This window comes from Limanda limanda, chromosome 9, assembly GCF_963576545.1.
Source record: "Limanda limanda chromosome 9, fLimLim1.1, whole genome shotgun sequence".
Classification (NCBI taxonomy): domain Eukaryota; kingdom Metazoa; phylum Chordata; class Actinopteri; order Pleuronectiformes; family Pleuronectidae; genus Limanda; species Limanda limanda.
Genome location: NC_083644.1, coordinates 19722492 through 19828729, shown reverse-complemented (window position 1 = coordinate 19828729; position 106238 = coordinate 19722492). Strand labels below are relative to the sequence as shown.

Below are 106238 nucleotides of genomic sequence, written 5' to 3'. Positions count from 1 at the left end.
TTTGTGTCTCTTACATTCCTTCCTCTCTTTGTCTGATTTTCTCGCTCCTGTGATTGTCTTCACCCCAATGTGTCACTTATCCTGACTCCTTTGTGTGTGGATATATCGACTCTGTGCTCCACACTGTCTTCTGCCAGTTTGGTTTGAAAACATCCTTGTGTTTTTTTACTGTCGCTTAATTGTTCTTTTGATTTCTGTTGATTTTTTAGTCTTTTTTTTAGGTTAAGACTTTTAGTTTTCTTGTTTGCTTTATTAAAGTTTAATACCGACCTATTCCTACCTTTCACGTTTGGTCTGCCACAAAAAAAATGTTGTGGCAAAAGCAATATTCTCTCTATTTAAACTCTGTTTTGGTCCCTACCAACTTCTGAGGTAAATGTCTTTCCAATATCTATTAAAGCCACTTAAAGCAAAACTTTTAATTCAGGACTATCACCTCTAACAAAGTAAATTTACTTTGTGTCGACACTTTACTTTAAAGAAGACATATTAGCTTTCAACAATTAAGTTGAATCCCATAATAGATTTAAATATCTATTTGTACTTAGTATTAATGCTTTTAGGTAAAAAGCATGTTTTCAATGTAGAAATAAGCTTGTTTGCTGCAGTTTGTGCTGTTCTGCTTTTATTACTTAAAAAATTATTATAATAAACTGAAATGTTAATGATGTATGCTAAACAGACAGTTTTAATATCCGTCAGTGAGAATCCCAGCAAATGTAAACCTGTCTGTCTGTATCGTCTTGATAATTCAGGTATTTTGATGAAAACGGAAAAGAGTAGAATCACCCGAGAGAGAAGGTTGCTGCTCTCACTCCTCTCATCTCATCTCTCCACCACTTATCTTCTTCTCTACACAGTGAGTGTCTGATGGAATATTATATATACATATATATATATACAATATTGTTGAATGATCATTGGTCGTACACTACTGTTCACGATGCATTGTGGGAAGCAATGAGGTCATTATATATATATTTATATATATATAGGTGTATAGTATATATAAAAAATATACTATACGATTGAGAGATCCCAATATATAGTGGATTTCATGGAGATTAGTGAGTGATTTCAGAGACAGTCTAAACCTTTTTTTAGGAATAATCGTGAATTAAACATGTGAATCTGAATGAGAGAATAAAGTAAGGTAAGGATCTGAGTCAGTTACTTTCTCCACAACTGAATCCCCCACAACTGGTGAGGACAGCTCCTTTATTTTTAAACTTTTCACTCCCTCTACTTTCTACTCTCTGTACTCGAGGTTATCTGAGGAGAAATAGCAGGGCAGTGTGACAGGTCCACTGATCTTATAAAATATTCAATGAGAAAGATGTGTGATATAGCTGCTAAACAGACAAAGAAAAAGCTTCACAGTTTTTTAGGGTCAGAAGTTTGGGCTCTTAACGCCGGCTTCCTTCGGGAGGTCACTTCAAATCCTTCAGAGGATGAAAGTGCACTCGGCCCGTGAAGTGAGTAGTGTGTGTTGTGGCAGCAGTTCTTGTGACTGAGGTGTGATAAGGTTCAGCGGTTCGTGTACTTTCAGGAGCCACTCAGTTCCTTCTCTTCCCTGCAGGACCACAATAGCTCAGTGACCAGCCAATTTCTGCCTGCTGGTGCAGCCCCCCCCCCCATACCCTTGAGTCTTCCTGCTTTTCTCCCTTTCCCCACCTTTACCTCTTATCTCTCCGCTTTCATTTTTATCCCTTCACCCTTTCTCCTACCTATCTCCCCTCCGCACTTCTCCTTCTCTGTGCCTGCCTTTCACTCTGTCCTTCCCTGTGACTTTGTGTTTGTGGTGAGACTGACTCCACACACACACACACACACACACACAACACACACAACACACACACACACACACACACACACACACACACACACACACACACACACACACATTGACGACTGCATTCCCACACAAATGGCTTGAACTTTTTTATCAACCTCCCACTATTCTCATTCGACCCAATCCAGGACTGTTGAAAGTGCCAAGTGAGTATACAAGTGTGATTCACTGTTGATGTGGTGAGTGTGGCAGCTTTTCACTAAAGCAAAGAACTAATGGAATGATGGAGGTTGAAGGTGATAAATCTAAAGTTCACCTTTGCTACCTCCTACGGTGGCCGAGAGAGCTCAACCCGCTGCAAATTTAGAAAACACATGCAAATAGAACATGTGCAAATTTAGAAAAAAAACTTTACAGATTTGACGACACCAGTCAGGTTCATCAGTTCATCATTTGCATGTGTTGTCAACTCGCTGAAATTCTTTTCTTTTTTTTATAAAAAATAGAGCGAAAGTGCTTTCATATTCAAACGTAGTAGTTTAGATGTAGCTTTTTCTTCCAAGGCATTGATAAATCACAGGGCAAACGTGCTTGTTCATTAGCCACACTGTGCTCCGTCAGATGTTTAACACTTTCAATTATCTCAGCACTGCTGTCTGTTTAACGCTACCCACACTCTGGGGGAAAGCTCTCACAATTTGACCAATTACATATCTCCACAAATCATAATATGTATCAGCAGCAGTGTCTTTCAGCTGAATTACACACAGAATGCATAAGGCATTAAGGGAAATAGTTAAGGGAGAGAGGGTAATTCAAGAAGTTATTTCCCCTGGGTTTCTGTTAAATGGACATGGCATCTGTTTGTGTGTTCAATCATATTTATACTGAGGTCAGATGCAAAGTTAGTATTAATTCCTGTGAGCATATAATCTCCAAGCATTGCATTGTTCCCATCGTAGCCTGAAGTCTACGCCGTCAACAAATAACTTAGATGTTTGTCGAGAGGGATTCCACCAGTTTCGAGATCTTAATGAAGACATCCTTTGTTTGAATACAATGAATTAGTATAAAAGATTTGCAGTGATGTTACATGTACTTTTTTAAAATATATTTTATAGACATTTAACCACAAGAGAAACTCAAATTTTGTTCTTTTTTGGCTGTTCGGTTTGTGTGGATTCTGCACCTGGAGCATTGTGTTTTTAAACAATTTTTTTATGTCCCACTGTCTGAACAATTTTATATTTATACAATCAGTCAGTCAGAACTTAATTGCTCTTTAATTAAGTATTTTTTATACTAATTTTCTGTGGCACAAAATTGCAAACAGTCCGTCTGAAATCCACAACAAAATTACAATTTTTGTAATGTTTTTGGCAAAATCTAGACTGAAAAATGCTGTAGGGGACACTTGTAGGCACTTTACATTATAGCAAAAATGCCTAGAACTGTCCCGACCAATAGAGAATGAGCCGGACACCTCTAGGCACTTATCATTGAGGCAAAATGCCCAGAAATTTTCCTCACTTTTGGTTAGGGAAATACAATACATGGGACACTTGTAGGCACTTTACATTATTGCAAAAATGCCTAGAAATATCGCGACCAATCAGAATGAGCCGGACAAGTATAGGCACTTATCATTGAGGCAAAATGCCTAGAATTGTCCCACACTTGTGGTTAGGGATGTACAATACATCAAAGATCACAGAGGTAAACCTTTACCTGTGTCTGACATCTGTGTTTGCACTTAGGCTGCAGCCAAAAATTCATCTTAACAGCCAATGATGGTGCAAAACGATGTCAATCATTGCAAGAGTCAAATTTCAATTTACAGCTCAATTATGAGTAAACTGCTGAGTTTCTTGTATTATAAAGGGAGTATTAAAGGAGTGGTTGCATGTTATATGTTTTCTCAATAACACACTGGTGTTTGCATGTATTGTCTGATTAGACCTTTGCTCAGATTCACGTTGGGCAGAACGGCGTTGGGTTTAATGTGTGCTACATCAACACAGAGCTCTCCTTTCACAGCCGACACTTTGTCATGTTATACAATGAAAAGCACAGGTATAATTAATAACGTTAACCCTGCTGTGCCCAGGACCATGGTATTATAAATGCTGGCCTGTGACACACTTAAATGGAATATAGCCTTCATTAATCAAAATAAAATGTGAAAATGTCAGTTGTGAAAATGGTCTGGAAGGTTAAAGGCGTCATTTTTCCAACTGGTGAGAAGTTGAAAGAAAACTACAAGGAGAATCAGTGAGATGTCAGCATGTCTGTGCAAACATCTGTGAGGTGCACTAGCAGAGGTGAGGGTGCATGTTTGTGTGTGTACTTGTACACTTGTGTGACTCGTGTTAATCCTGTGTCTTTATATTTTTTGTATCCTGTGTCTTTGTATTTTCTCGTCCGCTCCTCTCTGCTTCCATCCAAGAGCTGTTCAGGGGCCCTGACCTCTGTCGCAGGCTGATGAATGAGATTCGAGTGAGAGCCGGCGTCCTTCCCATTGCTTCGGATTTATTGTGTGGCAAAATACTCTGTTGTTACAGGGTCACCTAATTTCTTGTCATCCTCAGAAGAAAAAGGCAGAGGACGGGGTGGCTTGATGAAATGAACACAGCGCTGTCATCTTCTGAGCAAACAAATTGAAAGGGCTCAATCACTTTCCTGCAGTGTGCTGTCTTTGCAACACCCTTCTCTCTGCCTTTACATCTAATGTTTATCTTGTCATGAAATGAAAGGGAACGTAAATTTCGCTTTAATCAAGGCCAGTACCCCCCTAATGTTCTGCCTCATGAGGATATTCTCCTGCCTGACCTGTTGAGCCCAGCATCTGTGGAATGTGCTGGTTTCTTTGAGCACTCAGTCGGTCCAACATCTAGCTGCTATTACCATTATTATTCCTGCTACCGAAAGCATACTGCGCACAGATCTATCGTGGTGCTTGCCAAAGCGCTGGCAGACAAACTGGAAGCCTTGGCTGCTATTTATGACCCCGCTCTTACATAAGATGGCATTGCTGCTAAATGCCATGCAAAGTGAATTTCAAATGGGTTAACATCACAATCCAGAGCACATAAAAAAACATCTGAATCACTTCAGCACTGAAATCCCAAATACATAATTCAGCATGAAAAATAAATGTCATAGTGCATCAAGCAAGACTTTGCTTATTAATTTAATGGCTGTGACTCCAAATCTGCAGCGGCACAGAGTAATGGGGTTGGTGAGTGTACCGAGCAAATCATTAAAATCATCAACTTTCATCAGCCAAGGAGGTATTTCTTTCCTCTTTGAAAATATAAAATAACAGGACAAAGCCGTCTATAGGGATGTGATTTACTTTTCACGGCTCAAGTTTGTCACTTGCAGCAATCCCTGTATTATGTTGGACTCGCCATAAACTTGACTTTAATTACATGCTGTCAGTTGCCATGACGATAACATGGCTTGTTCTGCAGCGTTGGAGTAACTCCAACTCACTCCCACTCAGAGCCGGCTCACTGCTCAGCAGCTTCTCTGCTCAGCAAACCCTGGATCATGTGAGTCAGAGCAAAGCACAAATACTCCAGATTGAAACATTCATCACTCATCATCTGTGACTTCTACTACTTACACAATAACTTTGGTCCCCAGAAGTAGCTGCAGAGTGAGCGCCCCTGCTTTCACACAGAGGTTAATCACTCCACTACTTTGAGCTGTTCCCGCTGCCTTTTTAAATGTATTGAATGACGGATTTGCATGAAATCTGGTTTAGATTTTTATGGTTCCCAGAGGAACTATCCCACTGACTTTACATTGTTACAGTGACTTCATTGAGCGCCTTCATGACACTAACATTGTGTTACTTTTCGTGAAATATCTCAACAACTATTTTATAGATTGCCATCTAATCTAATCAAATAGCTACTAAACAAATGTTATTATCATTGAACTCAGCTGCTCTTTTTGTTTAGATATATCAGATTGCGAACATGGTAAATATTACACCTGTTAAATGTCAGAATGTTGGCATAAGCTGTGTTCCAGTTCAGAAGCCGCATCTGTCGAAGAACTTGGTCTAAGGAGCTGTACCTTCATAGACCTCATAGGCCGTGAAAGCAGAACCAAAATGAGTCAGTCATGTCTATGGTGGATTTATGCGATTTATGCAATGAATCCTCAGATAGGTTATCCCGAGAAGGATTCACTTGTTGGATTCTTCATTGCTCACAAATAGAAAAATGCATCTGTCAACTGCATTTGTATGAGCCTTTGAAGGTAGCAGCCCCTGAATTGGGACAAAGCTTTTGTTACTGTGTATATGTTGGCATTTTAACTTCCAACACATTACAGGCATACTCACATTATTGCAGAAAAACCAAGAGTTTGCGTTGCATCTTCTGCATTGGTTGACTTTGTCGAATCGTGGCACAGTACATGTCGTTATCCTAGCTGCAATGTTAATGTAGCTAACAACAGACTTCTATATTTCAGCAACAGCAAAAACTCTTGAAATCTTTTCACTCCTTCGCTTGGAGACAGTCAGAGGCTTTGTCTCAGTAGACACAACAAATTGTCTATTAAAGTCAGGGTCGATTCCATGTGCCTGATGTCATGTCCTCCTGAGACACTGAACCTCAAATTGCTCCCGGTGGTGAGACATGTGCCTTGCATTCAAGCTGCCATTTGACTGACAGTGCACGTGAAGGAGACACATTGTAAAGTGCTTGGATAAGAACCTCAATATAAATGGATTTCCTGTCCAAACTCATCAGGCCACTGAGTGACCCCACATACCTTAAATGGAAGCAATGAAGCGATCATTAGATTTCTCCTCGTTCATCCTCTTTTTTTCTTTAACCCTGATGTGTGTTATATATCATGATGGACAAGAAACTGCACACAGATTGTTCAAATCAACAATTTAAAGATTTTTATTGTTTCATTTTACATTCACCTATTTTGTAGAGGCAAACATACTCTGCAATAACATTTGCAGTGCAGCTGGTGGCCCAGGTAGCTAAGAAGTGCAGTACGTGAGGTAAATATCAATTAGCATAGCTTTGTGTTTCTGCTAAATCCGCCCCAGTAGCTACTCACAGCCAAACAATACATGCTCACTAAATCTTAGCAAAGATGCTATCATAAAATAAAGTTCTATTTATTTAAAGTGCAAATATTTTAAGAGCTAGTGCAATGTTTACTACTTGGTCTGTTCAGCTCTGATGATGAGGTCGCCAAGTTTTAGTTAATGAGAAAAATGACTCGCACTGTGCCAGAGGGTTGCTAACCAAGCGTGGCTCCCGTTACAGGCAATTACACTTTGTACAATCCAAACTTCACAGGGCATCTTGGATCTTTTCCATACAGTGAGGCGGATCATCCCATCTCACCCAGTAATGAATGTTTTCACCCTGGCACTGGGATTCTGGCTCAGACTGGGGCTCAGTACTCAGGAGCCACAGCGGGGGCCAAAAATATGTTCCACACACACACACATGTAAACAAGCGTATTCATGGCAGACTCTCTGATGCGAGGAGTCTGAGTGATGATCAAGCTGCTGTTTAATCTAACAGTTTTCTGACGACAGATGTGCTAACATACTTACTTCCTAAGATGATTGACTGGCTGTGGATGAAAGGAAAATCACCCAAGTCGACAGTTGCAGTAAAATCCCAAATTGTATCCCTCCTCCTGCTCTCAAGCTTTAAATCACGCTTGTGGCATTCATGGGGATGCTGTTGCTGCTCTTCCTCCTTGTCAAACTATCTGTGCGGCTTTTTGTCATTTCAGAACCTCCTGCTTTATCGTCCTTGTTCTTGAGGAAACAGTAGACCCCGTAGAGGCGGAATTTTTTATCAGGGAAGCCCAGGTGCCGGACACCTGGCTGGGATTCTCCACAGCGAGAGCGGGGGTTGACTATGGGGTAACGAATGCTGCCATCCTCCAGCCAACCGGCTTCACAGCGGTCCAGGAGCTGGAACTTCCACGCTGCGTACAGTTGACCCACTTTGGCCGCCACAGAACCATCTCGAATGCAAGCCTTCATCGCCTCTGCATAGTTCACCTTCTTAAAGCGTTTGAGGAAGTACACTTTGCCTGGGGAGAGATATAAAGGGTGAGGAGGGGATGTTTGTTGTAAGAAATAGTGGAAGCGTGAAAGGAAACAAAGCAAGTGTATTGTTCAGAAGGGCAAAAGGAGAGAAAGAGAGGGAAGTGAGTGAGGGAGTGAAGCCACAGAGACGAGCTGAGCCTGGAGGGCAGATATTCTCAGTTTTCCTGGCCTCTCCGCCTGATTGTGTTCAGAATATCAACTCATTCAAACAACTGTCTGGGCAGCAGCGCAAAATCGAAAGCCAATACTCAGTCCGCGGACAGCACTCTAACTCCACATTACCCTAAAACGCTTCCATTTTTGCTTTCATCTCACCTCTGGGGAGACTTTTTGCCTGGCAGTAAGAAAGAACGTCAGTGGGCTGATTGGTTGAATAGTTTGAACCGAGCTGGATAACAAGGTTGTCTCTCCTAAGAAAGAAGGAGGATATAAAACATAAACTAAAAAATCTCCAAACATCTGCCATCATAAAAATCATGTCCGCAACCTCAGCTTTGATCTTGGCTCAGCTATTGATTTTGCGCTTGTTTATGTGACTGGCGGTTATTAGAGAGGCAAAATATTGTCTGATATTTCCCCAGGGGATGAGCCACAGTATCGGTCGCAACCACTGCTGAAGCTGCCCACAACAGACTGTCCACAGTAATTAACACTCAGGGGAAGCTATGAGCAGTCATTTAAGGTTTCTGTCATATACTATTTTCTTCTCGAAGGCTGTCCAAAAATGTATTTGTGATTCAAATGAATCGCATTGTCTTTTATCTGTTTAGTTTTTCAAATGCATGAGAAGTTTTTAATTCTCTTTCACACTTCAAAGTGGTGCGTGCCTGTTTGAAGTCCCGTTTTTTTTTCATACTGAATTTTTATAATTCCCTGTTGAGCAATGACGCACTCTGTTTCACTAATATGGTAAATGTTCTGAAGTTGTCTATCAAATTAGGAAGTATACTTATTTGTTTACTCGCCAGAATTTAGATGATAAGATTGATACTACAGCGAGAATCCAGAATACCACAAAAAAAGGAAAACAAGGAAAATAGCTTAGCTCTGGTAACTAGCACACAAAGCTCACTAATTAACGCAATTTGTAATATTTGATTTGTTGAACCTGTACAAAAACAACCAAGTAAAAACCAGATTAAATGGCTGATAGTATTGTGATAGCAAAACTGAAGATTTGACTGTTTTATCAATTATGTTATTGATTATGTTAATGCACTGCAGAGTTAACCTTGCAAAACACAGTGTACAGGCCATTCTCGGCAGACAGGCGGAACTGGGAAAACCATAAACTGTTAATAAATCATAGCATGGAGGGCATGATAGCTACTCAAAATTAAAGAGTAATCTAAATCACCCCGTGGTGACTCGCTGCAGTATAGGTCATAAATCTAATTTCTCCAGGTTTGCAGATTGGACATGGAGCAATCTAAAAAGCCAAATTTATTAGATAGTTTTATTCAAATAATGAATTTTTAAGTGCTCATCTTTCCAACAAATGTGGTGTTAAATCGTTATTTGATGTTATAAAGATTCCAACATTTGGATATGGGTGGGAAGTGGAGACGCGTCATTCATCTTTATATAAAGTCTATGGGACAAACACTCAACACCTGAGCTGTGAGTGTTGGAGCAGCCGACTGAAACAAGTCACACAAATCATTTTCACTCACTCACTCACTCATCATAAAATGCATAAGACAAAAATTGTGCTTTACTTTTACTCTTCTGAGCTGAACAGTGACGGCAGATTACCTTGTTCCCAAAACAATAAACTATTCCTTTAATAACCAAACTTGACCCGATCAGCCCTAACACCGCTCATACGTTTCATGCCTCTAAAGGCTAATCCAGCCTGTGACTTTCTCAAGTTTGTTTTGAGTTTATGAACCTGGAGCTGGCATGTGCGACGGAGACACTCGCAGACTCTCTGAGGGAATGTGATGTAAATCAAAGAAGCGGGAGATGAAAGGCGATGCATGTTACCCAGCGGACACTGTGGCCCGACGAGCAGCACTGAATCAACACAGCTTGATCTAAATCCAATGGCCTTAGGCCTGCAAGATCACAGGCAGAGATTAAAGACACAGGCCTCATTTCCCCACGGCCTAACGCTCATGATGCATCCCTTTTCTATAGAGGATTACTTACAATACTCCTCTGCCAGTGTCTTGTTCTCTTCCAGTCACAGATGTGGGATATTGGAATGGATGTTTGTTTCGAGGTGTATGATCATGTACAAAGTCTTTCTGATCATCACATACGCAGACGCATGTGCACACACCTTTGGCCGCCAATCTACAGGGCCCTATCTCTTTGGTTCTCACCATTCAGCTTGGAAGTGAAACAGAAAGCATCGTAGCGCTCATCCTCCTTATGCCTGTAGCCATAGTTACGAACACCAGCGGGGGTGTCCTTGCGGCCGCACTCGTCTCTGGGATGAGAGATAGGGTACTGGACTGAGCCATCCTCCAGCCATCCAGCATTACACCAGTCCAGTCCCTCGAGCCAGGCCTGTAGAGGGAGATAATGTAGGTGAGTGGGACGTACTGGAGGATTAAAGATATTAGTGGAGAAAGAATGTGGTTTATCTCTTCTGACATAACTCCATTACTCTGTTCTTCAGTGTGTAGGGATTTCTAAAATAGGAGGTATTGACCTGTGGTATAATTTCTGATCTGATCATATTCATATTCTTGATATCAGACTCACTGCTACTGTCTGAGCTTCAGGGATGTTTGACTTTACCTTGTGAAGTTGAGAGTGGGAGGCCAGGATGGCGTCTTGCTGTTTGCAGGCATCCTCAGCCTGGAGGTAGTTGAGCCTATAGCGCCCCTCACGGGGGTAGTAGGGAAACACCACTCCTACAGTTGACAGAGGCAAGTTTAGTGTTGAGTATTCAGGCTGTGACATTGTTAAAAGAATTGAAAGAAATTGTTAATTGTTGAAGCCCCATATCCCTGACCCTCTAGGTCTAGGTTGACAAATCCTGTGTCATCTTCCATGTCGTTGGTGACTTCACACTCGTAGCGTCCATAGTCATCCAGGGTGACGTTTTGGATGATGACTGAGGCGTCGCCTGGTCCCGCCTGCTCCAGAAACACACGGCCTTGGTACACCCCAAACACACGCTGCTGCCTGGAGACATGTCACACAAGGGCACGTTTCTTTAGAAATTCTTGCCAGGGCAATGACCAGTAAATTGATAAATTGATTGATAAAAAAAACATCAAAAGAATATGATTTGTGATCAACCCCTCACATAGAAGCAAAGGGAAACCATTCAGTTTAATCAACATCCAGTATCGTTGGTTAGACTGATCTAGAACAGATGCAGAATTCACCTCCCGAGTGCCACAAAGACGTCCTCAAACTGCAGAGCGTCTGTCACTTTGGTCCATTTAATCCGGATGCGATCCGGGTCGCTGTTCTCCGGCTCGTGATGGAATCTGCAGGGCAGAGTGATGGAGCCACCGCGATGTGTCACCACTTTACCCGGAGCTGTCTGCACAATGACCGCTCCGGTGTCGTCCTCTGTGGGAGGGAAGACAACGGAAACAAAGGCTGAAAAATTAAGATTATCCATTTGCTCAATCTTCCCTTCCTGTTTCCTATACTTTTGAATTTTTCATTTGCTTATTTATTTTGCAAGTGGGTTTTAATCAACGTATTTTTATGTTTTATATTGATACATTCGTTTCATTGCCAAAGATCTATATTTTCAGTCCTTTCAATGCTGCTTCCAATCCCCCTCAACTTTGCCAATAATTGAAATTCATATTCTAATCGTCAAATTCCATCTTTGATTCTCTTTGTGAGGGATGTCACAGCCCGACGCTTGCAAAATTAAATCTGCATCAGTTAACAAAAGCCTGAGCTGTCACATCCAGGCCTCATTGGTTCAGCACATCAATATTGGAGGAGTTTTTTTCATCCAAGGTTCCATTTTGGGTGGTTCAAATCCCAGTCAGGGCAATCCTCCCGGAAAAAAGACCCCCAGGCTCACATCCTTAATGCTTCCGCCTCTCATCCAACATCATCTTGGATTGGCCAAAGCGCTGCCATGACCCTTAAAGCATTAGTGGTATAGATTGGGGATTGTACTATTCTGCAGTTCAGGCTCTCCTCTGTGTAGATCTGCCAAAAAACTACCAACTCCAAAATTCTTATATGATCTCAGTGTGCAAATTAGCAATAACAAGACTTTGTGTACCCTTTTTGCGATTTGCTGTTTGTCTGTGTGGGTGTTGTGTGTGCACGCCGAAGCAACCAAAGAGTTTGCACATGACCAAGTGTCGTGTCAACTTTTAAAAACATTTAATGAGGGGCTGCACAAGGTTTTCTGATATGTTGTGACCAGATAAAGGCACCTACAATTATTCCTGCCAGCCGGCAATTAGTCCTGTCACTGCTCAGCGCTCTGCACGAAGTTGTTTATCACCAGCAGCCACGGATGCATCGAGCAGTGTTTGATCAAAACTGTGAGCACATTATTTCCCAAAACTGAGAGCTGTGCTGCAACATGATGTCACTGTTTCATTTACAGACAACCACGGTGGTGGGACGCCTGTTAATACCTTAATACCCGGGGGTGTTTGCAGATAGGGAGGGTTTTCTGTCCCTTTTCAGTGCACTAGTGAGTCTTACTGCTAGTCAGGGTGCCTGGGTGAAGGGATGTAGGTCATTGTACTCTCCTGGTAAAACTAAAGGCTGAAAAAAGCAGTTGCTTATCAGAGGAGTTCGGTAAATCCCACTGTATGTTGTCAGCTCAGCTAAACAAAGTTACCACCCAAAGTAACACAGAGAAAAAGAGATAAATATTTGACGGCTGGCTCCAAACTCGACTGCAGCGGGAAGATGTTGCTGCTCTGAACCTGCTCATGTTTAAAACTGCGATGTGTATTTGCCCGCCTGCCGGATTCAAGTCCAAACAAATGGGCGGTTGTATATAACAAGGAGAGGACGCCTGCACCACACGTGTAAAACACACACAGTTACTGCTTCATCATCCTCTCATGTTGAACTGAGGGCAGACCGAACACTACTGTCACTCACTTTTGCCTCTTAAGGTGCAAATTGGTTTTACAAGAAGTGACAGGTCCGAGCTTGCATGTTAGCATGCTTACGTCAGTATAAAGGTCTCTGTCCTCTCCAAAATAAAGGCCAAAAAAGCCCCAAAATGTTTGTAATAGTAATAAATGGTTTTACTTTGACGTATTGCTGCTTAAGTAAAGTAAAGAATGTACATACTGTATGTTTAGTAAAAATAATTTGACTTGTGAGGAGTTTTGTTTGGATATACTTGGCAGATAGGCGGAGGAATTAAAGTATTTTAGAAAATCTGCTTAAACAGGAGCAACTCTACTCAACAACTGCTTATAGGACAATTGTCAACAATGCATAGAGTTTATGTGTCTTACATAAATATGGGCACATCTCAGTGATGCTGGCCCCTTTGTCAATAGAAACCATGAAAGAGTAAAATGTCCTTACCGAGAACATGCACCACTTTTCTCCTCCCCTTCTCTACGTCAGCGGGTAGTGAAGTCACTGAGAGGGCAAAGGTCAGGATGAAAACCACAAAGAACATTGTCCCACAGGCCAGAGGCTGGGACCACTTTGGGAACTGCAGGAATGGACAGAGCACAGAAACCAGAACATCATTATAACATTATAGCATAGTAACATTACAGTGATACAATAAAGACCTATTAGAGTTAGGCTAGATAATAGTTCAGTAATGTGGAAACCTCCAAACATCATCCCAGAGAACTGCAGTGGTTCTTGGTGGTTTGCAGCTGGTTGCCAAGACGCACACAACTGATCACTTCAAATTTCTCAAAACAAGAAAACAAAGTTACTGTGTTTGAGAGTCGTGCTTTAAAATAGCTTAGCAGTCTGCTACACTCATCACTCCAGGTCACAATATGAAAGGAAAGGATATTCCTACCAGGATTATTCAAGACTTTAAGCTTGTTTGGCTCTTTTTATCCTCAGTGCCAAGTGGAGGAGGAACATGAAGAATACAGAACATTTGGAATATACAGCAGACTTGATTTGACAGTAAATTAAAAATGGTTACTGAAAAAACAAGAGTGCGTACCTTCCACCAAGGCCCAACAGTCCCCTTAAATTCAATGAAGCTGCACCAAATTTAATGGATGCTTCCCTGACGCATAACACATCCTTTCACCAAGTTTCAATGGAATTAGTTCTCTAGTTTTTGCACAATCTTGCTCACAAATAAACAAAACAACCAACATAGCCTCCTTGGCAGCAGTTATTAATCTAGTGTCTGTTGTGTTTTCTGTTTATTAGACCAAACTCTTTTATTTTCATTCAGCATATTAACACTCCTCTCTGGCGGTGAACGATGATGGATCACCTGGCTGAAAAACACAGCTCCTCCTGGAAGTTAGTGCTGCTTATTCTGGTCAAGTGCTCATTATCTCAGCCTGGGTTGTGGGTGAATGTGAAGCGAACGCACGCAGCCCTACAGAGTGTGGCTCATGAGCATCAGTAATGATGTCAAAAGAGGATAACACAGATTCTAAACAAAAGAGTCAAGCGTTTTGTCTTCTTGTGTATGCACTGCTTGTTTTCTGCTTTATCAGTGTCAACCATGAATAATTGCCTCCTATAAACCAGCACTGTGCTGCAGCATAAACATGTGAATATGACGACAGGCCCCAGTGAAGCAGAGTTACTAAAGCAGCTACTTCACATGCACGTTGCACACAATAAAAAGCCATCCCCTGCTGCATTATTTTTTTCTCAAGGTTAGTCCAGTGATCACTCCTGCAGGTCTCAGGCAGCACAGAGAGCTGCAGTCGCACTATTCAAGCACAGAAGTGAACTTACCATGTCTATCCCAGCAGTAGTAATGTGTAGATGGAGCAGATGTGCCGCTGTGAGCCGTTTAACTCCTCGGCCGGGCTAAATGTTGTTCTGCAGCAGCTCTCACCTCTCTTCCTCTTCCTCTCCCTCCCTCCCTCTCTCTCCGTTTCCAGTCCCATCGCTGATCTGTCGGCACTGCAGGGGGAAACCACTGTTGTCTGTGGGTCCCGCAGTACTGCCGATGACGCAGCACACACTTCCACTGTGCAGAGCTGTGTGTAAAAGTCAATCAGGGCAATGACCTCTCACTGATTTAATGTTGTCGAATATCTTTCTGCGTGTGATCCGAGTCCATTAGAGTGACTGTCATTGGCTCGAGAGTCGCACTTTGTTTCAGTTAATGCAGTGAAACCTCATTTACATTCAGGCAGATCACTGTTGCTATTAAAAGGCCGCTGCCAATGACGAAGGCTGTTTGTGTTGCAGGTTGAGCCTGATTGTTCTATTCGAAACAGATTGAATTCTCCTAAACGACTTATGGCTCCAAGATGAAGAGGGAGGTGACAAATGATTTTCTTCATAAGTATGTTTCAATAATGGTGAAGTAGTTAATATAATAATACCACTGGTGCAATTTGAGGTAATATGGCCACGTAATTAAGGGAAGCACGGTGGCTGGCAATGTGGCCAAGAGGGTTGTTGGTTTGAATACTCTTCAGCTGGATTTGGCTCCAGTTCCTCCGCGACTCTCAAAGGATAACGAGTTAGATATTGGATAGATGGACTAAATTAGGCCCACGCTTTTAATTTAACAGCTCAGAGTGATATAGAAGTGTACTGCAAAATGTGAGTACTCTTACTTATGATACTCTCAGGGTGTGCAGTTAATCCAACTGTGCTCTTTTACTTAAGTTAAACCCCTGTGCCCCAGGACTCCACTGCCTTCCCCTCTGCTGAGCCATGTCCACCCACGCCACCTCAGCTCATTCTCCAGTGATTCCACCGCTCAGTCAGAACGCCACAAGCCGGTCTACACACCCCAGTCATTAGCCTGTCTGTCCCATTGTCCTCCTCCCCGACCCATTCATCCTACACTTAATCATTCACCACCTTATTGTAAACATCCCTATGAAACTGTTTCTGACATTACCAGTAAATACCAGGTATACGACTAAACCTGAATTATTAATGTTATCATATCACTACCATATCATGACAAATGTAATGCTTACTACAAAGATGTTAATGTATAAACTTGATACCTAATAAATAATCATACACCTTCAATTATCTATAATCAGTCGGGTATCGGTTCGAAACTCTGCTCATGTACTCGTAATCATAATCATAAAACTATTCTGATACAACCGCACCCGATACCAATTTACGGCAACTTGATGTTAACCTCTCAGTTGAGCAGGTGGGCGGAGGAGGTGCAATGTCAGCTGTTTGGAGATATTTTAGGATAAGCGATGATGACAAAAGTAGAGCAGACTGCAAACTATGCTCTGCTAAAATGTCAAAGGGGGGGGGGGTGTGTGGTACTGAGATCCACTGCATGTGCTAAAAGGTCACGTAAAGTGCAATGTGTGGCAGTGCCATGTTTTTTCAGGAAATACAAAGGTGAATGTTAGAATTTCAGTAACAGGATCATGTCGTTGTATATTACAGTTGTTACAAGTCAGAACATCTGATGAAAATAAAGTATGTTGTCAAAGTCATCAGAATTGTAATGGTATTATTTAGTTTAGGTATCGGTACTCTGTATCGGCCCAAATGTAAATACTTGTACTTGGGCTAGGTCTGACAAAAAGTGATACCTGTGTATACCTAATTACAATAAAGGCAAAACTAGAAAGGACAACAGATTTAATTATAGAGCAAATTACCAGATATTCTTTGGATTTACTGGCTTCGGCAGATTAACCATTAAGGCTCGAGAAATAATGAGTTGTGCTAAAAGTGACCCAGTTCAGGCCAGTGGTGGAGGAAGTAAAGGGACACAAATTTACTCAGGTAAAAGTATCATATTAACTATTCTGCTTGAGTAAAACAAAGTTAGTACTCACTTTTAAATACACTTGAATTATTAAAAGTAAAAGTACTTAAAAGAGTGTACCCTATTCCGTCATGCAACAATGTGCAGTGCTTTCAGCTGAGGGAGCATGTGATGGTTGAGTCTGTTCTGATTCCATTTCAGGTGTCTCTCCACCAGTGATGCAGCTGCTGCAGGATGCATGGTCTATTGTAACCTGCCTGCTCTGATTGGATCAGTCAAACAGTTCCCCTCTCTTTGTTGATGGCTATTTCTAAAGATGCAACACAATGCATTGGAAAAATGTAGTGGAGTAGAAAGTACTTCTTAAGCGAAGTACAGGTACATGTAACATGTACTTAAGCACAGTGAAAGTACTTTGTTACATTCCACAACTGGTTCAGGTCTCTCGGTTGTAATATACGTCTGCAGCTACATGTAAACAATATGTCAGGAAATGGTCGACAAGCTCACATGAAAGTAAATATTTTTGCTTTTGTCGTCCATTCAACGATTTCTGAAGCTGTGAATGTTGTTGAAACCAGCTGGAAGGAGATACGTCTGATCAGGAGTTCGTGCAGCCCTACAAGCTTTCAGCTCTTCACCCACTCACCAGTTTGTTTAAGAACAGCTTCACAGACATGTCAGACACTGAAGTCTCTCTTATGGGAAAGTTGCGTAGGCTCAACGAGAGCTTTCCATGAGAATGACTGGTAAATAAGAGAGGCTCTCCAGATCATAGCAGGTAACGATGAAAAGAGACAGGATGCTCGGCAGGAGGCAGCGACACTTTGTGTTTGAAAGGAATGTAGCTGCGCCGATGTAGCAACACCTTTGCATTCTCGCTGTTGATCACAGAGCAAGAAAGTGGACCTGTCAACTACAGTGAAGGTGACAGAGTGACTGCAGACATGTTCCCAGGTGGAGCATCACACCCACCAGCATGAGATGTCAGCTTGGTGTATTAAACTTCAGTCTTAGTTATGGTTACAGCGAAATAACCACAATATTCTCTGGCCTGATTTAGAAAAGGCCTCTGAAGTAGAGTGTCTCCAGTGTAGTGGCCCCACAGCAGAGCAGGGAGATTATCCTTCTACAAATCTATTACAAGTTAAGAAATGAACTGCAGGGAACTTTTCTCCGACAGTGTTATTGCACTAAGGGATTTTTAAGATTACCTGTTATCTGGGAGGGAGGTGATTTAATGAAATCCATGAAATGTCTCAGCAGAGTTTCAGCAAACTGGATTCCACGGTTTCGAAAGACCAGTGTGTGACAATGAAATGAACAAAGTAGCCTATGGATAAAGAAACAATTAGTATTGCTTGTGCATCGGAGCATAAAAAGTGTCCTGCATTATAGTTGCATTAGAGTTTCTCTTGGGATGCGTGGATGTGCAGAGTTTCAAAATATTAATTAATTCAGTAATTCGGTGTTAAACAGTTAAGAAAATGAGACTATCATACGGAGGAGGTGCTTTATGCCTTGTATTTATACTTTAATTAAGTCGGTGTCTTCTTTGATTTATTAACACATTTCTTATATTCCTCATAAAAATGTAAGCCTACATCAAACCCTAGTGTGAAATGTTTGGTTGTCTTTTTCACAGCCACAGCGCCACAGCTCCACAGCTCTCTGGGGGCCGCCTGAACTGCAGAGCAGAGAGATCTGCACCAGGGTTCTCCTGCGACTCCCATCATGGGATTACAGAGCTGTGTGCAGCAGCAGCATTTGATGTAAAGCCTCTGTCAAACTCACAGAATGCACATCTAGTGCAAGCTGGGGCAACGTCACACTTTAGCCTGAAAAAGCTGCTGAGGGAGGTGAATTAAATGAGTCTGCCTCTGTGTGTGTGTGTGTGTGTGTGTGTGTGTGTGTGTGTGTGTGTGTGTGTGTGTGTGTGTGTGTGTGTGTGTGTGTGTTTGTGTGTGTGTGTGTGTGTGTGTCTGTGGGTCTGTGTGTGTGTGTGTGTGTGTGTGTGTGTGTGTGTGTGTGTGTGTGTGTGTGTGTGTGTGTGTGTGTGTGTGTGTTGCTCAGCAAAGCACAAGGGATAATTACTTCTGAGTGGGTTACTGTTATTGATGGAGTGGGTATGGAGAGAAGGGTCACACAGCTGTTTGAAAAAAGCTTTATCTAACATCATAAATACCCCCCTTCATCTTTTTGTCAAGAAAAAACTGTTTGTTCATTTTAATGGCCGAACTGCATTGAATAACATCTTAACTAAACGATTTAAGCAGATGGATTCAGTATTTGTCAATTGCGTTGCGTGGTTTTATATTTCATACCAACAATGGTTTTCACAGTGTTGACATTTAATTCAAATTAAAACCCTGTTATGAGTCACTGTCTCAATAGTCAGAGATGGGACTCAACAGCATGACTCAAATGTTAGGCTGAAGCAAAATAAAGATAGAATGGCCCAATAATGGTTTTTTTTTTCATTAAGATCCATGAACGATTCCCTTGGAAATCTGTGGAAATGTCAAATGACGCCCTGTCTCGCAATATTAAACATGTATTCCTTGATTCGGCCCCTTGATCTGGAACCGTACCAACATGTTAATGGTTCTCTCTTGGACCATGTCTCATCCTCCCGCCAAGTTCTGTCAATTCGTTTCGGTTGTTTTTGTGTAATCTTGCCTACTAACAATCAAACAAACACAACCTCCTTGGCAGAGGTAAAAACAATGAGCAAGGTCAAAAACTAAATCAGATTTAAAATATCAGAGCACTAGAAAAGTAATGCACATAGCACAAAAAGGATGGGGAGCGGGGGAACCAGGTGAGTGGGCTGGAGGAGCCGATCAGGTGCAGAAAGGCAGGTGGGAGCTGGAGGGTCTGAAATTACCGAAGAATTCAAATGTGCACTAACACTAACTTTGACTAAATGGAAGAAAAGTTGATTGAGCAGCAACTGAAAACCATGACAGGCGCCTCAAGTGTTTATTGAGGCTAACAAAAACAGAGGCTGCCGATTTGACGTCTTTGTAAAAGCCAATGATGGGAGCCGCGACACCGGGCCTCCCACACAGAGAGAGAACACACAGCAGCATCCCTCAGCAGAAGAGAATTACAGAGGATGAATGGGTGTTAGAGGAGTTGAGGAAATGCCTGTGATTTTCTTATCTTGTTTTCCTACTTGGACCACGAAAGACAAGCTGTCTCTTTAAGATGGAGATAGGCTGACAGCAGACAGCAGCTGTGTGTGTTGACCAGAGCCAAGTTCCCTTCTGCAGCACATGTTGGCACATCCTCACCACTCTGCTCTGGGGGCTGATCTGTGGTGGCTCTGGTTTGGGTCGTGTAACAAATGGCAAGAATATTGTGGATTTATCAATACCACACTCACACACACACACACACACACACACACACACACACACACACACACACACACACACACACACACACACACACACACACACACACACACCTACCTCTAACCTAAAAAGAGATATATTATTTTCATATTCAGGTTCTTTATTTAAATTTGTGTTATACTTGGAAAGGCTTACAGGCTCTGATTTCAGAAAACATCACTTTCCTCGTATACTGCAGCTCCTCTTTTCAGTCTCTGTCTGAAACGTTTGGTTTTAGCTCCTGCCTCTTTAAGGAGCCCCTCCAAACAAAGTCTGCTCTGATTGGCCATCTGGCCTCCTTTGTTGTGATTGGTCAACCGCTTCCAGGGTGTGTAGGAAATATATGCATCCCCTCTCACTTTACCGGGTTTTGTTGGGTGCGTTTTGAGGGTGTGGGGCATTGTGGCACTACTGTGACATGATTGTGACAACGTGACAACGTGATACCCCAGGAAGAACAACGGCTGAAGCTTCAGCATCAGTGTTTTCTATGGGAGAGGAGGAGCTTCCTTCACCTTCGACATTAACGTTTCAGAACTTTAACATATACAAAAAAACATTCATATGTCTCCTTTACACCTTCACAATGTTTTTTCTACATGTGAGTGGGCTGACGTGGACATTCCCAAATACTGCATTATTAAGCTTTAAATATCATCCAAGACAAAATGTTATCACTTGTTATATGTATTATATATTATATATTATATACTATATATTATATATCATATATTATATATTATATATTGTGCTATATATATGTCAAATAATTGGAAGAACAATGCAGCCAACTTTGCCAGCCAGTCGATGAATCAGCTCTGCATCACTCTTTATTTACATTGTTGGTATACGGTAGAGTTCTTTTTATTAATGAATCAACATGCTGGCGTGTTTCCTGTAGAATTCATTATTTTATAGAAAACATATTGAACCACTGTAATGCAGCGGTAGCTTTGGCCGGACTTGGTGTTGCAAAACTTTTTACAGGTTTCGTCTCTTCTCTGAAAACAAACTGAAAACAGGGGCCTCGTTACGCCGTTCACTGGGTCGTTTGAAGCAGTTCACAGCATACAGGTTCATCTCTGCTTTCTCAAATTTAGTCATGCTCTATCTGCGTTCAAGAACCTCGGCAAAGAAAACTGCCGTGCAATTTCTTCTGGGTTGAGTGCGCAGAAGATGCTTTGCAACATTTTCATCAACCTCCTTTCATCAGCTGCTGCTGCCTGGCAGAAGTGCAAACTCAATCATGTGCATCTGTTTTCATATTGCATCTCGAGGAAGAGAATAGAGCCACAGAGATGTGTGAGCAAGTGTGAACAGGAAAAGTTGGCATGGGTTTACAGCATCTCAGAATATAAATCATGAATTAAAATGCTTCCTATGTCAGGTTTTTAAATATGTATAATCTAACAACTGTATTACTTGCAAATAGTAAGAAAAGAGAGGCATCTGATTTGTATGTGGAGCAGAGTGGTTGTTGTGTAATACTCAGAGAGAACATTGAGCACTAATCTTCAGTTTACTGACTGGAAACATAATTGCTTTTATATTCGTATGTCCTTATTATTTGTCTCCTGCTCTGTGTGCACTCTCATTGATTTGTGCACATTATAGGCTACTGTAGATATTTTTAGTGATCTCCTGCTGTCCTAATGTTTTTCTCTCATGATGCATCTGCCCACTTCTGTGTGTCCCATCCAACCCAAAATAGAACCTTGGCATCATGTTGTTTCAGCAATCAACAGGCTGTTTCCTCGAGTCCTTGAGGCACACATTGATGGAAAGGTTTAAAAATGTAATATGTATTTATATGAATTCAACCCTATTTTTCTGATGGATTGGCTGAAGGGAGCAGTAAACAGGATTTGTATAAAAACAAGAATCTGCCGCTCGATGACAGAATTCTTATGCAAAGTAGTTATTTGAGCTAACTGCTAACAGCAGCGTGCTAACATGTTCACCATCTCACTTTCAATTATTTATCATTGAATAGGAAGTGCACCTGAGGCCATTGTGAGCGTTATAACCTTTGAGGGTATTTGTGCATAAACTAAAGTTTATGTTATAAACATCACCGTTGCTGATTAACCAAAGTCAACATCTGGGAACCATGAATGTTACCAAATTTTGTGCAGATTTATCCATCCCTGAGTTACCATCATCTGCGTCCTAGAACCCTGCTGGGGGCATGATAATATTGTTATGCAAACTTGGACTGTATAAAAAATGGACGAAGAATCAGAACTAGAAAGTGAAGCTAATGCTGAAGTATCTGAAATCTGCATTCTCTCAAATAACCCAAATACGTTATTTATGAGTAAACGACAGTCCTTCTCACTTGATTTAAACATCAGCACACATTTTTATAGAGTTTACGGTCTGAATTGCTAGTGTTCACTTTGTATATGATGGTCCCATTTATAGTAAAATGGATGATAATGCTGGGTATACATTAGCACATGGATACTGTATAATTGTCAGCTCTGTCCAATGAGTCCAGGTCGCAGGTGTAGATGAGTCAGACAGGCTCCTCTCCCCGCTAATCCAAACATGGTTCAAAACAGCAGCTCACAAACCCATGGGTGACTTCACTGAGCAGTCTGCTGTTTCATTGTTTATACAAGGTATCACGAACACAAGGGATGAAAGCAAACAATTAAAAAACCTCTAAATGCAAAAATGTTGAGCAAAATAATCTTGTATTTTGGCATTTCGAAACATGGCATTTAAAATACATCAGCTCTTCACGAATCATCAGATGAGTGATTATACTCCAAAGGTCAATGAAGATTAAGAATGATTATTTGTCTTTGTACTTGGTGTCTTTCTCCTCACTGTTTGGCAAACCTGTTTGCCCGGGAAAGGGGCTGATCTTGAGGAAGAAATAGGGATTACTCTGAACACGCAAGGTCACCAGGATGGGAGTGACCATGTAGAGCAGGTTAGCTGCCAGCACACACCAGAAAACATCGTGAGGGGTATGAAATGGAGCTGTGGTACGAGGATGGAGGGACCCTCCAATGTGGGCCCACTGGCACTAGAAGGAAACACACAGCACAAGATTAGTGGGTGTATTGTCATTCATGTAAACTGCATAATGTGCCTATCACCAGTGATACATCTGCTGCTGTCAGTTTTATTCTATATTAAAATTGATTTCAGGTCATTTCATGCTCTAATGGTTTGTACAAACTTCCCAGAAGACTAACTTGGAAGGTAATCATTTTCTTGAGTATCTTGTTTAAAATATAGAGAACAGGATATTTAACGGAGGTGATAAACAAATGATGTACAGACTTCAAAACCTGGCAATTTTTCAAATAGAGAGCACAGAGCCTGCAACCATTTGTAAACACCAAAACAAGACTTTAATCAGCACAATGTTACTGTGAGATATGGAGAGATCACCACCAGCTTGTTTATTAACAGAAAATATGCTTTAGGGGATAAATGTGATCCAGGTAATTATTAAAAAGCTGAGAGCTCATGACCAGGAGTTTAACTGCAGTCCCACGTGTCCTCCTTGTCTTGAAGATGATGATGAAAGTCAGTTATTATCCCTGATGATTTAATGCAACGCAACACACTGTCAGTGCAATACACTTTCAGATTACAGCCCCCTGTAATCCAGCTCCGTATCCACAGCCAGATTCATTTGGTTTTTACCTGAATCATGGCTCCAGCGCAGAACACTGTCCAGTCTGACATCCACGTGCAGCCGGGCTTCAGGAGACCGTAAACAAATGAACCAAACAGAGGGAGTCCATAGAAGAAAAAGTGCAGCATCTGTTCAAAAAGAAAATTGGGACTGAGAATTTGTATCATGTTTTTTTTCCGCCCACATTTTGACTTGAATCAGTATTTTGCAACAGGCATTATTGTTGTTGACACAGGTGAGTTGTTGATGCAGATATTATGATTCATATTCCAGTGAAAAATGCAGCAAGGCTTTCCATTGCGGTCAGGTTGTTGTTGGACCCTGACCAGCGTTCCAACTGACAATTCCTTCGACCACCACAGCCCTGTCGTTCTACAGCCAACTATCAGAGCGTCATTTATCATAAAAATCAAACCCTTTTGAATTTTATTCCGCAATGTAACCAGTAACTGCAGCCATTAGATAAATATAGCAGAATAACAAAGTACAACCCTCTCCTATGAAATGGAAATTAAGTAAAATTAGTCATTACAAAATGGAAATATTCAAACACTTCACAGTTTTCAAATTGTTCTAAAGTGCAGTACAGTAGTATTTCTCTCCTCTCCAGCTCCAACACAAATGTGCAGCCTCAGCACAAATTATAACTTCCACACCAGAGTCCTTACAGAGAGCGTCGTGACCTTCAACTTAAAATATTTGGTGCATGAAAAGCCAGTTTCCCACTTTGTAAAACCCTAAAATTATACCACTGAGCGGTTTCTTTTCATTCGCAGTCTGAGGTCCAGATTACTTCTAATGAGTTCAGCTCGGGGCCTGAAAGCCAATCGTAAATGCCCTTCAGTCTTCTGTTTAAAATGCCTTTTTAGTGCTGCCATAGAAAACTGTCACGTATCGTTCATCATCATCAATGAAGAAAGAGGTCATTAATTGCAGAAACAGTGTAGCGGTGTGCAAAATACCAACACACACACACACACACACTTATTTGCAAAGGCAACCAAGACATACTTCCACATGCAGCCCACACAGCCTCCTCCTTCCTCCCACCCAGTGAGATGCTGATGGGGGCTTTGGGCGAAGGATTAGCTTATCAAGTTCTCAGCATGCGGTTTGTCTCTCTGATCAATGGCTCGCAATTGTGCCTCGACTGCCGCCTGACAAGGTCTTTGGATAACCTATTGACGAAGCTGTGTACACCGACAAAAACGCGACAACACCCACAGCCGTGCGGGGTCAGAGGCAGAAAATAAAGCAGGCACAGCACCAACCACAATAATTATCTGTTATCTATCTTAAGCAAATGTAGAGAGACACAAAGATGTGCTGGCCTCTCATCCCATGCTGTAATGATGAAAAATGACTGTAATCATCTGCGAGCTCAGCGATAAGGGCAAAGCTTCCTGCCCGCTCTCAGTGATCTCCATGCAGAGGTCCATTATGTGGCTGCTTATTTGAAGCAGGTTGGAGAACAGCTGTCAGCTGCTGCCGGTGGAGACAGAGAGGATGAGTGTGGAGACAGAGAGAGAAAGAGATAAGGCTCCCACCATGACTCTGGGGAAGCCCACGGGATCTTTCAGGTAGGGTTCGTAGTGCTTCAGGTAGACAGAACAGGCCTCGAGGGGAGAGTCCAGGGCCACCTACAGGGGGTGGACAAAATAACAGAAACACTTCATGATATAGTGAAGTTCAATATAACAACTACCCTGCCAATGATCACAGAACTCAACATTTACCTGAAATTAAAAAGTGAAGGAAAGAAAGAAGTATAATCACCAATTAGAATAAAATAAACTTCATGTGGCTTAAGAGATTACTTTCTCAAAATTGGACAGGAAGATTGATACCACTCTTTAATTTGTCCGGTAAATATGAAGCAGCATGCAGCCACTTTTGTGCTAAACTAACCAGCAGCTGGAGGGAGCTTCATTTACCACACAGACATTCAACTCAATTAATTGTTATTTTTATTGTGCCAAATCATAACATAACATATTAGAGAGTGATGGAGAAGAGAGTAGGGGTGGTGGACAAGAGGGGAGAGAGGAGAAGACCAGAAAAAGTTATGTTACTGTCATGTGAAAATAGTAATAGTGATATCCATAGATGTTATGATGTGTTAATGAGAGCTGCACCTGACCGGTGGGAGGTTTCCATTTGTTATATTGTTTTACTTTGATTTAATTAGCTTCAGTTTCCCATTGTAATTTACTACGTTTATCTTCACATGCAATGTACTTTGTAGAGTTTGTAGAGTTCAGCTCCTGTATTCACTAACTTTTTTTAATAAAGTGCATAGAAATAAAGAATTCTGTTTCTTGTTTGATCCTGTGAGCAACTTCTTTTTTTTCTTCTTCTATTGTTTAATGCCGTCTCAACTTCTTCCAATTAATTTGAAAGTCCAAAAATGCTCAAACTGCATCAATTTGATCCGGAGGGAGACCAACACTTTTGGTCAAATACAATTTTGGTCTGTAAGTTCGGGCTAAACTTAAAAGTCCAAAGTTCCGGACGAAACAAGGAGAGTGTGAAAGTTCCTTTTGAAACATGATGATTTTCTTAGTAGAATTGGTAATTAGAGATCCTGAATATGCTGAAGTTTGACGAACAGATCGATGACACTGACACAAACTTTGTTTACAGATGTGAGAGGTATCAATCTTCTCATACAACTCTTTTTAAGAAACCAAATGATTGACCGATTTCCAACATGTCAAACTATTCTCTTAAATGTCCTGTTAGAATATGAAACAGCAGCATGTTGAAGATCCAGATCCTTCTTATGAACATTCCCATGAGGTCAATTAGTGGAACGCATCGCTTGGAAATCTCAAAGTAAAACCCAAGTGTGGGAAAATCCTTGACCCTCCATGGACAGACCGCTCTACATGAGTAGCATCGCAGGCTGCATGACTTTTACATCAACCATTACAGCCCCACCCTCAACTTTGTGCATGTCATGACTGTGACGTTCACTCACCAAACCTCTGAGCACAGTGAAGGCCATGGCAGCCAACAGAAGCAGAACCAGGATCAGGTCCACGGGACGCCAAATCAGTTTCATGCTCTGAGCGTGCTGCGCCTGTGGGGAGATGTCAAGTTAATGTACAGAATAGTGCTGCTTCGTCACAGGCATGCCTTCATACTCTAACTTTAATGAGACCTGTTTATATGACAGAGTGTGCAACTGAGTCTTTGTCTCTGTTTACATTATAATAATTGAACCTGCATTAATTGTTGTTTACCCCCAAAGATGAAGCAGAAACCATATATAAATCACATAAATTGAAAAGTGGAGGTTGGATGGAGCAACTTTTCTATCCATTTGTAGCTGGGTTTGTGTCCCCTTGCAGTCCCCCTTTGAGAAACTTCTGTGAAAGTTGTTCCACCATACTCACCAGCTAGTTGCTAACTTTGTGTGTCTCACATTTGGTGCTGGAAAGATCACACAACATCTGGGGACCCTAAGCCAGGATAAGATTGTGGGCCCTTCCTCACAATGGATGCTTTTATTTATCCTTAGTCTATTATTTTAAATCAATGCTTTAATAATTATTATTACACAATACATAATTAATTTGATTGAACCTAGTAATTGCACATACATTCATTTTAGATTATGTTGAATTTTTCATCTATACATTTTTTTTATATGAGTCTTATTAGAAAACAAAGATTTTGGTCACTAGATAAATATAAGTTAACCATACATTTGCACTGTCTGACCCGCACTAAAAGAGGGGGACCTGCCTCCCAGCCACACACTGCTTTACATACATATATCATTGTTGGCAATGGATAGAAAGATAGATTGGGTTGGTGGTTTGATCCCTGGCTCTTCCAGTCCACATGCTGAAGTGTCCTTGGGCAAGATGCTCAACCCCCAAATTGTCCATGAGGGCTATACATTAATTATTTGTGATAGTAAAAGCACTGTTAATAGAAGCCCTGTGTGAATGTGTGTGAATGGGTCAATATGACTTATAGTTTAAAGCACTTTGAGAGGTCAATAAAACAATAGATTTACCAGTTGCTTTGCTTAATGTCTTTGTCTGGTTTCCTGCTTTTGTGATTGTCTGCTCCGCCCAGATGTGTTTGACCTGTATCCACTATCTCAGTTTCATTTTGTCCAGTTGGCCTCGGTTCAGTTCTGTCTTGGCTCCTGTTTTGTTCCTTCTTGTTCCCGGGTGTTTCCTGTGTGATGTTTCCTGAGGTTTAGCTTATGTTTTATTGCTTACACTTTCAGTTTCAGTTTTAGTTTTTAGTTTTAGTAACTTTTCTTCGTTCCTGCCAACCTACTCACAGAATGTGGGTGTTCCTTTGAACATTCTGTCTACACCACCTGCCTTACCTACATTTTGGGGCCTGTATGAAACTACTCCTAACATACAGTAATTTTATTTCAGCTATTTTTGCTGGAAAAAAAGAGACCTGCTGCAAATGAAAGCAACAGTGAGGACAACTGTGAGAATGAGCCAACACTGTAAAGTAAGGGACCACAAAACCAAAACAATGAGCTAAATTTTGTTTAAAAAAAATGCTCCTGTGAGCTGGGAACTGCAGAGCTGGGTGTTAGGTCTCTGTACGATTGTCACTACTTGTGACTCCTTTCATATAAAGGCTGATATCTGATTATATGGTTATAAATTAAAAAAGATATTGTGTTTGTACCAGCTCTAAGTCTTATAGACTGAAGGACAAGCTCACTCTTATTTCAACCAGAACCATGATGGGTTCAGGCTAAATTAAAAAACTTTTATGATTGACACTCTTCAAATTTACATTAAGAACTGTCGGTCGAGAAAGATTTTTCCTATAAAATCTGCCCCATGTACTAGTGTAAGATCATTTTAGAAAATAGGAAAATGGTATTTTTGTATTTGTTCCCCTCTGCACCTTTAAGATTGACTCAATCATTGGAGAATGTAATTAAAAAAAGGAAATAAAAGACTGAACAAATATATACAGAAATTTGGCAGATCTCCACTTGCAGACAAACTGTAAAGATCTTCTTTCACAATAAAATAAGCACACCTCAAATGTTACTGTCTCATCAACTGGAAACTACAGCAAGTCCTAAATGTAAATGCTTTACTGCAGTACATTGTCCCCTTTCATGGTCTGAATCTCTGGAATGTACGTGTATGTTGAACAGAATAAACACATTCGGCAAACACCACTTTTTAAGCCTTTCCACATTCACATCAAGGTCTAACCATCCATGCGTTGGACGTACATTGTATCCGCCGGTTAGCGGCCTGTCCTTGGGCCTTGTGAACAGCGTGACAGCTCCCCACACAGGCATCAATAGGAAGAGGAAGTTAAGCCAGAAAACCGGACGGGTCTCTGAGCCGTATTTACCTGCCAGAGAGAAGAGCTGTCCATTAGTTTGTACCATCAACGATACATGGTAAAAGTCTCAATGTAATTCAGTAATTAAGCTCCCTTTTCAAAGCTCTACTGCACTTCAGGCTAAGACACGCTGTACGGTACAGCCTGTCTATGATAACACAACAGAGAAAACATGTTTCCTGCAGACAAGTTTGATCCTGTGACACTTTTGTATCCAGTTTGAAAAGCCAACAACAGATGCCGTGAGTCTGTTTTCTGCTTTGTTCGCTGGGTTGTGACGGCAGGCGAGGCGCGGGCCATGTGGGTGTTTTGTTGGCAGACTGAACTGTGTGACACTGATGGTACATGGCAGTGCAGATGTTCTCCTGATTAAAGCTCATCATCACAGGACGGGTAGACGGGGAATAGAAGATGAGGCTCACCTGCCACTATCCCGGCAATGAACACGCTCATGTTGGCGCACAAAGAGCCGGCCCAGAGCAAGCCGAGGTTACGGTACGCTTTCCTGTGACAAAAACAAAAAACAAGAGGGATTATGGTTTTGTAGAGATTGCTGGGTAGATAGAAAGTAATACCATGAACCCCAGGGTTGCATCCATGAGCTTCTTACACATATATCATCCATGATTTGTGTAATACAATGATTAACACAGTTTCTCTCACTATAATGAAAAGGCTGACATGGTTGAACAGAATATTTCATTTCCATGTTAGCCCTCAGAGATGGTTGGATGCTTTATCTTATTTTTTCTGGTGAACTCTAAAGCTAGAGTTGGAATAGAAAAGCTAGCAAAAACAGGCTTGACTTTGAAAATATGCAACCGACACATCCCACCCCCTCCCATCAGCCCTTTCTTCAAAGCTATATGCTCTCTGCCTGTCAACTGCTGGAAACCAACTTTAAGTGACTTGCTCACTAACTTCTGGCTATTGTCTCTGCTTCAATGGTGTATTTCTCTCTAGGTGAAGATATGTGCGGTGGTAGTGTGCTGCGTTTGTGTTTATTTCTTGATGAGGCAAAAAGAGGATTTCAAGTAATAAGATAAGAATTGTTTCAGAAATAATTTCCTAACCCTACCTTTAAGCTTAAACATTAAAAACATGAAAGAGACATATTACTCTCATATCCACACTCATAACTTTAATTTGGGTCATTACTTGAAAGGTTTACACGCTCTAATGTTCAGAAAACACATCACCTTCCTCATACTGTCCACTGCTTTAGCTCCTCTTTTCAGCCTCTGTCTGTAATACTTGGTTTTAGCTCCTTTAAGGACCCTCCTTTAAGGACCCTCCCAGTAAAGCCCAGTCGGCTCTGATTGGCCAGCTGGTCTACTGTGTTCTGATTCGTCAGGGTGAAAAAAACATTCACCTCCGCTCTTTACCAGGCTTTGTTAGGGGGCGTGTCAGTCTAGCCACTTAGCGGGAATCATGCAAATGTGGGGCATTGTAATGTCACATGATCAAGAAGGCGGGGCTGCCCCCTTTACAGCGAAGTGTGGGCTTTTTATCTTTGCAGAGCTTTCACATGTACACAAAAACCTGTAACACGCTAGAGGAAAGAAAAGCTGAAAAAAGTATAGAATGTCTCCTTTAACGAAAAAGTGTAAATATTACCCACAACCATAGCAAGGTTAGAGTCAGCGCATAGAGTCCAGACAGTTTCAAATCATTTAAATTTCTGTGTTTCGATATACTCTTAACATGCAGGAGCTCCACATGTGAGCAAAACTCTTGTCTTTCCATTTTACAAGGATGTAAATTACTCTCCAAAGTCAGGCTGCCAGCTCATTCATCTACATTCCAATAGAAGGTACGTCCAGATTCTTCCACAATAGTGTAATTATCCCTCTGGCTTGTAAAAGTCCAAATTCAATTAGCAACAAATGTAGCAGAGTTGCAGCAGAGTCTTAGGGGTATATTTCCAGTAAACATAATTTGGCTTGTAAAGGAATTTCCTTTTCTAATTATAAGGCTTATACATTCAAACACACTCTTTGTAGCGTTGTGCACCCCCATAAACAATGAATTAATGGAGCTTTGTCCTCTTTTCTCTTCCCATAAATATCTGGAACATAGGGCACATTTGACTTCAGCTCTTAGATGTAAAAGAGGTTCACATTATTCACTTTTATTCTAATAATTTAATGTTTTTGGAGTGTGGACCAATCAGCTTCACAAATATCTTGATTTATGACAATCCTCATGACCTATAGGTTTTTAAAAGATGACTCTTTTAAATATGTTGTTACCCTTAAAACTGAACTCTATGTTACTCAGTTTTAAACAGACTAAGCTAAAATATATGAAAATATTACTGTTACTTCTTAGAGACTTACAAACATACAACTTCCACAGCTTCCTACATAGTTTTTGCTCAGGTAGGTACAGGTAGATAATATATGTTTATTCTCTTCACAGTATTTTGAGGCCAGCATTTTGTTGAGGGACATGAATGAGCGTGACCTAACTTAACCTTCACCCACCTTTCTGTTATCCTGCTGATCATCACCAGGTACATGATAAAGTGGGCTATTCCATCCCAGTAGCACATCATGATGGCATAGGCTGTTCCAAGATAGGGTTCTCCCTGAAGCACATAACATGAATACATATTGCACAGCGCTAACAACAGGTGTTAAGTCAAAAGGGATGTGTGTATTTGTAAGAAACCTACTGTCTTTTGGTAGAAATTCATAAATCCAGATAAAATTCCGTCATATTCCAAGGCACTCGTCAGGTCAATGACACAAGTAAATGAAAATACAGCAAAAACTGCAAAGGAAAAATCAGAAAGAAAACATGTGACAGTGGACACACAAACATGCTACAGTACTATTTTAATATCAGCTTCAGATCTTACAAACTAAAAGGAGTTAGGACACCTTGAAGTATAAAGAAGCTTTCATGTAATTGCTCAATCTGCTTTGTCTATTCAGAAAAATACAGTGAATTAGTAAAGAAGGCCAAAGCTGTAAGAGCAGAGAATGATGTGTTTTCACAGAAAAACGAATCATTCATAACGCTTGTGAATTTGATCTCGTTTTTTAAAAGGGGCTGATTTGAGCTTCATCACGGTCAGTGGTGTTTTTTCTGTTTTCTGACTCATCAGTCTGAAGCACAGCAGAATAATATAAAATATATATTGTATAACAGCATGGACTCACAAAAGCTCTTTCTGATATTTCCATGGTTGACTGCTTAATGATCTATTAGGGGATAACATGTCCAATATAACTGCTAATGATTGGAAGAATTTTACTCAGATTGACTAATCCTGTTATGAGCTGCACAATCATGATGGCAGACTTAGGGTAAACAACATAGAACCCACATGTCTGATAACAATATTACCCACTGGTTCACCAACTCCATAAATGCCTGTCCACAGATGCCATGATACAATCTAATGTATCTTGACCTTGGGGCCAGGCCTCTTCGGGGGACATGGAGCTACTGCAGCAGGGGCTGCTTCCCCTTGCAGAAAATAGCTGTTGAGGGTTAAGTCTGGCTTTTAGATAAAAGGGCTGATAGGTTCAGCCATTTATTTGTGATGGTTAATGTTTGGGTATAGGGGCAAGGGAATGCATTATGCCTATGAGCGTCCTCACGATGTAAGCAGAAGGTTGGACAGCCACTGCTCTAATTTGACAGGATTTGAATGAACAGAAAGTGAGAATCTACAAATATGAATGTATCTATAAGAAAGTTGGACAGAACACCATGTGTGCATCAGTGATTTACCATGGAAAACGCTTTATAGGGCACAGGTATAAAAAACATTTCAGTGATTAGCTACCTGAAAACTGCAGAATGTCGTTATAGACAGAAACGCTCTGTGTTTGTGACATGGTCGTTTCTCTACAGACGCCACAGCTTAAACCATGGGGGTTTATCACATTGCTCCTATCTGTCCTTCACACGTAGACACACACGCAAACACACTTTTTTTCTCTCCTGCCTACCGGCGTCTCTGTAATCCCTTCGAACAAGCAGGTTTATCTCTGACATCTCACAGGTGAGATAGCAGAGGGGATTACGGCTCTCTGTCATGGAGAAGAGGCTGACACTGCTTCGCCCTCATTGTTATGGTCCTCCGATACATAACAGGAGCTTCGCCTTGGGCACAAGTACCAATATATCACGGTTCCAATAGCACAGCCCCTGGCTTCAGCTGCAAGGGAAGTGTGTGCATGGGGTCATAATGGGGAATGCAGTTTGACCAATAGCTGCACACGTATGAGACAGATCCCACAGAAATGTTCAATTAAAGCTGTGTGAAAAGTGGTCACACAAACAAACTGAATACAGGCCTTCGTATGCTCAGTGGAGTCTGGGTAGTATTATACAGGAGCAGTTATTTTGGTCCTGTATTAGTATTTTCAAATAGTTGCCTTTGTGCCCTTTGTCAGGAACAAACAAGTACTCTGTTGCAAAAGAATAGCTAAAAGGTTAAGTAAGTATAAGCAGCGTGAAGGTCCTCAGCCTGCAGAGCCTCACAAAGGTCTAAGCTTCAAGAGCGCGATCGGCCTAAGCAGCTTTCCACATATCAGGTGAAATCTGGCTGAATAGAATACAATGCAATTCATGCTTTCATTCTAAACCTCTGAGTGAACCTTCTGGAAATCCTTTTGTTAAACTCCAACATTTGGAAATACATTGCAAGTAAGTTGGTAATGCAAGTAAGTTGGTAATGCAAGTAATGCGCATATTTGAGTTGATTACCAAAGAATAAAGGGTCTTTAGGTGGGTTGCGACGAGTGATGAGGTAGTAGAACAGGAATACAACCACCAACACAGCAACACCAGTCCACAGGATCACGTACGGACTGTGGAAGCAGAGAAAAAGCAAATAACAGCACCTTGTCCATGGGTTCCAGTCCGATCTCACTGCAGACACTCTGCCCTTTCAGACAGCAATCTCCCTTTTTCTGCATCGTTCGCTTTACTAATTAGGTTTCTTTTTTTCACGTGGAAGTCGTGCCAGTCTTCTCTGCAGTGCTGAATTAGTAAATGATGATGAATGGGAAGTCGGACAGAATGATAATCACACGCAAACACCAAGAGTTGGCATCAGTAGATATAGTGCAGGAGTGTGAGGGGAAGTGTGTGTGAAAGATCTGCTGAGTCCAGCGAGAGAAGGTTTGTGTGTGATGGTTCCCGGTGGTGTCACATTGAATTTAAACCTCCTGATTACCCACAATCTCAGGTCACATTTTACTAATAATGATGATTTAAATAAAGAACAGAGTGCAAGTAGTAGGTTTATATTTAATCTTAGAGATTTTAGAATTGTATCATTGAGTTTGAAGCAACACTGGTTCATGACATCTAGAGAGGAAATGTTGAAGTGTTCCTGCAGAAGTCTGGGAAAACTCCTATCAAAATAAGAGTGTGTCTTTTTTATTGTAATATATATATTGACCGATTGTTTTGCAATGAAAAATGCAATGAAAATTTTTTCTATTTACTGTCTGATCCGTGTATCCAGTTTTGTCAAAGAAAAGGTCACAGAGTGATGGTTTTAATAATATTGTATACGTAGTTCGACTAGCATTACATGAAGAATATTAATTTGATTTAAATCTCAATTGATTTGTATCACGATGAATTTCACATTATTATTATTTTGATTATTCATTTATTATATTTATTATTATTATATCCTTTAAGATTAGAGACCGATTTTTGCTCTTGAATGAAGGTTGTGGTTTTAAACTCTTCTTTATGGACAGATAATTACACTTGATACCTGGCAAAACATTTTGCAAATCTAATGTGGATCAATAATGTTTTACACTTCCTCACTGTGCTTAGACAATGCATAAGCATTACATTGATATACAGCACATTGGACCTTTGTTATATTGCCATTGATGAAAATTATATTGTGATAACTATTGATGTTGTTTTATTGCCCGGCCGCTATTTGTAGTTCGCATCTCAACAACATTTCATTGTTTTTGCATAATTTGACTCATGCTGCTGTGCTGGTGAGCTTATACCAGTGGTGCAAAAGCACAGCTTTACAAAGGCCTAATCCATCACAGGCAAGGGTGGGAGAGGCAAGCAAGGTAAGGCCATGGTAGTTCAGCGCTGCCCTCCATGTTTACTGGTCAAAAGTACCACTGACTCACACTGGAAAAGATTAATGTGCCCAATGTATCTAGTGCCCAATGTAACCCAGTGAACAATATTACCTCCTCGGAAAGCTCACAGTGTGTCCTCGCAGAAAGAAAACAAATGCTGCCAGAGCAAAGGGAAGCTCCCTCGCTGCCTCTCCAATTCAACACTACAGGAAGATTTATGCACACGACGCAGTTTGTTTGCAGAGTGGAAGAGCGTGAGCCATATTGTATGTCAAGAGCAATTTATCACACTCTTCTGTGTGGTTTGTATTGATTGTCAGGGTCCACACATTCAAAAAAGGAACCAGCACCAGGTGTTTACACAGTAGGAGCATAAAGGTCTCTCAAAAATGAGGAATATCTTGTGATGAAAAAAAAACTAAAAAGAAGTCAGGGCAGAGTGGAACATGCATTTCACCACTGGCTCTGTTTATCCAGCCTGTAGTATGTAATCATCAATAGACAATGCTCTGAAGTCAAATTTCCAATAAACAGGGAAAACAAATAGGATTTAAATTAGAAAATGTTCCCTTGGAGCAAAGGTTATTAGTGACTTATCCGATTATTTCCTCTCATTTAGTTATTTTTGCTCCCTACTCTTTTTTCTGTGTGCCTCCAATGAACAACACGACACGGTCAATCATTTGAAGATGTTACAAAAGTGGCAAATAGACCTTAAAAATTGAAGCCATTGAATTAGCAGCAAGGATTTATGAGGTAGTTACAGTCAAACAGACAGAAAAATCACTTTAGTTTTAAGCTAACACTGTCCTCTAGTGGTGGTAATACTGTCTGTCAGCCCACGATACAGTGAAGATCACCTGCACTATCACCTATCCATATTCTTGCAATTATAGGCTAATAGTACGATTATTGATTGTATATTAGTATGTGCTATTTTATGTGTTTTGAGTGTATTTATGTCTAAAACTATTACTATACCTTTATTAGAATAATTTACAGCTTTCTCCCGAGAAAAACAAGAGTGGACTTATACAACTGTATACATAGAAACTGTGCAATAAGAAATCAATGCTTGACTTACTCTTGAAGCTCTGGAATGGTGTTCATGGCATAAAGAATGCCGAGGGCAGATAATGAAAATAAAAACACTGAAGTCTCCATCTCTTCAAAAGCAGTTCAACCGTCCTCCCTAGAGAAAAGCTGAAATAGACCAAAATAACAAGCTGTGACAGCAATAAGAACTGTAAATGATTATATCAAGTTGATATTCAAACTTTGCCAGACATCAATATATTCATCAAAACTGAAATAGACTCAATGAATCTCAACCCTAACCTGTAATTAAAATGACATGAATAGTATTTAAAAAATCCAAATGAAATCGACAATATATAACAACATGGAAAAGGAGCAGAGTGGGCTCTTACCGTCAGGCTACACTCTCAGTGGATTAATGGAATTACAGCCGGCCTGAGGCAGACATGGCCTTCACCGAGGAAATAATGAAGCGGAGACAAAGAAGCTTTTGGGTGGAAAGTTGCGCAATTTGGTTTCGTCAGAGATTTACATAAGTCGCATTAGAAAATAGGTCGACATTCCACTTAATCCAGCAATGCACTTTCAAGTTCTACTGATCTGGTTCTTTGGTGCAGTCAGTGTTGTGTTTTATGAAATGGGCAGTGTACATAATGCTCATAAAACCCTATAACTAAGAGAGGAACATACTGACCACTCTGAACTTCAATACTCAATCAGAATTCAAATCAACTCTTCTCCAACATACCACAGTTCTCCAGGCATCTTCAGCTGGCTTGGCTTCCTGTGATACAGGATGTGGAATGTTGTGGTTCAATGTATTTATGTGACGTTTCACTGACATCTTTAGAGGGATTGAGATCTAAAGTAAATGTTTGTTTCGTATTAGTCTGTTTATTCCTTTTTAGCTCTAATTATTCCATCGACCAAACGTTGTAGACAACTTTTGACACCTAAAATATCTTAAATGATAATGTTGATATCAAAAGACTTTTTTACATTTTAATGGGTCCAAAAAGTCCAGCAAATGTAGTTAGATTCATTTCCTGTACCTGAAATTGACCTTAAGCTGAGCTTGAGTTTTGTCTACAAAGATGGAATTCAACCTGAGGAGGTGTCTTAGGCAGGTCTTTTATACACTAGATCAAGAAGGTTAAATCAACTAACTTTCTCAAAAAGTAGGTTCACAGCATCTGAATAGACAAAACACGTTTCTGTCAGATACATAGTTTTAGTAGACCATTTTACCTGCGTCACAGCTCGCAGTAAACTGGTCGAATAATAATAATAAAACTGTTATGCTATGACAAGCAAAAAGATGACTGGAGAAGAGGAGAGGAGGAGAAAAGATGAAGAAACCGGTTTGCTCGACATTTTGCTAAAATAACTGTACTTGTCTTAAAAAATATTACAATGAAATATCTGACTTTGTAGGCCCTAATGTCTTATCTCTCTTTGGCTAATGTATACGTGCTAATTTAAAGATATTCATGTATAATTTATATAATTTTAATTACTTATGTAATTTCCTTTTTAAAACTATAAAAATGAATTCAAAAGTTATATAAAATACACATAAACATGTTTATATTACCAAGCAAACATTAGACTTACAATACAGCATTAAACATTGTTTTAAATAACAAAATACATTAAAAATGTATCTTGTATGTTAATAATGAGTTGTGAGATTTTGGTCCCCCCAGTGTTCACTTCATGACTACGGCCTTGCTTCAGTTTCTTTGTTTAAATAGCCATTTCTCCAATTACAGTTGAGTAAAAAAACAATGCGGAATCATTACAGCAGGGGGCGCCACATTAAAACTAAAAGAGCGCGCACCATACTACAACGAAAAACAGATCTTTTTTTTCCTTTGAGTTGAAACATAAGTTTCTATTAGAAAGTTTAAAATATGATCAGAACTGTCTCCTTGTTTTAATCACAAGATCCTGTTGATGTTGTGGTCAGAAAATCCTGGTACAGTGAGGTCACTGAGGATGCCGAGCATTGCTAATCTCAAAAATGTCCTGAATGATGAGCTTTGACATTGTGCAACTAAGATGTGTCGTGATGCATTTAATCAACATCCTATACCATCAACTACCACATTACTGACGTCAGACAATGTAACACAATCAGACTGGGAAAACAAAGCACAACACTGCCGGTAGCCCATCTCTCATGAGTGCCACCTTGAAATAAAAACAAACACACACACACAAACACATGCTGTACACATACACACTAAGACACACAGACACACAGACACACAGACACACACACACACACACACACACACACACACACACACACACACACACACACACACACCGCCCTTTCTTCCCACAACCCTGCTTTGTTGGGAAAAGGGGACTGTTATACCAGGAAAGCTGTAGCAGTGTGTGTTTGCTGGAAACAACTGGAGCTCTTCCAGCTCGAGCGTTCAATAACATAGAGTCGACGGATGCCAAAATGAGACAGCGAGCTGCAGGAGGAAGATGCACATGTATTTTTTTTACCTCAAAAATCAAATATGCTTTTATACAATAATTGTCTTCAAATTATCATTCAGCCAAAAAGTACAGAGGCTATGCATACAATATGAAAATCCAAACATATATTTTTTTTAATTATTATTTTCCTTTCTCTTTGTTTAATAACTTATTTTATACTTTTATACCATTTATACTCAGTACCATCAGATGTATTTCCCATGTGCTATTTAATGCAGCTGTGCAATGCTTTTTCTGTCAAGCCAGCTCTGATTTTGTGGGCTTAATCTAGGCCAATGGCCTCCTAAAAGGAAAACAAATGCTAAACCTGATGAAATATCTGTATGATAATTTAGGTTTTTTTTAGTTGGAAATTATTAGATCCTTTTCCTTGAGAATTGTTTTACCATGAATCGTTGATTTCAACTATGGGAATGTGAGGGTATTTTAAAGATTTATAATTATCATTGCCAGCACATTTTCTGACCAAAATAATAAAATAATCCTAAATAGACGTAATTCACTCCTGGTATAAACAAGAGGCACTATAACATGGCTTTCAAATTAAAATATCAAAATACAAGTGAGGGTTACAGCTGTGTATGCTCTATACACATTTACAAATATGTAAAGTATACATAAACAGTATTTTATGTCTCATCGGGCGACATCTATCTGAATCTCAAAATGTCAATCCTCAGATGATCCATACTGAGTTAGATCAATCATCTGTGTCATGTTCACTTATACAATGTTGAATAATATTTTGTAAATATTACATACTAATGACTTTAACACCCCGTCCTGGACTTGCACCTAAGTAAATGTCACATCTTCTGACACCATATGTGCACAGTCGTAACCTGAGGTCCTCAGCACAGTCCCGGCTGAGAAGCCAAGGTGAGCAGGCCTTTCCTGTCAGGAACCCCACTCTTTGGAACATAATGATCATCTTTTAACTCTCTTAAAGACATTGAAGGTGTGCCTTCTCTTAGTTGTGACCTATTTACATCATTTTATAATGTTTTATTTTCCTCTTGTTTAGACTCTTATCTCAACTGCTCTTACTTTTAACCCTTTCTTTATTTGTTTCCTATTATTTGCTCTTTTTTTGACAGTTTCTTATCGTTTGCCTTCAATTTTTTCATTTTTAACTTGCCAGCACATTGTAACTAAAGGTGCTGTGTAATGTGTTAAGGATACACTCAGTTTGTTTATCAATCTCAGAGTATAAGTTACATAATAGTTGTCATAAATGGTTTACAAAATAGAAGCTAATAAGTACATTAACTATATTGTACCAAACTCTTCATGAATGTTATATCTAATAGGGCCCATTCCTTACTTGTAGTTATTATCCGTCTATTATCATTAATGGGTTGTAGGGTCAGTACGTGATCAATAGGGGTTAAATTCTTCTCTGACCTCCCATCATGTGTGTGTATTATATATGCGTGTGTATTATATCCCGGTGCTGAGGTGAAGTGGAGGCTCAGGTGTTAACTCAATGAACTATTTATGGCCCGAGCTGTTTTCTGCTAGCGATCAACAAGCGGCGCTGCGCGTCACCACAGCGGCGGAAGCGTTTTTTCGCATTCAAAATGGCACCGTCTCAATCAGGAAGTGGAGAAAACAACTAAGAAGAATAAGTTGGATAAAATCCCCAGTTTCCGTTTCTTCGAGGCGACTCCTCGTCGAGCATCGGGTCGCGCGGCCGGGGATTGGACTTCGAATCAGATCCCGACTGAACGGTGAGTGCAGCGTCGAGGAGATTGTTGGAAAAAGGCGAGCGACACATCGGCAGTCGCCGATTAACAAGATGCGTCCTGGGCAGCCTCTCCTAGGCGCGCACGTTTTTTACGACGGGCTACGCCGCTTCTCCGGCGGCTGCTCTCGAGTCCGGCGTTATCGGGAGGACACGTTATCTGTAAACTCAGAAAGCCTTGAAACCCAGCGAAGTGAGGGGCAGGGGAAACCCATTAAAAAGACCCTCGGTGTTGATGTCTCAGAATCACCGGGCTAGCCTTAAGAAAAGCCAGCGGCTAACTACGCTAGCTAGTTACTTGGTAATAAGCAGCTGCTTTGATGTTAGCTCACCAGCAAGTAATCTGCCTTTTAAACAATACACGCTACTGTAACTTACACAATATAAACTCACTCCTCGGTATCTTAGCCACCGCGATGAGTATTCCCATGGCGGGGTCTAACGCTTTTAGGTGTCCTATTTTCCTGAGATAACTACATAGTAATGCCATCATATTAACCTTCGCAGACAATGTACAAAACGAACATACCCAGTCGGGAATCGCTATGAGCTATGCTAACCTAGCTAGCACAGTTAGCTACCAGAAGTACGCCTGGTTTTATCGAACTAATTGGGGATATGCTCAATTGTGCCGTCGTCGATTACTACTTAAAACACGGGACTGGATGAGGTGGAAGTGCTTTGTGGCCGGTGGGAGCTCGCTGGCCACGGCTCGTTCGGTGTTTTGTTGGTCGCTCGGGAAGCTAGCTGTGGTGGCAGCTGCTCGGTAGCGTCGAGCTGTGGCTGCTTTCCTTTGTGCTGTGGAGACCAGGGAAGCTCCGGACCTCAGAAAGAGACACATTCACACCGCGGTGCTGTTTGTGTGAAAACACAACATTAAGTCCACGAAGACACACTTGTGCTTTTAATTCACGGACAAGCATACATGAGAAGATGTTAGCTAATGCTAGCTGGGTAGAAGTAAATAGACTGTAACGTGATCTCAAGGTACAGGGAGTTGGAACATGCTCCGGTTTCTGCCTCTTTTGTCGCTATTACACGACTAAACGAGACAGTGAAAACAAACACAAATCAAAATCAAGGTTGTAGATTTTTCTCATATTAAAGTTTGGTGATCTGTGCGGTCAGTGGTGTAACTGGGTGTTTTGTTTAATGCATGAATGCATCTCCATATCATTTCGAACTATAGAGAGTTGGATATGCCTCAGTGGTGGATCAGAATGAAGTGCTCCCCAAGGAATAATTGGCTGTTGTGTTTATATTGAAATCTACACTGCACTACCCCCATGCACCACCATGCTGTTATAAGAAAAAATATTTCACTGGTGTTCTCCTGAATTTCCTAGCTTCTGTATTTTTAATATAAAAGTAAATATGGATGGATGTTTTACTTCTTGTGTGACAGAAACCAAACGCACTGGAATATTTGTCAGTGCTTCAGAAAACTATGAGCGACGATGTAGAAATGAAAACAGCTCTCACAAGGCTGTCCCCTCTAGTTCTTTTTTATTAAACCGTTCCTGCAATTTTCACTCTTTGGTTTTCAGTGTGTCTGTTGCCTGCAGCCAAAGGTTGTCGAGCTCCACACAAGCCTTGACATAGTAGGTTGCCATGGTGGCTGGCTATTTTTCTAATTATGTAATTTCCCCTCTTGTTGATGGAAACTATTTGGTGACTGTGAATGACAAGCTAGGTCCCGTCACGGTTTTAGCCGGGTGCCCTTAACCCCGGTGATGTGGTCCGTGGCCTTGGTGTTATTTGCTGTCAAATTCCTCTTGCACCAGTGTAGACTTTAATGGCAACAGACTGGTTGTTTAAATTGGATTGTGAAGTAGAGATACAGGGGAAAAAACACAACTCCTTTTTAGTTTTAATTATCCACAACCTAGAGCACGGAAACTTGATAATTAAACTTTCGTTCTCAGAGACAATCATACAGATAAATTGTATCATCATATGGCATTCCTTTTCTTTTGTCCTGTGAATCACTGTAGCTAAGATAATAGCCCACCCCCCGAAAAAAATTGACATATAATACTGTCTACTTTTGGGGAAATTAAATAGTATGACCTGTAATATTTTGGGAATATTTGTAAATGCCTGCCTCTGTCAATTAATTTCATACCAGTGAAGGTAATCTCTGAACAGTGCTCGTGTGTTAGAGCTAAATTGTATGTTTGAGCTGCACCCCCCCTCTCATTTCTCTTACCGTGTCAGACAGTTGATGGCTGCCTGCCCTGCAGGGACTCAGAGGGTTGCAAAACACACTGGATCTGTTGATAGTGTGTTTAGAGCCTACAGGAGCTGTAAGAATGATACATAAGGAGCATGGAGGTATTTCACAAAGCAGGACAAGCAAGTTTGTTAGATAAATGTTGTAATGCATCCTGACATAACATGGTAAATTCCCATTAATGTAATGTTCAGGTTGTGGTTCTTTTGCGTTCAGATGACTATTATAATTACCAGGAAATATTTGTAATGGTTTTTTTTGTTGGTCGAGTGATCTCAAACAGCAGTGATACATGGCTCACCCAATCGCTCATGCCCCCTGCTCTATGCTCCCTGGCCTCCATTCTCCCTCTCCCCTCGTCTTTACTAGCCCTTTTTTCTCCCCTCTCCAATTGGTGCCAGTTGTAAATCTCATTTATGGCCTGTGGGCTGATTAGAGTGAGAGTGAAAAATGTGGAGTGGAGGAGGGGACCCGGGCCTAGGTAATACATTTGATTCAGTTCCTGCTTTCCTGGAATCTGGCATTCATTTAATAATAGTTTATGTATTAAACACAACATGGATGTTTGTTCAGAAGAGGGAGATAGAACAAGTGGCGATTGTTTGGAATATGTGGCTGTAGTGTTCACCTCCACGCTGTGACAAGAAACAAACCAGTCCTTTATGAGTATCCTATGTCCCAGCCAGTGTCCAGACCTGGAGGCAATGTGGATCTGTCCCAAGCCACATAAGAGCTTTGTAAGAGATGAGTGAAATGGAGGGGAGCATGCCACTTTGCCCTATGGATTTCTGTGGAAAAACTGTGTCAACATCCCTCTGAGAAAAGCAAGCACTGTTTTCAAAATGGGACTTATGGGAAATATGATAAGAATATCCGTGTACACATTGATGGGTGACTGAATACTGTGTGTCATTATTTCAGTTAGGAGCTTGCACAGAGAAGGACAATATAAACTATTATTTGAAGGCTGACTTACAGCTTGTGCTGTTAAGCTTTTGGAGTTGAGTTGTAGAGTGGTCAGATATGACTTATTGTACACCTATAGACGTGGTTTCATTGACACAAAGTCAGTGGTCCTGTCTACGTCAGACTCTTTTAGCTGACCCTAGGATCCTTGGTCCTCTTGTGTTAGGTATTTTACACAAGATGAGAATTCATCAATTGTGTGTTGACGTTATATAACGGGTTAAACGTAAAGGGTTGACCCTCGTCTCAATGTGCAATGTTAGTGTAGTTTACGGGAAATGAGACTGTTTTCTCATGATGTTCAGCCTGTGTCGAATTTAGATGTATTAAAGGTATTTGCATGTATGACAGTGACTCTATTGTTTATTTTCTAATTAAATGTTCTGTCTCATCACTCCTGAATCCCTTAAGCAATTATTGTAGTAAGTGCATTAGTTAATTTTTTATGTTGGGGTTAAATCTGTTATGCAATTCATAACCTGACTGAAGAACTTTTTTGCCAAATCTGTGTGATCGCAGTGGAACAAAACCAAAGTGAGTTCTTCGTAATGTTGGTTGTTCAGAACTAGAGAAAGCTGAATGTGGTAAGCCTTTTTAAAACTGTGCTTTCTCTGCAGCCCACTGCTTAACCACACATGTTGAGCGAATCCCTTTACTGTAACAACAGTTAAATCAATGGGGGGGGGGACGTAGAGTGAAACCTTAACATCACTGTCCACTGTCATAGTCCCTGCCTACAGGCTCCAGTGTCAGCAGATATGGTCCATGCACTTCACATCATGGACAAGGCCGGCTTCTATTCTGGGAAAATTAGCATTTGCCAATTGATTTTCGAAGCTTGAATCCTTAACATGGCAGAAAGGCAGGTAGATTGCTGGATTTTTTGTGTCCATTTAGCAGGCGTATTTGCAATGCTATATGTGGTTCTGAATTGTCATTTTACAAACTTGGTACAGGATACTCTCACCTCTGTGGTTTGGTGAAGTTTTTATCGGTAGTAAATTTGAGTAAAATTTCTGTTTGCCATTCCTGTTTGCTAGTGGATTGATCCCCATGGTGGTTTTATATGTGTCCTTCAGGGATAGAGGACATCTTGTTTATCACAAAAAGGAACAGTCTGTCTGTATTGGTCAGCCTATTCTAATGCTGCTGCTATGAGCTGCTCTTAGTCAGTCAGATCTTGTTTCGTCCAGCCGTATTTGTAATACTAGCAGTACAATATCTTAACTTACTTTTGTCTTTGAAGAATGGTTTTATTAATCTAACAGGTCCTGCTGCTTGGATTTATGTGTGTTTATGCAAACGTGGCAACAGTTTTTTAGTTAGTTATTTTACCTTGTCCTCATGGAGACCTTGTTGGAGGTGGGATTTGTGAAAAGAAGCATTGCCCTCTTCTACTACAGTGGTACAATGCAATAATACACTGTAATTTAGATTAACTTGCATTTGCAGTACTGATCCGGAAATATGAGAGCTTAGAAATAACATTATGTCCGCTGATATTAATGTATTTAAAGGATCAGTGTTTAAGATTTAGGTAATGGAATCTAGTGGCAGAAATTGAACATAAATAATCCTAGTGTGTTTCATCTAAAGTGTATGAATTGTTGTTTTCTTTACCCTAGAATGGGCCCTCTATATTGAGATCCTTTATATGTACATTTGGAGCGGGTCTACCACCTGATCACTTTTTCAGACGTCAGTCTGAAAAATGTTCTGTGTAGTTTCTTATAACTCGCAGTGGAGCCATTGTTCCAGAGGTATCAGCATTAGTTGATCCTGTCAGTCAGCCAGCCCAGCTAGCTGAAGCCTACTGATGAACTTAACTGAACTTAGCATAGCCAAGTGGCCCAGACAGACATTGACAGGCTCCCTGACGCTGTGCATGTGGTGCAATATTCTCACGCCTGCCAGAGAAGTGAGGTCAGTCTGAGAGGAATAGAGTACTGTCTAGATTTGAACAGCAGAAGGGCAGAGTTCACAAAACTGAACCTCTACTGGCAACTCACCTAAATTAATATCACTGTCCTGTGTATTGTTTCCAGCATAGGACAATATTGGTATTATTGATAATGTAATGTTTTAATTTGTGTAAGAATTAACGGTTATTTTGAATTGTTCGCTCCAATCTACATTTCAGAATTAGCTTGAGCAGGTGTTCAAGCCTGCCCTCTGTTGGGATATGTACTATACACCATTATATTTGGTCAACTGGACTCACAGTTTCCATTCATAAGGTCACAACAGACATTACACCACTGTGATGCATATTTAAAACCTGTCTTGTGTCACACACTCCAGTTCAGTTGTCCAGGTTTTGCTTCCCAGTGCTCCATTGGTAGCTTGTGAAATGTGCATGTGATAGCTTTTGCCTGGTGTTATGACTGAATCTGAATAACCACAACTGACAGGGGTGTATACAGGGGGTGGAGATCAGATCCAGGGAACCAGCTGCCCCCAATCAGCAGCAGACTACATCCACGGGTCAGACCGGGTGAGGGGTAACAGCCTATCCCACCATCCTGCTCTGGAGAGAGCGAGGAAGGAAAATACATGCAAGGAACACAGGGACATGGAAAGATATAGTGAAGAGAGAGGGATTGTGATGGAAATAGGGAAACAGCTGGGCATTACAACACAAGGAAACAAAGAGAGATAGTAATGGAAATGGGGAAGTAAGCTATATCACTGAGAGAATATAGGGCTAGTGATGGAGACATTGAGAATATAGAGTGGGAGGGTGACAGAAATGCAGAGGATGGATCATATATCTAGAGAACATTCACAAAACAATGTTAGTAGAAATCAAACGTCAATTAAGGCATTAGGGATATTCAGTAGGTTGTGTGTTTGATTATTATAGCTCCTAATTATTTTTTGTGGGTTCTCAAAAAATTTGAAATTAACTAAATATGGATCTATTTTCTCAATAAACACAATGCTACTTTTAAAATATACAATAATCACTCAAGAAACAACTTAGCTCCTCTTCTTCTTGTGGTAGAGTTTGCTTTATCTCTCTGCAACAGATACTTCCCACCTTAATAATGTAGTTCCCTTATATCACCCTTCTATAGATATTTGATATATCCAGTAGCTTGCACAGTAATTTTGTGCAAAAACAATACACTTCTTTGAATACTACAGATATTTGTATTCTTGTCGTGTGTTAGAAATGTCTCCTTTCTAATTCTCACTCATGAATTGTCTCACAGGCTAGCTTGGACTTGTTTCCAGATATTCTACTAGTGGACAGGCAGGAAAAGTTCCAGAAAATGACATTTCTTTTCTCACATACAGCCCCTCCTCCGTAAAATGTGTAGAACATGTGCGGACCTCTGTGCATGTCTCAAAGCAGCTTTGTTGAAACAGACTAACAGGGCTGCTCCCTGTTAGCATGTGTCATCATCCTTCTTTTCTGTGGAAATTAGATGACTGACGAAAAACGGGGCAAAGAGGCAGCTAAGTGGATCGTTGTCTCTTTCATCTAGTCAGTCTTTGATCTATTTCTGGTGGGTGCCGCTGGTGGCAGGAGAAGTAGAGGGATTTGCTCCCTAAATAAGTGTCATCAAGGCACCGTAAACCATGGTTTGTGATCTGCTCTTTACGTCACTCTGCTGTCACCTTTACCCCCTTTGCTCCTTCACCCCCCCCCCCGCGACGTTTCCTTTACAACAACAAAAATCGTCCGCTGAGCCATGAGAGCTCAATTAGCTTCACCCTTTATGAACAAATTACTTTAATGTCTCGTTCAGCTGGTGTTTATGGGCAAGAAGATGCTCAAAATGGTGCTGAATAGCCACTTGGAGAGAGATGATGTTAATCTAATTGAGATTAAAACGTTATTCCTTTATTTGTACCTACAGCGTTGAACTCTGCCTTTCAGTTAGACTAAATTGGTCAAATGAGTCTATGTCTTCCTCTGTGCTTCAGTTTATAGAGTCTCTATGATAAATATTTGAGTGGGCAAAATGCAATAGTAATAGGCTCTTTGAGCTGAATTTGTTTCCATTTATTGTTTCTTGATAATACAACAGATTTGGTTATACAGTCATTTAATCATTATTCTCTATTCAGTGTCATATCAGGTTTACTGGGCTGTTATTTCTGTAATGTTGAATGGAATTTCTTTCGTGGGGATGAGAACAAGAAGAGATAGGAAGCTAATGTCTTTCCATATATGTGCTTAAGGGGTTTGCATCATGCATGCGTGTGTCTGTTTGTGCATGTATACACAGAGGCAAGTATAGGCTTTTTGTTTAGAAAAAGGTGCTGATTAATAATGTAGACTGTTTTGAATGACAGAGTGTTGTGTTTCCCTGGGAAGTAACTTGTTCCTTTTATGAATATTTCATCACGGTAACTAATGAATCCAGCCAGTCTAGGCAATCATAACCAACTAATGGCCCCTTTGCTGCTGTGGTGTAAAGCAGCTGAACCCTAATCATTTCTAACCTGATTACTGGTGATGCTGATGGACTAAGAGTGGTGGTGAGTGAGTTTTGTGCTTTGGATGTAGTGATTGACGTGAGCCAGTTTGTTACGGGCGAAGACAGATGCATACTACAACAGGAGAGTGGCACATGCCAACAGACATGTGGATGCTTGCAACATTATAGTTTGTGATGGATTCAAGTGTGGAAGTGTAATGATAGTGCTGCTGTTATTTTCGTGGATGGGGTTCCGGGGCCCTGACCCCAAAGAATTGCAAAATGACCACATTGAAACTTGAGACAACCCCAAAGAGACGTTTTATCCCAAAGAGACCAAGAATGGGAACAGAGGCATGCAAGACAACCTCAAAGAGGAAGATTTCATGTTAGAGCACGTTTGACTGGTATATCATTTATTGAAACAAATTCAAACATTTATGGTCCCTTATCTATTAATCCCTGGTTACTTTGTACTTCATACTGTATCTCACACCCATCCTCTTTGTCTTTCACTTCATTTTTCCATGACATTTCTCTCTTAGACTTGTTCACACCGACACAGAAAGAAAAGCAAAACAAGTTGTGTCTGCACTGGACCGGTTCAGCCAGTATTGCTGTGCATGTGACCACCAGAGCATTTAACAACACAAAGATATAACCACACCATAAAGCTCCTGTACATTGACACGGTTTCAACCAGTATCACGCACAGTAACTTTCAACCCTCATATGGCCATGGTAAATCACTACATTGGATTGATTAAAATGGAATTTAAGTTCCTCTGTTGTGGACACGCCACATGTTTCAATTTTCCCTTTACCTCAAGAAGGATTTAGTATAATGCTAAAGAAAAGAAATAAGATAAAGTTGTCCACAGGACAGGGGATTACTTAGTTTTTTCTGATGTAGGACAGAATAGGTTTGTGTTAGGGTTATACATTTATAAAGGTGTTATGTGGGTTAATAAGGATCATCTGGAGAAGATCCATGTCTGTGAGGTCTTGTACTCCAACCTCCAGAAGAATTTCATCTGCATCCCGAGGGATTTTGGGGCACATGGGATCCAAAAGGTCCATTCAGAGCCTCCTTTGCCAGGAGACAAAGTTTTCCTTTTATCAGGCCATCTATGTTCCCACCCTTACCCAGGCCATGTTAGTTTGTAGGGAATGAAAGATTGTAAGCATGGATACATCAAGCTGAAATAGCTTACTCCATAGGTTGGTTGAGCTCAGTCTAATAGTTAGGGTAAGAAGATTTGAAATCTGGAGAAGAGCTATTGTTCTTATGCATTAAAAAGAGCCTGTTGGTTCAATACAGTTGGTTCAATACAAGCCAGGTGGTTCAATACTCTGATTAGGATGCCTCCTATGTGCATTTGATTTTAAGTTTTTGTGGCACGCCCAACTGGGACCCCAGGGTAGGTCAGGAGGACCTGTTGGCGGGATTGCATATCCCATCTGACTTGGGAACGCCTCAAAATCCCCTAGGAGGAGCTTGGATAAGGATGCCTGAAATACACTGCTTAGCCTACTGCCACCACCACCTGACCTCAGATGAGTGGAAGAAAATTGATGGATGGAACAGAATATGCTTGTCTCCCAGACAGTTATCCGAATGGTGGGGACACAAAAAGAATCAGAATCAGAAATGCTTTATTGATACCAGGGGGAAATTGTGGTTGTTACAAAGTAACAAGTGGGAAGTGGGATCAAATGATGTTTCTGTCTAAACCGTAGCAAAATTCTGCATTTTCTCCCTGTCATACATTCATTTGAGCACTCCATTTGAAGCCACACATATGCATGCATTCCTCTTTTCTATTTTCAATAGATGCATTTGTTTTACTACCAAGTGACAGCCTCATTCCATTCTATTACACAAATATCTGCGTGTGGAGCAATAATTCTACGTTAGCACTCCACATGAGCATTTGTGAGTGAGATGGCACACACGCGAGGCCGGCTGGTGGTTCTCCTCGTGAGCGTTAATCGTGATTTAGCAGCTTAAGGAAGTCACACTTCCCTGGATGATCCCCATGTGCTCTGGCAGCCACTGATAGTCAGCAAAGGCCACCAGCACACAACCAGGGAGCCCTTGCTACCGCAGACTAAATTTTCGCTCCCATCTAATGTACTTGCGAGCACATGTTGGGTGCTGTTGTTATCAACACACACAGTGAACGCACATCTTGAGTTTTTTGAAGTGACAGAGCTGTGCTGCCTATTAACCTCTGTCTGGCTGACAGGCACATGGTGACTCACACAGCCAAGGGGAACCAACGGCCTAGAATGAAGCCACATCGCTGGAAAAATCTGTTTTTAACTGAACTAAATCTCCATGGTTGCATGTCCAGTCCTTTTTGTGGAATTTAACACACAGTGAGTGCATTTTGGCTTATTCGGTGTATAGTGAATGGGCTTCTTTCTTCATAAGCATTGTACAATTGCTGCACATGAAATGGCCTAATCTTCCTGCATGTAGCTGTGTTGGCCACCCAGAGAGGGGGGGGGGGGGGGGGAGAGGTGGAGAGAGGGAGAAACACATGGTAGGAGACTGCACAAAAACCAGCAACCTTGTGAGGTAATTAATAGATTTAACAGATTACACTACAAAAGACTGTCTCTCACCCCCCTCTCTCTATCTGTCTTCTACCTCTCTCTCATACACACTTTGCCTGGCCATCTTGATACAGGCTATAAATTCAAATATTGACAAAGTTTACAAATTATGTTATATAGCCATGATAGTTACCAATATGCTTGATGTGTGTGCCGAATTTAATTGAATGAACTCCTTGTCTCTGATGTACAGCTGTGGATGTGTTTCTTTCTTTATCTTTTGTTATCTTTCTGCCAGAACTCAAAGCCTCTGATAGCTTTCTTCATCACCTCCCTCTTCCTCTCTGCGGAGGTTAGGAGTAGCAGGGGGTTTTGCTGATTTCCGGCAATGAGAGGCCTGACAGGAAGGCCATATCTGGGACCACTCTTGCAATGATCAGTATCGATTATCTTCAGAGGCTTGCTGGAGGAATGGGGGGTTAGGGAACAGGGGACAGCAAAAGACAGATATTTTTTCTTTCTGTTGCTAAGAGACAGTAACTGGCAAGGATATGGAGGCTGTGGGTGGTAGGGTGAATGACAGAGAGGGCATTATGGGAAAATGCTGGAATTAAAAGGTTCTTGTCAAGTATTCTATTAAACATAAAGCAATTCTTTAATTTGAAGAAATGTGCGAAGGTAATGTAAGTGATAAGTGGGGGTGAAGAGGGTGAAGTGAGTGACGGAATGATGGCGCATCTTGACTAAGGCTTATCAGGAAAACAATGTTTTTTATCAGCTGTCACACTTCAATCACAATCATTTCTCATTCTCTACTGTAGAGTGCAAACTACTATTACTACTGGCAAAGGATGTGTTTTGACTTTCATATACACTTGCATGGCATATGAGTAAATTCATCATTCTAAAAATCTGTCATACCAAGAACTAATGTCTGACGTCCTACTACGTATGTATTCAGACAGCTGTCACATAACAATAGCTGGATGTCTTTGTTCAGGCACTCGAGAGTACAACTTTAGTTTCATAAGCATCACTGAAACCACAGCATTCGGTCGAATTTTACAATTCTATAAATAGAGCTAGAGTAACAAAGTTAAGTTTCCGTTTAGTTTCTTTCACCTATTTGAATGCTTGTTTTCTATTTGCTCTTTATTTTATTGTGTTTATATTGTAAACTAAAAATGTCACACCTACAACAAGGCCAAACAGTTCCCTTATAAAACCACAATTAAATTTACCAGATCTGGATTTTTATTCATAAATATCAGTACCCAAACATTTTCATCAAGATCCATGAATTTGTTCTTTCACCAAGTTTTGTGGTAATCCATCCATTATTTCCAACAAACAGATGTGAAAACACACATGTCTAGGTTGAGAAGTGTTAGAACCAGGTAAACTTGGGCTAATCTAGAATTATCAACCCAGGTTGAATACTGTTCATCATATTAGCTACAGTAATGCATTAACTCTGGGTTACTGTTAGCCTGCGTCTTGGACTGAAATGGGTAAAAGAATACCACATTAGATTTGATGCCTATTTCACCTTTGTCCTAAATTGAACTGGAATTAAAGAACTGCTGACGGATCCCAGCCTGTAGTGTCCTAGGCTGTTGCATTCAAGTACACACTCACTGTTAAAATATCTAATATCCTTTTGCTTAAGACCTCCTGCCGAGGACATTTGCCACTTGGTTCTTTGCATTGGGTTTCCCCACATTTGCTTCTCCCTTATCTGGACAGTATCACACTGGCAGCCTGAGGGTAAAATGGCCTCCCTTTTGTGTGTATTGGCTGTGTCCGTGATGAATTTCAGGTCTCTCATGCTCTCTCTCTCTCTCGCATACACACTCACACACATGCACATTCTTAGACACACAACGGCCCTCTTATTTAGACCCATGTGTACTCTATTAGGGTTTTTTACCTCAGCTTTATCCCCAGTGAACATGTCTGGCCCATGTTCAACACTGGTGGCAAACTGGAGGGGGGCCTGAAGGAAGGAAGGTAACAGTTTGAGTAGTTTGGGGCAAGGGAGCGTTACCAACATTACACAGGTGAACATTGTGGAGTGTTGAAAGACTGAACTGATTCAGTTTTCGAACCAGGGGGATTTGTGTGATACTTATTAACCTTTTAAATCTTGAAGTAACAGAATTACATTTCGTTTTTATTTTATATTTAGCAAATCTATTGTTCGAGTGCACGTACTGATGGCGAGCAAAAGCTGACTTACACATTCCAATTTGTATTTTCATCAGACCCTAGCAGTAGGCAGCAGCAGTACACACTGCAGCCTTTTCACTCAGGGCTATTTGGTCTCTGTGTGAAACCATATCAGGACAAAGTAGGTCATTGTGGTCAGTTTCCCAATTATAGGCGAGCATGTGTAATTTACTGAGGCAGATTAAATGGGGAAATCTGATGTAAATGTAAACAAAAGGATAACCTTTTTGTGTGTATTGGTTTCTAAGGTTTATGAGCATATATTTTTATTTTTTTCTGTGTGTGTGTGTGTCTGTGTAAAAGAGGACTGGGGTTGGGACCTTGTTAGCATTGCAGGCAGCCTTCAGCCTTCAGCCTCAGACAGTCTGGTCTAGCCACTCAAACTTGTCATTATATTGGACACCCACTGCTTGAGCCGTAAAACCCATACACACAGAAAGGGGCTTATGAGTGCGTCGCATGCCAACGACCTGATTACGCTTTACGGTTCTGAAAATGTACTATACTGTGCTTAAGTGCATCGCCATTTAGTCTAGGTTTCCAACATATCTGCGTCCCATATGGTTCAAGCTGTTGTGGCCCTCCTGTGGTGATTTTAATTGGTTCTCCCAGCAAATGTGGAACCTTGTTGTCAGATGACAGCTAACGATGGCTGTCAATCAACAAAAACATAAACCCACACTCTGCATCATGAACAAGAGCTGGATTCAGGTTTTGTGGTGACAGAGACCGCAAGAATTAGTCTTGACTTGGACGATCAATTTTTAGTCTAATTTGCTGTCACAGATGAATGTAATTTATAACTTCAAAACCTGTATTGTTTTTTAAGTTATATTTCATTCTTTAAAATTAAAGTTTTTTCGGTTTTATATTTAACTACTTTTCCAACATGCCTCTGTATGCTTCCACTATATTGATTTGATGGTGATAATCTTTACTCATCTTTACACCATCATCTCCACTGTCTTCCTCAGGTCATGGAGAGCGTTTACCCCTGCTAGAAGTACTACCTAGGACAAAGCCGGCACGTGGGTGGGGGTCAGAGGGTGCATTGCCTAAGTCAGCTGGTGGTCATGTGTGAAGCTGTGGTCTGATGCCAACCCTCCCCTCAGCGCTGGCCATGGACGGGGAGAACTACCTGCATCCAGAGGGCCCTCAGCTGGACAGCAACCTGTTCTCCGGTGGCTCCTCTAACATGGAGGTAAATTATTGCATTTAGTTGCAACTTTATGATTACTCACTTAAATTTTAAATATTTTGATGACTCCATCTAATATGAATCTGATTTTTGAGGTGATATGTAATATTTATTACATGCTTAAAGTATGTTTTGACTGTGTTGGGTACAGAACACTGTTAAATGACAGAGTTAAACAAGGATGAACATACTGACCTTTTCTTTTCACTGCGCACTATCTCATATCCTGCATCTTGTGTCAATATACTACAGATGTACCCAGACCTACAGTCACTACACATCAAATAGACATCACAGACATTTCTGTGGTCAAACAGTCATGTAAAGACGTGGGAAACAAAGTTACACTAGTCATGATATTACTTGTTGGGCACGTCTGGTTATTGCTTATTGTTGAAGAGAGAAAATATTAATGGGTCGTGTCACTAACATTTTCTGTGCCAAGGTTGAAGTTATCTGACATCAGACATTACAGCAACTTCCTTATTTTAAATAGATTGTTATGGTCTTAACATTACTGAAAAAGTACATTTGGATTAAGGTTTATTCTAAAATCTCTTAATCAATGACATAGTCCTCAAAGATATAGTCCTCATAGTGACCCAGACTCTGGAGAAACCTCTTAGGTGGCTGAAGTGACCATTTAAGGGATGATATGAAACCACTTAAAACAAACAAAGTCAGCATTCTTCCTGACATCAGTTACACTGGTGCAGTAGCATCAAGCTGGAGCGTGACCTTTGATGATGTCACTGGTGACAGGGTTCGACAGATGCTCCTCCCCATCCAATTGACTTCAAACTTGGTGGGTGGTTTGCAGTGTTGACTGTTAAGTGTAATGGATAAGCCCTTGAACAAATGACTGAGAGAAAGAAATGTTCATAGATTTTCAATTTTTTCCGTTTGTCAAAAGGTGTGCATAGTGACGCATAGAGTCTATGTTCTCGTGTTTTAAAAATATATGCAAGTCATGTTACACATACTCATTATTATATTTGTATTCTTTTTACAAAGTTTAAAATACTTGAATTTTCTGTGTTTCAGAGTTCAATATACGGGTCCCCTGGATCGTGGGGATCTTTTTCTCAGCAGGCTGAATACAGCATACACTGCCCTATGCAATCTGGAAACCAGTAAGTATTTACAATCTCACACGTATTACAATACCTTTTAATACCATAAGAAAAGAATGATGGTTGTGTCAGCTGAAAACATGACAAGCAAATTTTCTTTGTGCATACATAGCAGCTGAGAGACTTCAAGAGATTTTTTGTAGCAAATACCATGCTCAGTACTCACAACTGGTCAAATACTTTACATTGAGGACTGTTAATTGTTGGGCTTGAGCAATAATTACCCAATGGACGTTCATGGAAAGCTACCAATTTGTACCAAGCAAGCAATGTGTTGTGGGTGTCTTGTGTTGTTAATCTATTGTTCTGCTATTGGCGTACATTGGACTATTGTATTATTGTTTTTGACTGATACAACGGCATGACAAACAAACATCCGTCCTCTTTATTTGTAGAACTTCTATAGAACACAGTTATAAAAATAAAATGTACTCAAAACATTAAAAGAAACACATACTGTTATAGTAACTATGGTAATATGTTACAGGCCCCAAACCATAAATTCACAAGTGTATATCTTGCAACAGATATTAGTTACCAATGGACTGGCATACGATATTAAATGTATAAGAACATTTCTGATGATTAAAACTGTTTTACTGTAGGTTAGTGATTGAACTTGAAAGTGATTTATGCTGCTTCACTTTTGTAAAGCACAAGGATATGTTTGTGGTCAATTAATCACTTAATGTGACGCTTTTGAATAAGAATGTAGTCTGTGAACTATGTGTGGTACCAGCCTGCATTAACATAAAAGTTCACTTCTGTGAATAAGAAACATGAAATTTACCACTGTCTCAGCCGGGCCCAAATGTTTCACACTTCTTTTTCAAATCTAGCTTTGACTAAATGTTGAGTCTATCTGTTCCCAGCATTGCATTGTTGACACCTCGAGTGACGAAATATCATCAGACCTTTACATCAGTTCTTAAGCTAAAACCAAATCACCAGCTCTGTTCATTGGGGGTGGTCTCTTTCATCTGCCCTTGTTCATTTCCTGTACTGGGTGGTCCGGCGTCAGCTTTACTCAGGAAGAGGTTGATCTTAACATCTTGCAACTCAGCTCTGTTTTTATGACTAACAGTAGTAAGCAGCTTGTCAACCAGGCAGAAGCAGCTACAGTCGTCGTCTGTACGGCATCCATTTACGCAGAAATCACACCCGATTCACAGTTTGTGTAGTTGTACAATGCAGTAGCTGTTCAGCACATTTTCCTTGTAGCACGTCTGACCTTTGCTCAGCCTTCGTGACCAGGGATTTCTAACATGAATGACAAGAAGTACAATAACAGGCCCTACTTAGATAATATGTGGATTACATTTGCGATTTGGTTCGGTTTGATATATACATAACTCCTCCGCAGTGAAGGGATTTATTTGATCTGAAACTAAATTGTTCATGTTTTTAGAAGCAAAACCTCTAAAAGGAACCGTGTGTTGTAGCAGTGGGGATTTGCATTGTTACTGTTGTGTGTTCACCTGAAGTTTAAGATGACGCGAGATCAGTCTGTGGTTTTCAGGTTCACTCAAAGTGCAATTGTCTTATCTCACTTTTCATGGTGCATTGTTCAAATATGATGTGACTGAATACCATCTACTTCTTGGCTATTGTGTTAAAAATAACCTTATTTAGAAAGTACAATGTCTTGTTGTTTGAAAAAGTGGCAGTTTTCTTTTAATCTATTAATTTCTGTAGTAGATGTTTGGTCCAAGAGTGACCTTGCAGAAATGTTCTGAGTAAATAAGAGCCATTACTCTGTCACAAGGTCACTCTTTGTAATTTATTGCTGTAGCATTGCTCTGGATTAGATTAAATTGAAAGTAAACAGGGCTGAGGTCCCAAAACATCCATTTCTGCATCCCTTCTTGTCCTCTATCTACATATCTACCTGTTTTCTTCAATCAGGCTGTTGTTAAAATGTAAAAAACAAAGTCCTACCCAATCACTTTTCCTCGACCTTGCTGGAAATCGTCATGACGTCTGGTGCTATATCTTCATGTAGATAGATTGTGCCTGCCTCAGTCTCCCTTTTCCATCGTAAGCCGCTTTTATCATATTTTTTCTTCTGTCCTAACGCGTCAGTCAGTGATTTATGTTTTTGTTTTAGGACCTTGTGAGATATAACTGAGTAAGGTTGTACTGACCTGAGTGAATCTCTCTTTGCCTGTTCTTTCTGTGTATTGCCTAAAGACATATCTGACCGTATATCCGAACCACTGCCACACCATTGATGTCAAGACCTTTATTGGCACCAGCTCCTCATCCCCCATGCAGCTAGGTCCTGTTCAAATGGCCCTTAATGAAAGTGACCCAATATTAGAGACACATGATATAGTTTGACCAATCACCGAAGCCTCATTCGTTTGGTTTGTAAATGTAGCATTGATTCACTTTATGAGGGGAAATCTTTGTGATAAGCTTGAAAATTTGATTTGGACGTTTTCAAGATGGAGCTTGTTACAAAAGATCGCCCACGATAACCTCCCCTGCGCTTGCCCGGTGTCTTGGTGGCTGGGTGTGTGCTCTACAGCAGAGTGTGTGACGTTGCCAACCAAGCACTGAGACAAACTTTTCACTTTCAACTTCATCCTGCTGATCATACAGCTACAGACAACTTTACCTAAGCCAATGTTGCTTGTTAGTTGGCAGGATTATTCAAAAAAACTACGTGGCCTTTTTCCATGAGACCGTGTGTAGATTGATTAAAGCCGTTTCAGAAATAACCTGCGGGTAAAGTCCGGAGAATTGGGTTCGGGGTTTACCCATAGTTTGCCTGTCACACATACACACTGCAGTGGGAGATTCTTAACACAGACACGTTCACAAAAGCATCAAATCCATATTAATTCTAGTGCTGAGTTTAGGTCATTTTCTTTATAACACACAGATACTAGTGCCAGCTCTTATGTCCACAAACTCTCTAGACATCTTTGTCCGTGTCTTCAACAAGTGTGTCACGGCTTTTTCACCGGGCGGTATCTTCGCCTGCTGGGTTCTCACAACTCCTTTGAGAAAACAGCGAAATAGATATTGATGAAAAATAGCAGGCATGTATATATAGACTGATATTTATGAGTGTGGCATTTTGGTGCAGATCCAAATCCAAAAATCTGAATCCAGTGAATTTAAATATGGTTTTATAGGGGGACATTTAGGCCTTTGCATTTATATACACTCTACAAAGTGTCATTCTAGTTTCAATTATGGCATTAAAGCCAGATAACTTCCTTGCTTGATTACAGAGCCAGAACAATGCAACATATAAAAATGCCACTATCTACTAGTTACAGGTTGCACTGTACATGTTGAATGATGCAAAAAAATACAGTTTAAGGCCATAAAAACCCTGATAGTGCTCAATATGATATTGAACTTTCTAAAATACACTGGGTTTTACTCCTGTTTTTTTCCACAAACAATGTCAATAGGGAAAATAAGCAAACAACAGTGGCAGATTGTTTGAGTGTGTGTTTACGTCTGTCCCTCACAGCTGAGTCTGGTCGATGTTTACAGCAAAATCCAAAACATTCCTCCGATTTCATTTCTATTATATCTCTGATTGTCAGTGACATATTGTAAAGTTATCAGTCTTGAAAGCTCAGATTGTTTGCAGTTGTTAACATGGCTCTGTGAATGGGACCACGCAACAGACCATATTTCACAGACTTTCTGTAGACAAGTCAGAGCTGAGCTTCTTAATATCCCTTCTCCAAAGTTTAGTTGGACCTGCTGCCTGCCATTGTTGAGTTATTCTGTGTTGATACTGCCTGCAGCCCCAAATGAGATGTTTCCCAGTGCTGTGACTTCAAGTTAATTTACTGCTGGAAGTGTCAGAGTCACATTTATGGGTGTACTGACTGTAAGCAGGAGTTCATCTAAGGAATTTCAGCAGTTGGTTATTATCTGGTGTCACTGTTCTAACAATACAATCTTGGGTTGTTCAGGAGACTGTTTGATAAACACCTTCCTCTTTCTGTGGAAGTAGCATTATGCTGTTGACGATCGATGAGGTGGAAGATGGACGATGATCCACTTCCTCGTTTCACCCCATTTTTATAGCATCAAGTAACTAAAACCAAACCCACCTTATCAGTGGGATAAGAACTACCTCAAATGACAGAAGCCATCTTTGACAAAAATGTATTTAGATGTTTTAGTTTTGTCCATGTCCTATCTGTTAGCTTGGAGGAGGCAGTGTTTATAACGTAATTTGAGCTTAGAATTATATATATTTACCTTTGTGTAGGTGTTATATAGTATATGTATTAGCTGAAATGAATTGAGAAGAAGTACTCACAATGATCTGCAACGTTGAATTTGATAATGATTGAACAACATTTTAGTGTTTAAAATATCCAGCGGTTCTGACACTTTAAGCCCCTAATTATGGTCATTACTAGGAAATGTCATTCAGAGACATTTGTTGATAAACATCATTCTAGCCAGTTGACCGATGATATTCAGGTATCTTTGTAAATGTCCACTGATAGAAGCCAAATGTCCAAACACAGCATTGGTACGTGCCTGGCCAGCATGTTTGTAACCTCAAAAGATTGTGCAACCAAAATATGGTTCATTTGATGATCAGTCCACAACTACAGACTGACAGTAATGGAAGGCTACATATACACACACAGTAAGTCAATCAGTATCTTTGGACAAAAGCCCCTAACCAGCTTTGTGTTGTTGGAAAGGAGCTGATGCGGGTCTGCCAAGACTACTGCTATAATAATATCACTGTCATATCACTGTTGACCAAAATTCCACCAAGGGGATTTCCACTGTGAATGATCGTATTATTCAATAGTAACTCATGACAATATTTCTAGTTTATATTCATCACTCATCATTAGAAAAGTTTCGCAATGTGTTTCTACGGACATGGTGGCAGAAATCACTGATTATTAATATATATATATATTGTGTCGCAGCCCAGAGATGTTTCTGATAATCCAAAAGATGACTTAGGAATTTGTTTAAGCTGACACTCACTAATAATACTTGAACATGAAGATCAGTATTTTTAGAATTTTGCTGCATGTTGTTGTTCTTGCTGTTCAAAAAGCACAGGGTCCATGTTTTCACAGACTTCTATACATTAGCCTGGGGCTGCCCTTTCATCCTCTTGGTGTGTTTTGAACTTAAATCAATCAGTCTCACGGATCCCTGGCCTGTGGTCGAGAATATGGGCCAAATTCAAATGACTCGCTTTGGCCAAGCTCATTCCCTCTGAGCCTGAGCCCTTGCACATGATTGGATGAGAGGAACATGGGATGTTACGGTTAAAGTCCCACGTTGATAAAGGTTTAGTTTTGCTTTCATTTTGAGAGTGGATCAGCTACTGCATGTAGTGGCGTTATGATGACTAGTAGTCAGTTAGAAACTGAAAACGTCTCACAGTGGTGATTGTTGGTCTGTAGACATACATCTGCTGTTATAGTACTGGGCTAGAAGAATGATTGGTTTTAACAAAAGGTGGACGTTGGATCTTCAGAGCAGGTTGGAGCAGATTTGTATTTAGGGCCCGAGCAACGAATGGTGAGAGGCCGTATTGAAACTGTAAGGATTATTATCTCTATCTGTATCTCTTCGCGTATATTCTCTTCTACCTTTATGTGACTGTTCTTTGCCTTTTCTTTATTTAAATTTTTTTTTTAACAAATGTCTAACTCTTTCATGTTGAACCTAAGTGAATATGAATTTCTGTTATCATTCTTTTATCTTTGACTGTTGAAGACTTTTATTTGCAGTTTAGTGTGACATTTACCACAGTAAATGTGTATCTTCAAGCTGGTAGGTTGGGCTAGCATTAAAAACTAGGGGTTGAAGTAGAAAATGACAGTGTCCATTTAATTTCTAACTTGTTTGATTTAAAGGAGTTTTACAAAATCTTGAGCAGAATATGTAAGGACACAAGATGTGACCCCTGGCCTAGAAGCTGGTGGATGTTGTAAATGTGTATTTTTAGGCTGGCAGGTTGTGCTACCATTAAAAACCAGAGCTTCTGAAAGTATAAACTGATATAAACTGAACGTTTGTTCAACTGTTAAGCCTGTGTGCTGTGTTGGAATTGCTTAAAACAGGATTTAATTATGTATTATAGTGTTGATCACCATATTTGTGGTATACAATCACTGGATCACATCCTTGTACTGTTTTGACTGGCATTTGATCACATGTTTTTAAGTGTCCCTTTCTTTTCTCTACTGGAGCTGCTTTTTGCACAGTAGTATAAAGCTGTGTTTTAACTTGGCAGTTGTACATTTATACAACTGTGAAGAAAACCGTACGTGCCAGTTTTACTCAGATATGTGGCAGGTAAACACACTAAACCTCTTCTTTCCCATACAGGCAATACCACTTTAACAGCAGCACTACCACCACCACACCGGATGTGCACATGGACGTGTACTCGGGATTCCCTGAAGTGGACTTTTCCAGCCTCAACCTCCCTAGAAATGGAGATTTCCCACAGGTAAGTTTCAAATATCTGCTGCTCATATTTATATTTGTACCAGAGTACCACACACACACACACATTGTATTGGCACTCAATTCACCGTCTCAAACATCGGTTACCACTCCTCCCACCCTCCTCTTTCATCTTGTCCCCCATAAGTATTCAGCTCAGATTAATTTACCATCGAGCAGTTTGATTAAAGCCTAGCGTTGTCTAGACGACTGCAGCGGTACCTGCCCCGTTCCTGTCAAGGCATGTCATTAATAAGACCCTGCAGTTTTACTTTCTTCTACCGCTTCACAGCGCATCTTCAGAAGTCAGTGTTATTTTCAGTCACGCTTGGATTGAGTCCACAAAGTGAGATATGTTTCAGGAGCCAGTTGAAGATGTAAGACTGTGTCTTGAAGCTCTTTTGAATAATTTGGTGTCTTTAGGATTAACTCTGTTTAGGGAATACAACTGTAAGAAAAGAACATTTATTCCAGGATGTGAATTGTTTGATATCAGCAGTGAAATAAAAGTGCAGCCTTCTCCTCTTTCAAATAATTACCCCCCTCCCCCCAGCTGGTTTATATCCATCATTTGCATTTTCTATATGTGTGCACTTTTGTGTCCATACAGCCAATTTCTTATAGTTAGCACTGTATGAATAGCAGCAAATTGTAATGACACAGACCAGTGACTTTCTAATCTGAGGCATATTTGGGCTGAGTTGATGAGCGCCATTATGGAAGCATATAAAACACAATATGCTATGATAATGAGTTTTAAAGAGGAGCAGTCATGGGTTACAAGGCAGAGCGGCAGTATCCCCCTCATGATTATCCTGTCTGACAGGAGAAAAGGCAAAGCAATCAGGGGCTGGTTCAATACAAGGCCAAAGCAGTAAATAATAAGAGAAGGGTAGCAAGAGAAAGGGCATTTATTACCTTAAATATGCATTTTTATGGCTTTTCACTGAATAATAAAAAAATTTCCCTATTCTATCGCTTTAAACTGCTGTTGACCTGGATTTTATGTCCCCACAAATTATTACAAAATATTGTGTAAAGTTTATTTCTTGTTCACAGAGCAGATGTGAGGTCACATTTAACACTAATTGTAGCTTGAATAAAAAGTATTAAGGTTCAAAATATCCTCGACATTGTATCTTAGAATACAGATTCCTGTGAAGTTATTTGTTTGTGCTTTTAGGACAACAGAATCAGTTCCATTCACGTCAGATCAGCACCCCTCGGAAAATACATCTGAAAACCCCAGCAAATAAAAGTGAAACCACTGAAATCTCTATGACTAGATACCACTTGGTAAAAAGATACTTAGCTCAGTTTAGCCCATTGAAATAGAAACTGAAAGATCATTCTACAGGATTACATCACACACTTATATAGAACTGTTATATAGTCAAATTTCAGTCATAAAACTGATAAAACAACTTATTAACATGAGGCAATTTCACATAAAGGGAGTTTCCTTCAGCTTGTGACAGAGCTTTTTATGCCTCTTTGATAACTATGGCCAGATGCCTTATGCTGTCTGGTTGTCTATTTGTCTGTCCTATGCTGATTAAAGCAATATCTTAGGAACACCTAGAAGAAATTTGGTACAAACAATTACTTGGACTAAAAGATGAACTGATGTCAAGTTCGCGGTGAACTCACAAAACACATTTGCGGTCATAACTTGTGAACTATGACAAAATACATTGATTAGCTTTTGTATCCAAGAGATCAACTTCACTGTGACATATTGTTGCACATAAAGACATTTCAAACACATAATTCAGAAACAGATGGAGGAGTCTTTGCACGACCATCCATATGATCCATATTAAGAACATTCCTGAGCCTTAACTGTGTGTAGATGAGTGTGACACACATAGATGTAAACTGAAACTTGACTGGGTGGCAGAGGCATTAAAATTGAGGCAGTAATTCTACTTTCTCTCTTGCAGCCTAAGAGTTTGGTAAAAGCTCAAAATCTAAATTGTGGAATTTATTAAACTTGATGTTAAGCAATATTTTGCCAAGTTATGTCCTTAAAGGTATGCAAGAAGAAGTGTTGATTCTGGACCGAATTGTAAACTTATTCTCACACCCATTTAAGCTAAAAATCATTGGACATTATCAGGTGCTGCTTGTCCTTTATTTACTTTTGACGTCCATTTTGAAGCTTTATCAAACATATTTGTTCATCCAGAGTTTGCTGCTTAGGCAAATGTCCAACCGTTTCTATTATCATGTGATGTAGTTAATAATCACAACAGTTTAAAGGGAAGCACAAGTAGACACAAGAGTGTTTTGCTTCCTGTTTGTGTCCACGTGTGGATGAATGCTATATTTCTGTGGAGAAAAAAAAAGAGGAGGGATAGAAGTGATATGAAAAGGGTTTTACAAGCTGCTCGAGAGGTTTCAAGAACAAAGGCTACACATGATGGCTTCGTACACAAGGAAGTGATGTCATCACGTGTGTGGGCGTGAATTCTCTGATTCACGTGGGATTTCCCTAGTTTTCCATCTGCCTGTCTTGGCACACCTGGGTATCGTCCCTACAGGTAATTACAGGGATTCATGATTATGTGATACATGCTGGACGTTATCATCTCCGTACATATTCAGAAAGGTTTTATGGGACAGTTTAAATTTATGCTTGGTTTGGTTTTAAGTAGGTCCTTCATTATTGGAGCATTCATGAGCAGCAAGTTTGGTTTCATGGTACTGGAGACGTGCAATTTGATTTTGTCTGGTGTGAGTGAGTGTGAGAGAGAAAGAAGTTGTTGTGCTTGTGTTGCGCTTTCTCAGCTGTTCTTTCTGGATTTGGTCACTCCCTGCCATGTGAGGCATGCAGAGAAAATGTAAGTCACGGGGTCATCGTGACTAATCCACTGCCTCAAACTCAGCCCCCTATTTCCTTCTACATTTTCCCCATCACATCACATCACATGGCGACCCTGCCTTACTGCCACTTAACATATCCATGATCAGAAAGCAGGATTTCTTGTCTTGTTTTTAGCGTTGAACCATGACAGAAGACATTTGGCCGAGTGTGACTGGGTAGAATTTTTGATGTGATTATTTTTGCGATTATTTGTCCCATGACTGCCATGTTTACTTCAGCTGTAGAGTCACTTTAGTTTCGCACGGCCTCCCGACTTTGTTTATGCATTTCAACTGAGCTCTGTTGGAATATGCTCATATTGTAAGGAAACCCGCCGCTGCCGCCTGTGGACAGGATGCCCTTTTCTAGATTGCCGGTAACTTGAAAATAAGAGCCAAATGTTGTTTGTGTTAGATTTAATAAACTTCCCTTTGAGACTCCATATGCAAAAGACTATGAGTCAATTACAATATATTATTAGGTTACAACTGGAATAGAATACATGGCCACTATACAAGGATATGGATGACATTAATGCCATGACATGAATGTGCCAGTTACATCCTAATAGAAATGTCCATAGAAAGGTTTTTGTCCTTATGAGGTGTCACAGTTGCAAGTAATTGATACATGTTATAAGATATTCATTCATATTCATCATGTCAAGTGACTTAACTTTTATAGATGTTTGTATTTTATTTATTTTCAATTGTATTGATCAGTCATTCCCAAAGTGAAGCCACTGCAGTTGGGCCGTGAAAGGTCATCAGAAAATTAATAGATAAAAAAGTTTCAGATTTGTAAGCAAGCGTTGATTACAACCAAACATTTATGATTGATATCACAGGTAATGAAACAAAGACATGAGATTTAAATTCCACGTTCTTCTTTATCTGACCTGTATAGCAGGTGACGTTGTATTTGCTGACCGTTATATTAACACTTGAAAGCATCCTCAGCGGGGGAATCATAGGGGAGGGAGAACTTTTTTTTGTGCTGGGTCGAGCAAGAGGGAGCAGAGGAAAGCTGCTATTGACGAAGGGGAATCCGAAAGTCCAACTGAATCATTCAAAACAAAAAAGAGGACTCGCAGAAAGGACTCAAGTGAGTTCCTGTCGCTGGCCCAGAGGACACCCCCCAAGCCTGTGTGTGTGCTGTGCGCTGAGATGCTAGTTAACAAGACCCCGGGACAATGTTAACTGCGCCGCCGCCATTTAGAAACTAAACATGGGCAATATTTATCCAAGCCTCGAGCATCTTTTAAAAATACGGAGAGAGAGCATCGAAACAACATCACCCCTCTCATCGGGGGAGTTACAGGTGACACAATGTCACTTTACGCGACGTGTGATTCAAATCAAATATATCGAGATAAACTGCTTGAAGTGTCAAACTAGAGGAATTCCAGTGTTAATGTCAGTTTCTGGTCGTGATAGCGAGCGTTTTTTTTGGGGGGGGGGGGCTTAAACGCCTTAAGTATATTTGGTTACGCCTCAAGTGTGTTTTTCTTCTCTCGGATAGTCTTGTTGTGCTCTGTTAAACAAACAGTAAGAATATATTTTTAACAATACCCTATTTGCACTTCATGTTTTTTTTACATTGGTTGCTTTGCAAATTGTTACGCTTAAATGTGGATGTTATTGGATTTGCACTGTATATGCCTGCGTTTACATACATTATTTTTCCTATAAAATTAATAATATTTATGATTCTAGTCCTGTGTGTGGATCATATGGTTATGATTAAAGGTGTGGGTGGGCCACTCACACTTTTACAGTTTTCAAATCTTAAGTTTGGGAATGGCTGGTATAGATAATTAGAAAATGGCTCTACAAATTACTGACAAAGTAATTGATCAGGGATATGTCAGAATCAGATTGCGTGATCCTCTTTAGGATAGCCCATTAAATAAATCGCCTCTAAACACTTGGCCAAGATCAATGGAAACTTTGACAAAACGAAACTGTGGCTTCATCATATTTGCAGATCTTGGTGCGTTCATAGTCTTGGTGCGTTTACACCAAACTTGACAGGAATCTTCGCAGTGTTCTAAACGTGAGATCATTTGTGTTTATTCAGGTTAATTGAGCATAACATGAAGAGATCGAGTTGCTGTGGTGTTAAAATGTCCACTAATCACACTCGTGACAACTAAAATGTTGACAAGTTATACATTAGGGGTCCAAAATTTCAGTCACACTAGTGGTGCTAAATGCAAATCAGAAGGCAGGAAGGGGACATAAATTGAGGCTTCCTATTGGTTGTCCAGAAAGAAATCCACCCGGGTCAAATTTACTGTGTTAACTGCTGGCTCTGCATTCACTGTCATAAATGAATCATACATTAAGAGTTATACAGGAGAAACAAAACTATGGAAACTTGCCAATCACAATCCTTACCCCGCCTAAATCATTTGCATGGAGTCCACCAGTTAAACCAGTGATGCGGTTTTTGACGTTACTAGTGTACCTAGTGAGGCTAACAACGTCCAAAAGTTACACTAGTGCCGTGTTTGGCCATACCAGTTGACCTCTGTATGTTTTCTTGACGCACAAAAAATTCAAGTCATGTTAGACGTGAACTCCCCAATTCTATTGACATAAACATACTCACCTTTGCCTCAATTATGCTAGTCTTCTTCTTTGGAATTAGAACCGCTCCATTAGCTAAATACTGTACATAATCATCAAAACTGAATTTGTCTTCAGCCTTTAACCAAGCTGGAGATTAAAGTTTAACCAAGCTGGAGATTAAAGTTCAATGTCTTTATCAAAGGTGAATGCATTGCCATATCCACAAAAGATTGTTCATGTTGGTAAAGGGGGTGAGATTCCCTGAGCACCCATGTCGTCAAGAAAACATACATCTCTACATGGAAAAACTAACCCTAACCCTAACCCTTTAATCACAGTGTATGGTAAATGCTGAAGTTCACTGATTCCAGTAATGCATGCATTTACCAATACCTTTGCAGTTACACAGACTATAGCTCACCCATCGTCATCATAACCGTATTGTGCAGACAACCAAAGTTGAATTCATTCAGAATCCAATGTCCAATGATTCACTATATGTATCATACTGGATTTACATGGAAATCTTAAAAGAAAATGCAAATTATATCGAGAAATGTCCAGTTGATTCATAGACAAAATAATTTTTTTTAAAGTTGAAGGTATCTGAAAGAAACTTGTTTCTCTGGGTGTTCCAGCACTGACTATTATGTTGTTTTTCTTGATTTATTTCATACCGCAAGCAAATCATAAAAACAATCAGTTACTTCCTTGTAAGACACCAGCAGTAATTTGAATTGCCCAGTTTACAAGGGGAAGTTAAAGGTTAATTTGAAGAGATGTCAATGGGTGCACTGTTTTCTGTAAGGGTGTGTGCTCCACCTGACCTAATCTAAGTTCAGTTTAGCTTTGGATAGTTAAGCTTCTATATATCCTTTATCTAATAAGAACTGCCCTATTATTTACTTTGCCAGTTGATATTTGCAATTTTGAGATATGGGTAAATCAGGAGAATTGGCTTCAGATTTTACCCACAGTTTGCCTTTCACACATGCACAGCACAGCGGGAGGTTCTCTGCATTATTCAGGCGAGAGGTGGAGCAGCCGGGTGCAGCAGACAGAGGCAGGAAGTGACGTTTTAACGCCACTGCAGAGACCACATGCTTTTCTTTACAACACAGACACCGGCTCTTATCACCACAAACTCTCTAGACATCTTCATCTGTGTCTTCTGTGTGTGCCAGCACCTTTTAACCGGGAGATTTCTACATCTTTATACTAATAGGCCAGGGGGATAAAGTTCACAGAAGGTGTGGAGCGTCTCACCTCAGGTTTTTGCAAAGCAACAGGAGAACATACCGAATGTGCCCCGTACAACAAGGCTGCTGTAATGCATTATCTCTGTTGGTGTGAAGTCATGGTGTGAAGGGTGGGTTCTTCTTACTTTGGGCTGTGATGCAATAAGGTGCGTGTCTGTGTGTTTGTATGTTTGTATTCTAAAGAAGCTCATCAATAATTCATCCCTCCTCAATGACCTGCTATGTCCCACTAACACACACACACACACCCACAAATGCACACATACACACATTATTCAGAGGATTCCCACTCACATGATGACACCATGGTCAGGCGCCACTCCGTCTCTGGCAGTCTCCAGCAGAGATGGACCTTACAGTACCTCAACATGCCAGCTTGATATCATTATTCCTGGAAGCTGACTGTGCAAATGGACCCCTCCATCTAATCCACCCACGGGGGAAATAAATCTCATTATTTCTGTTTTTAAATTCAACAAATTTCCTCATTTATCTCAGTCTCCTAAACAGTTAACATTCTTTTAATATAAGAAAAACTGACGTTACATCATTGTCTTAGATCAACATCTTGGATTTGTTGAAAGAACCCATTTGCCATCAGGTTCCCAGAATATTATATTTTTTCAACAACGGCGTCCCGAGTTCCAGTAAGCGGGAATGTCAATCTGCGATGAGGTATTTCGGTATACTTATGCACAGACACAAGTACTGGCTGACGCCCGAGATCCCCTTTGAATTGGTACATTTGCTGCTAGCACTTGACCTGGTAATCCCTTTCTGAACACTTCAGCTGTCTTCTTGTTATTTTCAGCTGTCTCTAAAGTTGGAGGAGAACCACTACTGGCCAACTCTGTGAAAACTATACATTTTGCATGTTAAATTTATTTCGGTGCCAATCAACACAACAGAGCTGAATTAATTTGATAATGTTTGGACAGGTGAATAGACACCTCACAATAACACATTCAAATTCAAGTGACAAATTTCCTGGATTATTCAGATTACTTTCTTTGTTGTGTTCTGATCAGCTATTCCACCTCTAATCTATAGATCATAATATTTATTAGTAATTGTTGTTGGAGCAGAAGTCCTGCAATTGACACTGCACAGAAAGACATGAGGCAGAGTATGAAGTAAGACAGACAGCCACGTAGGGAGTCAATCTCTAAATACAATAATCATTAAATAGTGGCCCAAGCCTATTAAACATAGCAGTAAGCAGGGGGGGGGTGAGGAGCGGCCAGGTCCAGAGCACAAAACTGTTTACACTACAAATGCGGTTGAGTTACACCATGTACAGTAAAAAGGGCCCGACTGCCAGTAACTCTAGTCACTTACCAACAAAAGCATCATTTCCTGAAAGCTCCTCCCCTCCTCCCTCCCTCTTCTCCCCACCTCTCCCCTCCCCTCCCCTCCCCTCCCCTCCCCTCCCCTCCCCTCCCCTCCCCTCCCCTCCCCTCCCCTCCCCTGCGCTCTCACTCACTCCCCAACCACCTTTCTCTGCTCGGAGGAACTAGTCCTCAAACACTATGACTAAGCCCGCTATGCAAACGCCCGACTGTCCTACAGAAGCAGGAAGCATGTTTTAGACTTGCCCGTGTCTCTGCTTTGTGACAGCAACAGAGCTGGGTCTGATGTGTGTGAGCTCATTGCCCAGAGAGCGTTCACCTGCGGCAGAGAGGCAGATGTGTGTTTTAAACCAGAGAGGAACTGTGAAAGGGCGAGTGAGGCTCCACTGTTGGGCTGGAGTGTAACAGCTGTAGGGTGAATGCCAAGACTTTGACCAACACATGGAAGAGGCTCTTGCATTCAGGGATTCAAGGTGAAGAGGGAGAGTATATGCGTTTGTGTGTGTGTGTGTGTTTTACCCCCCCACACACACTGCAGCGTTTGGACCCATGTCTCTCATGCAGTTCTGGACTAAATTGTATTCACAGCTGGGACGACCACTTCCCAAGGTACTGGTATCAATTGCTTCTTTTTGTCAAGTATTACGCTGCTGTTTTGTTATGGCTTGCTGTTATTTACGCAAGAGCTGTGTTTTTGTCCTTATTGAGGGAGCTCTAGACAAGGCTATTCAGTAATTATTACCACTTTTTTAATAATTCTTTTCCACTTATTTCTTGACTGGGATTTTAGTTTGAACATTTATGAATGCATTTTTGATTTACTGTTTATTTTTTGCCTGAAGCCTTGCCTGCATTGGAATTGATGTTATTTAAATCCAGTTTATGGGAAAGTTAATGGTATTTTTTTCTTTTTCAAATTAGATGTGTAAGATCAAGTGTCCTAGCTTGATACATGGTCAATTTTCTTGCCACTGTGTCAGCCAATAACCTGGTGCACTATTGAGGCTTTTCGCAGCCAGGAACTATGACAAATGATTGTCTGCCTCATTCCTCGCTGTCTTCCAGTAAGTGCTAGAACCTGATATCTTGTTTTGCTAAATAGGGCTCTTGTCTGTTTTTTGGTGTGCTATTGTGAACACCCATTGTTGTATGGCACTGTGCCTAGACCTGCAGATTTTTTCTTTTATTAAGTAAATCATTTAACAGACTACATAGTGTTGGTAGAATTGTAACTCATCATCATCATCATGATGACTTTATTAGTGTGAAACTTGCTGAGCCTAGTTCCACTGAAAGAGCTGATCAAGCTGATAAACTAATCTCAACATTTGTCAGTATTTCTCACCTCATAGATATGACGCATACCACAATCACTGGTTCCAATTTAAACGATATATTTGTAATATAACATAAAAGTGAAGAGCAGATCTGAAGATGAACCTTTGTTGTGTAGTTCTGGATGTTATTTGAGTGCTAAATGTAAAGTCATGTTTTCTTTAATCATTAGAAAGTAAAAGTTTCTCACTGCCAGTGAAATATACTGCTCGACATTAGCCTAGACGACAAATTATCCTGTAGTCCTGGCCCATTTGCTTCTGTGTATTTCTCTTTGGCTGACTGGGTTGTCTCTGTCCACAACTTTCAGTACTTTCACTATTCAGTATGCAAACATGACTATCATTATCATTGTGTGTCTAACATCTTATAAGACTAAATGTGAGCTACATACAGTACCTGAGGATAGGTTTACAAATTTTCAAATGTGACTTAAAGAAATAAACAGGTGATCATATAAACTATTCAAGAGATTTTCTTGCTGTGACTAGAGAACCATTTGTAATGTTTTCGCAGATTGACAAAATTCACAGTTGTCACTCCATGCAACAATATTTTTAGATTATCTGAAGCTGTTAGACAGATAATGTGGCTTTCTTGCGAAGATGGTCTTGTTTATGTGTAAATACAAATGCTTGTTTGAAACATTGCGAACCTCTTCTTTAAGGTCGACAGTGCTGCAGGGCTGTCTCAGTGGGCACATGTTGTCAGTTTCCTGGTATTACATTAAACCTCAACCATGACCTAGGCGTGCTACTTACGGGAAGTGAATAAACAATGAATGCGAGGATGAGTGAGTGCAAAGGGGGATGATGATGATGAGTGGTGGAGTGGAAGGAGAAGAGAGGTTACTTATGCTACAAAGGATGGAAGGAGGAAAAACGTCCTTGCATATCTTCACTAAGTAAACCTATCTCAAGAGTGTTGCTTTAAATGAATCTTGTCAGTGCCAACATTAATTGTAGCTGTGGAATAACTCCAGGGTGGTGTGAGGTAAAAACACAACCAAACAGAGTGATGTTCTAAGTAATTATTGTTGGCCTTGAAAAACAGTTCATGCTGCCAAGATGCAGGATACGTGCAGTAAATCTGTCCGCTCTGACAGTTGACAGTAGGCAGGACAGGCTTTGCAGCAGAATGAAGATGACACAGTGTCAGTGTGTGTTACATTAGACTGTATATAAAGGTGTTATAGATCATCTGGTTTTCCTGTTAGCTCATATATGTCAGTGGTCACTTGTAGAGATGACAAAACGGAAGGATTCTACTTTTCTTGTAAATTGTTTGCACTGTTGTTGTCGTCTTTTCTTTGAAATTCAAAACGGCTATATGATCAAATAAGATATTGTGTGATCTACCATATTAATTAGTGCTTCGATAGATTGTAGTGCAATCTATGTATACGGCCTTTCATTCAAGGCCGTATACACTTTATCACAAGGAAAACCTTGAAAACCAGTCTTCAAAGTTATCATAAATTTAAATTAACACATTAGTTGTACATTCTCAAATTAAATAAAGACAAAGAGACGAATAAAATTAATTCTGAGAAGCTTTGTGTATCATTAGGGTTGTGTTAGATTATTGGTGGCCGAGCAGCTCTGTGTTTAGTAGCGTCGTCTGGCCGCACCAGCCTTCTGTGTTCGACTCAGCCGACCAGCTGGAGCCTTTCTGTTGCGCGTTTGCACATTCTCATCATGTCTGCATGCGGGTGTCAGGAGCTCTTTGGTTTCTTCCCCAAGTCCAAACACATGCAGGTTTCTCTAAAATGAGCTTGTAGGTTTGGATGTATAAGTCGAATTAAGTGTTTGTGCTGTAATATACGAGCAACCTGTCTAGAATATACACCATGTCTTGCTCAATGTTTGCATGATTCCATTTAAGCATGCATATTTTAGTCACAGTTGAGATGTTGCTCTTTTGTAAGATTTTTCAAAAAAGCTGAAATGTTGTGCCGTCATTTCAGGGTTTAACGCTCATCACGGTCATCTATAAATACAAAGACAGACATAGTTCTCAATATTGTTTTGTTAAGAACAAGGCATCTGAAGAGCACATCAAATACTGTTTAGTTGTTCTTCTCCTGGATAACTGCTTGCTTAAAATGGTGCAAAAAGGTTGTATCATGATAATGGTGACCAAAATTATCGTGATTATCAATATTGTTTGAGGATTGTTAAAATGTGTTGTCAAATTTGTAAATTGCTGATACACAAAATATAGCAATTTCTACAATTATTATATTGACAAAATACATATGATCAATAAAAGTGATAATAGTATTTCCATTATTTATAGAGTGCAGACATTGACCCCAAATGTCAGAGTCAGGGAAAAATATCAGTGTTTGTTCAACACATGTTGGCGACAGTGGTTGTTAGCATTTGTTAGCTATTACCAGAGATTACGAAGAGTTCTCCTGTTGTTACAGCCCCCACCTGCCTGCTGCTCCTTCTCCCATATTTTTATAACACACAACACAACACCTGCTTGTACTTCGAAACATTGTGAGGACCTTCATCGGCATAATGTGTTCCATAGCCCCTGACATCTAACCTTAACCGTCACAACTAAATGCCCAACCATAACTGTTAACCTAATCCAAAATGTCCTCAATCTGTTTGGTCTTTACTCTGCTTTTTACTCTGCCATGTTTTTACAACACACAACAAATGTGTGCTCGCTTGCTGCGCTTGCATCTTTGAGACTTGCTGACTTTGGCTAAAGCTGGACAGAATCAACCATTTCATCACAGTAATTATGGTTATTAAAGATTACAGTACAAATAACTGTGGAGATTTTGACCACAGTGTAACGTGAATTTTGGTTGATAATATTTTTTTAGGTAGTTCTACGAACAAGTAGAATAAAAGTCAGCATGCAGCCTTCATTAACTTATCGTTATAGTCAAAGTCCGCTTAGCCAATGGTTGTAAAAGAGTTAATATCTGCATCAGTTACCAGGCTTGGCTAAGAACCAAGTCAACAACTGACGGGCAACAAGCCCACCATCCTGACCCACAGCATGATAGAGGTGTGTGAATGTGCGGTTGTGTGTCATGACAAGAGGAGCCCAAATTGTTTCAGATAATGAGAAGATGTGAATATAGACCTAAGATGTTTCTACAAACACATAATGAAATTGAAAATGGGATATGATCATACAGTATAGTCCCTGATGACAGACACAGAAGCTTTACTTTTAATTTAATTTTAGATTATACTTCCTGATTTTTTTTTTTTTTTTGCTCTCTAAATATATAATATTAACTGTGGGGCTACTGCCATATTCTGAAACTTATGGCTCAGTTGCATCGTTTGATTCATACATTCAGTAACATTTTCAGTTATCCTCTAGACCTCATCGCTGACTGTTTGAAACGACAGCGTTCACCCATTTAGCAAGTATTGTGCAGTAGGCTGTGTTCAAATTTCTGCATAATAAGACGTCATCTTGCGTCAGCACACTCCATCCCAGCCGCTTCTCTAAACACTATGGATGCAGACTCACACAGGCAATTTGTTTCCCACACATAAACACATGTAAACAAACACGTAGTTACTGTTAGTGTGAGTCTAGTTTCATGTGCTTTATGTTTCTTTTGTTCATGTCTAATTATCACAAATACATTTCAGAATAATTGTGTTTTTTGGAAACATATATTTTCTTTTACTTCCCGAAATGCAGGTTTAAACTATTATGACATACTTCTGTTAATGCCAACACATCCTCAAGGGCACCCATTTGTGAGTGACTTCCTCTTGGCACCAAATACACAGTGGACCGAATTTCCCTCATTGCTTTGGAATCTTTTTTTTGTCCTGTTTTTTCTATTGTGTTGCCTGACACATTTAACTCTGCTCGTCCTTTCTGCTGGAGAAAGAATCTGAATTTGTCAGGTAGATTATATGCTGGCAGCACCATGTGCATGGAAAAGTCGTGTTCCTCTTATTAGCCAAAAGCAGTCAGTTCAATGTAAGCTTCAATCTGTTCCACACACATAACTTGCAAGTGTGTTCTTTGAAGCAGCTCCATGTATTCAGCTGCTTGTCGGGACACTTGACATCGGATCTTTTTATTTCCCAGAAAATCTGAAAACACTGGAAAATTCCGGTAGCTGTGTAAGCAGCAAGTTCACCCTGTCTTGTTTTACTCAGACTTGGCACCACAAGGCCTGCCTGTCAGGAGGTGGTTGGAATGGGTATACCTCTTTGATTGGGCTCGAACAGTTGGGCTGGGAGCTGCTATAATCATCTGTCTTTAGGGTAAACAAGGATGAAAAAATACTTTTAACTTGACCCAACAGCTATAAACGGGCAATTGGAATGAAAATAAAACAAATTTTTGTTTCTTAGATGTAACAATTGGAAAATTAATTTCAGCTCAGTTTTCAAGCAAGGTCAATCTGCTTCTTAGAAATATAAAATACAAAATAACATTTAAAATGTCAATGTTATTACCATTCATGGCTTGGCAGCAGTAAAAAATGAAGCTCTTTGTGGTCAGTGTAACAATTCTCTATCCCTGAGATATTCAGCTGTCTGCTACAGACCTTTAAACGTATTTGAATGTATGTTTTGTCTGGAGTTTGTGTTACTCAGTACGCAAAACACTTTGCTTTTAAGCATCGCAACAAATCAATTTACCACTTAAAGCAAAAAAGTCTCCTCAATAGCAAGTTAATTAAATAGTCTGCAAGAAGGTGAGGGAAGAGGTAAAGCTCAGAGTTGTGCTATAAAAGTCTCAGCCCAGCAGATAAGCCTGTGATGTCGGACACGCAGACTGCTTGACATAACATAATACACACAGAGACCAAGACACCATTGGTGGCTTTTCATTGCCTGGCCCCAGACCCATCTCATGAAAACATACACACACACACAGGTCATCAATCAGGGTCTGTTGACTGCAACAAGGTCAACAGCTGACCCCTTGCCTGGGGTGGGGGCTGTTTCAGCCAGCTGAACATGGAGTGGGGCGGGTGATTTAATAATTCTCAGTCCCACCGTCCCATCGACAAACACAGATGCTGACAGCTTTCAGTGCACCTTCTCGACTCAGTGACACTGTTATGTTTGGTTACACTGATATTTTACAAAATATTCAGCATCAGAATAAAGAGAGAGAATTGAATTGGGCCCAGTTGCTGCTCTGACAAACCACAGCCATTTATATTTGTTCCGCAACAAGGCTATTGAATTTTTGTTGACTTCAGTCAACATACAGTGCAGTGTAAAATGATATTCTCAGATTATTTCTTTGTAATTTAAATGTATTGTTTGGTACATAATAGTGTTTGTAATGCAATGCCATCTATGACCTCATTTAACTGTGTGGCAGATGATTATATCTCCCAAAAAGATATTGAGCAGCAGGGAAATAAATATCAGTCAGTGTCAGGTTAAGATGATCCTCTTAATGCTGCAGAAATCATTGAGAAAACAAAACTAGGATTGTGGCTGAAAGGCCAGATTGGGGGAGGGGGAACTAGGGGGATGTAGTTTAAAAGAACTGTGAGAGAATAAACGAGAGTTGACAAAAATGTACTGGGTGAGGTCATTTGAGGTGTGTGTTTGTTTGTACATGTGGGTGTATGGGGTAGGGGGGCGGCCGGCTTGACTTCTTTCGTGGCCTTGGAAAAGCAGCCAAGCTGGCAGTGTGTAGGAGGGGGAAGCCCTGGGCCTGGCCTGCCTGTCTGGGGCCTCAACAGGTTATTGAGTTTAACAGGATGTGGTTGTTTAACTATACACAGATGAACACACCTGAAGTTTGCTTTTTGGTACAGACACACATTTTAGCCTCTGATGTGTAGCAGTTACATGAATTATAGGCAGATAAACAAGCTTTTTGTCATGTTTGTTCACGGATTTTTTAGTCTTTGTCTTGTTCATGAAGTTGATCAGGAAGACACACAACATATTGACAGTTTCTTTCCTTATAATTCGTTACTTTAAAGCTAGGGTTGGTAATCCTGAGAATGCTAGGAAGAGCAGGCTACACTTTGGGGAAAAAAGACCCATCCAACCCCCGCCCATCAACCCTCTTGTTAAAGCTATGCCCCAAAAATACATGAACACACAATGTCTGACAACTGAAGCTTACTTTTCTGTGACCCGATGGAGTTAACAGTGACAAGGACTACATCACAGAGGATTTGACCGCAATAAAGTGAGGGGATTCCAAAAATTCAGTTATGTTAGAGGCCACAAGTGTAACACTATAGAGCCTTTTAGGGAATAGAGGCCAACAACATAAAAAGGTTCCTATCTGATAAAACCTACTTATATTACAGTCCCATCAAAGTGGACTCTGACAGACAATGAGGAGTCCACAGGCCGTATGAAATGATTGTTTATAAATGAAAAGATAGAGCTGCTTGACTTCCATGTATGGCAGCGCCTGATTTTATCAGCTGCATCATAACCGTGTCATTTTAATCCTTAAATCAGAAACTGCTGTTCCTCATTTCTCTTCAGGCAACTGCTGCATAAGTAGCACAGATAAATGTTTTTTTTGATTGTCTTGAAAGAGTGTTACATGTTTCAGATCGTTCATCACACTGCAAACACATCAAGCCGATTGTGGACGGTTTGTGTTTAGAAGTCTATTATTCTCGTTCAGATTTTAAAAGCTGATAAGCACCATCTTCAACCTCAACCATCTAGCAGCAGCTCTGCGTGCGCCATGTTATACGGACATGTTGCAGCCATGTTTTTCACTTCAGTCTTTCTTCATTAATCATCTGTAGGCAGACAACTGTCATCAACCAGGCCCTGAAATACAATTTACTCTTTCTGTGGATACAAGATGTGGCCTACCGTACGTGTATATATGTGCTTTTAGCTATACAGCAAGTCAATTTGAGCAAAAGGTTGTGTTGTGTTATAGATGAGTGATCAGATGGTTGCCGCTTTTTATCAGTGGTTTCATGGTCATTATGATGTTTAATGCTGTTGTAGCAGCGGAGCAAGGAAAGTAGATGAAGAACATGTGAAAATAAAAGAAACAGGGGGACGTACAAATGACAGGCAATTAAAACGTGCACACATGCAATTTTTTGAAGAAACACTTGTAAACAGAGGAACAAACACATGCACACACATTACACACAGATATTCTTATTGTCCAGCAGAGAGAGAGAGAGGGCAGGAGAGAGAGGGAAGGAGGCAAGATTAGTAGTTTTATGGTTTTGGCTGTGGAAGCAGCCAGATTACCATCAAGAGTTGTTGGAATTCAGGCCTTATCTCTGCTTGGCAGGGCCCTGTCTAGGGAACAGCAGACGTACTAGCCATTGGTACACTACGGGCCAAACAGGGTGCAAAAACCACCTCTGTTACGCTCTAATTAACATCTCGATTAGCAGGGTCCTGGGGTTGGCCATGTACCGGTTAGAGTCAACCAAGACTCGGCCAAGTTTTGTCAGATTTTTCTGGATCAGGACCGTTGTTTCTCACGGCATTAGCACAGTAGGCTCCCTGAACACAGATTTACATGATGTAGAAAGCGTAGAAGTCATATTGTTACGTAACATGGAGCAATAACTCAACTTGTATAAAAAGTCAACTTTTAGCGCAGATAAGGAAAGTTATTGTAATGGCTCATAACTTTAATCCAGAAAATTCTGTATTTTCATACCAGATTTTTTTAGGTAGAATTTAATTATTAGAATTATTTTGTATCAAATGATGGTTATCTCTCTGCTTGAAACAAAAGCTTTTGACTGACCCCGCTCACTGAGTGTTGGTTATTTCACTCTGCAGTTTCCATCCTGAAATATGTGTGTGTGAGCTTATCTTTGTTTTTCCACAATTTGGTATCTGTGGAATGATGCCTCTGGTGACCCTGTTGTTTGTTCATCTTTCCACTGTCAGAATAGCCAAGAAAGGAGGGAGTACAGAAGACACACAGCTGACAGGTTAAGCAAACAAAAAAGGGACAGTGGTGACAGGTTGTGTGTTTGGGAGTGGTAGTAGTATTTTACAGTGACCCTACACATCTGCGCCCTCCCCCCTTTCACCAAGGAAAAGGCAGTTGTTCCACTCAGCTGTCTGCAGGGCTAGAACAACTTTGGAGAGGCTGCTTTCAGAGCTCATGCCTGATCTTGCCCCCAGGAAGCACAGTGACACACAAACACGCACAGGGAGAAAAGGAGAGAGAGAAAGGTAGGGCGAGGGAGTTGAAGAGAGAAATACAGATAGGCTGCGTGCTGTACCCTTGGAAAAGCTCAACACACAAACATCGACATGTTATGATAAGTGAGTTGTTTCTCTTAACGTCAGAGGGCAAAAATATACACGTGTATCTCTGAACACACACAGGACCGAGTCTGTGTTTGTCTGCCTGCTGTTTACCACCCTCACCGAGCCCCATTCCCACATGATGTAGTCATGTTAACATTAGAGTTGTGCGTCTTGTTCCAATGCCTGCGAGATATTTTCAGGTGAACTGTGAGTAATGGTTAACAGGCAGCTATGACAGGAGTCTGAGTGTTAATCAACAGCAGTCAGTTGTTGAGATTGAGTCAGCATCACAACTGATCATTTATCTCTCTTTTTGGACAGTTTTCTACTTTGGGCTTTCAGAAATCCATTGTACTTCCTCTAACTGTCGTCTTTAGTCATAATACCATATTGTGCTGCAAGCCCACTCATCACTACTTGTGGCTAAATGCTATATTTCATCTTAAAAATGTGTAGCTTTGCAAGCACTGTAAGAAAGATATGTCAGCATGTTTAAATACATGACAGATGCAGAGATGTTTAACTGTATAAAACTGTATAAATACAGTTTTTTCTTACATTGTCAGGGCCTGAGCACGTTTCGTTGGAATATTCAGGCTAATTATTCGCATTTTTGACAGCTAGAACATATTCAAAATCTCACCTAACTTCGCGGGCACGTCAGGCCTGATGAAAATGTATGTATTTTTGAGTAATATGGGTGTGGCAAAATGGCTCAACAGCGCCCCCTATAAAGCAGCAATTCCGCTGGTTTAACCGATCTTCGCGAAATTTGGTACTAACGTCTATCATGACCGGACGTCAAATTTTCACCAATCACCATCAGAGCACGAGTTTGTTGTATCTCGGACAACCATTGTCAAATCGTCTCCAAACTGGACATGTATGACAAGAGTCCCGGCCTGATGTCATCTACACAGAAATCATGACTTAAAATCAAAGTGACCCCTCGTGGCATTAGGAAATATTTAGATTTTTGCACATCTTAAACTTATATGTACTCCTACATGTTCATTGACGACAACCATGTCAAACTTTGTCAGAAGGGTCTCAAGACATTGGTGATGAAGTCTTATAGAAAATGTGAGTTTTTGTCGAACACCGAAATCGTGGCGCGTTGTCAAATTTCAACATTTCGCCATGACACACGAAATTGCTTTAATTTCAGTGTACACTGTTCAATCTCACTCAAACTATACAAAAGTCCCCCACCAGAAGACATTCTAATGGTTTTAAGGAATGGGCAGCCCTAGCACCACGATTGACCGACATTACTCTGAATATGTTAATCCTTTGATGCACAAGCTATGCAAACCCCTTTTATTGTACAACATGGGTCAAAAATGACCCGTACTCATTTCTTGTGTTATCAATGCATGGCTGACTGTTTCTATGCTTTATTCTCTTATAGTTTATTCTTCATTTTTTGTTTAGAAAATGGCTCCTTTGATAACTTAGAAGATGTGTCATCTATGTCATCAAAGGAGCCTTCTGTCTTGAAATCCACCTCTCCTAAATGATCAAGGGAACTTTCTTCGTTTAAGAGCGCTGGATCCAAGACACTAACCACTACTTCAGCTTGATCCTCTAGTAGAGCATAGTCTAGGTCCTCAGCATCAGCGATTTCAGAGTCAGAATCAAGTCCAAGAATTGCATTCTCATTTTCCTCATCGTGTTTTGCATGCATCTTTATCACCATGTCAAATGTAAGTCTGAAATAATAACTGAGCTGGGTCCCTTTTGACCCATGTTGTGTATCAAAGGCTTAAGCTGGAAGAATATAACCTGTTTGTGACTTACTAATTAACTCCAACCAGGCTTTATATAACAGAAAAACTCAATTATTCATTAAGCAAAGAATTCCTTGTCAGTTTGCATAAATGTCACAGTGTCGGTGGTCATAGATTTTCTTGATACTTTGTTTGGACAGAGCAAAGCTAGCCCTTCCTCCCTGTCTCCGGTATTAAGTTAAAGTAACCAGTGACCTGTTGTTGTGTCATATGGACCCAACAGACGTGAGAGGTGTATCGGTCTTTTTATCTAGCTCTCAGAAAAAATGAAATAAAGACTTATTCAACAAAATTAAACTTCTTTTCCGGAGTTCATGTCTAAAAACAGCTTTAGTTTTGCACAAAGACAGAGGAAAGTATTTACTTGCCCTTCTCATCTAATTCCATCAAATGTGGAAGTATCCCTTTAAAGGGAAGTAAACAGTGACATGAATTGCTGAATGAACGAAGTGAATGTATGAAGTGAATGAAGTCGCGCCCTCAAGGTTGTGCTTAAGGCAGCTTCATAGTATGCAGGGGGAATAGTTTAATTTACATAGAGGCATTAACCGGAACATGGGAGTTTGGAAATCTCCACACATGGCCCACAGATTTAAAATATACATGCATTAAGTCACGCAGACAACCAATAAATGAAGAGCTACATACTTTCAGATACATAAACCGTCTCTATCCGGCGCGCCTTGTCATGTTCTCCTTTTTTCCCTGCTGCCCATCACTCAAGTCCTATCTCCCCACATCCATGTTTATAAGTCCCATGAGGCCCAAGGGTGCCAGTGAGAGGCTTGTTAAAGAATATGACATGCTAATGGTTCAGAAAGGATATGGATAGAAAGGTGGCTGGAAGGCAGCCATGTCTGAAATCTCATGCACACACACACACACTCTCATTATGCTTGCTTTCTATTTAACATGTTCACCCTCACACATCTGTGTATGATTAGATTTGTTTAGGCTACTGGTGTTACTGCCAAAAGAGTGCAGTACTGGCTGGAATCCAGAATGAATGTGCCACCATTATGGTCTGGTTCACTATATACATATGTATATATTGTGTGTTTTGTTTTGATTGAGGTATCTATGTGTTCCTTTCACAATATTAAACTCTATTTAAGTGGAGGAAAATCAATACGACTCTCCGCTCTGCTCTGTATATTGTCATGTTTCTGAGGCTGAAGTATTTAACACCTCTCTTTCCTCTGCCTTCAGGACCTGTCCTGCATTGATGACCTCTCCACAAACTCTTTGTTCTCCTCACCGGCCGACTCGCTGTCGGAGTATGCTGATGCCCAGTCCTTCATCAGCACAGATAACCTGGACACGGTGCCCACCCTCTGGGACGTCAGCACTAGTACCACCACCACACCAGCACAAAGCCAGCTAGAGGTCAGCAGCAAACACGCGTCATTACCACAAACACTCAGGAACATGCCCAAACCTCAACCTATGACTCTTCTGTAGCTTAACATTTTTAAAATAAGCTAGCTAGCAGGAATCAGTCAGATTGTTCTTCTTACTGAAAATGAATGCTGATCTTGCACGTTGCTATATGTTTCACATTCACTTGGGATATTCAATTTGAATCTGTGCTTATGTAGACAAACATAATCAACACTACAACTGTTGTTTTGACCAAGGCTTGAGTGCAATCTACTCTCAATACTATTGTTTGCTTTTATGAATATTTAATTTGATAGCAGGCAGAGCAGGACAAACATGTGGCACCAGGGTTGAACAAGGGATTTTCCCTGAGTTAGACACCCATTTTATTGTGTAAATGACTTATGTTGACCGACCACCTCCTAAGGAATTCAAGTCTCATCAAAAAGCTAAAATGGTTGAAAACGAATCAAATACGTTCCTGTGTGTTAAGTGTTTCAAATTTAACATAAATGAAGATAGATGCACTGTGAACATTAGATGAGTTTGTAGCCAATGTCTTCACACACACTTTACCGAAAAAAGCTGCCTTGCAAATGCAAATACATTTCAATTATTCATTATTCTCATAACGTACTCAATGTGAATTGAACTGTCTTGACATTGCTGCCAAAGAACATCAGGCCTCTATCGTACCAGTTGTTTTGTACACCGTTGTCACGGTGGAGCACAAAGAGTCAAAATTACTGAGACATGCACAAGACGCTCTCAATAATGAATATGTCTTTTTATGTAGCATCCCTTCAAAGACTCTCGTGCAACTGTACTAAATCACAGTTTCTACGCTGGTTATCTGAAGCGAGCTACTTCATTCTGTTGTTCTTCCATCACTGCTCACCGTACAGGCCTCTTTGAATCAGAAGGCTCCAAGGAAATCTTTTTGATATAAATCAGAGTACATTTATTTCTCCAAACCTCTGAAAGCCTTTTATGTTTTCCTTTTCATTGTGTCCTCATTTCATCCATTATGTTTCCCAGACGCAGACAGCTTTATCTGCCTTTTGTTGTTGTTGTTGCCTGCTTTTCATCGCCAGAGAACAAATTGCATTTTGTTGAGTGCTGCTCCATCAGACATCCCTGAAGTTCCCACATGCTCTCATGCTCATACAGAGAAACACGTGCACATACACAATGATTACTCGTGCTTTTTTGTTTACATTTTTTGTGCATTTGGCATAGTGTTTATTTGAGTTTATATTTCTTCGTTTTATGTTCTTTTGACAGCAGAATGGCAGCAGCAGGTTTCATGGCTTGGCCAGTTTGGATGATATAACTGCTATTATCAGCACCCCACCTTTAGGAGGATTCCAGGTAGCCACATCAACCTCTCTGATCTTATGTTCAAATGAAAACAAGCTCTTTGAATAGATGAGCCTGCAGTTCTCAGTAATGCAGAGATGTTTATCTTGCATCATATGTTGAAACTGCAGTTGTGTGTTTGCAATACAAGATAGGCTTCAGACTGTTTTACAAAGAAACACAACATGCCACTAATCTAAGAGTGAGGATCACTTATTGACAGATCAATGCATAAAGAAAGTGATGAGTGAAACTAGGGCTGGGCAATAAACAAATATCAATAATCTTTTCATCAATAGCAATATAACAAAATTCCAAGATATATTGATATATTCCTTATGCATCGTGTTAGTACAGTGAGTACAGATACATGTTTTACTGTCTATCAAGTGTTTATCATTCTCTGCTCATAAACATAGATTTTTAAAACCACAACTTATACTCAGGAGATAAAATCTGTTTTCAAATCTAAAAGAAATAATGATAAGTACCTTTTTATCTTGATATAATATTTGGTTGTATCCCTCAGCCCTAAGTTAAGCTGTAATGTTGTGCCTTCTTCGACGAGTCTCCATTTACACATATGATGAAAGCATTGCTGCAAGTTGCATATTTTGGGCACTCTGCAAAAGCACATTGCACAAGGATTAAATAAGAAAATATGCTGCGAAAGGAATAGAAACAGTTTTGTATTGACTTCTCTGTCAAAACTGGAACACTCCTCATTTCCAGTTTCTCAGATAACATTCACCTAAACATGTGAAGTCCATTTCTCTGTCAGCACATTTTCATTCTGCTGTATTACTTGGTTAATGCACCTTCTCAATTAATTTGTCGTTTCAATCTTTCATCTGCTAATATTCTTGATATGGAATTCTTCATGTGCTCTGCTAACATCTTACTAACTGCTCACCCACTTCTTACTTTCAGCTACCCTCTCTTTCTAAAACCATCTTCACCTAGGCTGGAAACAAAACTCCCATAAGCAGCTATTGTTGAATTACACTCATAAAAAAAACGTTTTTCCAGGCTAAGAGAACTCAGACTCCGCCAGAGGAGGAAGAGGATGCTGAGGATGAGGAGACGGAGGAACTGGGACATGTAGACACATATGCTGAGTACAAGCCTTCGAAATGTAGGTCGCTAGACTAAATGTCAACATCCACATCGACTTTTCTACATTTTTCTTTTGTAATATGACATTCATTTACATGTCTTTATTTTTTCTTCTCTTTTCAGCGACCATAGGAATCTCTCATCCTGACATAGTGGTGGAGACCAACACACTATCCAGTGTCCCTCCTCCTGACATCACATACACTCTCTCTATCCCTGAGTCGACTATTAACTGCGGCTTGCTATCCGCTCTGCAGCTAGAGGCCATCATCTATGCCTGCCAGGTAAACACACAATGTGCACTTATATTTCCTGTTGATTCTGTGAATGAGTCATGCTTTGGTTATATAGGTGCCTTTTGTTCATGTGTTTTTGCTCTCCTTGTGCCCCCAGCAACACGAGGTGATCCTTCAGAACAACCAGAGAGCCGGCTTCCTGATTGGAGATGGGGCAGGGGTCGGAAAAGGTCGCACTGTGGCAGGAATCATCCTGGAGAATTACCTTAAGGGAAGAAAGAAAGCACTGTGGTAAGAGAGATCTACTTCTCCGGTTGACCTCATCCAGGAGACATAAGATAAGCCTGAAAGCTAAATAACAGCTGTATTCTCATTTGTTTAGGATTGTGCTTTGCGTGCAATTGTATGCCAGGTTTACCGAGCATGTTTGCGCAGTAACCAAATTAATGACTCTCCTGTTCCTGCCCTCAGGTTTAGCATATCCAATGATCTGAAATTTGATGCAGAGAGAGATTTCAAAGACATAGATGCACCGCTTATTCCTGTGCATGCCTTAAACAAGGTGAGTCCAGGTGGATTTGGTTTGACAACCTGTGAACATAATTGTTTTCCTCTGCGACAGCTTACGTAATACAAGTGCATGAGAAGAGAAGATGAAACAAAAGCAAGCCGTTTTCTCCAGTGTAAAATGTTTGATTTATTTTTCTAGATTAAGTATGGAGACACAGCTACCTCAGAAGGAGTCCTGTTCGCAACCTACTCTGCGCTGATAGGAGAGAGCCAAGCAGGAGGGCAGCGGCGGACGAGAATTAAACAGATCCTGGACTGGTGCAAGCCAGACTTTGATGGAGTTGTATCCTTTCATTTTAGTTGCCATCAAATGCTCATCTGTCCAGCACGGACTGACACTATGTAACAATTTTTGGACATGAATTCTGGAGATTGTCCGCACATCTGGGTCCGGACTATCTTCAGATATGAAGACGGCAGCAGTAGATTCTCCGCTCCGACACGTTCACAACCACACAGAAATCTCAGTGTTCAAGTTTCAGGGTAACGCTTGTTGTGAATCCTCTGGGTAATCTCCTGCTGTTTTCTCACTTTGGCTCATTCAGACATTATGAATAGTCTTTATTAGGGGGCTGGCAGGAGAGACACTTGAACACACTTACATCAAACAGTGGTTTCAGGCATTGCACCATATTGTTGTTTGTCCTTAACCTTTCACCATTACAGATTATTTTTGATGAATGCCACAAAGCCAAGAATGCCACATCCACAAAGATGGGCAAGGCAGTGCTTGACCTGCAAAACAAGCTGCCACGGGCCAGAGTGGTGTATGCCAGTGCCACAGGTAGACCGACAAACGCATAAAACACACTTTTTACACCTCTTTCAACACAGCTGAACATTTTAAAGTATTAATTTTGGTCATCTCCGCCACAGGTGCCTCTGAGCCAAAGAACATGATCTATATGAGCCGCCTGGGAATCTGGGGTGAGGGCACGCCCTTCAGAGCATTCGATGACTTCCTGCACACCATCGAGAAAAGGTCAGTAGCATTAGGTGCTGAGTTTTCATTTCAATCATGAGAATACATGTGTTCATACCACTGCGCTTACTGGGAATCAGTCTGCAGGTATGGCTGCTTAACCTGTGATTGAATTATGTTAAACAATGTGTATGCTGTTTGTATACAGAGGTGTCGGGGCCATGGAGATTGTTGCCATGGACATGAAAGTGAGCGGTATGTACATTGCCAGGCAGCTGAGCTTCTCAGGGGTATCTTTCCGCGTTGAGGAGATCAAACTAGACAGTGACTTCAAACTGGTCTATAACAAAGCTGCCAAACTGGTAAGCATCAAGCCTCTCACAAACAGTTTTCTAATATGTGTGGGGTAAAATACATGTTACCTTGAACTAAACATGAACATGGAATCTGTGTCCAGTGGGCAGAGGCATTGCAAGTTTTCTTGCGTGCGGCAGATGAGCTGGGCCTGGTGAGCAGGAAGTCTCTGTGGGGGCAGTTCTGGTCGTCTCACCAACGCTTCTTCAAATACCTCTGCATCGCTGCCAAGGTCCGCTGCCTGGTGGAGCTGGCCCAAAAGGATCTGCTGGCCGGAAAGGTCAGTGCAACACACTCTGTAACACTGAGTCACACAGTATTTGTGTATAATCTTGGGAAAGATCTTTTTAGATTTACTGATGCTGCATAAGTAGAGAATGACTTCAAGTGTAGGAAATATTTAGTGTTATATAGGGTTGTCAATACTTTACTTTGTCCACAGTAACAACAGGGTCTTGATTGTTATTTATTTCATCTTTTCTACACCCTGGCATGGGTTCCAAAGGATTTGGGAACTTTAGTATGTTGATGTTGTGAATGTGACAAAAACTCCAATAAGGAGCTATAATGTGATTAGGATGAAATACATGTCTCCACATGTGTTAGTTTGATTATTTCTGATTCCGAGTTTGACTATATTTGGGGTAAGATAATCAGAAAATCTTTATCAGACTATAGGCTATATCAGTATTACATTTTCTTCCACCACAGTGCATCGTTATTGGCCTTCAGTCGACCGGAGAGTCTCGCACCAGAGAAGTCCTGGATGAGAATGATGGACAGCTGGACAGATTTGTCTCTGCAGCAGAGTGAGTACAATATGAAGGAGTTGTCTGTTTGTTTCTATGTTGATACATGAATCAAAAAGGTCATTCCCTAAAGATGACAGCATTAACGTTTTGCAGAAAACAGGAAAGTGCAGCAGTTTCCCATTGATACCTTCTGACACTTTTGACCCTGTTTTGAGGAGCTATTATTGTCTGTTTGCTAAAAGCCATGTCAGTCATGTTTGATTATGTTGCTTCATCCCTCTGCCAAATGATTTCCCAAGCCTAAGATCCTCACCACTTACATTCTATAAATGATAAGTATTCAAGTCATGCGGTTTCAGTCCGCACCATTTATCCTCAATGAGGCCAGGCATTATTAGCAGCTATTTAATTATCAAACTTCTCATCCAAGAAAAGGGAAGAGGTGCTAAGTGCTCTGAACTTGTTTGACACCAAGCCTCTCACAGCAGACATGCCTCAGTGTCTGAGTAGAATAGATCTCATACGCACATACACACACAATGTGTTCATCTGCCTGTCAGCACCTGACACTTAATAATGATAACGTATCAGGAATGTACGGAGTCTAACTGCCACAACTGCCCTGGGTTGTCCCGATCACTTTCCAGACAAAATAAGTTTCTAACTCTTCTCCTCTTTCTTTTTGCTTTAGGGGAGTATTCCAGTCTCTGGTATCGAAACATTTCCCTTCAGAGAAACAGAGGAGAGAGAAGGCACCAGGCAATAAGAGAAAACGTAAGTGAATAGAAGTTCTTTGTCACCATTGCTGCTTTTAGTCCATGCACTGGAGTCCGCATATCCTCTGTGTTTTTTCTGGAGGACGTGCATGTCTGAACGCAAATGCCTGAGTGAGACGCCTCGCAGCTTCTACGGACTTCATCCTCCTGTCCTCGTATAAAGTCTGAAGAGATCAAGCAGAAATCCAGCTGGGTTCGCCGCGAGTGGGGGGCACCGACGAATATGTCTAGAGAGTTTGTGGTGATAAGAGCTGACGACAGTGTCGCGGTGCTGTAAACAGAATCACGTGATCTAAACAGCAGAGGTAATGCGTCACTTCCTGACTCTGTCTGCTACATCCGGCTGCTCCAACTCTCGCCTGATAACTCAGGATTTGATGCTGTTGTGAACGCGTTAGTGCAGAGAACCTCCTGCTGTGTTGTTCATGTGTGAAATGCAAACTCTGGGTAACCTCTAGACATTTGCAATAAAGTAAAACATTTAACAGTTAACCAAGCGTTGGTTGCACATATATATTTGTGTTTATCTGGTTGTTTGTGGCATATTTGCCACTTTTCTTGACACTCCTTCTACATAAATGTCTTAACCTGTAACAAAAGAGATTGCAAATGTTTTGTTGTTTCATTTCTATCTTTAATGTCATGTACAATCAGGGAAGCCTAGAGGGCGCCACCACAAGGTAGCCAAGCACACAGTGGACAGCGGCGGTGTGATCAACATCACTGATGACAGCAGTAGTGACTCCGACGGCATGGACACAGACTCCAACTCCTCACCCGACTCCCTGCTGGACAACGATGATGTGATCTTTGTGAACCACACTAGCTTCCAGACAGGTAGGGAACTGCTCGTTTTGCTGTTTTTGGTTTGTGTTGTCGGGAGGATTAATGTGTGAGAAGATCAACTCAAAGACCCTGTCCTGCTGTTAAATATGTAAGACTGTAGAGCAGGGGTGCCCAATACGTCGAGTCGATCGCGAAGGCAGTGTGGGTCGATCGCGACTGGACAAGAGGCAGTCACGTGGACGCTCCGGCGCACGTACCCACTTTTTTTTTTTTTGCTGTCGCCGCCACCGCCACGCCCCCAGCCCTGGACGATGTTGCGAACGTCAACGCGGCGGACTGCTCGTCACGCCGGGTTCAAACCGGATGCGGAAGCGCCGCCGAAGCGCGCCGCGCTAATCCCTAGAGCGCCGGCGCTTTGCTGTTCACACCGGACGCTGAAGCGCCGCGCTAATAATATCACATACTTTTGCTGTTATCAGCCTGCAGTAAAAACGGCATTTAATCATTTTTTTCAAGCATATACTTACTTGTTGCTCCAACATTAACTGCAACACAGCCCAACATGTGTCTTCTTTGTCTCATATGTGCTGAGGATCATACAGCTCACTGTACTTCTCCACTTAAATTATTAATTTAATATCATCCATCTTCAAGAACTTCTCCGCTGTTTGCTATGTCGGGTGTGGAGGGTAAATTACGTATTCTCCACTCAAACCTATGTGGAGAATACGTAGCCCCCCCCCCCTCTCTCTCTTTTTATCTATATGACTGCTTGTGGCTGGGCAGAGGGGGACATTTAATAATGTGATTGGTAAAATTGGTCAAATTAAATCTCCAGAACAACAGAAGGGGAATATAAACTATGGGATGCATATTTAATCATTGATGTCATACAAAATATGTTATCAATATCGTTTAAAATCATTTTTCAGTGTGTTTCCTGGCGCAAGAAAAAAGAGGGGGTACGTGCGCGGGGGGGGGGGTAGATCTTGTTGAGCTGGTCATTTCAAGAGTAGCTCACAAGCCTATAAAGTGTGGGCACCCCTGCTGTAGAGCAACCTTCCACTCATTAGCTGACACATTAAAACGACTCCACCCAGGTGTTTATTGTGTGGATTGTGTATTTACATTATCCAAAATCATTTTGGTTGCCTTTAAATTACATGTTAGATGTTTAAGCTTCTGTTATTTTATTGGCTCTCAACTGTTTGAGTTATAAAGTTAATGTCCACTTTGCATTGTGTTCACAGCGAGGATAGAGGAGATGAAGCAGAGCCTCCTCAGCAAAATAGCCGTGCTGGGAAAAGAACTACCTCTCAACACCTTGGATGAGCTCATAGATAAGTTTGGCGGACCAGATAAAGTCTCAGAGGTACCAGCCCTACACTCAACGAGAAACTCTCAAGCTGTTTTTTTTCCTGAGGGCATGCAAACAAAGAATTATTTTGTGTGCAGATGACCGGTCGTAAGGGTCGCGTGGTTCGGCGTCCTGATGGCAGCGTCCGTTATGAGTCACGGGCTGAGCAGGGTCTCACCATCGACCACATCAACTTAAAGGAAAAAGACCGCTTCATGAATGGAGAAAAGGTCAGTGCATCAATAAATCTCTCATTTAAAAACCTCTTCAAGTAATGTGCTGCTTTCTAAACATTGCTTGTGAAAGATTCCCCCCAATAATCCAAACCTGTTTCTTATTTCCAGTGTGTTGCTATCATCTCAGAGGCAGCCAGCTCTGGGATTTCCCTGCAGGCGGACAAGCGAATTAAAAACCAGAGGCGCAGGGTCCACATGACCCTGGAGCTGCCATGGAGCGCAGACAGAGCTATTCAGCAGTTTGGTGAGTCAAGTAATTGAAGCTTTCAAATTTAAACGGTCCGTAAAAGCTTCGGAATAAAGCGAAAAAGGAAATTTTTCTTCTCCCAAATTAAAAGTAACTGCATTCAAAGAGGAATCAAGAAACTCATTACATATCATGCCACGTGAAACAATACGTGACTTGAGCATAATTCTTTTTATCAGTGATGCGAGTTTTGTCTGTTGCACTTGTACAGGAAGAAACCTGGACAAGGCTTTCCGGTTCTTTCATCTTCTACTTCCTATGTATATGTTTGTAATAAGCAGCAACCTTAGGGTCAAAGGGTATCAGGAATGTTAAGAGAGAAATCTGTTGAAGAATAGTTCCTCCTTTAATGTCAGAAACGGTTCGTCACAGTGAAACTCTGCTGGTTATGAGAGGTTGTAGTTGCTCTCAGCTATTTCATATGGAAACATCAAACTGTTCCAGCTAATATAATACTTTACTGACGATCAGTCCTGCTCTGATGTAAGTGACAAAGATGTAGAAAAACACATCCTGTCTCTGCATCTTTTACACACACACCCACACATACACACACACTATCACAGAGTTGTTTACGGCAAGTTCCAAACTTGCAGTAAGGTTTCAGTAGCTTAATTTTTGTTTGGCAGGTTGGTGCTCACACACACACACAGACATTGCAGAAACACACACACAGTTATTGTGATTTCCTCATACGAGGGGGGAAAAAACAATGTTGTTTTTCTGTGGAAATAAAAAGACTTTTTTTTTTTGTACTTGGTGAATAACACCCTCTTCAAATGAAGGATGTTCTCCCAGAAGTTTAAAGATCAGCAGCTGTGCAACTTTCTGAGAAAACACTCCTTACCTTGTCTAAAAGGAAGGATTAGGAAACTTCTCAGAAGAACTCTGAGCAAGGAAGAAACTGATATTTTAAACTAAGGGAGGAAGTGTGGTTGACTGTGTTGCGAGCTTTGAAAAAATGGTGAAATGAATATTCCTAGTGACAGACTTTTGTCTTTGTATTAAGATATGGCAGAATATGTACAGCCTGTTTAAAAGCAATACTTTTAATCTATTTGATAGTATTCAGGACTGCAGAGTTTGACCATTTCGGTCGCACAACTAAACTATAACTAAAGGATTTCTTGAATAACTTGATAACCCAATTTTATCCTCTGCTTAACAAACTCTTCCTCTTAAAACTCCTCTGCCAAACAGTCTTCAGCTGAAGAGTCCCTTACAGGCCAAGATGCTTTATGAATAACTTTTATCTTTACCAAGAACAAGTATGATGAAGCTTTATGAACATTGCCCCCAGGTTTACTAATCCAGTCCACTTTTTATCCTGTCATTCGGACAGTTTTCCTCCTCAGGAGTTCTCTTGAAAAATGTTCTCAGCATTTCATGGGAGCAGCTCTTTGTTCAAGGAAGCTTCTTTGATACAGCCACAGATTTCTTATTATTCGATGTCACAGATCTGTTTCAGATTATTTATCTGTTTTGGATGATCGATTTTTTTATCTCATCATCATGTTCTCCTTTTCTCCTCAGGCCGCACCCATCGGTCCAATCAGGTGACGGCCCCAGAGTACATCTTCCTCATCTCAGAGTTGGCAGGGGAGAGACGCTTTGCCTCCATTGTGGCAAAGAGACTAGAGAGCCTGGTAAATAAAATTGCCTTGTGAATATAGTTGTTTGCATGTTGCATATATTATATTTTTTCCCCAACATGTTTCCTTTATTTTATCCCTTTAATGGTTGAAATCTGACACATTTTAAAATGATCCTTTTCATCTTGTTGATTGGGGTGTGAGAAGAATAGTTCTATTGTAAACACAGATCTGTATTTTATGTTTATTGATTGTTGCCATCGACTCTTATACTTGCATCCTTGCCCTTTCCTCAGCCTCTGTCCTTCCTGTTTTGTGGGGTATTCCCTACTCTAAATGCTCTCTATTGAATCTTTTGTTATTGTTGCTGCGCTTGAGGGATACATCCATTTTTCTCCACAAACCTCAAGAGATTTTTGGGTCTTTCCCCTGATTCTGCTCCATAATGGAAAACTGAATAAGCAGAAAAAAAGGGCCGTGGAGCTTGTCTGGATAATTTATTAGTCTTTGGTTATTTTCCACAATTATCAATGCATCTCAGCACAAGCAGTCATTTATTTCCATGGTGACACAGCATGACAGTTCTTTTTGGGAAGAGGGCGAGGAGGGTTCGAGGGGATGGCAGTTCCAGGAAGTCGTTTCTGTGTCTGCCAGCCCCGTTCGGTAAATCTGCATCACGAAAAGGTCACATCTCGTCCACTTGCCGGCCTGAACCCAATATACCACAAATACACCAACACACACCCACACACGCAGAGTCCCTTCAGCTAGACGGCTGAATACCTTTGTAACAGGCTAACTCCAGATCAGCAGTTAAGTCATATTTGGCTTAGACATCTCTTTGTTATGGAATCTCAAAGCATTTTTCTGTGTGGGTAGAGACAACAGCTGGCTACAAGACTGGTCTGCTGCTGACTACTTTGTGTAACATTTGTTGTTAACCTCCCTCGTAGCTCAGTTAAAATCTGTTAATCACTGAAAACCCTCATAAAGCAGCCTCAGAACTTACATATACTTAGCAGTTAATTTGAAGGAAAGGTGAGATTTATGTCACTACGATGTAAAATCAACCTTTGTCTGTCAATTTACAAAATGTTGCTTTGGATCCTATTTAGGCACAAAGTCATGTCAGGAGTCAGTTAAAGAAAATGTTTCCACCTCACACCTCAACCTCATTGGCTTCCTCTCATACACTGCCACAAACCAGGCGGGGTAGTCACACTAGTGTGTGTGCGTGTGTGTTTGTGTGATAACTTTCCCATGCTGCTGCAGAGCAAATGTATCTGCATTTAACAGAGTTCAAATAAGACTTGTGTCGAAAGTTTAGGTCCAGATTTTTTGTAGATCCACACAAATCACTAATAAATCACAGAGTTATAAAAAAAAATAATATAAATATATTTCAAAAACGTATATCTGCAGTTTGACTGATTATAAATAAAGCTTTTCATTGAAGTTTTAAGTGAGAGTGTTTGTTTAAGTGCTGACAGCGGAGAGTGCACTCCACTACAATCTTCAAACCATGTGGTGCAGTTTTAAAAGATTCCCCCAAATTTTAAAAAGTTAATGCAACATCATAACATCCATATTACAATCATGGAATCAGTATAAGTAACTATGATGGAGACGAACAGAGCTAATCATTTTCATGACAATTTTATTGTAGTTTTATAGGAATTGAATAGTGACCATATATCCATCTGTTTGTGAGTTGTTAGCTGTTAAAGTTATTCCCTCTCATGCCTAATCTGAGCATTGAGGTCAGGTTGTATTATGGGAGCTTAACAGCGAACACAGGTTCTCATCGCTTTATTTTCTGTGTTAATATTATCATGCTCTGTAGTGACCTTTACTGCTACTAATAATAATAATAATAATCCACTTTGCAGGGGGCTTTAACACATGGAGACAGAAGAGCCACTGAATCCAGAGACCTGAGCAAGTACAATTTTGAAAACAAGGTGAGGAAATTTAAGAACTTCAGAACCTTACCTTCAAAGTGCTTATTTTTTATCTAAACAATTTAGATCTATCTCTCCTTCAGCAGTGCACAGGATCTCTCATTTAAACTGTTAATTTGTGTTGCTAAATTGCTTAATGCTACGTCTGAAAGACTTGGACCAAACTTATTGTGTTTCCTTCTCCCCTGCAGTACGGTACCAAGGCTTTGGATAAGATCACCAAAGCAATCCTAGGCCACATAGAGAACAAAGTGCCCCCTCCCAAAGGTTATCCAGGGGGTGAGGCCATCTTCTTCAGAGGTATGTCAGCATCTGGTAAAAAAGAAACGACTAAATCAGAGTCAAACTGTGATTTTTCAGTGAAACAACTATGTTTTTCTTTATTTCAGAAATGAAACTTGGAATGATGGATGTAGGAATCTTTTGTAAGGAGCCGCGCTTTGGGATCAATACAGAGAAAGGTAGAGTACTCAAAGACAAAAATACACCTCATCCACGTTGTGGGATCATCCGTCAACCGACAATTAGTTGTAATAACTGTTTTGTGTTGTGTTTATATTTCAGACTGCAGCATCACCAAGTTCCTCAATCGTATCCTTGGCCTGGAGGTCCACAAGCAGAACTATCTCTTCCAGTACTTCACTGATAACTTTGATTATCTAATCGAGAAGGACAAGAAGGAGGGCAAATACGATATGGGAATCCTAGGTAGGAAAGAGTTACTTAGAAATACAATGTTTTAGGGTTAATTTAAGTAATGAAACAGTAATTCTAATGAGATTCAAAAAAACAAAAAGAAAACAAATTAATGGAATCTGCTTTAACTCTAAATTGCATTGACATGCCTTTTTACTCGTACTAGACAACAACTAAAGTATGAATTAATTATATTGGTATTATTTGTAGAGCACAGACATCATTGTTTCTCTCATCAGTGTTGTCTGTCAACATGCAGAACGTTCAGACTGGACTGTAATTGGATCCTGAAGATTGATTTTTAAAACCTCTAATTGTTTTATGTGTGTAATTATTTTTGGTTCACATGTGATGTTGTGTCTCTGACAGACCTGGCCCCGGGTAATGACGAGATCTATGAGGAGAAGCAGGAATCTTTCCTGACAGTTGGAAACCCTCAGGATGGACAGGTTGTTCTCTATAAGGTAGGCATCCCATAACCACGTATCAGGTGGATAACTGGTCTCCTCTATGTTGTGAGACAATGGTCATATCCTGGGTTATCTTGTCCACTGCTGTCTACCTCAATGAGAGGTTCCCAAACCAAACCTTGAGCCCATGACCCCCAAAGAAACCGCGGCAAAGACTTGCGACCTCTGTTAAACAAAATGACTATATTAGATTTCTGTAAATCATCTTGGATACTCCATCTGTGACTCGCAATTCTCCAGGGGGTCCTGACCCCTAGTTTGGCAACCACTGATGCAGATATCAGCCTGGGCAGGGGCAGCAGGTAGTCTGATCAGCACAGACATAATGCAGTAATGCAATCCAGGACCAGTCTTTATTTAAATGCTGGTAAGGCTTGCCCTTTGCATCATGTTCAATGTTACAAACACACAAACTGCTGAGATGCTCTCTCTGCTCGCTGTCTTTCTAAACCTGCGCGTTCACCCAGGTGAAAAGTTACTGTTACTGCCAATAAGAGCTGGAACTGTTGAAATTCTGTTTAATGCAGAGTCATTTGACCTGGGAGAGAATTCCGATTTGTATCTATTCAAATTGCAGACAAAAGCCACATGTTAGCAGGTGTTAGTGGACGTGACTGTTTTTATCTTGACAAAAATGACTACTACTTTGTTGCACCTGCATAGAAAGCCTGAGCATTGTGGATCCCACGTACATGACTTATACCAGTGACTATTTATTAAGATTTGTAATGACACAGTTTTTGCATGGCTAGATATAACAATGCAATCTGATCACTCTCACATGTAACTAGAGTAGAAACATCTGCAGTTGAATAAGGTTTGATAACACTTTGCTTGCAGTTCAAATGTGATCATACAGGATTAGCCCGGGGCTGAGGAACCTATGTAGACAATAGTCGTAGGTGGGAACAGGATGATTACTAGTATATCCTGCTTTTAGCTGTCGGCTGCAGCCTAACCTGCATTTGACATTTCAAAGTTGGCAGCAGAGCAGAATGCTGCACAGCCAGGACCAGTTTAGCAAGTTGGGAACATGCCTGGGTTTGTATAACTTTATGTTTAGAATAATACATTCAACTTTTATGCAAGAGTCGGTCTCACTTCAGGAAAGCAGTTTATGGTTGTTTGGCAGCTTAGCTCATGCTTTAGTCTTTTTTTTTTGCCCCTGCAGATCAGTGTGGACAGAGGTTTGACCTGGGATGAGGCCTTCAACAGGTCTCAGAAGCTCAACAGCGCCGATGAGGGATTCTATCTGTCCCAGAAGGTGAGTCCCTCTTATTGATTGAATCCATACGTCACAGAATAACAGTGTGATGTCATAGTGGATGCTCGCTGATCTGGATTTTCTTCCAACAAAAATTCACTGTCTATGCCGCCTCTCCACAGCTGCGAGGAAACCACCCATGTGTGCTGCTGGCTGAGCAAGGAAGAGGCAAGAACTTTGTTGTCTTCAAGCCTAATATCGGCAAGCAGAGCCACCCCGAGAGCCTGGACAACCTACACCAGCGTTACCGGAAGGTAATGACCCAATTTTCTGTTGATAAACCAGCCAACATCAGTGACAGTATGAAGTCTCCATTTGTTTGCGAAAACGGTTTCCTTGCGGGAAAGGATAGATATTAAACGGAGGCTGCGCATTTTCATGGGCGATTCCTCATGTCTCTTGAGGTTATTTGATTTGCAGTCCATTTGGATTATTTAGAATATGGAGTCTGCTGCCCCCCTGTGGCAATGCAGGAGCACTGGAACAGGCAATGCTCAAGGCATATAAATTTGACAGCGGGGAAGTAGAAGTTCCTTTTCATTCATGTTTCTCATTAAAGCTGTTCCTGTTTCCCCTCCTCCCCACCATAATAATACTTTCGATTAGATGATAAAGACGCCTCATTATTACCAAAGTTCATGTGTTGTGAAAGAAATCTTTGTTAAATTCTGCATGTGCCTCTTTCTGCAGGTGACTCCGGAGGAAGCTAGAGACATTTGGGAGAACCAGTTCACCTTCTCCTTCAAGAAGTGTAGCCATGCCAACTGGTAAGCAGGAATATACCACACTGTCCCTTGGGATTAATGGCTCACCACATGCAATCAGCCTGGTACTTATTAGGATTCAGTCAGGGTGCTTTAGAGGTCAGATGCCCTTCCAGAGGATTTGCAGATCACCTGAGAACTCATGAAACAATAACTTGCAAGTTACACGTGTGCCGTCTTTGTCAGCTGATGCTAGTACAGAGTCAGTTCCTCAACCTGGCATACATAAACATTTGGATAATAAATATATAGGCTCTTTTAGTGTATGTATGACGTTTTTTTTCTTCTCTTACTTTTCCATAGGAATGGGAAGTGTAAGAAAATTGAGGAAGGCCAGGAGTGTCTGCAGGGCATGCGCCTGCGTCAGTACCACATGTTGTGTGGTGCTCTCCTGCGCGTGTGGAAGCGTGTGTCCGACGTGGTGTCTGACATCACCAGCTCCAGCATCTTGCAGATTGTCCGTCTTAGAACTAAGGATCACAACAAGCAAGTCGGTAAGTACATCACCCTGCCGAAGGGACAAGTATCTCACCAACATGGTGACTAGTTGTACTCGCTTTCTAAATATCGCTCAGATTTCACACCTGTAGTGTAAACCGTAAAATCCAACCCAGATTTCCAGACGAGTTGTTTTGATGGTAGCATGGGATGTTATCAAAGTGCTGACACATTCTTATGACAAATTAAAATTACTTTATTTGACTCGATGAGCACTGCATTTATACTAACCAGCTTGAGGAGCTATTAGCCCAAAAATAAAGAAGGTGTTTTCTTTTTCAATTCAGTATTCAGCCACATCCATGATAATACGAAAGTGTAAGGACACCTTACACCATAAAAAAAAGTACTAGATATGTATTATATAGGGGGGGAAAACAAGCATAGAAACATATTTACATCTTCAACAACACAACTCTGTTTACTACTGTTAATACATGTGGTAATGATTTTAACATTAATGATACTATATAATATGTTAAGTTAATAACATATTGAGAGTATTTTCCTCACAACTAACTGACCTGACCTTTTCTCTTCTATCCAAGGTATCAAGATCCCAGAGAACTGCGTGGCCCGTGTGCGGGAAGAGCTATTGCTAATGGACGAGGAGGTGAAGAGGAGGCGGAAGGAGAAGGAGCAGCAGGCCGCGGATCAGCGGCTGGCGGAGGAGCGCGTGCGTAAAATGGAGCAGGATAACAAGTACCTTCTGGCGAATCTGTTCAACCAGAAGCCCATGCTTAACCAGTCCCTCCCTCAGCCTCTCAGCCAGAGCCAGCTCCTCAAACTGAAACTGAACCAAAACTCTCTATTGAGGGCACAAACTGGGGGCTTCTCTCAGCTGCAGAGAATGCCAGGCCAGAGCAAGTCTACCTTACAGCCCCCCCCCCAGAACTTGTTGTCCTTAAAGCGAAATCCCAGCCAAACGCAGCAGCAGCAGCAACGGACCCATAACAGCTGGCCCAACAATCCCACCACAACCAACAACAACCAGGCCCCTCTGCCCAACCCCGTTAGCCTCAGCTCAAATTTCTCTCAGTTTTACCCCCAGTCTTTCCTTTCCTCTTTTCCACAGCTGAAGAACCCGTCTCTTCCACTCAATCAGGCCACGCTGTCTCAAAGCTTGTCTTCCAAGAATCCCCTGAATGAGATCTTGGACCTAACTGTCAGCTCCCCGTCGCTCTCCCCAGACACCACGGAGGCCGGGCTGGCTCTTGAAGCTCTGGCCGGACACGCAGCAGCATTCGAATACAACCTGGAGTCTCTGATTTCCCAGAGTGCATTGAATGCTCAGCACGCTGCACAAATACAGCAGCCTCTTTTGCTACAACAACAACAACAGCAGCAGCACCAGCAGCAGCAACATCTGCAGGTGACACAGCAGCAGCAGCAACAACAACAACAACAACAACATCTACAGGCGACACAGCAGCAGCAGCAGCAGCAACCACCACAGCATCTGCAGACGACGCAGCAGCAGAATCACAGCCTGCTCGCCAATAACCACCATCAGAACCTGTTAGATTTGTTTGACGTGCCCCTTTCTCCCCAGATGCCCCAGCAGAAAGTCAGCCCTTCATCCTCTGCTTCCTCCTGTTCTTCCTCCACCTCCGCCCCCTCGTCTGTGTCGAACAACCTGGTCTCTCACGTGCCCGGTGGTCTCCCGCCCGCGTCCACCCTCATCCCAACATCATCCCCCGCTTCTCTCTTCTCCAACCCGTCCTCCTCTTCTTCTCTGTTTCCCAGCCCTTCCCCCTGTTTCTCTCCCTCCTTTCTCCTCACCCAGTCGGACACTCTGTCCTTACCCAACGGCCACTGCAGTTCTGCCACTCTCGACGTCCGCGAGGCGCTGAACAGCATGCTACAGTCCGGTTCAGACCGCAAGTCTGTCATCCAGTACCTGCCACAAGACTGAGAGCTTAGTTATGTCCACAGCTCGGACTGTGTTTTTCTTAAAGTATTTTTATGTTTGAAAGCAGATTGCGTCTTGTTTGCTGCTGTCTACGATCGCACCCTCGGACCTATTCCTTTTCCCCTCAGGGCCTATAGTCACGTCACTGCCTGTCCTGCGCTCTGCTCCCCCCTCCCTCTACCCACCTGTAGCATTCACCTGCTTGAGGCTGTCGAGGTGATGGCGGGCTCGATCAATACCAGATTTCTACACCAAAGTGTGTCCTCCACAGGGAAAGGCAGCTGTTAAAAGAAAAGTGAAACAAAAACAAACCATGTGATAACTGTATTTTATTGAGCATACGAGCTGTCCAAACAAAAAGCTCATTCATCGAGGTGTGAAAATTTTAAAAATAAAACCTCCCGCTGCTGATTCTTTTGTACTAGGTATGATCAGCGAAAGTTGCTGGAAGCTCGAAATGCCTTTCCCCAGTTAACACCACATCTTTTCAACTTTGCTTTACTGTTACTTCGCTTCTCGGCCATTTGTCTTGGCTAAATCAAGGCTGTATGCAAGGCTTGGTTTAAGTGAAAACAAAAGACAGTGTTGAACTGGAAGACGAGGAGACAAAACAACAGAAACACATCAAATCTGTTAGCTGATTAGCCATGAAATGCCTCAGTTTTCATTCTCTCCTCTACGAGCTCCCTCTTGTTTCTCTCCCTGCTTGTATGAACACTAGAGTGAGGAAAACGGGAGAGGAAGAGCAGTCTGCTGTTGCAAACAGTGCCTTTGGAGAAATCTATAAATGCAGTCTAAAAATCCATGTAGCCTAATGTATAGATTTGTATTTTTGAGCATTGGTTTTGATTTTTATTTAATATGGTGTCTTTCTATTTAACTATTAGCCCCCCTTCAGTCAGTCGTTCATCGTTTGTGTTACACTATGCTGGTGGCGGCTTTCAGGAAGAAGCCTCCATCGAGCCTGTATGTGCTTGTTTGATGGTCTGTGGAGCTGTGACAATGTGCTGGGAGCTCAGTATGGCACAAACAAGTCGAGCAGCATTGATAAAGAAAATGTCTCTTTTTTTAAAGCTGACAGTAACATTTAGCGATATGACTCCTGATTTGATTTGGCTTTGAATTTCTCAGGAAGGTCTCAAGTGTTTTTGTTGAGTTGTTTCATGTGTCTTTTTTCATATATGATGACAAATTTACACAGTTTCAGTCTTGAATTACAGAGGATGACAAAGAGTTTAAATTCTCTCTAGGTTAAAAAGGAAAACCCTGTTGTTTTTGAACACTTTGACAGTAGCAACAAGTTACACTGGGTTCAGGAAGAGTTCAACATAAAACAAATAATTATGGAAACTTGTTTCAATTTCAGGCATTACTGCTCTAAATAAACTACATTTGACACGTGTAGACTTGTAATGGTCACTGTCCTTAAAATTAGGTATTCAAAACCCTGTGAGTTCTGGCCATCCACGAGTGAAATCGATGCACTGTTAATGACAAGATGTTGGGATACGTTCAAGTGATGATCAAAAAGCAATAAAACCATATTCTACATTTGAGATGGAACAGAAAAGCCTCATTACTGTTAAAGCTCAACAGGCAAAGCTTTATAGCTACGTGCGCATTGTATGAATCTTCTTTTTTCTGTTGTGCTTCAAAGTCTTTCAGTTAATCAGAGTCAACCTTTGTACAGTGAGTTTTCACGGGATGAGCGCAATGCGTTCTTGATGTTTTAGTCATCGTTATTATAAAAGTTATTGTTATTTATATTTAAGGGAAATTTAGATTTTAGATATGTTATTCTGCTTATTAGAATAGTTTAAAAAAATGTTTGGTCAGGGACGTTTGTTGTTGTCAAGATTGCTATAAAACAAATTCTATTATAACCTGCCACCAAATAAGATTGCACTGTTCTGTACTGCTGTACAGTGTCTGGATTTATTTCTACTCATTTCATTTTGCTTTTTTTGTTGTTTCCTCAAGTATAATTGTTTCTCCATCTTCTTCTGTCCTTCTGTCAGGCCTTCAGTTCACAGAGAGATACCAAAGTATTCCACGAGACACCCCTAAAGTTACTGGCTCTAAGATATCAGACCTTTTATCAATCTCAGGAAGAAAAACCTATAAGAGGTTTAACAGCGGGGCGTTAGTAGAAATATATCATTTCCCCCTAATAACAAGTGGTGAAACTAACCAATACACGTGCTGTTTTTTCTTAACTTTGTGCTGTGACTCTTGCTGTATTTATGTTTTAGACTTAATGTGATGGGTTTGTAGTTTGTCCTTGTGAAGATGTCAGTGATTTTACATGTTTATGCCTTCTTAGGGCAAAATCAAATGCTGTTTCTTTTTTAAGGAACATGATTTTTCTGTGGATGTTTTTTTTTTCTCGTTACCTTTTGCAGTCATCGGACGTTTAATTCCTGTTGAAGCTCACAGAGTTTTGAGTCTATGTGCACCCAGGTTATACTGAAACGTGCAATTGATCAGTCGCAGCCTTTTCTCTCCATCAGTTCAACAGAATTTTAGGTTCAGAGTGACTCACTCACTCACAGTATCACATATACATGCTAATGTTTTTTGTTTTTTTTAATTGCAGATTCTTGAAGTAGCACGTTTTCCTCGTACCCTTGTTAATTTTGCTTTCAATATTCCTCATCAGGCACATTCCAAGACATCAGTCTGCAAAAGATTTGCCTTCGACTCTGTGTGTTACAGTCACACAAATACAGCTTTATGCATTTGAGGGATACGGAGCATCTTTAGTAAGAAACAGCTTTTTTTTTCAAAACAAACCATGTAATAGTGTAGTCTTTTATCATGTAGGTATCATTTTTGCACTAAGAATGGCATAATCAAGTTACTGTTCTCTTGTTGGTTATGATTGAGCGTTGCAGGCTTGTTGTGTTTCTTATCTTCGATGGATTGCTCTGCATATAGTGTAACCATCTCTCCCGTTTCTCCACCATTTGCATATTATATAAATGTTATTACTCTCAAATAATTTATTGCTAACAAAAAAATGAAACAAAAAACATGCTACTGATTGTATGTATTTTTAAACAAAGCCTATTTTTTCTGTACAAAAAAGAAACTGTGTTCAGCACTTTTATTCTGGGTTGTGCTTTTGTTTTCTATATATTTATAATTTAGATCCAAATGTATATATTGTAAAATTTGTGCCTTTCGACTAATTCTTTAAAAAGGTTTTCTACTCATTAAAGGAAGGACTATATGAAATTGCAATCTTAACTTTGTAAACAAATAAAAACTTGAAGATTGCTGAAGCCGAGTCTCTTTGTTCAAAGGTTGTCCCACCAACCAGCTCCCATGAGACTGCTACAACAATATAGAAATGTGATGCACAATAGAGAAATAAACATAGCAGTGTATATAGTTATTAATAGTTCTGCTGAATTAACACTTTAAGATTGGAGTATTTTATTGTTGCTGCATTGCAACTCAGTTGAATTAGAATAGCCCTGGGTAGAACGCCATGATCCCCTAAATGTGTCAGATTTTGTAATCAAGACCCCTGAATTGTTTCCAGGAAATCTTTGAAAATGTAAAAAATAAATAAATAAATCCTATCTCACAATGTTGACAAAAGTGTGGGGGGGGGGAGATGAATAACCTCCCTGGAGGAAATAAAGAAATAAAAGACTTGAGTATAATATTTCATTACTGATAAAACAAAAAAAGGTGCAGGGTACTCTGGGCTCAATAACCAACTGTGAAATCTAAATATTGACACTAAATTAATAAAAACAAAAGTCCTACAGGTTCCAATGCGATTTAAAAAAAAATTAAATTTTTACACCCTTACAACAATATATGTTAAATCATGAATCAAATCAGAGAGATTACACAGCTGACTACACATTTCTATTTCATATGCCATGTTCTCCTTTATGGCTATAAACCTATAAACAGACTGTTTAATTCAAGGAAGTAAACTGTAATAAAATAAAGTATAATTATTATTATCTGTCCGGTTTCGGCTGCCTACTATAAATTAATTTATTTCCTGTTCTGAACATGTAAGACAAGCAGCTCAGGGCTCATTGGTTTTATTTTCTTTTGACATTTACTGGGTTGGACTCTTGGCACCAACAACCCTGGGTGGAGTACTTTGTTTACGCCTACACACTTCCTGTTGCTCGGTGACGCGGCGCTGCGTGATGACGTCGCGAAACTCACCTGTACGTCCTGCCGCGGTCGCCACGCCCCTTCACCTGTCCCCTGGAGGATTGTGGAGAAACTCCGGAAACGAGACTCCGAAGAAGAGTTTGACCCGCGGAGAGTCGCGCAGCTGCTGGACGAGTGGAGGGACAGACGAGTGGAGGGACAGCGGAGGACAGGAGACACCGAGCCCGCAGACAGCACGTCCACAGGTGGGTCTCCTCAGCTTCCGGGTGCACACAGGTGGAGCGTGGCTGTCAGTCCACATCAGCACAATGGCGAGAGGGACACGGAGCTGGAGAGAAACTTCCACTGAAGTTATTTACGAGAAAACCTGACATTTCTATGGGAAACGTGTGGCTGTAACCTCATTAAAAAATAAGATTAAGGCGAGTTAGCTAGCTCCGAGTTAGCTAACTCCGAGTTAGCCGTGAGCATGTCCTACAGCCCAGGACTAGATAGGACAGGAGTTAAAGTCTAATGGTGGCATCACTTCTTTAAGTCTTAACCGGCCTGTGTTTCAGTTCCTGTTGCTGTCATGGTGTGTGGTTTGTTATTCACTTTATTTCACAGCAGCATATTTCATTCTAGCTTAAGCAGAAGCACCTGTGTGTCGAGTGTTCTCGTTTTTATTGCCTCTGTATGACCGTTTCCGGTGACAACACAGAACATGACAGGTACAGTGGACCTCATGGTACCATGGCTCAGTCTTAATGAGGCAAAACATAATTTCTGAGATCCTGGTTTAAGTTAGGGCTGAGATTTGAATTGTGGTGAGGTTAGGGTTAGTGATGGGTATGAACTGGTCATGGTTAAGGTTAGTGATGGGTATGAACTGGTCATGGTTAAGGTTAGTGATGGGTATGAACTGGTCATGGTTAAGGTTAGTGTGTTAGGTATGAACTAGTCATGGTCAAGGTTAGGGATACGGTTTTATTTCAGCTGCCCACAACAATTTAAAGTCAGTTTAAAGTCCTAGGGTTGTCTGCTTTCATAATTTTATAAGGATGAAGTGAGACCTTTTGTGTGTGTATGTGGGGGGGTGTCCGGGTTGGTGGCTGACAGCTTCAAGCCCCACTTTCCCTCAAGCTCACCTTACTGGTTCTGCCACACATGCAAGTTTCTACCTGTTTGCCAGCAGAGAGTTGCACAATAGTTTCGACTCCACATTCCCAAACATCTGCGTGTTTCTCTCCCTCCGCTCCAATCACTGTATTTAACTGATGCAATGTCTGATTGAGGAACGACCCGGTGCTGCGAGTATGGGGGTCATGTATCTGTTTGCTGATCTGCAGACTCCTGTGACGGGTCATTTCTGGCCCGAGCTGGGTCCGTGTGTATTTTATATAATGACATCCTGAATCAAATGAAGGGTATTGATCAGCGTGAAAGACTTCTGTCAGGAAGATCACTTCATTATTAGATGATGTATAGTGTTGCAATGTTGGATGGAATACCCTCATATGTTTGTCTGATACAGCTTTTCCTGCAAATCTTTATCTGTGAACATCTGTTATTTCTATACAGCATTTCTTCCCATTTATTAGCACCATTTGCCGCTGTGGTCAAGTGCAATGTTTTCATCAACTAGAAGGGCATCCAGGAGAGCAGATATCTCTGCTAATCCCCAACAGCGTCTTTACGAA

The 106238-nt window shown here is 40.8% G+C and overlaps 3 protein-coding genes across 9 annotated transcripts; 1 reads left to right on the top strand and 2 right to left on the bottom strand.

The window, feature by feature from the left end:
• Positions 1-7494: 7494 nt before the first annotated feature.
• On the bottom strand, positions 7495-14918 carry hapln4 (hyaluronan and proteoglycan link protein 4). The gene is given in 8 exon segments (XM_061078556.1): positions 7495-7886; positions 10230-10416; positions 10651-10766; positions 10868-11040; positions 11247-11436; positions 13396-13528; positions 14764-14825; positions 14828-14918. Coding segments are annotated over 8 exon segments (1344 nt in total).
• An 8018-nt stretch (positions 14919-22936) lies between these two features.
• On the bottom strand, positions 22937-36399 carry tm6sf2b (transmembrane 6 superfamily member 2b). The gene is made up of 10 exons (XM_061078818.1): positions 36320-36399; positions 33872-33975; positions 31824-31921; positions 31633-31736; positions 29569-29651; positions 29031-29155; positions 26775-26876; positions 25342-25434; positions 23803-23922; positions 22937-23173 (listed from the first exon to the last, which is right to left on the bottom strand). The coding sequence occupies exons 1-10, from the start codon at positions 36397-36399 to the stop codon at positions 22937-22939; spliced, it is 1146 nt and encodes a 381-aa protein (XP_060934801.1).
• Positions 36400-40380: 3981 nt separating this feature from the next.
• On the top strand, positions 40381-103691 carry sbno2b (strawberry notch homolog 2b). 7 transcript variants are annotated; one of them, XM_061077683.1, is made up of 32 exons: positions 40381-40517; positions 53926-54152; positions 55194-55282; positions 61634-61757; positions 82375-82551; positions 83833-83916; positions 84934-85039; positions 85144-85304; positions 85414-85547; positions 85728-85818; positions 85966-86109; positions 86493-86610; positions 86703-86808; positions 86957-87110; positions 87206-87382; positions 87814-87911; positions 88546-88628; positions 89285-89467; positions 90667-90788; positions 90872-91003; positions 91118-91253; positions 92790-92902; positions 94738-94809; positions 95001-95109; positions 95199-95270; positions 95374-95517; positions 95875-95969; positions 97147-97239; positions 97362-97493; positions 97930-98006; positions 98307-98497; positions 99050-103691. In XM_061077683.1, the coding sequence occupies exons 2-32, from the start codon at positions 54045-54047 to the stop codon at positions 100414-100416; spliced, it is 4992 nt and encodes a 1663-aa protein (XP_060933666.1). In that variant the 5' UTR covers positions 40381-40517; positions 53926-54044; the 3' UTR covers positions 100417-103691. The 7 variants fall into 7 exon arrangements, with proteins under 7 accessions (XP_060933666.1, XP_060933664.1, XP_060933667.1 ...); XM_061077681.1 differs by having other exon boundaries at positions 83830-83916; XM_061077684.1 differs by lacking the exon at positions 83833-83916.
• The last annotated feature ends 2547 nt before the right edge of the window (positions 103692-106238 follow it).

Excerpts from the sequence above, each read along its gene's own strand:
- tm6sf2b (XM_061078818.1), bottom strand. The coding sequence starts at position 36,399 with ATGGAGACTTCAGTGTTTTTATTTTCATTATCTGCCCTCGGCATTCTT. Across the intron at positions 29,156-29,568 it reads CATTGCCGGGATAGTGGCAG|GTAAATACGGCTCAGAGACC; the intron begins GTGAGCCTCATC and ends TCTCTCTGGCAG. Across the intron at positions 23,174-23,802 it reads GCGCTGGAGCCATGATTCAG|TGCCAGTGGGCCCACATTGG; the intron begins GTAAAAACCAAA and ends GTTTCCTTCTAG.
- sbno2b (XM_061077681.1), top strand. The coding sequence starts at position 54,045 with ATGCCAACCCTCCCCTCAGCGCTGGCCATGGACGGGGAGAACTACCTG. Across the intron at positions 91,254-92,789 it reads CAGAGCTATTCAGCAGTTTG|GCCGCACCCATCGGTCCAAT; the intron begins GTGAGTCAAGTA and ends TTTTCTCCTCAG. Across the intron at positions 97,240-97,361 it reads GATTCTATCTGTCCCAGAAG|CTGCGAGGAAACCACCCATG; the intron begins GTGAGTCCCTCT and ends GCCTCTCCACAG.